This window comes from Lampetra fluviatilis, chromosome 42 (genome assembly GCF_964198595.1).
Source record: "Lampetra fluviatilis chromosome 42, kcLamFluv1.1, whole genome shotgun sequence".
Lineage (NCBI taxonomy): Eukaryota > Metazoa > Chordata > Hyperoartia > Petromyzontiformes > Petromyzontidae > Lampetra > Lampetra fluviatilis.
In genome coordinates, this window is record NC_136316.1 from 3,214,202 (window position 1) to 3,344,204 (window position 130,003).

The 130,003-nt window shown below is 48.8% G+C and overlaps 1 protein-coding gene across 1 annotated transcript; it reads right to left on the minus strand.

Moving 5' to 3' along the window:
* Positions 1 to 40,839: 40,839 nt before the first annotated feature.
* Positions 40,840 to 99,209, minus strand: LRRCC1 (leucine rich repeat and coiled-coil centrosomal protein 1). Its single transcript, XM_078875850.1, has 20 exons — positions 99,190 to 99,209; positions 97,682 to 97,741; positions 94,754 to 94,959; positions 91,477 to 91,542; positions 82,615 to 82,782; positions 80,278 to 80,453; positions 77,848 to 78,018; positions 72,342 to 72,550; positions 71,728 to 71,875; positions 65,357 to 65,505; positions 64,152 to 64,356; positions 63,220 to 63,359; positions 58,546 to 58,747; positions 57,053 to 57,238; positions 54,392 to 54,566; positions 53,171 to 53,334; positions 48,666 to 48,874; positions 46,073 to 46,210; positions 44,581 to 44,716; positions 40,840 to 42,742 (listed from the first exon to the last, which is right to left on the minus strand). The coding sequence occupies exons 1-20, from the start codon at positions 99,207 to 99,209 to the stop codon at positions 42,620 to 42,622; spliced, it is 3,051 nt and encodes a 1,016-aa protein (XP_078731976.1). The 3' UTR covers positions 40,840 to 42,619.
* Positions 99,210 to 130,003: the final 30,794 nt, after the last annotated feature.

The window sequence follows — 130,003 nt, forward strand, 5'->3', positions numbered from 1 at the left end:
ATTTGGAATCAGCACCCTGTGTTATCATTCCATGCCCACTTAATTGTGTCTCGGTTGCAGCCTCGATACAGAAATTTCTGTCTTTGACCACTACTTGCCGTCAGTTTTCGCGGTTGTGCTGCACTGCTCTCCGATGTTGTTTTCTGGTTTTGACGCACGTCGTTCGGCACGATGTCCGACGTTTTTCTCCGCGTGCTTGGGAGCTGCATCAGGACACCATGCTGAACAACAACAACAACCGCAGCAGACACACAACACGCACAGGAGAGCAGCATGCTCGTGTCTCAACATCCGTGGGCGCTCGCTTCATGTGATCGTTTACCCAGCTTGTGTTTCTTTTTTTGTTTGTTACATTTTCAAGACACGCACGCATGGCGCGGTCGTTTTAAAAGAGTGACGCAATTACACTTTTCAAAAAAAACAATTCCTGGTGTACTATAAGTGAAACGCACGTTTCCGCGTAACGGTGTTGTTGCTTTGCGTGGTGTAAAAAAAGAAAAAGAAGCGACGTCTGCATTTCTGTAACGGGACGTAAAATTAACGAGCGCGTGTAAGTGCTTGTGTCATGTGGGCTCGTTAATTTGCCGGGGTTGGCCCGTTCCGTCGCGGGTAACGTCCCTCTCACACGGCGGACGGGACACACACACACAAAAAGCCTCGCAGGAAAGAATAATAACGGGGCTTTTCCGGCAAAAAAAAAGCATTCGACGTGTCTGCCGTTGCCGCTTGTGGCTATGAAGTGTCGGTGAAAGAGAGTGACGTTGTACAAACAAGACGATATAATTTTTGAATACGCTTCTGCATAAACTCCACGCCACGTCGCTCTCTCCCGCGTCGAACGCCGTGGACCAAGTATTAAAATAAAACATAGCAATCGTTGTAGCTTAAGGGTGACCGAGGCCTCATTTTCAAAATGCATATGTTCTAGGTCGCTGGTAGACACGAGTAGCCGCAGCCACGGCAGAGAGTTGTATACTGGATGTGATGCACCGGGACGTAGAACCCGCCGAGGGTGACGGTGACTCCCGTTCAACCGGCGGCGTTGCCATCTTCGCTTGACGGCTGCCAAGGCCGTCTGCCGAGTGTCATTCCAACAATTCCTTTGTGTTCCCCACTGGGTGGCGGAATCCGCGGGGGGGTGGGGGGCCCACTTGCAGAAGCCGAGCTTTTTGCAGCCGACGCAGTGAAAGTTTGGAGAAGCGGGGGGGGGGGGAGCAGTAACGCTAGATTTGACGCTTTCGTGACTGCAAGGATTCATACTCTTAGTTCTTTCGGTAAAGTCACGTAGGTAAAAAATGAAATTAAAATTAATAAAAAATTAAAACAATAAAATCACGACGTTTCGGAGGCAACACAAGCTTCCAAAAAATCTGATACAGATTTTTTGCTGTGACAGTTTCACCTGAAGACGGAAGCTTGTGTTGCCTCCGAAACGTCGTGATTTTATTGTTTTTATTTTTTATTAATTTTAATTTAATTTTTTACCTACGTGACTTTACCGAAAGAACTAAGAGTATAGCAGTAACGCTGTTTCCCCCCGCAGTCTGAACGCGAGCCCGTCGCACCCAATGGGCACGTCTTGAGCCCCTGGCCCTGCTTGGCTCCGGTCATGGATCGCCATCGTCCAGCGAGGCCAGTGCATCCTGGTGTGGTCACGGCTCGGCACGGTAGAGAGGCCAGTGGGGGGAAGAAAAGAAACACTCATACTGTAAGGGCTGGCTCGACTCAGATGTACCTGTGGAAAATTGAAGGCCAGCACTTGCTTGTGATCTTGTGTGTGAGCGCGCGCGTGTTGTCCGTACGAGGTGGTCTTGATTGTTTTGAGAGCGAGAGATTAACATATCGGCTGCGCATAACGATTTGTCTTTTCACGAATAAAAACAATATATTCTAACACGGAACGAGCATCTAATCACGAGAGCAATAATCGATTATTTATGATTACTATTGTTGTGAAAATCAAATGCTAATTACGTATGCTCCTGTTTTCGTCGTAGGCTAATGGAGGGAACAATCCTATACAAATGAGATGGAACGCTTGAGAAACAATGCAAAGGAGGCTTTGCGATGTTCTTAAAAAAAAAGTGACAATTGCCGAGCAGAATCGTGACCGCCAAATCGTGACAATCTAAGGCATACTCTTAGGTTTTTTCGGTAAAGTCACGTAGGTAAAAAATAAAAATATTAAATAATAATAGAAATAAAATAGTAATAAATCAATTGATTTAATTGATTTATTATTATTTTAGTTTATTTCTATTATTATTTTTATTTTTTACCTACGTGACTTTACCGAAAAAACCTAAGAGTATGAATCCTTGCAGTCACGAAAGCTTCAAATCTAGAATCGAAGGCATGTCCCCCGAGTTGCATTTGCGGTCACGGCTACAACATCGGTGGCGAGTGATTTCTGATCAGGTGATCCTGGGCACACACTTACCACGTTTACCCGATCTTCACTCAAGCAGTGCGGCGTAACTTGGTTTAGCAACCCCCATGACCGACACGGTGTGGGGAGGCCTTCATTCAACAGTTGATTGACAAAGGCCTGCAAATTTAGAATTGTGAAAACACGTGTTTAATTATAACCTTGTAAATCTTATTCTCACGACGTTTGGTCCTCTCATTTGTATATCGTGCGCATACGCGCGCACGTGTGTGTGTGTGTTCTACCGAGCTAAAAACAAACTCTTACAATAGTTGAAAGAAAAAAAACTATAAAATGTTTACGTGAAATTTGTGTTGCGGCATGCTACTTGTTTAGACGTTGAAAAAAAAAGAAGTTATTTTGCTAGATTTTTTGTACCAGAATAAAAAAAGTTTAACAATCCGCACAAACATTCATAGGCGATAGCTTAGACCTTGTATGTAAGCAGGGCAATAACGGTTAGTGGAAACTAAAGAATTAATCCCTCTCGTGATGAAAGACCAATAAACACGTCAATGTTTTTGGATTCCACGTTTGCGTCTCTTTTATGGGTGTTCACCGCATCCACTGAACTCTGACCCATTCTTCTCTCGTATGGATTCATATCGGCACATTAAAGATGTCATTTTAGATGTTGTTATCCACTCAATTGTCGATTCATAGAGTGGATCTTGTGTCCATTCCTCCCTTGAAGAAGTGAAGGCAGCAGCGGCAGTGACGGAGTGCTGACGATGAGGTCGATGATTTGGGATTGATGGCCGCACTCGCAGGCTGCCCGCATCTTCGATGCGCCGTTTGTGCATCGGATGACCGCATCGGCCACGTGGCCCCGTTCCGATTCGGTTGATGGTTGATCATTGGCGGCCTGGAAGGTTGACACCGGATGAAGTTCAACGGTAGAGTCGCTGTACGAGGCGTTTATTTTACTGGTAGGAACCTCCTGGTTACACCAGCCCACATGGGATTATTGTGTCCGTCCGTCGTGCAGGGAGGGGCTGGGTGGGGAGGGTGGAGCTGGGTGGGGAGGGTGGCGAGGGGCTGGGTGGGGCTGGGTGGGGGGTGGGAGGGGTGGGGCTGGGTGGGGTGGGGCTGGGTGGGGAGGGGCTGGTCACCCCGTGGTGCCCTTATAAAACTCAACGTTTAACCTACTCACGCCGGCTTGTGCCCGCCCTCACAGTCGGGCATATTTGCGGAATACACCACGCCGCCGTTGACCCTGGCCATTGACCGAGCAACCCAACGTTCCTACCAGCTCCCTCCGCAGGAATTTGTTACATCGGCCGCAGACCAGACTTGCTTCCATCTCTCGCCTTCATTTGTATTTGTGGCGTGGATTTGAGGCTGCTGCTGCTGCTGCTGCGATCCATTAAAGCAACTTGAATGCAGCAGCTTGCAAACGCTGTCCACCTGCCTCTCGTTTTGTCATCATTCCACGCTCATCATCTGCATTCAAGATAATCGTCGGGATAGTTATCGGCGGCCATGATCAATCCACTGCTGGATGAAGGCCTAATTAGTCTGTATTGAGTTGTTTGAGCCAGCTGGACAAGGTTGCGTAAGGGGCCGTCCATAAATGATGTCGCGCGATTTTGGACGATTTTTAACCCCCCCCCCCCCTTCGTCACGCGGCGTCACAAAAAGTCAGACCCCCCCCCCCTCAAATATGACGTCACAAAGCTCTGCCCCCCCCCCCCCAAAAAAATAATAAAACATGCTTCAAATCGTATTCTTGGTTCTTTCGGTAAAGTCACGTAGAAGGGAAATAATAAAATAATATTAATATAAAACAATAAAAATGCTCACGACGTTTCAACTGCAACGCAAGCAATCATCATCATATTCTTAGGTTTTTTCGGTAAAGTCACGTAGGTAAAACATTACAATTAATAAAATAAAATAAAAATCACGACGTTTTGAAGGCAACACAAGTTTCCGTCTTCAGGTGGAACCGTCACCACCTGAAGACGGAAGCTTGTGTTGCCTCCGAAACGTCGTGATATTTATTTTATTTTACTTTAATTAATTTTAATGTTTTACCTACGTGACTTTACCGAAAAAAACTAAGAATATGAATCCTTGCAGTCACGAAAGCTTCAAATCTAGAATCAATCATCATCAGGTGTGAAATCCACAGCGTGAAAACCGCCATGAATGAGGAAAAAATGTAAAGTAAAAATTACATGATTATTTAGTTGGCCGTTAGGGGGCGTGGGAGGTCAACATTTGAACAAAAATGTCGATTTAAAGCTTTCGTGACTGCAGGGATTCATCTTCTTGGTTTTTTCGGTAAAGTCACGTAGAAGGGAAGTAATAAATAATAAAAATAAAACATAATATGTTTTATTTTTATTATTTTATTAAAATAAAACATAATATGTTTTATTTTTATTATTTTATTAATAAAACATATTATGTTTTATTTAAAATAAAACATATTATGTTTTATTTTTATTATTTTATTACTTCCCTTCTACGTGACTTTACCGAAAAAACCAAAAAGATTTGAACAAAAACTTTTGGGCAAAGAAGTCCACCAGGACCCCGGCTCCAGCAGGTGCATGCAGCAGAGCTGCTGCTGTGGTGATGGCCACTCGCTGGGCCTCGGTGGACATGGGGTCACATGGAGGGGGGGGGGGCGCGGGAGGTCACCCCCCCTCCCTTCACCGCCCCCCCCCCCTTCTTTCACCCCCCCCCCACCCTTTTTTCACCGCCCCCGTCACAGACGCCACCTCATTGGCTGCAATGCACGCGCCCTTACCAGGAGGTGGGGCTGCTATGTTACAAATGCATCGAAGTCACCGCCTCACAATTCCAATTTTGTTCCAGAGAAGATAACAAAATGAAACTCCTTCGACGCATTCGTCATTCACGCCGTGGCCTTAAGAGGAACAACATATAACATGCGACGGTTCGGACAATGGTCCTTCGTGTGCAATGAAGAAGGGTCATTGCACAAAACGTTGCCTATTATTTAGATAATCGACACGCGTGTCGAGTATTTGGCTACTGATGTAAACTTTCACGCGACAATCCACTTGGTTGAGCTATGATTTGTGACCATGTCGCTTTTGAAAAGGGGCTACACAGCTAAGTGGGCATTTACCTCGTTTTGGAGGCACTCAGTCAGCATCAGGGGCCGTCCATAAATGACGTCACACGATTTTAGACGATTTTTGACCCCCCCCCCCATCGTCACACGGCGTCACAAAAAGTCAGACCCCCCCCCCTCTCAAATATGACGTCACAAAGCTCTGCCCCCCCCCCCTCTCAAAAAAATAAAACATGCTTTACATCGCTTTAAACTATTGTCATTGTAGTGCGTACTCTGATGTTGTAGGAGAAAAGATGTATTAAAGTCTATTTAATTAAGTAGAACGTGTTGTCTATATTTATTTGAAGTTGCGCATTTTGATGTGACGTAACATTTCTCAACCCCCCACCCCCCCCTCTTCACACATCGTCACACATGTTTGACCACCCCCCCCCCCCCTAGGTGCGTGACGTCATTTATGGACGGCCCCTCACTCACACACTGGGTTGGAATTTTCCTTCCCACACACCTCGGATTAGCACGGTTAAGCTACGTACGGTACGAAAAAGGTTCAACGAAAGCAGATTTAAACTCCGTGCTCTCAAACGTAGCGAGGTGATGATTTAAATCATCATCGTCGTCGTCGAGGCTGACAACACTCATTGCTTGAGCGGCGCGTTTTGTGTTGAGTTTGTTGTTCTTCCCGCACCTCCGATTAGCAACGGTTGGTTACGTACGGTACGAAAGAAGTGCAACATACAGTATACACAACACTGCCCATAGACTAACACTGCCCATAGACTCAACACTGCCCATAGACTCAACACTGCCCATAGACTAACACTGCCCATAGACTAACACTGCCCATATAATAACACTGCCCATAGACTCAACACTGCCCATAGACTCAACACTGCCCATAGAATAACACTGCCCATAGACTCAACACTGCCCATAGACTCAACACTGCCCATAGACCCCTACACTGCCCATAGACTCAACACTGGCCATAGACTCAACACTGCCCATAGACTCAACACTACTCATAGACTCAACACTGCCCATAGACTCAACACTGCCCATAGACTCAGCACTGCCCATAGACTCAACACTGCCCATAGCCTCAACACTGCCCATAGACTCAGCACTGCCCATAGACTCAACACTGCCCATAGACTCAACACTGCACCATAGACTTAACACTGCCCATAGACTCAGCACTGCCCATAGACTCAGCACTGCCCATAGACTCAACACTGCCCATAGACTCAACACTGCCCATAGTCTCAACAATCCGCACCTCCGATTAGCAACGGTTGGCTACGTACGGTGTGAAAGAAGTTCAACATTCACGCGTGCAAAAGGGTGAACATCACGAAATCCCAACACATGGCAGCCGTAGGCAGCAGCAGCAGCAAACAAGAAAGTGTTTTACGCGTGATTTGAAATTTTAAAGGATAATGTAATGCGCGTTGTGGTTTAATTAAAGCCCCAAATCCCCCCTTTGATCCGTCTCATAAACACCGATGTCCTTGCAAATTGCAACTATGCAAAATGGTAAAACGACTGTTCGGCGTATACTGTGTATTTTTATGTTCGAAACAGACTCTCTTGCCTCTGTGTCGAGTGATTCACTTCAATATGCCTTCTCGCCCTCGGCGTCCTCAATCTTAAGCTGTCGCTGTCTCTCTCTGTCCATCCTTCTCCTCTTGGTGCTCAATCCACGCTGTCTCACTCTGTCTCTATTCCACCTACTTCGCCTGTGCTCAGGCGAAGATGACGGTGTACAGAACGAGGAAGAAGATGCTGGAAGGTGACACTGACGGCTGCTCTGTGCTGCTTCCAGTGTTCAGGAGCACGCGTACCACACACATGTCGGTGATGTGCACGTCTTCTTCGAACGCTGGGGGGCCGGACAAGCCCCTTTCTGTACCAGCGTGGACGGCACCCTCGTGTTCACCTTCTGAAGCGCTCGCTCGTCACCGTGGCGTGCGCGATGACCACCACCACCACGTGGCTTTTCTTTCGTGTTGTGCGCGGTGCTTTTAGCGCCACAGCGCGTGGATTTGTAGCGTTTATTTTCATTTGTTTGCTGGTGACTTTGTGTATTTCATATCGAAATCGCCTCCAGTGCTGTTGCTGCTGGCGGCAATAAAAGTTGTTTAAAAGTCAAAAGTCTCCTCCTTGTACTCAATCCACGCTGTCTCTCTCTCTCTTTTTTACGATCAGAGGAAACAAGAAGATGCTCGGTGTCGTCGGCACTTTGTTTCGTTCATAATTTAGTTGTTTTATGCTTTGCTTTATGTAAACCCCCCCCCCCTTTTTAAATGAAAAATGTCACAATAGATGTCACGCTCTGCTCTCCTTACCCATTCCCTCTCTTTCTACCCCCTCTCTCTACCCCCACCCCCCTCTCTCTCTCTACCCCCTCTCTCCCAACCCCATGTCTATGTTCCCCTTATGTTTTCTATGTAATATTTGTAATATTATTATATATAAAAAATTACGACAAGTGCTGCATCTGCACCCAGCCCTTCTCCCTGTTCCCCCTTCTCCTCCTTGTGCTCAATCCACGCTGTCTCTCTCTCTCTTCTCGCCCACCCGTTCACTGGATCAAACTTCCCCGTCCGCGTTCAGCGGTCACCTTCGCTCACTAAGTTTCCACTCCGCACTCAAAACTCGCTCACTGTTACCCCCAGCTCACCCCACGACCCCCTTGATCCCCTCTTCATAATCGCCACCCTTGCTGTCCCCCTCTTCATATTCTCATTACCCGGCCTATCACTCATTAACACCCATTCATTGAATCCATTCATCGTCACCATTCATCGTCACAGATTCGCCCCCGCTGCTTCCTCTCTCGTCCCATTCTATTGACACCATCTCCACCATTACATTCGCACGCGTCGTTATATCGTTGTTAATTATTTGTTAAAGGGGCCGTCCATAAATGACGTCACGCACCTGGGGGGGGAGTCAGACGATGTGTGACGAGGGGATGGGGGGGTTTTATAAATGTGACGTCACATCAAAATGCGCGACTTGAAATAAATATAGACAAAAACATAGACTTTTTAATAAATATTTTCTCCTACAACATCAGAGTGCAGCGCCACATTAAATACGCACTACAATGACAATAGTTTAAAGCGATTTGAAGCATGTTTTATATTTTGTTTGGGGAGGAGGGGGGCAGAGCTTTGTGACGTCATATTTGAGGGGGGGGGTCTGACTTTTTGTGACGCCGTGTGACGAAGGGGGGGGGGGTCAAAAATCGTCCAAAATCGCGTGACGTCATTTATGGACGGCCCCAAAGCCCCTTGGTCAGGGCGCTATATAAATTCCGCTAAGATGACAAGATGCGATGTGGTGGCATCACCACCAAGAGTCGCATCGCGAAATAAAGCTGGCCAGCCGTGAAACACACCACGCGTACTTCGGCATGCACTTTAAACAAAGCCAACGAACTACACGATACACTACAACAAACTATGTACTACACTATACACTACAAAAAACTATGTACTACACTATACACTACAAAAAACTATGTACTACACTATACACTACAAAAAACTATGTACTACACTATACACTACAACAAACTATGTACTACACTATACACTACAAAAAACTATGTACTATACTATACACTACAAAAAACTATGGTCTACACTATACACTACAAAAAACTAAGTACTACAGTATACACTACAAAAACTATGTACTACACTATACACTACAAAAAACTTGTACTACACTATACACTACAACAAACTATATACTACACTATACACTACAACAAACTATGTACTACACTATACACTACAAAACACTATGTACTACACTATACACTACAAAAACTATGTACTACACTATACACTACAAAAACTATGTACTACACTATACACTACAAAAAAAACTTTGTTTTTTTGTCATTTTTTACAGCTATTCTATGCCGCGAATATTCTTTCGCCTGTGACGTGATCAAACGAAGTCCACAGAATATCCAAACAAAATATCGACGTTGCGCCCAGCAACGTTGATCAACAACCCCTTCGCGTGAACAGCACGGCCCCACGGAAGCGAATAACGTAGAGCTACTTTAAAAGTGACCGCTGGTTCGCACACAGTAGGGGGCAGCATGTCCCCACCATACCGCCTGCGATGTGTTGAGTGAGGTTTATAGCACGTATGTATTTCACTGTACGTATAGCCAACCGTGCCCATTGGGTTTTACATCGATATCATAAATTCTCACGTCGTGGAATTTTTCCAAATAAAAGTGCCGAGTCAAATTCATTGTGACATCGTTGGTGACTGGGTTTGCACCGAGGGCTCGACTACATTTTGGGAACCCGGTACAAATCACGGCCGTCTGGAACGCTCTTCCTTCCGATATTCGGAACCCACGTGGGCTTTGCACTTTTAAGTCATCCAGATTGAAAACAAATTTCTTGAGAACCGCTTTTTGTGGTGAGTTTGTTGTCCTTCCCGGCACCTCCGATTGGCGCGATTGGCTACGTACGGTGCGGAAGAAGTTCAACCTACATGCGTACTACACTATACACTACACCACTATGCTAAATAGAACACCCACATCTTTACAACCGCTTTGTGTGTTTAGTGCGTTATTCTTCAACCGCACATCGGCTACGTACGGTGAGAAAGAGATTCAACACACATTGTATATATATGGACACACACAGTGCGGACGTGGATTCAAACCCAGGATTCCAGCGAAGCGTCCAAACGTGACTTAGGAAAAGCCACTTGACCCACCCCTTTAACCACGCCGGCATTAATAGACGCTCACCAACAGCGCTCTCCGCGTCAGCTAATCATGATAAACGTGTGGGGGGGGGGGGGCAGAATTTGTCTTTGGGGCCGTGACGTCACGCGATTATGAAGATTTTTGACCCCCCCCCCTGCCTCGTCACACGGCGTCACAAAAAGTCAGACCCCCCCCCTCAAATATGACGTCACAAATCTCTGCCCACCCCTCCTAAAAAAAAACATGCTTCAAATCGCTTTAAACTATTGTCATTGTAGTGCGTATTTAATGTGGCGCTGCACTCTGATGTTGTAGGAGAAAACATTTATTAAAACGTCTATTTAATTAAGTAGAACGTGTTGTCTATATTTATTTAAAGTTGCGCATTTTGATGTCACGTCACATTTCTCACCCCCCCCCCGTCACACATTGTCACAAATGTCTGACCCCCCTTCCCCCCCTAGGTGCGTGACGTCATTTATGGACGGCCCCTTTGGCACGAGAGCAGAGCACCTCAGACGAAAATAACAAAACTGGGAGGACGGGGATGCGAATGGGGGGCTCTAATTGATCGGCATTTCAAGCAGCGCAACCATCATCATCACCATCATCATCACCATCATCATCACCATCATCATCACCACTACCATCATCATCATCACCACCACCATCATCATCACCATCATCATCACCATCATCATCACCATCATCATCACCACCACCATCATCATCACCATCATCATCATCACCATCATCATCACCATCATCATCACCATCATCACCATCATCATCACCATCATCACCATCCTCATCACCACCATCATCATCACCATCATCACCATCATGACCATCATGACCATCATCATCACCATCATCATCACCATGACCATCACCACCATCATGACCATCACCACCATCATCACCATCATCATCACCACCATCATCACCATCATCATCACCATCATCATCACCATCATCACCATCATCATCACCATCATCACCATCATCATCACCATCATCATCACCACCATCACCATCATCACCATCATCATCACCATCATCATCACCATCACCACCATCATCACCATCACCACCATCACCACCATTATCACCATCATCATCACCATCATCATCACCATCATCATCACCATCACCATCATCAACACCATCATCATCATCACCACCATCATCACCACCATCACCATCATCACCATCACCCTCATCACCATCACCACCGCCACCATCATCATCATCATTGCTTATTCCGGTGCCGGCGTGTTTGGGGGCTCTCCAGAGCCCCCGCTCGGGCGAACAAAAAAAAGATCCATTAGCGCCATCTGTGTCGCCACGAACACAGTGGCAGCAAGACTCCCACAGGTCACACACGGGGGAGGGGGGGGGGGCTGTGGGGGGGGGGGCTGTGTGGGGTGTGGGGGGGCTGGGTGGAGAGGGCTGGGGGGGCTGGGTGGACTGTGTGGGGGGGGGGGGGCTGGGTGAGGTGGAGTGTGGGGGGGGGCTGGGTGGGGTGTGGGCTGGGTGGGGTGTGGGGGGGGGAGCTGGGTGGGGTGCGCTGTGGGGGGGGGGGGCTGTGTGGGGTGTGGGGGGGCTGGGTGGAGAGAGCTGGGGGGGGGGGCTGGGTGGAGTGGGCTGTGGGGGGGGCTGGGTGGTCTGTGTGTGGGGGGGCTGGGTGGGCTGTGGGGGGAGGGTTACGATCTAGCATTCTTTCATCAGCCTCTGGGATGTGTTTACGCGCAAGAGGAGAGGGGGGGGCGGTACAGCGCCATTAGCATGCGCAAAGGTCGCCTGCGGCTGGATGGGGAGACCCCCCCCCCCTGATTGTTTTGAAGAGAATTGATTGCTCGGAGCGGGCGGACGGGCAGTAAAGTGGTGCCGGGCTCCCTCTACTCTCTCTGCTCTCTCTACTCTCTCTGCTCTCTCTCTGTGCGCGTGTCCGTGTCTGCGGGAGAGCGCGCCGCGCTAGGAACCCGCTCACGGCCCCCAACACCGGCGATGATTACATCTGAATTTCGATTTAAAGCTTTCGTGACTGCAGGGATTCATCTTCTTTGTTCTTTCGGTAAAGTCACGTAGAAGGGAAATAATAAAATTATAAAATAACTAAATTGTATTTTATTATGTTTTAATTTTTCTATTTTATTATTTCCCTTCTACGTGACTTTACCGAAAGAACCAAGAAGATGATTACATCTGAGCCTCATCCCCTAGGTCGACTCAAATGAGCACCTGGTTTCGGTGTGTAGTAAACAGAGTCACGAGGAAGATAAAGGTGGCAGGGCGTGGTGCTCGCCCCCCCCCCAACACCCTCGTGCGCCGTGTCGGCCTTCACAGGTGCTACTCGAAAACAGCACTTTCCCCAACAATCTGAGAGGCTATACGGGGGAAGGGGGATCTTTGTCTTTTGTGCCGGCGACCACCAAATGCGCTGCGAACGCGACTCGCGAACTGCTGTGGTGGGAGCGAAGGATTCTGAGGAGGACTGCGATGGCAGGCGTCGTACACGCCTTGATGGAGCTGCTGCTGCTGCTGGTCCTGCTGCTGCTGGTGGTGGTGCTGGAGGTGCTGCTGGTGGTGGTGGTGCTGGTGGTGGTGGCGCTGCTGGTGGTGCTGCTGGTGGTGGTGGTGGTGCTGCTGGTGGTGGTGGTGCTGGTGGTGCTGCTGCTGCTGGTGCTGGTGGTGGTGCTGGTGCTGCTGCTGGTGGTGCTGCTGGTGGTGGTGGTGCTGCTGGTGGTGGTGGTGCTGCTGGTGGTGGTGCTGCTGGTGGTGGTGCTGCTGGTGGTGGTGGTGCTGCTGGTGGTGGTGGTGCTGGTGGTGGTGCTGCTGGTGGTGGTGGTGGTGCTGCTGCTGGTGGTGCTGCTGGTGGTGGTGGTGCTGGTGGTGGTGCTGGTGGTGGTGCTGCTGGTGGTGGTGGTGCTGCTGCTGGTGGTGCTGCTGGTGGTGGTGGTGGTGCTGGTGGTGGTGCTGCTGGTGGTGGTGGTGCTGCTGGTGGTGGTGCTGGTGGTGGTGCTGCTGGTGGTGGTGGTGCTGCTGCTGGTGGTGCTGCTGGTGGTGGTGGTGCTGCTGCTGGTGGTGCTGCTGGTGGTGGTGGTGCTGCTGGTGGTGGTGGTGCTGCTGGTGGTGGTGCTGCTGCTGGTGGTGCTGCTGGTGGTGGTGGTGCTGCTGGTGGTGGTGCTGGTGGTGGTGCTGCTGGTGGTGGTGGTGCTGCTGCTGGTGGTGCTGCTGGTGGTGGTGGTGCTGGTGGTGGTGGTGGTGCTGGTGGTGGTGCTGCTGGTGGTGGTGGTGGTGCTGCTGCTGGTGGTGCTGCTGGTGGTGGTGGTGCTGGTGGTGGTGGTGGTGCTGCTGGTGGTGGTGGTGCTGCTGGTGGTGGTGGTGCTGGTGGTGCTGCTGCTGCTGGTGCTGGTGGTGGTGGTGGTGCTGCTGCTGGTGGTGCTGCTGGTGGTGGTGGTGCTGCTGGTGGTGGTGGTGCTGCTGGTGGTGGTGGTGGTGCTGCTGGTGGTGGTGGTGCTGGTGGTGCTGCTGCTGCTGCTGCTGGTGGTGGTGGTGGTGCTGCTGCTGGTGGTGCTGCTGGTGGTGGTGGTGCTGCTGGTGGTGGTGCTGCTGGTGGTGGTGGTGGTGGTGCTGCTGGAGGTGGTGGTGGTGCTGCTGGTGGTGGTGCTGGTGGTGCTGGTGGTGGTGCTGGTGGTGGTGGTGGTGCTGCTGCTGGTGGTGCTGCTGGTGGTGGTGGTGCTGCTGGTGGTGGTGCTGCTGGTGGTGGTGCTGCTGCTGGTGGTGCTGCTGGTGGTGGTGCTGCTGGTGGTGGTGCTGCTGCTGGAGGTGCTGCTGGTGGTGCTGCTGGTGGTGGTGGTGCTGCTGGTGGTGGTGGTGGTGCTGCTGGTGGTGGTGGTGCTGCTGGAGGTGCTGCTGGTGGTGCTGCTGGTGGTGGTGGTGCTGCTGCTGGTGGTGGTGCTGCTGGTGGTGGTGGTGCTGGTGGTGCTGCTGCTGCTGCTGGTGGTGGTGGTGCTGCTGCTAGTGGTGCTGCTGGTGGTGGTGGTGCTGCTGGTGGTGGTGCTGGTGGTGGTGGTGCTGCTGGTGGTGGTGGTGGTGCTGCTGCTGGTGGTGCTGCTGGTGGTGGTGGTGGTGCTGCTGCTGGTGGTGGTGGTGGTGCTGCTGGTGGTGGTGGTGGTGCTGCTGGTGGTGTTGGTGGTGCTGCTGGTGGTGGTGCTGGTGGTGGTGGTGCTGCTGGTGGTGGTGCTGCTGGTGGTGGTGGTGGTGCTGCTGGTGGTGGTGCTGGTGTTGGTGCTGGTCCTGCTGCTGGTGGTGGTGGTCCTGCTGGTGGTGGTGGTGCTGGTGGTGCTGCTGGTGGTGGTGGTGGTCCTGCTGGTGGTGGTGGTGCTGGTCCTGCTGCTGGTGGTGCTGGTGGTGGTGGTCCTGCTGCTGGTGGTGGTGCTGGTGGTGCTGCTGGTGGTGGTGCTGCTGGTGGTGGTGCTGGTGGTGGTGCTGGAGGTGCTGCTGGTGGTGGTGGTTCTGGTGGTGGTGGTTCTGGTGGTGCTGCTGCTGGTGGTGCTGTTGGTGGTAGTGCCAATGGAGAGGGGTGAGCGCTGAGACCCATTACGATATTGGGAAACCACTGGAGTTATGCACTTCCACCTCCGCCACCACCACCTCCACCACCTCCGCCACCACCACCTCCACCACCACCGCCGCCACCACCGCCGCCACCACCACCTCCACCACCACCTCCACCACTGCCACCACCACCTCCACCACCACCGCCGCCACCACCGCCACCACCACCACTGCCGCCACTACCACCACCACCGCCGCCACCACCACCTCCACCACCTCCGCCGCCACCACCGCCGCCACCACCACCTCCACCACTGCCACCACCACCTCCACCACCACCGCCGCCACCACCACCACCACCACCACTGCCGCCACTACCACCACCACCGCCGCCACCACCACCGCCGCCGCTGCCAGGGCACGTGCCCAGAGCTGCCTTGTGGACCTCTCCCATGCTAAGCCATTAGCCGGTCCGCGTGCGGTGTGTGGATGATGTAGGTTATGGGATGAGGCAGTCTACCCCCCGCCAGCCCCCTCTTCTAATGGGCATCATTAACCCCGAGCCTCCCCCTCGTCAGTGCCGATTCCTAAACTGGGGGGGGGAGGGCGACCCGTGGCTCGCGTTTGCGAGAATTCACTTTCAGAAAAGGATCTCGGCTCGCTCGGCATTTACCTCCTGCTGACAAGTAAATTAATGGCCTTCGCGATGACCTTAGAGCATGCGTAAGTGTGCGCTGGGCGTTGTGTTAGCGGCCTCCTCGCAATTGCGTCGTCTTAATTAACACCGCCTCTCTCTCTCTCTCGCTCTCTGTGCAAAATAGGCAAAGATTACTTCTTGTCGGCAACTCAAAGACAAAGATCCCCCGTGTAGACTGAACAGGCTGTTGGGGGGGCCAGCGCTGTTAGCGAGCAACTATGACAGCTGGAACGACACACGAGGGGGTAGGTGGCCAGAAGCCTTTGTCTCCCCAGCAGTGATGATTACACACCTCTCCAGGTACTCATTTGAGGCCGAGTCGACCTAGGGGGAAGCCGAACACCGGTTCAGATCATCGTCACTGGTATTGGCCGTGAGCAGGAATCGAACTCGTGTCGCTGGGTTCATCGCGCAGTGCGCTAACCACTTCACCACCCCCACCAACACAAAGATCCCCCATATAGCCTTAACAGACCGGTGAGGCAAGTGCAGACACAAACTCTCTTGCACACCCACACGTCAATGCCTCCGAACCATCTCAAAGGCCAGACCATCTCAAAGCCAGCTATGGCTGCAGGGTTTGGTGGTACATGTTGTTTACGTCGTCATTGTGAAAATTCGGTCACACTTCCTATGATCACTGTTTCATTGCTTTTATGGCCTTATTTTGATGATTTTCGAAAAGTTTTTTGGTTTGGCCATGTTTGTTTGTTTGTTGTAAGTACAGAGTTAGACCTGATGGCCTTAATATAAGTTATCTTGTGGTTGTTGTTGTTTGACTTGCATCCATCTCACTGGGATTTTTGCACACAGCGTTGGTGTACGGTGCTTTTTCTGCAACATTTTGCTGTCTTTTCTTGGATTTTCTGTTTGTGCATAGTCACATAGTCACTTTAAGATGTTTTCTTGTTCATGTTTTTGTTTTTTGTTTGTTGCGGTTGCACCCGATTCAAGAGCCGATTGGCTCACAGGGCTATACCTAATAAATGAACTTGAACTCTTCACACGAGCAGCAAAGAAGCCCAATCCATCAGCTTCCTCGAACATTCCTTCCGATCGGGCAACATCCGCTTAATTGCGCATTAAGAAAATCGGGGCGGGGGGGCACACAACAAATGTCACGTGTGTTTGTGTTGTTGTTGGTGTTGTTGTTGTTGTTGGTGGTGGTGGTGAACACTGCAGTGAATGCGGGATGCAGGGACGGAGATAATGGGACGTGAATAGCTGCGTAATGGGCTCGTGAACAGGAATGGCGCTCGCAGCGCGGCATCTGCAGCTGGTCCGCCGAATCGGCGTAGTGGGTAAACCGGCGAAATGTCACCGTTTTCGCCATCAATATTTAAGTGGCTATTAAGACGGCGGGCGGTTTCCCAAGACCGACCTCTTCGCTTGCCTCCTGGCCCGATCGAGGCCGTCGTGCCCAGCATCTCAACGTCTCCTCCCCTCCTCCTCCTTCCTTTCATCCCCCCTCCTCCCTCCTTCCCCCCTCCTCCTCCTTCCTTTCATCCTCCCCTCCTCCTCCATCCTTTTCTTCCCCCCCTCCTCCTCCTCCCCCCCTCCTCCTCCTTCCTTCCCCCCCTCCTCCTCCTCCTTCCTTCACCCCCTCCTCCTCCTTTCATCTCCCCTCCTCCTTCCTCCTCCTTCCTTCCCCCCTCCTCCTTTCTTCCTTCCCTCCCTCCCTCCTCCTCCTTTCTTACTCCCCCCCCCCTCCTCCCTCCTCCTTTCTCCTCCTTCCTTCCTTCCCCCCCCCCCTCCTCCTCTTTCCCCGCCCCTCCTCCTTCCCCCCCTCCTCTTTCCTCCCCCCCCTCCTCCGCCTCGTCTTCCGCGGTCGACACACCACGCCTGGGCAGTCATGGATGTGTAACGGTCCTCCATCACGAGGTTGTCAGAAAACGGAAATAAAAAGAAGAGCAATTTTTTGTTCACCTGATTGGGTACAAAAAAAACAACAACCACCACTCAAATCTTGACTTAAAGCTTTCGCGACTGCAGGAATTCATATTCGCTAGGTCTTTCGGTAAAGTCACGGAGATAGGTTGAAATAAAATATTTTTAGTTATTTTTCTTTTCAACCTATCTACGTGACTTTACCGAAAGACCACTCAATATTTCACGCGCGTGAGTAACGTCACGAAGCAGTCATTAAAAAATCGCATGCGGCTCCGGAGCTGCAGGTTAACAACCCCTGCCCACGATGGGACCCCCATAACATCGACATTTCAGAAGCACGTCCCACGTCAATCAGTGCACCTTGTGGACCGGGACGATCTGTGATTGGATGGATGGAGATGAGGAGACACGGCGCGAGACGTGGCGATCTGTGATTGGATGAGACGTGACGATCTGTGATTGGATAGATGGCGATGAGGAGACACGGCGCGAGACGTGGCGATCTGTGATTGGATGAGACGTGACGATCTGTGATTGGATGGATGGCGATGAGGAGACACGGCGCGAGACGTGGCGATCTGTGATTGGATGGATGGAGATGAGACGTGACGATCTGTGATTGGATGGATGGAGATGAGGAGACACGGTGGGAGACGTGACGATCTGTGATTGGATGGATGGAGATGAGGAGACACGGTGGGAGACGTGACGATCTGTGATTGCGTGGATGGAGATGAGGAGACACGGTGGGAGACGTGGCGATCTGTGATTGGGTGGATGGAGATGAGGAGACACGGTGGGAGACGTGACGATCTGTGATTGGATGGATGGAGATGAGGAGACACGGTGGGAGACGTGGCGATCTGTGATTGGATGGATGGAGATGAGGAGACACGGTGGGAGACGTGGCGATCTGTGATTGGATGGATGGAGATGAGGAGACACGGTCCGAGACGTGACGATCTGTGATTGGATGGATGGAGATGAGACAGTGAGTGAGTGAGGGAAGGGAATGGGAGAGGGGACCGTGGGGATGAGACGGGGACATCGGAGGAGGAATAACGGGAGGAGCCAGAGAGCTGTGGATGAAGTAGAGAGCTGTGGATGAAGTAGAGAGCTGTGGATGAAGTAGAAAGCTGTGGATAAAGGAGAGAGCTGTGGATGAAGGAAAGAGCTGTGGATGAAGGAGAGAGCTGTGGATAAAGGAGAGAGTTGTGGATGAAGGAGAGAGCTGTGGATGAAGTAGAGAGCTGTGGATGAAGGAGAGAGCTGTGGATGAAGTAGAGAGCTGTGGATGAAGTAGAGAGCTGTGGATGAAGGAGAGAGCTGTGGATGAAGTAGAAAGCCGTGGATGAAGGAGAGAGCTGTGGACGAAGGAGAGAGCTGTGTGTGGTGGAGTTGGAATACACAGACTGCGACCCTGACTTGTCTGGGCGTGTTGGTGAGGAGAGTGCCCGCTACAGATGGATATTTATATATTAACGTTAAAATAAACGACACAAGCCCCTGCCACTTGCTAGCAGAAGGGGTCTCCAAACAACTTTGAGGGAGTGCTCGGGGAATCTGAAAGAGGTGGGAATTACCCACGCTCTACCCCACCAGGCACGACATGCCGATGAGACGGGAGGGGGTCGAAGCAATCGGTTCTCTGTAGAGCTGCATTTTATTTTTTATGTCAGCCTCCTGGACAGACTCCGTGACGACCGTTAACAAAGATGTGGACACGGGATGGGACGCGTCGCTACAAGGGGATGATGGCCATTGGTCAAAGTGGGTGGAACGTTGGACAGCGACTTTGGGCCAACATTTCATGATTTACGCAAAACTCCATTCCGCTTACACACTACTCTATTGCACATCTCAAGACCCGTGCCTTCCTGTATTCACAGATGACATTATTTTGGCAGTATCTACTATAGAGTCAACAGTATCTACTATAGAGTCAACAGTATCTACTATAGAGTCAGTAGTATCTACTACAGAGTCAGCCGTATCTACAATAGAGTCAGTAGTATCTACTACAGAGTCAGTAGTATCTACTATAGAGTCAGTAGTATCTCCTATAGAGTCAGTAGTATCTCCTATAGAGTCAGTAGTATCTCCTATAGAGTCAGTAGTATTTGCACACGTGGTGGGCGGAGGGGAGATGACATCAGTGGGGGTGACAAGCGAGGCGTGAGGTCTTGAGAAGCCCTGCGCAGCAACTGGAATTTCGGCGGCCCACCCAACAGCAAGCCTCGTGCTGGACTTGTGTGGAAGCGATAATCGCTCTGAGATGTATACGAATGGTGGATGCCAATTTGTAGATTTCAAGAAGGCCGAAAACTCAGTGGCAGGTCGACTTTGCGTCAAGTGGAAGCTGAAATTCGTTCCGTGTTAACAGGCGTTGTCGTCTCCGCCTTCACCCACGGCTGCGAGGCCTCTCTCGCCCTCCCGTCAGCTGTGAATGTCCTTTGCATTTAAAGCAAAAAAAGTCTCGCTTGTGAAGGCTGTATGCCCTTGTTTAAAAAAAAAAATCCACCCATCCGTTTGCGCAGAGGAATAAACGAAGGTTTTTTGGCGGAATCAAATACGCGCTTGGTCGATGTCTCGTTTGGACCTGGAGACGGGTTTGTAAATTGTAAAAGCAAAAACGGAACGAACTTGGTAAGGATAACGATGACTTTCTCTCGTCCCGTGACCGAAATCGGTGGGAATCGCGCGCGATGTCGTCGGAGATCATCAGATGTCAGATCTCCCCGAAGCCAAGCGGAGTTGAGCCTGGATCGTGCTCACCTGGTGGGCAGCAAACTACAGTGCGGAATTATCTATTGTTGTACTACACTTCTGGGCTCCCCGTGTCTACGCTCCCCACCTTCGCCAACCCACGCCGTCGAGTGTGGTGAAGCACCGTCAAATGTTTCCCACAAGTGACTGACCTCATCCAGCAGCGGATTGACGAAAGGGCCGTGCGTGTGCATGGGAATGCGCACCGACCAACATCTGCCACCGTTAAATTTCGATTTAAAGCTTTCGTGACTGCAGGGATTCATCTTCTTGGTTCTTTCGGTAAAGTCACGTAGAAGGGAAGTAATAAAATAATAAAAATAAAACATAATAAAATAATTCTCACGACGTTTCGGCCACAACGCAAGCAGCCGTCCTCAGGTGAAGACCAGGTCTGTCGGGGAGACACATTCAGACGCTGTTTCCCCGACAGACCTGGTCTTCACCTGAGGACGGCTGCTTGCGTTGTGGCCGAAACGTCGTCATAATTATTTTATTATATTATATTTTTATTATTTTATTACTTCCCTTCTACGTGACTTTACCGAATGAACCAAGAAGATCTGCCTCCGTTCTTGGTAGCCCCCCGATAGCGGCGTCGTTAAATCACTTTGATGATGACGACGACGATAACGATGGATTTTGTGCCACCCAATTGTAGGGGCACGGCAGACATGGCAGAGCGGGTGCCGATGGAGACGTTGACAATGAACGCGAAGGTGCGCTCAGCTCAACTGCCTGGTTCCTGGCGTGCGCGCGTGTGTATGTGTGTGTATGTATGTGTGTGTATGTATGTGTGTGTAAGTGTATGTATGTGTATGTGTGTGTAAGTGTGTGTAAGTGTATGTATGTGTGTGTATGTGTGTACGTGTGTGTATGTGTGTGTATGTTTATGTATGCGTGTATGTATGTGTGTGTATGTGTGTACGTGTGTGTATGTGTGTGTATGTTTATGTATGTGTGTCTGTGTGTGTGTATGTATGTGTGTGTATGTGTATGCATGTGTGTCTGTGTGTGTGTATGTATGTATGTGTGTATGTGTATATATGTGTGTATGTGTGTGTATGTATGTTTATGTATGTGTGCCTGTGTGTGTGTATGTATGTGTGTGTATGTGTATGCATGTGTGTCTGTGTGTGTATGTATGTATGTGTGTATGTGTATGCATGTGTGTATGAGACAAAGGCGGTCGGGCGTGGTGCTGGCCACCCACCCCCTCGTGTACCGTTCTGGCCTTCATATGTGCTCGCTAACAGCACTTGCCCCTACAGTCTATCAAAGCTATACGGGGGATCTTTGTCTTTGTATGTGCATGTATGTGTGTATGTGTATGCATGTTGTGTGTGTTGGGGGGGGGGGGACTGATCCCGAATAAAACGAAGCACCGCGTGAACGGATGCTGGAAGCAGACCCCAACAGCGCAGAGTCACATTTGTTTTGTTAGCGTGAGACCTCGCGATTTCAATCAGGATAGGTGTCGCTTTGGTCGAAATAAAATCCAGGCAAAGGTGGGCGGGGGCGGGAAATCTTCTCGAGGTTCCAGTCATTTCAGTAATGCGGCTTTGCCAATTAGCGCCCTTTCGCTAGAAGGTCCCTCCGATTTAGGGAAATCTTGAAAGCGGATGCTAATTCGAGCCCCCCCCCCCCAAAAAAAAAAGGACACTCATCTCCCTTACGGTTATTACCGGCAAGCAGTTAGCCCGGGCGGGATTTGATTGCGTCGATAGGAAATGTATGCCTGTCAATTATAGTGACGCGCACAAAAAAGGCGACTTTGTCATTTTGTGGAAAGGTCCCTTTTAAGTTTCCAGGCACGCTTGCGTGTCAAAACCTCATCCCGACAGGCCGAGTGATTAAGAGTCGGGACGTGGGGTGCACTTTAAAATGTGCATTTATCCGAGGCGTGCGTATGTGTGCGTGTGTGTGTGAGCCTTCAACACTTCACGTGACCTCAAAGTGCACCTAGCCTGGCACAACGTGCACTGTGGTGACATGATCGTAAATTAGTGGCGAATGACGGCTGTTGTGGTTCGGAAGATCACAAAGACGGCCTCGTATGGTGCCGGCCTTCATAGTAGGGCTGAACGATTTGTCTAAAATACCTAAATTTCGATTTAAAGCTTTCGTGACTGCAGGGATTCATCTTCTTGGTTCTTTCGGTAAAGTCACGTAGAAGGGAAGTAATAAAATAATGCTATCCCTATCCCCTCCCTTTGATGCTGCTAATCCTGCATAATGCCCGGGCATAATATGATTTTGAAACCCCCCGCCCACCTCCTACGCATTTCACAAGTAGTACTAATCACATACCTGCATTTCCCATAAATATTCTAAATTCCTCTTGATATGCAAATTATTTTGTCAAGGCGCCCTTCCCCCCTTCCAACCCAGCTTAAATATACGCTCCAAGCGTGGTGGTGTTTCATTCAGACGCTGTCTCCCCGACAGACCTGGTCTTCACCTGAGGACGGCTGCTTGCGTTGTGGCCGAAACGTCGTGAGACTTATTGTTATATTTTATTTTATTATTTTATTACTTCCCTTCTACGTGACTTTACCGAAAGAACCAAAAAGATGAAAATATCTAATTTCGATTTCTTTTCACAGATATTGCGATTTGATTTGCGATGAAACATTTTAAAAGTCAAGCTTCAGTTCAATATTGACTGTGTAATAGATTTAAAACATGTGATGGAGCATTACCACATGATACCATCAAAATATGAACTGCTCTATATATTCTAATGCAAGGATGAGAACTTTCAAGATATGAATTGCTTCCAAACATATATTTATTAAAATGTTTTAATTGAAATAGAACAATCACACACAGAACAATTGTTAAGTTAAATAAATAAAGTTACAAGCATACAAAATTAAACAATTCCAATAAGAAAGTAACAGGACTTTTGAAATCGCAGCCATCGCGATTAGCTAATCGCATTCTTTCAAATTGCGATTTCGATTTTAAATCGATTCATCGTTCAGCCCTGCTTCATAGGCGCGCACTAACAGCACGTGCCCCAACAGCCTGCAGGGAAATAGGGGGGGGGGTCTTTGTGCGTAGCCTGCAGGGCAATGGGGGGGGTCGGTGGCTCGCACGTACCGCGCTGCGAACTCCGTGAGCTGAGTTTGATAATTGCTTATGCTTCAAAAGGTATAGAAAATGGCTATGATTACCCACAAACGTTGCTTTTGTGACCAGGACTTGATGCGAAGGAGTGACACAAATGCACACCGCGTTTTCTCGTTGAAAATCGGTACATTTCAAAATATCACTGTCCTGGTCACAAAATAAAAGTTTGTGGGGAATAATAGCCATTTTTTGTACTTTTGAGGCATAAGCAATTGGAAAATAACACATACTACCCAGGAATACAAAATATATAAATGTTTTTGTTACACAGTGTGACCACAACACACGCTCGTGCACTGTGACGCCCTCCATAGATGCTCGCGAACAGCATCCCCCCCCCCACCACGGTAGCTTGTGTGGGCCATATATTTTAGTGTACAATGTCTTGATACCACCCTTGAGTGGAGGTGATATTACACTTCAAATAAATATGGTTTATTACGGGGGATCCGTCTAGAAAAAGTGATGGTGGTTATTGTTGTTGTTGCTGTTGTTACGGTGGTGGTGGTAGCAGCAATAATGATTGTCACGAGGGTTGGTTATTATGGCGACTTTATAGGGGGCGAGGGGGGGGCATCTTCGTCCTTGCACGAGGCGAGTTATACATTCCGTGTTGGACGCGCGAATGGAACGGGCAAGCCTCGTGTTGCTTGATGGCGCGAGTGCGAGGGTCAACGTGGGGTCAGATCGTGGAGGAGAGGCACTACGGGCGGAGAGGGCATTTGGCTTCGTTCGCCCGCTGCCGTTTCTCAACATTGCCGTCCATAAATGACGTCACGCGATTTTGGACGATTTTTGACCCCCCCCCTCCCGTCGTCACACGGCGTCATAAAAAGCCAGAACCCCCTCCCTCAAATATGACGTCACTAAGCTCTGCATGTCCCCACCCAAAATAAAACATGATTCAAACCGCTTTAAACTATTGTCATTATAGTGCGTATTTAATGTGGCGCTGCACTCTGATGTTGTAGGAGAAAACATTTATTAAAAAGTCTATTTAATTAAGTAGAACGTGTTGTCTATATTTATTTAAAGTTGCGCATTTTGATGTGACGTCACATTTCTCGACCCCCCCCCCTAGGTGCGTGACGTAATTTATGGACGGCCCCTTACCAGACTGTAGGGGCAAGTGCTGTTAGCGAGCACCTATGAAGGCCGCAACGGTACACGAGGGGGATGGGTGGCCAGCACCACGCCCAACCGCCTTTGTCTCCCCAGTGGCGATGTTTACACACCGCACCGGGTACTCATTTGAGGCTGAGTCAACCTAGGGGAGGCCCAGGACCATTGACCCACCACCACCACACCACGTGCCTCGCACAGAGGCTGGATTAACGTGGGGGCTTTCGGCGGCGGCCCGAATTCGTCGAATGTTTTTTGTTTGTTGTAAAGCGGCCCCAAAAAATAAATTACTTTTCGCTTTCATCGGTATGTGTTTGTCAACGCGACGTTAGACATGAAAGCGACGAACCGGTGGGGGGATGGGGGGGGGCGCACACTGCGTCTCAACGATCAACACAAACACACGCCGAGTGTATGACAGTGGGTGCCCCCCTACAGTCTGTTAAGGCTATACGGGGGATCTTTCGATTTAAAGCTTTCGTGACTGCAGGGATTCCTCTTCTTGGTTCTTTCGGTAAAGTCACGTAGAAGGGAAATAAGAAAATACTAAAAATAAAACACAATACATTTTTAATTTTATTAAGTTGTATTTTTATTATTTTATTTTTATTATTTCATTATTTCCCTTCTACGTGACTTTACCGAAAGAACCGTGTAGCGGCGAGCGCGCTGCGTTAGGAATCTGAAGAGCCGAGTTCGATTACCGCTCAACACCGGCAGTGACGATTATCTGAACCCGTCCTGTGCCTCTCCTAGGCCGACTCAACCTCAATTGAGTACCTGGTGCGGTGTGTAGTAAATATCGTCAATGGGGAGACAAAGGCGGCCAGGCGTGGTGCTGGTTACCCACCCCCTCGTGTGCCATGCCGGCCTTTATAGGTGCACGCTAACAACACTGGCCCCAACAGTCTGTTAAGGCTATTCGTGGGATCTTTGTTTTTGCCCCTGTGATCGAGAAATAAACGAAAAACGATTAACTATTTTTTTTATTTTACCAGCTATGTAGCTCTTTTTCCGAAGCGACCTGGCTACAAACGGTAGCTCAACGAAGTGGCTTATCACGTGGACATGTAAAGCTAAACGCGTGTTTCTAAATGTGGAGGGGAAAACCGGAGGAACAATCCACGTGACCGCGGGGAGAGAGACACGCAAACTCCAAATATACAACAGGCAAGGTAGTTAACATGTCGCCACCGACTCGCCTACACAAATAGAGGGAGGGACAAGGGAACGGAAGGGAAGAGAATGGAGACAGGGAATAATAATGATATATGGAAAGGAATAGGGGGATGGTTGTACCACAACACCGTAGCACTGTGACACAACGAAGAGGCATTGATTCATGTTTAATTAAAGCCGTAGCATTTCCCGTGCATCACCACCAGCCGTGGTGGCGAAATTAAACAGTCCAGTTCATTTAAACTTTGGATTGAGCTTCGCGAGTCGTATCTCACATTTCAAAAACCAGAATTGAAATAGAAACGGGCAGCGTTGGTGGTGGTGGCGTTGGTGGTGGTGGCGGTGGTGGTAGTGGCGGTGGTGGTGGCGGTGGTGGTAGTGGCGGTGGTGGCGGTGGTGGTAGTGGTGGCGGTGGTGGCGGCGGTGGCGGTGGTGGTAGTGGCGGTGGTGGCGGTGGTGGTGGCGGCGTTGGTGGCGGTGGTGGTGGTGGCGGTGAAACGCTCACGGGAAGGGGAATGAATTAAAGGAGAGGGCCCCGCTAACATTGCATGGTGGCCCAAAAGACAGAACACAGGGTTATTATATTTTAACGAATTACACAGGGTTATTAAATTTACTTTAACAAATGTTCAAATTGACTTCTATTAATATTAATGCACGCATGAATTATCTTTTGGAATTAATTTCGGATTCTTTTTTCAAAGATTACAGCTCCCTTCTTTAGCGTAAAACAAAACGAAATGAACTCGTTTGTCTTTCGCCAATTTTCTTTCCATTTTTAATTTCACATGAAAAGGAAAAAAAAAGATAAAATAGATATCGGCTTCAAGAATAAACAATAAAGATGTGTAAATGGCAGTGTTAATATTTTAAAGAACCATGTGTCCTGACTTTTGCGCCACCATGTATATAAACCGGACCAGTTTTCTTGTTCTCAGTCAATGTTGCTGATATTACGCGCTCCCAGAAGGCCGTGGGGCCGATGGTTTTGTAAAAAAAAAACTTATTTTCTTATGTGGATACACGAATATACGAGGAAGACATTGTCTGCTTATCTTCACTGTTATTTAGATTCTCTACAACGACGCGAATTATAATTTTGAATAACATGTTGTATAACTAGGACCGGCATTTTAATGGGATGGTGTTTGCCTATTACATCTGGACGTTCACCAGCATTGCTTCCAGCGAGCCTGACTCTGCTGATGAAGTCCTCGATGTCGAAACTGGTCCAGTTCGCTTGCACTGAAACGATTGCTGCCGAAATTATAATCACATTCTAGATTTGAAGCTTTCGTGACTGCAGGGATTCGTATTCTTAGGTTTTTTCGGTAAAGTCACGTAGGTAAAAAATGAAAATTAATAAAAGTAAAATAAAAAAATAAAATAAAAATCACGACGTTTCGGAGGCAACACAAGCTCCCGTCTTCAGGTGGAACCGTCACAACACGACAGCTGTATCAAGTAAATGAGAGATTGCAAGAGATACCACTCCGTATATATAATGGTTGAGGGGGGGGGCCAGGAACGTCCCACTTTTTATTATTATGGTAAGGTGCGGCTTGAGACTACGGCTGGACTGTATAACAAATGACTGAGCCTCTATTATGGTGAGGTGCGGCTTGAGACTACGGCTAGCCTACATAACAAAATGCTGCAAATGAGACCGATAATCACACCCAAAAGTCTGCAGGGCAGATGCCACACATCAAGGGCGCGTATTAACTGCCTATCTCCCTTTCTGCTCGGGTTCATTTCCAAGCCAAACGCATCACACACACGCGCTCACATCACGGGCAAGCCCCTGCTAGCTCATTCCTCCAAGCGGAAGCAGCTGGTTGTCAGCTGACACAAAGTTCGCAGCCGAATTCCACCGCTGGAGTTGGCAGCAGTTTGTGTTGTGGGCCACCGCATCAGTGCAACTGCAGAGTTACTCGGCAGCCCAGTGCCAGAATTCCAGCCTTCGCAGGGAAGGGTCACGGGCAAGGCTGCGTTCATTCATCACGCCCTCCCCAACCTCGGTAGACGCCGCGTGAGTGGATGGCACACAGTACCACGAGGTAGTTGGAAGGCACACACACACAGACACACGATGATCAGGGGTCGTTGCATTATCCGGAAATCAAAGGCAGCGTGAGGGCAAGCGGAACACACATTCCGGACAGACGCAAAAACATTGGATTTGAATTTTTTTATTTGGTGCCACGGCTTTTTTTAAACATGAGAAACTAAACAAACCTTTTATAGCCATCCAGTGTTTTTTGTGGATTATAAATTTTTTTGTACGCAGTGATATATTCCATCGGCCTGCATTTTACCCACGGTCTTTATAAAAAAAAACATGGTCATGAGAGCAAAGCTCTCTGCTCGGCCTCATATCCGTGTTGTAAAGTGGATTTACTCTCCAACACAGCGGCGGTACTGAAGTAGTAAACTAACTGGCGCGTTGTTTTACGTGAGAAATCTTACTGGCCGTGTCGGGTGGTGGAGGGTTACGACACATTTATACTTACGCGATCTAACCCAAAAACCTTTGTCATGAGTGTCTTATCTATTTTAAAAGGAGACATTTTAAGTGGCTTTAGAATTTTTTAAACGGTGTATTGTGTAGATATGTTAATGCAAAAATATGACATCAATACTCAGTCGGTTAAAACCTCGGCGAGCGAGACTAAAAGGGATTAACACCAGTCCAGTAAGCTCAAAAGTGCGGTTAGTTGCTACGACAATGAACATCTACTGGATGTATTGCTAATAACACTCCACACCATGTATGTATAACATTACAAACGCATCCGCAATACATTTTACATGCATTTATTCGAATGTAAAATGTGTTAAGAGCCCGAGAAAATCCACGTTCGGATGTCACAAATTGTTTTTCAATTAAATTTCACCGTGATAGATCGTATTTGTACGCAAAATAGTTTTGGCTAAAGAGAGGTAGCATTATGGAGAAATGGGGGTGGGGGGTGGGGTGGAAATAACCCAATGAAAATGCATCTATAACGTATTTTAGCAGTGATGTTTGGCATGAAAGATGTATTGTTAAAAGAGATGTACACGTGACACGCGAACATCATGGCATCGTTAAGGAGGAGCCAGGCACAATAACTTACATTAAAGAGGAAGTAATCTTCTTCTTGATGTGATACATTTCTCATAGGAAATGCATTAACGTGACGTTAAATTGCATTTCAGGCCAAATTATTTCATTAAAGAATATATATATAATGTGACCGAGAAAATGGGTAAGGAGGGAGGTGGGGGAAACGAAAATGGATGGAAAGTTAATCGGTTAATCTGCATCCAAAATGCACTGTAAGCCACCATCGTGGCATTAAAATATAAAAAACGAGAGCGGTGCTGAAGATTCTTTAAAGTATTATTGGTTCTTTCGGTAAAGTCACGTAGAAGGGAAATAATAAAATAATATAAATATTAAAAAAAAATTCTCACGACGTTTCGACTGCAACACAAGCAATCATCATCAGGTGTGAAATCCACAGCAATCCACAGCAAGAAAATGTCAAATTTTATTGCTGTGGATTTCACACCTGATGACGATTGCCTGTGTTGCAGTCGAAACGTCGTGAGAATTTTTGTTTTATATTTATATTATTTTATTATTTCCCTTCTACGTGACTTTACCGAAAGAACCAAGAATATGAATCCCTGCAGTCACGAAAGCTTCAAATCAAAAGTCTTTAAAGTGTTAGAAACGCCGCTTAAAAAAACATAATATCGACTTTCCATATGTATTTTTTTACTGAAACAACGAAATATTACATTTACCGAGGAAGTAAACCACTTAAAAAAAACTTTTTCCCACTCACATTTTATGAAAATTTTACCCTCAACAAATTCCTCTGAACAATCTATGCAATGATTTATTCCAGCCTTAGGCAAGATTAGTCTGGCGCAGTCCTGAGGCCTTGCAGATCACTCTTACTCCTCTGGTTAAACGCCGCATAGCCCTGCTGGAGCCAACGTGTTCGATAATGTGGAATTCTGGGAAGTAAAACAAAAAAAAACCCTTCTGCCGTGTGTAATCGTAGCCAGTTATGAGTGGGAGAGGGGAAATATTCTTGAAATGGTCAGTTCGAGTGGCGGGGGGGGGGATAATCAATGTCAATCCTACACTGCTGGACAAAAATAACCCCTCCACTAGCAATCAAACTGGCCCTTGCTCAATCCCAGTTAGAGATCATAATTATAATCATGAAATGTAACTACTCATCTCTGTACTCATTGGGAGGGGCGGTATCATGTAATAATAACAATCAAATAAACAACGCTGTTCTATACCGCGATTGGCACGAGGTCTCATCGCGCATCACGCGAAGCTGAACTTACGGAGGAAATCCTACAAAAGCAGGCGCGTTTTTAAATCCTTTATATTAAGTTCGCTTGCTTGCTTAGGACCGTGCAAATCTTTCGGTCGTTTTTAACCCACTTACCGTGATCCAATCGAGCTGACATTTTCCACACAGACTCGTTGTGCGTGACAATTAATGTTCGTGAAACTTTTTTTCCAAAATGTTACACTTTTTAGGACAAAAATATTATATTTAATTACCAATTGCTTAATGGTGCAATGCAATCATCTGACCCATAGGTGGCAGCCATCTCAAGCGAGAGGACGAGAGGACTCTAGCCGCCACGCATATAAAGGATTTCTAGTGAAAAACTTTATTTTTACGGGTTATACTTATTAGAAGACGACATTTGAACGCAAAACAATTGTAGACGACTCGGAGGCTGGTGACAGCGGCAGCCAGAGAGAGGGGAGACGGTCGATTGTAGGGCCACGGAGACAGGGAGACGCCTTCGAGAAGGATTGTGGCTGACTGTAGCATGTTCAATGATGCGCTATCATCAGCAACAATAATTGCTGATATCCAAATATATATTTGGCGGGGGGTGTGGGGGAGATAGGTGCCCAACGTCTCTTGTTCGCTTCCCCCCCCCCCCCCCCAGAAATTTGGCGACAAATGGAGTCCTTGACGATGTGGTGTATGAAGGAATTCGCACGGAACTCGTACGGGTCTCGCTTTTTCTCACGGCAACCGTGCGTCAAACGCACGCCGCACCGCGCAGCGCGCACAGACAGCACACAGACAGCGCGCACAGACAGCACACAGACAGCACGCTGCACAGCACAGCGCGCACAGACAGCACACAGACAGCACGCTGCACAGCACAGCGCGCACAGACAGCACACAGACAGCGCGCACAAACAGCACACAGACAGCACGTACAGCACAGCACAGCGCAGCACCTGCAACCTCCAGCTCCCGACGCCCGCTCCACAGACCCGGTCAAGGCACCCAAACAAGAAATATCCTCTCCTCTCTCTTTTGTATTTAAGAACTTGCATCTTGGAATCCCTGCCTCACTTGATACAGCAAATCTGGCTGTGACGGTCCCACCTGATGACGGAGACTTGTGTTGCCTCCGAAACGTCGCGATTTTTATTATTTTATTTTTTATTAATTTAAATTTCATTTTTTTTACCTACGTGACTTTACCGAAAAAACTAAGAGTATATACTCTCCTCTCTCCGCGGGAGCTTCTGCCGGTCTGCTTCTGGAGCAAATCGGCCGCGACCAATGGATTGGTCGGCACTTTACGGGGGAACAAAGACACCAAACGCCGTCGCCCACTCCAAAGCCAATTCCACGAGCGCGTGGTGGGGGGGGCAAACACCGGATTAGAGTGCACGCGGGAGGTTTGGTGTGCGCGGCGGAGATAGGCGGAGTGCGATCGTCTTGAGGCGCGCTAATCATTCCCCTGGGGGGAAAGGCGCCGCTAAACGGCACATCATGTCTACCGGATATATGCTTTCATTTTTTTTGGTTGTTTTTTTCTTCCCACCCCCCGCCCCATATTCCTCCCACAGCCTTCGCGGCCATTGCAAGCAAACATTTTTGTGATCTAGGAAAAAGAGACTGTTGTTTGGGTGTGTCTCTCTCTCCCATATTAGACGCATTTTAGACATTTTCACTCCGGTTGACGAACGTCTGGCGAAGTTTCCGGCGGTTATAATGTCACCGTGAAAGATTAGCTTTCAGCCGAGAGCAAGCGTTTGTTTTGGTCTTTCGGAGGAAATTAGTAAAGCCGGCCTTTGCTTCACATTTCTGGTGCTGTGAACACGAAAATGCCACCGAACAAGACGCTTCAATTTTAATGAACGCGTTACGGGCAGCGACGAGCTTACTTTGATCGTTAGGACAACTGTGCAAAACAAAAAAAGATTCGTAGGCTCGTTAGATTCCGCCGGTCTAAATGTAGATTCCGATTCATACTGGTAGGAACCTCCTGGTTACACCAGCCCACAGGGGATTATTGTGTCCGTCCGTCGTGCAGGGAGGGGCTGGGTGGGGAGAGAGGGGCTAGGTGGGGAGGGGGGGGAGGGGAGGGTGGGGAGGGGCTGGGTGGGAAGGGTGGGGAGGGGCTGGGTGGGGAAGGTGGGGCTGGGTAGGGAGGGGCTGGTCACCCCGTGGTGCCCTTATTAAACGCAACGTTTAACCTACTCACGCCGGCGTGTGCCCGCCCTCACAGTCGGGCATATTTGCGGAATACACCACGCCGCTGTTGACCCTGGCCATTGACCGAGCAACCCAACGTTCCTACCAGCTCCCTCCGCAGGACAATGTGTTTTAAAGCAGCACAAGCTTTTGACGCGAATCTACAGCGAGTGTAAACAGAGCGCATGCTCAACGGTCCATCGGGCGTACACCCGGTGGTGGGTGTTGGGGTAGTGATCGGACAGCGCCCGAAGCAACCTACCCCATACCTACCGATATATATGCAAAAAAGATGTAACTACACTTATTTGGACCATCTTATTTGACAGACAACTATTACAGGTTACTGATAGACAGCCAGTTTTGTTTTACCAGGTTTATTTTTTTTATTTTTTCACACTTTTGTTATGTAGGCTAGGCGTTAGTCACAAACCGCACCTCTCCATAACAAAGGCTCAGTCTTTTGTTATGCAGTCTATTCTTAGTCTTAAGCCTTCCCTTACCATATTAATAAAAAGTGTGCCTTTCCGGGCCCTTCCCCCCTCAACCATTATATATACGGAGTGGTAGCTCTTGTAATCTCTCATTTACTTGATACAGCTATCGTGCTGTGACGGTTCCACCTGAAGACGGAAGCTTGTGTTGCCTCCGAAACGTCGTGATTTTTTTTATCTTTATTTCATTTTACTTTTATAAATTTAAAATTTTTACCTACGTGACTTTACCGAAAAAACCTAAGAATATGAATACTTGCAGTCACGAAAGCTTCAAATCTACCTACCGATATACTTCCCCGAGTAAGGGGAAAATGTCCTCGCCAAGAGCACGGACGATCTGAATGTCATGGATTGGCTCTGCCCCACGCTCACTTGCAAGTCAACGCGTTACAGTGTCACGTTGTTCCCTCGTTATTCGCGAGGGATACCTTCCAGAGAAGCACGTGAATAGAAACATTTTCGCGGATAATTAAATTGGCCTACGAAAACCTATCTTTTTTGAACGAATTACTTTAAATAAATGCACAAGCTATTAAACACATGTTAATTATCACAACAATACAAATTAAATTCATTATTCTATGAGATCTCTTTTAGCAGTGGCAAAATATAGTAGTAGGTTTTTACCCTTTTAAACTGGTACAAAACTGACACCTTTATACAAGGCATCATGTTTGCAATAACCACAACACAAGTAGTGAAAAAAGCAAACAAAAAGAAGCAACTCTGATAATGATATTGCAAACATGATGCCTTGAATAAAGGTGTCAGTTTTGTACCAGTTTAAAAGGGTAAAAACCTACTACTAAATTCATTATTATTAAGTTAATAAAAAAGTGCAAGTATTAAATTATAGTTTACAAATTAAATTATCTCATCGCTTTTTCTCTCTCTCTCTCGCGATGCAGCAGAGTGTCGAGTTGCCGATGTGGTTCGCCGACAGCCAGAAAAGTGGATAGCCAAGTTTCGCGAACGACGAGGGGAAACGTTGGAGCTCCTGAGACCGCATGCACAAGTGCACACACACGTGTAAACACGCGTGTGCGTGCATGCCCAGCATGTGGACCGCAGATGGTGGATTTGGCTGGAGACTATTTAACGCGCTCTTGCCAGACATGTAAATGTGACCTCGTTCGTGTCGACGAGCCGCCAGATGTGAGCTTGTTCATAAACTTCGCCCCACCACATTTTGGGGGGGGGGGGGGTCAGGGTTTATAGAACTGACATTTGGGCCGGTCTCTACAGGCGAAACCAAACCATGAGACTTTTTTTGCCAGTATCAAAGCGTGACAAATAAGAATAGGTTTTACCCTTTCAGGTCTTCAGATGTTGAAACACCAAACAGATATATTTTGCAAGGAATCAAGTCTGCATCAACCACGCGAACTTGTAAGGAACATGGAAACACACATGCTCTGATAATAATAATATATGCATTGTGTTTTGAAGGTCCCATAATACAGTTGCTCACCCCGAGTCTATAAATGCTCTGATAGTGCATTTGTCTTTGTTGTGTACGCCTTTTGACATTCTCTGTTCTGACACTGGTGAGACTAGGCCATAAAGAAGGTTGTCTCTGGTGGAGGCCAATCAGTTTCAAAGGCAACGCATACATTATCAGAGCGTGCTTGTTTATGCATGTCCACCACAGGTACGTGCCGTTAATGCAGACTTGATTCCCTGCAAAAGGTTTCTATTTGGTGATTAAACATCTGAACGTTTGATTGCCAGAAATGGTAAGACCGACTCGTGCGTGTTTTAAATACAAAACCAGCTGTGGTTGAGATGGACACTTGTATTCTTGGATCTTTCGGTAAAGTCACGTCGAAGGGAAAAAATAAAACTACAATTCTCACGACGTTTCGGCCCCAACACAAGCATGTTTGTTGGCATGAGGACGGCTGCTTGTGTTGTGGCCGGAACGTCGTGAGAATTTTATTTTTTTATTATTTCCCTTCTACGTGACTTTACCGAAAGATCCAATAATACAAATCCCTGCAGTCACGAAAGCTTTAAATCGAGATTATACTTGAATTCGAGTAACCCGGGTGAGTTAAAAGTAGTTACCGCAGCTCTGCTATTTGCTCAGAAGCATCCCTCCTGCCACTGGGCATGAACGCCACTCTCAATTCAAGGATGTCCCCAGACTCGGTGATCTTGTTTCATAAATGCAGGTTGTGGCGGTGAGGTGGCAGCGTTGGTTTGGCATATGAAATATCATCCGGGAAAACAGCGCAAACCAGACAGCTTGTGATCATCAGGCAGCGAGCGTGGCGAGAGAGGAAGGGGTGGGGGCTTTGAGGTCACTAAGCCTGGCAATGTGTCGCTACGAGACCCCGTCCATCATCGCGAAATTAGTTTTTTTTCTTGTTGCGCTGCGCCGGATCTCGCCTGTCACAGCACTGCGATGCAATCGACGGCCGTTGCGGGCGGCTCTCGAACGACACGAGAGGCAACATCGGTGCCTCCCGTCCGCGCGACGGAACGCGTCCCGGCCTCGCCTGCAAATCGCCCGCGTCTGCACCAACCGAGGAAAGGATGGCAGACCGCGCATTGAAATAGTTTTCTAATGGCCACTGCGGCAGAAACTTGGGTGTTATGTAATTGGCCAACTGCCTTAAACAGGGCCCTGCGAGCTGGAATTTAACTAGGCAATGGAACAAAAATCGGCGTATAACTTTGACTGTGAGAATGCAAATAAGGCAAGGGATTTCATGGAGGAGCAGGATAAGAAACTTGGAATTTCAAGTGGCACATTTTCAGTGGCGGATCACATTGAAGGTTGGTTTACCGACCTTCAAGGTCTTAGAAAAAACTAAGAGTATGAATCAGGGACCGGTTCATTTGCAAGACCATTACCCCTACCGCTCTGCTGGCGAGGGGTCGGTGGAGGTTCTTCACCCCACGACCCGCTCCACTCTGCTGGCGAGGGGTCGGATGTTCGCAGGATCCGATTGAAGAATTTGGGTGCTCGTGCTTATGAATGTGTGGCTCCTACACGATAAAGATCTCTGCCGTCGTATCTTATTTGATATTTACATAGAAAAACTTCACTCAAGAACACAATTATTTTTTTATGACAGGGGCGTGCAAGGGTTGAGGAATGAGTGGCCCTAACAGAGATGACATGGGGGCCGTGAAAGGGCTACAGGGAGGGACGGGAAGGAGTGGAGGGGCAAGGAGAGTGAAGAGGATGAGCATTGGAGAAGAGGTGAGGCTTTTAGAGGATCGGAAGGTTGAGTGGGACTGCTGAATTTAAAGGGGCAGTGCCGAGTCTATGGTGCAGTGTTGAGTCTATGGTGCAATGTTGAGTCTATGGTGCAGTGCTGAGTCTGTGGTGCAGTGCGGAGTCTATGGTGCAGTGCTGAGTCTATGGGCAGTGCTGAGTCTATGGTGCAGTGCTGAGTCTATGGTGCAGTGTTGAGTCTATGGTGCAGTGCCGAGTCGATGGTGCAGTGCTGAGTCTGTGGTGCAGTGTCGAGTCGATGGTGCAGTGCCGAGTCTGTGGTGCAGTGCTGAGTCTGTGGTGCAGTGCTGGGTCGGTGGTGCAGTGCTGGGTCGGTGGTGCAGTGCTGAGTCTATGGTGCAGTCCTGAGTCTATGGTGCAATGCTGAGTCTATAGGCAGTGTTGAGTTTATGGTGCAGTGTTGAGTCTGTGGTGCAGTGCTGAGTCTGTGGTGCAGTGCTGAGTCGGTGATGCAGTGCTGAGTCTATGGTGCAGTGCTGAGTCTATGGTGCAGTGCCGAGTCTATGGTGCAGTGCTGAGTCAATGGTGCAGTGTTGAGTCTATGGTGCAGTGCTGAGTCTATGGTGCAGTGCTGAGTCTATGGTGCAGTGCTGAGTCTATGGTGCAGTGTTGAGTCTATAGTTGCAATGTTGAGTCTATGGTGCAGTGCTGAGTCTATGGTGCAGTGCTGAGTCTATGATGCAGTGTTGAGTCTATGGTGCAGTGTTGAGTCTATGGTGCAGTGTTGAGTCTATGGTGCAGTGTTGAGTCTATGGTGCAGTGCTGAGTCTATGGTGCAGTGCTGAGTCTATGGTGCAGTGTTGAGTCTATAGTGCAATGTTGAGTCTATGGTGCAGTGCTGCTCAATGTACAGGGGAAGTTGATTCCAATGGAGTGGTGCAATGAGGAAGAAGGAACAGAGATTGGGCATAGGGAGGAGGGACAGAGAGAGAAGATTGAGAACGCTGAGCACGAGCGGAGGGGACATGGAAAGAGATGAGGCGAGATATGGAGAGTGGTCTCATGATCCACCTTTATTCCCTCGAGGGCAGTCGTGTTCGACTTCAATTACGATTTTGTTTAAAGCAGCTACGCTTTACGAATTGCACTTTTTTTTTGCAAACGAATACACGCACTGCAGTGTGGCAAATTTTAATCAGCAAAGAAGTTGCGATGGTTGAGACACGCTCGTGGGACGGGGGAGGGGGAAAGCTGCCGAGACGGGGTTTGGAGTGGCTCCCAGAGGTCAGAAACCAAAGATCCAAAACCAGACGGTGGACTAAGATGTATCTCTGTTGAACTTCTTTCGCATCCCCCGCTGAACACAAAAAGCAGTTCTAAAGAAATTCGTTTTCGATCTAGAAGACTTAAAAGTGCATAACTCCATTGGCGTTCACCAACATCGGAAGAGCGTTCCAGACGGCTGCAGAATCGCTTCTGAAAGCACGTGATGCGGTGACCGTCTTTGTTCGATGGGCAGCCAAAATCCGCTTGCTGCTGCGAGGACGACCGGAGTTTGCGCGATGGAGGTTTATGCTCCTTGACAAGACCAGGAAGGTGCCGTGGTTCATCTGCGGCAAGCACTTTGTGCGTAACGAGTGCGAAGTCACGCGTCGGCTCTGCAACGATGGATTGAGCGGAAGGTGAGGTGTGGTGTCATCAACAGCATTGGGCTAGATGTCATCTTGACCACAACCCTGACCTGACGAGGGAGTGCAGCGGGGGGCAGCCTGACCACACCACCCGCCCCCCCCCCCACAGCTACCCTGCTGTCGTCATCAAAATCCAAATGCCGCAAGTTTCAGGACGACTCGCGCACGGATAAAATCACGCTGTGGACGAAGACAAGTTGAAAACACGAGAGATGTACGCCCTGAAGGCTGCAATCGAACGCTCGGGTCACGAACACAGCATGGGACAGTCCTCCCCCGATCGACCCCTTCAGATCCGAGGATGAAGCCGCGAGGCGTGGAGAGAGCTCCCTATTGTGGCACACGATAAACAGTGGAATTACAGCGGTGCCGCGTGCCAGCGCAAATAAAACACTCGTGGTGGTTGGTGGTGGTGGGGAGGGGGAGTGAGGAGGTCATCGTCTCTGAAGCCTGCGATCCGCGGCAGGGATCCATTCTGCTGCCAAATACATTGTTTGCCAAGGGCTCTTTTACTCTGATTGAGGCCAGGAGGGGTTGGGACGGATAAAAAAAAACATAAAAGAAAAACGAAACGCATGAAATGGGGACCCCAATTTGAACAAAAAAAGCATTTGCGCTTCAGCCCCAAAACAAATCTATTGCAGTTTAAGACATTTACACCCATGTCTACTCGTAGAATATAATATAATGGAATACACGTGCGCAGTGGTTAATGCGGACAAGCCGTCCGCATTTGAAGAGTTTGGTTGAACGTTAATGCAACGTTATTTGCCAAGATTATCGGGCGGTGGGTGGCCAAGGCTGAGCGCTAACAAAGCCCCCCACGCCGCCGTCTCTCCAAACTCTGACCCACAATCTGTACTCGCGGGGATTTGTTCCCGAAAAGGCGCATGAGCCACAGAAAAGCGACGGGTTTGGTGAATGCAAAGCAGCTGCCTGGAGGGGAAAAAGAAGTAGGCGAGCGAAGAGCAGTGAGCTTGGCGAAGGAGAGAAGAGGTTACGCAATGTTGTGTTTAATTTTTACCGCACCGATGAACGGAGCAAGCAGTTCAAACTTTAAACAATAAAACTATTTAAATTTTTTACCAGGTAAGGACCACTGAGATATGCAACTCTTTTTCAGACACAACCTGGCTATCACAAATGATCGCTCAACCAGGTGGCTTTACTTCGTGTGGACGTTTATAGCAGCCAAATACTCTAAACGCGTGTTTCTAGATGTGGAGGGGGGGGGGAAACGCGAGGACCCGGGGGAAAATCCACACGACCACGGGGAAGAGAGAACATGCAAACCCCAAATACACAGCAGGCGTCAGGGTCGGGGTTGAACCTACGACCTCCTGCACACCAGGCGAGGTAGTAAACATCTCGCCACCGCAACTACGTGGGGTTGTCACGGTGCGGACTGATCACGGGGTGGGTTGGCGTGGGGGGGGGAGAGAATGTCTTCCCAGTGCCGGAAGAGCGGCGAGCAACATTGAGTCGGATGTTGACCCTCGCCTGCTTACCAGATGAAGACACAGCGTGGCGCCCGGTGGTGAGGTTACTTCTTCAAATCAACGCAGGTACAATGTTACCTCCGCACGCCGTCGCGCGCGCTTGCGGACAATCTGCCGGGAGGTTGCGGTGCCAGGTCAACGTCGTACTCTTAGGTTTTTTCGGTAAAGTCACGTAGGTAAAAAATTTAATAAAAATTAATAAAAGTAAAAGGGGCTGTTTCTTCGTGACCTGCTTTTCTGCTTCTACCATCTACATAACAAAGGATCAGTCCCATTAGCAGCAGCCGCACCTTAACAACTCTGGCACCTCCCAGCTCAACCAGTCTACACAACAAAGGCTCTTTCCTAGCAGCAGCCTTAGCCGCACCAACCTTACCATAATAAAAAAACTCCGATCCAGGGGCCTACCTTGGCTCCTCCCCCCTCAACCAGTATATATACAAGGTCGGGTCTCTTGGAATATCTCTTTACTTGATACAGCAATCGTGCTGTGACGGTTCCACTTGAAGACTGAAGCTTGTGTTGCCTCCGAAACGTCGTGATTTTTTTTATTTTACTTTTATTAATTTAAATTTTATTTTTTACCTACGTGACTTTTCCGAAAAAACCTAAGAGTATGAATCCTTGCAGTCACGAAACCTTCAAATCTAGAATTAGGTCAACGTCGTGTTAACAAGCGGGGGAGCGGGGACGTCCGTCGGACACTCTCCGAGATTAAAGGGGGAGCGTGCTGGGCATTGTGGGCTACGATGGGCGCAGGCCCCGCTCGGAAAGAAACCCTTTTAAGAAAACTTCTTTCGAAAATCACCGCATTCAACATTCCACAATTGATTTCCCTCTCTGTCTTGGCGGCATCAAATACTCTTGAAAAAAAAAATAAAAGCTGTCCATATAAAACGTGATCGACGGAATATATTGATAAAAGTGTAAAAGAGCACAAAGGGATGTAAAATAAATTGATGTCCGAGTCTTTGAATAGCACTCTTGGAAAAGGACTATATCCTTTGTAGTGCTTAATCATCTGCGCTTTGATTAACAACATTTTCTTTAACATTGTTAGAATGTTGTGCTGACCATGAAGTCATGCTGACGAGGAACAATAGCGGGTCGTTCTGTGTACTTCCGCAGAAATCCAAAATCCTCTCGCGCCGTAGAAATTTTGTATGAAAGTGTCTACAAAACAAGGTTCAACCGCAAATTGATGAAAACAGAAGTGCAGGTTTGTGTTTGTTTTGTGCAATGAAATAAGACCAACTGAACCGTGCAGCACTGAAATGGATCTCAATTTTGCAGTCCGGCCCAAAAAAAACAAAATAATCACCGCGATTATCTGGGGCACTCCCTCCACACTTTCAATCGGTGTTTTATCATCACCACGTGTTCCATTTGACCGATGGTGAAGCTAACCCGAATCTCATCTGTTACGATCCCCCGTTGGGATCAAAGGTTGGGATCAAAGGGAGTGTACAAAAAATGAAAGCCTGATATTATCCAAAACAAGTAAATGGATAAAAAAAAACACAGCAAACGATGCGCGCATCCTTCCTATGGCTCGAAAGCTCATCTGTGCTGCTCCTCCCATAGCTTTTCTCACCCTTCTCCGCGTTGTAAAATTTTAAACGCTGTCGGATTTTATTCGTTGTCTTTAGATGGGGGGGGGCGCGTTACTTCCAGCTGGGTGCCGAAGCGCACCGATGTGTCTGTACGGCTCTGCTCGGCCGGATGGATTAACGCGAGCTGGCAACAACGTATAAATGTGTCTTATACATATTCTTGGTTCTTTCGGTAAAGTCAGGTAGATAGAAAAACATTTTTTTGAAAATATAAAAGCAAAAAACCATAATAAAAATAGTAAAAAATAAAATAAAATAAAAAAATAATAAAAACAAAAAACCCACGGGTCTTATAATTAAACTTTTTGTTTTTTTTGGTGGGTGCGTTGGCGGGCGGCACTGGCGGTCGGCCGCGGGTCGCTCGTTCGACAATAAAATTGTTACAGTCAGCGGTTGGAAGATTAACAGTTCCATCACTTTGAAAAAAAAAATGCCGAGCAGGAGAAAAAGTCTCCCTCCCCCCCCGTACTGAATAACTTGAACAACGACTCCTAATAATTGTCCAGATCAGTGTAAAAACTAAAAAAATAATTTAATGCAGTCAAAAAAACACACGCATATGTGTACACAAATATCTCACGCATAAACTTCAGCATAATTTTGGGGGAAGTTCTGTTAGCGAGCACCTATGAAGGCCAGCATGGCACACGAGGGTGGGGGGGGGGGTGACCAGCATCACTCCCGACCGCCTTTGTATCCCCAGTGGGCGATGTTTGCGCTTGAAACCGAATCGACCGAGTGGAGGCCCAGTACTGGTTCAGATAATCGTCATTGGTGTTGCAGATGTGTGTGTGTAGATGTGTGGGGAATCGTAATGGTTTGTGCGCTGGCACTACGTTGCTTGGTGACTTTGATTCGTCAAACGGGTTCTTAACGCAGCGAGCCAACCGCTTTGCTTTTCCGCTCCCCAGAGTGTGTATGTATGCATGTGTACACAGACACAGGAATCCCCTGTTAGGTACTAGAGAGCGAGGGAGGGAAATTCCGTTCGTGAGTGTAATGTTAAGCCTTTGAGAGACTGGGTGGGCAGCAAAAAAATCATGCCCATTCACATTTATCCTCAGTACTGATGCCAGCACAAGCCTCGTTCCGTATCAAATTAAAGGCCAAATTCGAACTAACCAAGGACAAACCAGATTCAAACAACCATTTGCCACTCATTTTGATCACCATGGCCGAGACTTGAACTCTACACGCAACGCGATAACCACGACGCGACAAAGAGGGCTGCCCCCATTTGGACATCACGGGCCATTGGATTAAGTGCTGTTAAGTGTCCACAAGGGGATGGTGTTGCCAGTAACAAACCCGGCGACCTACGTTTGCCCAGAGCTGATGTTTACCTAAGCACACTTTAGATGTCCCCATTTCATGTTAAGTTGACCTAGGAGACGTTTTGGATGTCACCGATGAGTTTGGCCACGAATCAAAGTCACCAAGAAACGTAGCGCCAGCGCACAAACCATTGCACTTCCCCACACATCTACACACACACAACATCTACAACGTTATCAAACTCTAATGACTAGACATTTCAATGAGGAAATCTTTAAAAAAATATTCCTTCCGCTCACAACACAGCAAGTGAATCGCGCATGTAAGAACTGATTGATGACAATTCATGTAAACGATATGCAAATGTCACATTTGAGCTAACGGAGCAAAATACGACTGCTCAAACAAGACAAAATGGAGAAACAACAGAGACGGACCATGTTTTTCTTTCTTTGTTTCTTGAATCGAAGAGCGATCCAGAATCTCGACAAATCGCCGAATAAGTAAGAGACACTGAATAGTTTACGCACCCAGTGAAAGACAATTTTTCCACATCATACCCCCCCCCCATTCAAAGTCCCAATGGTAAACATTGTGGCCAGAATGCCAATCGGTGTTGGACCCGGTGACAAGCCTGAGGTGTGATGCGCGATGGTCCTATCGCTCTGACCAAGCTCCACGTCTCGGTGGGGGGGATGGGATTTGGCGGCACGCGTGAGCGTGCGAGCGTTCGCGACAGCAGTCACAGCTCTTGCTGCAGTTCCGTCAAGGCGGCCGTGAGACGCCGTATCTTCTCCTCCGTGGACTTCTTGCCGCTGGCTGTCTCGCGTAGCAAAGCGCGCATCTCCTCCTCCACCCTCTGGACCTGTGAGAGAGAGAGGGGGGGAAAAAAACACCCCCCAAAAAACACAGGGATGACAAATCATGGGTACCGTAATTACGCCACCACTACCATAACTGTACAGCGCCACTTTTATTAACCTAACTCGTTATATTCCTGGTTCTTTCGGTAAAGTCACGTAAAAGGGAAAAAAAACATTCCCTTCTACGTGACTTAATAATAAGAATTTATTTTTATTTTATTATTTCCCTTCTACGTGACTTCACCAAAAGAACCAATAATATGAATCCCTGCAGTCACGAAAGCTTTAAATCAAAATCTAACTCGTTATCCCAAACACCGTCATCTAATGTACAATTGTATAATTGCTGTAAAACGCCTTGGAGGGAGGCATTATATAAATCTACATAGGATGAAATTCTGCAACGATTACCAACACGCATTTGTCTGCGGAAGCGTTCAGCGATATTACCGTGACGTTCCGTGCCGCACAACGAAATAAAGTCACATGACGTGTGACGTCATGAGATGAGACAGGATTGATGACGGTTTGTTTTTGATATAGGGATCCTGTACACCAGGGTATCTCAGAGCAATTTACATCACATTTCATCTTCAACATTTGACAGGGCGCTTCCCCCAGTGGCAGCTCTCTCTCTGTGAGCAACAGGGTGACCCCTGGCCTGCAATCGGGCATTCGTCTGCCAGTAGGGGGCGATGATTGCGATGTACAGTCCCAATTGAGCAATTAACAGTTCATTTTCGGGTTGGGAAAATTTGGAGGTCACAAGTATCGAGGTCAAGGGGAGGCCTGGCACGTGAAATCATTGCCTTTGCAGAAAAGGCGAGTTCTTTTCGAGCTAGTCTTTTTATCAGCAAGTTTTAGGCAACCTCTTGATCCATTCGGCCAGTTTTACACAGGCAAAGTTTCCTAATGGTAACGACCACTGGTTTTCGTGACCCACCGCTACAGACAGACAGACGGACAGGTCTCATGCATCAACGCATTCAACCAAAGTTGGAAAGCGTACAAAAATAATTTCCCAACACGCGGAGACGGCACGGAGGTGTGACGGCGTTGGCAGCTGTTGGCTTGAATCGCCGCGGCTGTCCCCAGCGTAGGAGGCGGCGAGTCAAAGGCGTTCCTCACACGCGCATTATGCATCTTGCGTCGGATGCCTGCGCAATCCATCGGGGTGGAGGTCGGGATTGGTGGATCGTGGTTCTCGATTCATGTGCTGGCCCAAAGTTCCACTCGGAGATAAAAAAATTAACCCGTAAAAACAAAGTTTTTCACTATAAATCCTTTATATGCGTGGCATCGGTTTTATTTTATTATTCATTTCTGTTTTTCTTGAGTAAGAGTTTCATTTTTATCACATTGGTATTTTAAATTAAATATGAAATATTTTTTTTCCTAAAAAGTGGAAAATTTTGGAAAAAAATTTTCACGAAAATAAATTGTCACGCACAACGAGTCTGTGTGCAAAATGTCAGCTCGATTGGATCACGGGAAGTGGGTTAAAAAACGACCGAAAGATTTGCACGGTCGTAAGCGCGCAAGCAAGTGAACTTAATATAAAGGATTTAAAAAGGCGGCCGTGAGGCAGCCACGTGTCTCCTCCTCCTCCGTGGACTTCTCACCGCCGACCGTCTCACGCATCAAAGGGCGGCCATCTCCTCCTACGCGCATCGCCCGCCTCCTTTTTTGTTTTGCGTTTAGTTTGTTGTCCTTCCCCGGTACCTCTGATTAGCACGGCTGGCTACGTACGGTGCCGAAAGAAGTTCAACATACTTACATATACACACACACACACGCGGTCTCGGCGGCTGAACGGGGGGGAGGGGGGGGGCGGTCGTACCGAGAGATTGGCGGCCTCCACCTGGCGCTGTCTGTCTGTGGACACGAGCGCCAGCTCGGCCTGGTGTGCGGCGTGGGCGCTCTCCAGCTGCCGCCGGAAGGCGTCATCGGCCTCACGGAGCTTGTCAAGGGCCGCCCTGGCGACCGCGAAAAGTACCGCGTAGAAACATTTACGTGTGCAGTCAACTGTCAATTGCCTGGATACTCTCGGTTCGAACACAGGCTGCGATCAAACCGGGCTCCCGAGTGTAGCGCGGTGATGGTCACAGTCTGGACACCCAAGGACTGCACAAATACCCATCGCGATTCGTTTCGTTTCACACTTAATGTGGCCAAGGTGCTGCTTCCATAATGAAAAATATTGGTTTCACCATCACGTGACTCTCAGTGGCGGAGCGTGTTGGAGAGTGCTGCTCCCTACTTGTGAGGAGCGGAAGTCACTAAAAGGGATCTCACAGGTAGGTCTGTGATATCCGCTTCCATCAAAGGGTCGCACTGCTCTGCTTCCTTCTTCTAAGACACAAGTCCCCCACGTGTGTGCGGTCGGATTGCTCAGATTTCCTCCGTCCATGTGCTTCTATCCTGTGCATCATCACTCGTCACGTCCACCGCCGTCCTCTTATCTCGCTCCACCGCATCCTCCCATCTCTCCCTCTCCTCCTCCTGCCCTGCACCCGTGGCGTCTCCATCCCCCAAAACCTTCTTGGTCTCTCGTCAACACGTGCCCAAACTATTTAAGCCCTACCTCCCTTGTCCTCTTAACAATATTCTTAACCACCCCTAAAGGTCTTCATTGCACCACCTTTCCTTGCACTGTGAGAGACCCAACATTGATATTTAATCTCATGGCATGGTGCCGAAAAGACTATCGAGATAAATCTGGATGAAATTATGTATATATTTTTATTATTTATGTCACTGGCAGCAAAAAAGAAAGGATCCCCCCATATAGCCTTAACATGCTGTTGGGGAAATTGCGGTAAGGGAGTAGCACCTATCAAGGCCAGCATGGCACACGAAGGGGGGGGTGGGTGGCCAGCACCACGCCCGACCACCTATGTCTTCCCAGTGGCGATGTTTACACACTGCACCAGGTACTCATTTGAGGCCGAGTCAACATAGGGGAGGCCCAGGACCGGTTCAAATAATCGTCACCGGTGTTGTCCGTGAGCGGGAATCGAACCCGGGTGGCCGGGTTCGTGGCGCAGCGAGCCGACCACGACACCACCGCTCCCCAGTACCAACCCACGCACGCACGCACACACGCAGGCGCACGCACGCACACACACGCACGCACGCACACACGCACGCACACACGCACACACGCAGGCGCACGCACATGCAGGCGCACGCACACACGCACGCACGCACTCACGCACACACACACACACACACACACGCGCGCACACACGCACTCACGCACACACAGGCACACACACACGCACGCACACACACACACGCACGCATGCACGCACGCACGCACACGCGCGTACTTGTGTGCTTTGATGGCCTGGTCCCTCTCCTGCTGGAGCCGAGCCTCCTTGGCGTCGAAGCCCTCCTTCATCTGCCGCACCTGGCTCTCGAGCCGCGACAGCAGCTGAGCCTTCTCGCTCCACTTGCGGTTGCTCGCCCTGCCGACCGGCGGCACAGACGCGACGGGCGTGGGGGGGGGGGGAAGAGGAGACGCAGTGAACACGGCGAACTTCGAACTCCGACGGACTTGCGTTTGGCAGCGCCGATCCGGGGCGGGCGGTGGGGGGGGGGGTGCCGAGCGGATTTTCCTCCCGTCTGCTTGTGGGAATTAAATGCCTCCTCGTGATAGCGTTCCTATCGCTATGACCAAATCACCCGCAACACGCACAAACACCGCCAACCCCCCCCCTCCCCGATCTCGCCAGACCTGGGAAGGTAAGCAGGAACAGAGCCTGGGTAGTGTTTGGATGGGACCCACTGCCATGCATTTAGTAGATTGTTATAGGCATCTGTGGGGCTACGTACGTATGTTGAACTTCTTTCGTGCTTATCGGAGGTTGTGGGCAGCATCGGGCGCAGCGTGCCCAACATCCATCGTTGCACTCTATTGCTATTGATAATAATCATTTATTTATCCGGATGTACCACGCTGAGTGGCAGGAGGGTCTTGCTGTGACACTGGGGTTTTTATTTTAAGATCTTTTTGAGCCAATTGATGACTGCTCATACGCGCGAGAGAAAACCGGAGCGCCGGGAAACGACCACTTGTCCGTTTCCGCTTTTTAGCTTTCCTCAAGCCGAAAGTTGACCACTAGGATGGACTGGCCTATGGCACCGGGCTCTGTCTTCAGCAGGACAGGTTTCCCTCGCCCCATGCCGGTTCGCTTTGTGCGATTTCGCGTCTATGCGGTCAACCTATTTCTACGCAAAAAATCGCTATATCGTGCGTTTTGAGTTCACTCTACACGGAGCTATGCGGGTCGGACATGGGACGACATTTTGAGTGTACTGTGTGTAGTGTGTGTGTGTGCTGTGTGTGTACTGTGTGTAGTGTGTGTGTGTGCTGTGTGTGTAGTATGTGTGTACTGTGTGTGCGTGCTGTGTGTGTGCGTGCTGTGTTTGTACGTGACTCGGCAGGCTGTCTCTTCGCGCGGTTTCGATTTGTGTGCCCTTTTGTTGGCACAAAGCAGCAGAATGGTGCTGAATGCAACCACATTAGCAAATGCAACTTTGATCCTTACCCGTGTATCGACAGTTACATTTTAATGTGCAATGTTACCGAGGGACTACTCTGTGTGTCGTCTTGTTGTGTTGCTGCCTTGCCCAAGCTTGCATTATGTGTGGGAAAAATCGGCAGGAATGCATGTACTTGTGCGATTTTTACTCGCGTAATTTATTTATTGAAAGGCTTCATTTATTTTTCGTGACCTGCTCACCTTTTCCCCGTTGTCGCTGCTGCTGTAAGTCGCTGAAAACTCCCGACGCCTACTGGACCATCAGTGAAAAAGAGGAGCTTCGCAGCTCAAATCGGATTCCTCCTCCTGTCGAAATAAAGGTTTCCCTCGATTCCGGAATGCATCCTCCGATGGAAAAACCTGCACTTGCGAGTTGTCCGGCACGCAGCCCCTTGTCCACACAACGGCACCGTCAATCCAAGCTCCCCTGGGTCCGAGCGTTGAGGGCGCCACGGTGATGAGATGTGAACTACCTCGCCTGGTATACACAGGAGGTCGCGGGTTCGATCCCGGCCCTGTCGCCTGGAAATTTGGAGTTTGCGTGTTCTTCCCGTGGCCGCGTGGATTTTTCTCCGGGTCCTCCGGTTTTTCCCCCCCACATTTAGAATCAACGTCACGCGTTCAGAGAGGATTTGGCTGCTCGAAATGTCCACGTGATAAGCCCACTTCGTCGAGTTATCATTCGCGATTGGCAGGTCGCTTCTGAAAAATAGTTGAGTTTATAGCTTAGTTTCAAGTTACCATCTTTCTCTGCCCCTGCAGCCTCCGCATTTCCGCAAAACGTGTCCCAGGAAATATCATCTCTCTCTTCTTGATCGACTCAAGGAACCTCGTTTCATCAGAAATTGATTCGCTTGTCTGGCGCGGGGCTCTCCAGAGAATCCTCGGCAATGCAGAGGAGGGTACTTTCAACTCCAAGGCTTCGAGATCGTCATTTCTTCATCTTTCCCGAGCGAGGAATCCCTTGCGTCCATACAAAGCTACCCACCACACAAGCGCTTGTGTAACAATTGTAATAACAGCAGGAGCAACAACGCCCGCCCATCTAATCCAGGTAAAAATCCTCAATGATTCTCAAGGCGACTTCAGGACGGTTCTGAATTGGCGTGTTCGAACAATTCCTCTAATTATTGTTAGGGGCATGGAGGGGTTGATGAAGGGGGGTGTGTGGGAACGGGGGTGGGGGGGGGGGCGATGAGAAGGCGAGGCTTGTATGGGGTCCCCGGTGGTGTGCGTGCGAGTCGATGGGGGGGGGGGGGAAGGGGGGGGTGGGTGTTCCGACATGCTATCACCGCCCCCGCGTGATGGCTTGCTCGCACCCCTTGCCCGCCTGCTCGTCCGCCTGCCCGCCCGCCCGCACGCTCGCCAGCTCACTCACTCATGCTCAAGCGTGGCCCGTCCCAGCCGGTCGCGCGCCTCCTCCAGCTCCAGCTCCAGCTGCTCCTTGCGGTCGTCCAGGCGCTCGGCGCGCTCCTGCAGCTCCCGGCCGGCGGCCGTCTGCTCCGCCAGACGCGACTCCATCTCCCGCCGGGCGGCCAGACTCTCGTCCCGCGCGCGCCGCACCGTCTCGTCCCGCTCCTGCAGGCCCTGCCGGCGTTGGGCAGGGCGGAGGGAGAGGAAAACGGACGACCGATGGGTGACCTTTCGTCAGGGCTGGCTAGGACACTACCTGGACGGGAAGTTCGATGTTGCGAGTGTGGCCAGGTGGCTCAAGAGGTCCGAGGGCTCAGCTGGAACCGCTGAGAGTTCTTGAAGGTTTCGGCGGACCTGGCAGCGACCTTGGTTTATGTGACAGGCAGTTTGACAGGAAACATCAATGTTGTTCGTGGCCGGGTGGAAAATATGGGTTTTGTGAACATCACTGTCATCAGCCACGATCAGCTGACTGCTGGATGAAGGCCTCCCCGCGCTGTTACCCCTACTAATTAAAGCGATATGGCATAGGCCTGGTGGCTCAGAGGTCACAATGCTGAGTTGGCATCGCTAAGATCCTGTGTACGATTCCACGTTTTCAGCCACCGGTGATTAACCGAGGCTCTCAAGTGCAGTGAGCTAACGACGTCAGGCACATTACTAATTACTGCACGATAAACCCCCCCCCCCTCGCCTTCACATCCAATTTCTCTTTGCAATTAATATAGATAAAATCCCAGCTCTGAGAATTAAAAAAATATCACGTTTCACTGTCATGCAATTCCAAACGAATTAGCACAGCAGAAAGACAACTGGGCACTGGGACTCTTGTTGTTGTGTTGCTGCCTTGCCCAAGCTTGCATTATGTGTGGGAAAAATCGGCAGGAATGCATGTACTTGTGCGATTTGTACTCGCGTAATTTATTTATTGAAAGGCTTTATTTATTTTTCGTGACCTGCTCACGACGGGATGATGAGCTCCCAGCAGGTTCGAGTGGAGTGGGGGGGGGGGGGCTGCTTTTATCTCCTGGTACGCGCCGCGCCACCATTACGCACCAGATGCCGTGTCTTTCATGCTCACGACGAGTGCAGCGTCACGGCTGTCGCAGGGGCGGCGCGCCGAGCAGAGAGAGACCCAGAGGCTGTCGCAACGTATGCACGGATGTGTGTATGTATGCACGGATGTGTGTATGTATGCACGGATGTGTGTATGTATGCACGTGTGTTGAACTTCTTTCGCAGCGTATGTAGCCAACCGTGTCAATCGGAGGTGCGGGGGAAGAACAACAAAATGAACACAAAAATGCAGCTTTAAAGAAATGAGTTTGTCAAGCTGGATGATATCCAAGTGCACAGCTCCAGTGGCTTCCTAATATCAGAAGGAAGAGCTTTCCAGACGGCCGCAGAAGCGCATCCGAAAGTGCACGATGCGGTGGCCGTCTTTGTTCGATGGCCGGTCAAAATCCGCTGCTGCGAGGATGACCGTAGTTAGCGTGGTGGTTTACACTCCGTGACGAGATCAGCGAGGCGTTGTGGTTCATTTGCGGTGAGAAATTTGTGTGCAACGAGCGCGGCCTTCTCACGTGTTCGTTCAGCAGCCAACGCAGCTCGGCGAGCACTGGACAGACACGGTCGGATCTTGCAGCGCCCCGTCACGGCACGCGGCTGAAGCGACGAGGGGATCAGCTCTAGTCGAGGCAATCGCGCGGTTCTACCGCGAGCAATTACTTTTGCCTTCTATTTTAAATGCTGGTTATTCCAGTTTCAGAAAAGTCACTTGATTTTTCATTTGAGCGAAGGCTTTAGAAAGCATGAAAGCGTTTTTCAAGCGTTGTTTATCCACGCATTGCTATCACAACGACAGACGATTACTGCCGACTGATTATCGCCAGTGTTGTGATAATGCTGCCACAGGGGTGAAATGGTGAGCGCACCGAGCTTGCGATTCAGAGGTTTGCCAGTTCGATCTTCCAAAATAGTGGTGCAGGTTCACTTAAATTTCAATTTAAAGCTTTCGTGACTGCAGGGATTCATCTTCTTGGTTCTTTTGGTGAAGTCACGTAGAAGGGAAATAATAAAATAATAAAAATAAAACATAATAAAATAATTCTCACGACTTTTCATTTAGACGCTGTCTTCCCGACAGACCTGTTCTTCACCTGAGGACAGCTGCTTGCATTGTGGCCGAAACGTCGTGAAAATATTTTTATTATGTTTTATTTTTATTATTTTATTATTTCCCTTCTACGTGACTTTACCGAGAGAACCAAGAAGACAGGTTCATTTAATCACCCCTCACCTCTGTTCACCCAGCAGTATAAATGGGTAACACCATAGTTTATCTATTATAAGGCTGCGTGTGGCTATTCCCAACTCGCACTCAGAAGTCTGGCCAATGCAGAATAAATAATAAAACTAAATTGAAAAAATCCCCCTAAACAGGGCTCCCCCCCAGAGTTTTCTCGAGTAGAGGCCCTTCTGTCAGCACTGTATAAATTCACGACCATATATATCTTAAATAACAGACACATTGTAGTGCATTGTTTTAAATGCAAAGCAGTACAACTGGCAGGTATGGATGCGAGTGTACAGTTTCAAATTAACGAAGCTACGATAAAACGTTTAACCTTGTGCTTCATGAAATACGGCGCCTAATGACGAATGATGCCATCAAAAGCCTGCGCTCATAGTTTCCCGAGACAGCGCAATGCGAGGAGAAATTAACCCTTTCCGAGACATCTGCAAGTTGCAGCGTGGGTCCTGTTCACAGCTGAATCTCACAACGTGTGAGCGTTTCAGCGTTAATTTTACAGGTAGGAACAACAGTTCCACACTGCCCACCAGGGATTATTTGTCTGTCGTGCATAGCCCCTCCCAAACATGTACGCTCCCGGATTGGTTGAAGCGCGTCACGTGACCGCGAGCTCTCTGTCGTGTACGAATGCGCTGTCCAACCAAGTTCCTACCTGCCCACTCCGAAGGAACGTGTTATTTAGAGAGGCGTAGCGCCGATGTTTTTGAAGACACTGCACTCACCGCAGAGAACCGTAGCGGCACGACTGCATTGTATGACAACTGTGCCACACACCTTCACCGCATGGCCTTGTGGGAGCCGCGGTACCAATAATGCTAGAGATTTTTTTGGATTACGTTCCAATGACGTACATATATATCATCGGAACAGGAAAGGGTTAAATGAACCTTTATTTATACACCGCCTGACACCAGCCAATACGTTACCAAGGCCCGTTTAGATCATGAGGGTGTTTTAATAAAATGGGAATAAAATGAAGAGCGGTGATTCTAGCAATCGCACAAAAACAAAGATCCCACGTATAGCCTGTAACAAGCAAGTGCTGTTGTGAGCACCTATGAAGGCCGGCACAGCCCACGAGGGGGGTAAGCTGCCAACACCACACCCGGCCGCCTTTGTCTCCCTAGTGGTGATGTCTACACACCGCACCAGGTACTCATTTGAGGCTGAGTCGACCTAGCGGAAGCCCAGGACCGGTTCAGATAATCGTCACTGGTGTTGGCTGCGAGCGGGAATCGAACCCGGGTCGCCGGGTTCGTAGCGCAGCGCGCTAACCGCTACCCTGCCACACGTGCACACACGTAGTCTTTTCTCACCATGAAAAAATTATCTACATATAAGGTGTCAGTTCTGATAAAATACCGAGCAGCGTCTCTGCAATTGGCACTGCCGGCACACAGGATTAGGAGATAAATTACAGATAAATTAAAACCGGCTTTCATTGGGCCTGCAAAGAGTGTTTTAGACCCCAATACGTCATGCACACCCCGCTACAATTACAGTAATTTAAATCTGCACTAAATTTGACAAAAGGCTGCGACTGACATTCAGTGGTGGGGGTGCTAATCGAAGCCTTAGGGTCCCCCCCCCAAGCGGCTCAAGGCGTCTCCACGATTCACAAAATGAAAAAAAACCAGGTGAACTAAATATCAGCTTGAATACATATGACAACAGAAAAAAAAAAGAGTTGATTAACATAAACACATTAATATCTCTCACCGTTATCTTCTCTCATCAAACTCTCTTCCGTCATCTCATGTAGGAGCTTATACAGGGGGGCGCTTCAAAAAAATGTGAACACTTCCGAGAATTTGCAACACCACGAGAAATGTACCCTCCGGGCTCTGGAGACCACCTGGAGAAGATTCCAGGCACGCGTTGACAACGATGGCGAACAAGTAGAGACTCTGACTTTTTGAAGCTATTAACGTTACATTTGTTATCATGTTACAGTGTGCTATTATCCGTTCTTTTGCCATTAAAAACGATAGTCCCATATAAGTGTTATAGGGGGGAGGTGGGGAGAGGTGGGGAAGGTGGGGAGGGGGGCAGAGCCCTCAAAAGTGCCGGCACCACCGCTGCCAGCACGCGCGACGGAACGACGACCGCTAGCGGCTCAGATTTGGGGGGGAGGGGGGGGGGGTGGGGGGCCTTGCCTCCTTGAGCTTGCGGATTGTCTCCGTCTGGTCGTCCAGGATCTTGGTCTTAATCTTGAGGGCGTCCGCGTCGCGCTCCGCTTGCTTGCGCAGAGAATCCGCCTCGGCCTGGAGCGACTCAATCCTCGCCTCCATCCGCCCGCGGTCCTGTGAGAGCGCCGCTCCTGGAACATTCAACAACAAACGTGGTCAATGTAATCATCATCGTCGTCGTCGTCGTCATCAGCATCAGCTTTGATCGACTGAGTTCTGGTTGAAGGTGTCCCGCCCCCCCCCCCCCCCAAGCCGTCGCTAGCTCTCCAAGGTCTCGCGGTGCGGTAGTCCATACAGCGATTTGTACACGTGCCGATTTCATCATCGCTCCACGTTAAGTCTCGAACCACCAGCCGCCAAACCCCCTTACAGCGACGCATCCTACCCAAAGCCCACTGAATAATTTTTCAAAACAAAGCGACTTTCAGAGCCTCATCAGCAGACATGAGGCATGTTAAACAAACGCTGCTGGGCTGCCAGATGACAAGACGCATCTGCTGTTTCCACACAGCCCGATCGGCACCGGGGGGGCTTGGCAAGCGGCGTCAACATGGCGACGAGATGTGAACCACCTCGCCTGGTATACAGGAGGTCGTGGGTTTGATCCCGACCCTGATGCCTGCTGTTTATTTGGAGTTGGGATGTTCTCCCCGTGATTGTGTGTATTTTTCTCCAGGTCCTCCGGTTTTTCGCTCCACATTTATAAACATGCGTTTAGAGTATCATTTTCCACACAATGGGCCACATTGTTGAGCTATCATTTTGTAGCCAGGTCGCTTCTGAAAAGGGGCTGTATAGGCTCAGTGGGCCTTACCTAGTGAAAAAAAAGAAAAGTTGAGTTTAATAGTTTATCTTCTTGGTTCTTTCGGTGAAGTCACGTAGAAGGGAAATAATAAAATAATAAAAATAAAACATAAAATAATTCTCACGACGTTTCGGCCACAACGCAAGCAGCCGTCCTCAGGTGAAGACGCTGTCTCCCCGACAGACCTGGTCTTCACCTGAGGACGGCTGCTTGCATTGTGGCCGAAACGTCGTGAGAATTATTTATTATGTTTTATTTTAATTATTTTATTATTCCCCTTCTACGTGACTTTACCGAAAGAACCAAGAAGATGAATCCCTGCAGTCACGAAAGCTTTAAATCGAAATTGAATAGTTTAGTTTAGAGTTTCACACGGCCCGAACCTTGCTGCGCCAGCTCATGACCCCAGGCGTGCCGCTCGCTCCGCAGTCCGTCCGCCACGGACTCCAGCGCCTTGAGTTGTGACACGAGGTGCGACTTCTCCTTGCGTAGCAACTCCAGCTGCACCGTCCTCTGCTTGTCCTCCTCCGCCGCCCCATCCAGCGCCTGCGCCTGCCGCTGCGTGACGCACGGCACGGCCACAGCGACAGTGGGCGGGCAGATTGAAAGTCGGGAGACGCAAGCCGCGATTGATTGGGTGAGAATTTTGAAAACTTTCCGGGCTAAAGGTTGAAAGGGTTCGAGTTGACTCTCCGTCCGTAGCGGGGTAGTACTACATGGCGGGGGATGGGGGAGCTGATGTACCATCGAGGCAACCCATCGGACTGACCGACAAACATAACTACAACACAGTGCAACACAACACGAAATATGTAGAGTTAGTGATTTTAGTTTTGGTTGGTCCGTATAATAAAACACAAACACACAGTATACTACACACGGTAATAGGATTACTTATTTTTTTCTTACGTATATTTGTAACGCATTTTGCAGCTTTCCAGACTTTCAGCTATGAAACAGACCAAGGTTCCCCCCCTCCCCCTCCCACCCACTATTGCTGCGGCTAGCCGGGTAAATAAAAAAAAGAATGTAATTACGCTAACAACATCAACAGAGGACGTGCGAGCCGGCGATTTGAACGCGTGATCTGCGGGTCGCGGAGCGAGGCGTTGATCGCAAGCCGCTAGGGGGGGGGTGGGGATCCAATTTCACCGGCTGCGGATTACAGGTGTGCGCGCGTGCGCACGCTCACCGAAATTTGGTGTTCTTTTTTTCCCTTCCCATTCCTGTACTTTTGTCAACTGGGACACGAACGGGCTGCGCACGCAAACAGAGACATTGTACGCGGTATTTTACAACCTCCGTAATTAAAAAAAAAAAATCGTTGGCCATTACCAAGGCGCGGGCTACGTGCTGTTTGCATCAATGCGATAAATGAAAATTGCCCAGTCTGTTGACCTATAAAATGTTTAAGGGTGAGTGGGGGGGGGGGAAGAATAAGTGAAAATGTAAGTCTTGGACATTCACAAAAGAGTTACAAAAAATACTGCTGGTCTTAACAAAAAGTCTGGGTAGTCACAGCAGTCTACCGAGCAATGCAGTAGAATTTAAAGATTTCACTTCCGAGTGTCTCAGTGCGCCGAGTCGGCACTGCCGGGAGCCTGCAAATGAAAACTCGGCAACTGATTGTGCAATGAATGGACGGCCACAGCTCAGTCTGATTGGAATGAGAGAAACAGCTCAAAATCACGGCAAGTGAGTGCGGATTATTGCCAATTGACAGGGCACCAACAGTAATAGATCTGACGTCATCGTCCGGAGCCATTATCTCGCACAAGGTGTGTACGTGCTGCTACCTGCGCGGGTCGCGAATGGAATTTTTTTTTTCTTTCCTTCGTGACACGACGCCAGTAAGCAAAGGTGACGCGTAATTTCAAAACGAAGGCGAAAATAAAAAAAATGAAAGAAAACAATAGAAAACTAAAAAATCCACTTCCATTAGCGAAATCATCCAGCACTCGCATTTGCCAGCACCCACACCAAGAACGCCCTCCCCCGCAACGCTTTACAGAATGATTTATCGTTTTCCAATGCGCATCGTCGCCCATCGGCTGCGCACTTCTGCCTGCTCGCTGCAAAGACGTCGTGGCTGCTTCTCTTTGCGCAACGATTGACCGGGGATGGTGGTGGCTTCATGGTGAGCCCCTCGCTGAGTACGCCAGCCGGTGTGTGTTTGTGTGTGTGTCGGTGTATGTGTGTGTGTCGGTGTTTGTGTGTGTATCGGTGTATGTGTGTGCGTCGGTGTTTGTGTGTGTGTCGGTGTCTGTGTGTGTCGGTGTATGTGTGTGTGTCGGTGTATGTGTGTGTGTAGGTGTGTGTGTGTGTGTCGGTGTTTGTGTGTGTGTCGGTGTATGTGTGTGTCGGTGTCTGTGTGTGTGTAGGTGTGTGTGTGTCTGTGTGTGTGTCGGTGTCTGTGTGTGTGCATGTCTGTGAGCGTGGGAAGCTGTAGTGCAGCGGTTAGCGCACTGTGCTATGAACCGGTGACACGAGTTTGAATTGACCCCGAGCATTTCTTTCCTTTTCATATTAATTTCTGTTTTAACTCAACCTTACTTAAAACAATATTAAGTTTTAGAGAATTAAATGGGGGTCACAAGACACATTCACCACCCTGTACAAATGCACACTTCACAACGTACAACAACGCACAAGCTGAAGAATTAAACGGTGAATGGTTCGAGGAACGCGATCGCTCTCTGAATGTTTTCGCGCATCAATAAAAACACCGCAAAAGGGGCCCACCTCCCCCAAATTTTCTGCCGCGCATTCAGCAAATCGGCACACAACAAAACCCAAAACGACAACAAGAACAACGCCCGGACCTCCGTCAGCCACCGAGCGGTGAAACTGCTCATCAGCTTCCTCCAGCACATATAAATATTCATGTTCTGAATTCCTCACACAATGAAGCCTTCTGGTGTATCCAACAATGAACGCACCGTGGCACTACGGACGCACCACTTACCGCGCGCGCGCCCGGCGCAAGCGTTCCGCGGACCAACCTGTGGTGGATGCGCGTCAACACGATCCCTTCGCTCACGCACCTTGATGAGCGCACCCGCCTCCTGCCTTGCCCTGGCGAGCTCCGACAGCCGCCCCTTCTGCTCCTTGACCATGACCGTGAGCTCCCGCACGAGCGTGGCGGAACGCCGCTCCTTGTCGCGCGTCGCCGCCAGCTCCGCCGTCTGCTGCGCCAGCTCGTTGGCCGCGCGATCGAACGCGAGCTTCACCTGCCGCCCAGAGTCACGGGGGCCGCGTCACCTCTCCCGCCGAGCTTCAGCCTCGATTCTCTTCGCTAATTAACGTGCCCAGGCCAGTGAAGCTCACGCACGTTGGGGTTAGCTGCCAGGCACGGTCATCGATAGAAGATCCACGATTATGCTTGCAGTACACCTGGGTGCCACGGTGGCGAGATGTTCACCACCTCTCCCGGTATACAGGAGGTTGGAGGTTCGATCCCGACCCTGACCCGTCTTCATATTTGGAGTGTGCATGCCTCTCTCACCGTGATCGTTTGGATTTTTCTCCGGGACCTCCGGTTTTTCCCTCACCATTTAGAAACGTGCGTTAAAAATAGTAATTGGCTGCAATCAATTTTCACGTAATAAGCCACTTTTTTGAGCTGTCATTTGAGGACAGGTGGTTTCTTAAATAGAGCTACGTAGCTCAGTGGGCCTTACTTGGGAAAATAAAAAAACACTAACACCTACAGCTCTTATGTCAATCCACTGCCGGATGAAAGCCCATCGCCACACCGTGCGGGTCACGGGGGTGACTTGGACATACTTCACCACACTGGTCACAGTGCGGGTCGATGAAGGTGGGGAACGTAAACATTGGACTGGAGCACATTACGGTATCACAGTGGTTATTGCCACACTGCCCATAGCTGGAAATGCAGCCCTGTAGCAGCCTACAGCACCTGTTTCATATATGGCGGGCATCCATTCAAGGCACTATCCAGGCTCAAAGCCTGCTTAGCTTCCGAGATTCAACAAAATCACCTGCATTATGGGTAATTTGATCATAAGCATACAGCAAACTGTGTGTGTGCATGACTCTACAATGTATGTAAATTATGTGAAAATGCTATGTTAATATCCCGTTTAGGCTAACAGAGCATCCGTAAGTGCTGGATCTCAAGCACATGCCATCGTGGGTGGCTCCCATAACTCGACTGTGTCTCTGCCAACTAAATCCCTCGTAAAGCCTTACCAGACTGTTGGGGCAAGTGCTGTTAGCGAGCACCGAAAAATGCCGGCTAGGCACACGAGGGGGTGGGTGGCCAGCACCACGCCACCCCTCCTTTATCTCTCGAGCGGCGATGTTTACACACCGTACTAGGTACTTATTTGAGGCCGAGTCGACCTAGGGGAGGCCTAGGACTGGTTCAGATATAATCGGCACTGGGGTCCATGAGTGGGAATCGAACTCGGGTCCCTGGGTTCATATCACAGAACGCTAACCGCTACACTACCGCTCACCTGTCAGGCCCACGTACGCACCCACGCACGCACACGTGCGAACACACACGCACCTCCTGATAGCGCGTAGCCTCGATTGACAAGGCTGCCCGAAACTCATCCTCCAGATGGGCGTACTGCAGCGTGAGGGCCTCCACTCTGTCCTGGTGGACACGCAGCGTCTCCGCGTGCTGCTCCTCCAAGCGGGCCCGCTCGCGGTCCAACTCCTGCTTGAACTCCGGGCCGTCGAGTGGCACGCGGCTCTCTATCGCTTTTCTGGAGGGCGGCAGACGAAGTGGCGGTGAGATGTCGGCCAGGAACGTGAGATATGGCAACGGCGTGGGAAGGCTGTCTTCACTTTGTGATACTGGACATCTGTGAAACGACTGGACATACCTTTATAGCTCATCGAATTCCTCCATTTCAATATATATTCCGATTTTTATTCTAATCGGTGGACAGATCATGCCTGACGATGATGACGTGCTCATGTCAACATGCAACAAGGCTACATGCGCATTTGTAACTCTTGCAGAGCTGTGAGCCGTCACTCTGTGTTAGAGAAATTGCCCGCAGAGGGTGATATCACGGAATAATTCCTGAGATCCCTTTAAGTGGCCTATTGCCCAAGTGCTGCACATTCTCACACGCCCTGCTGTCGCGATGTGCATTGCACGGAAGTGAAACCTCGATTTTATTTTAAATACACAGAATTAGATCTTTTTCAACGTTAAATGAAAACTCAATTTAATACCATCGGGATTTTTTTCACGCAGATGTTAGTGGGACGATCAACGACCTACTGAAGAAATATTTAAACGAGACTTCTGAAAAATCCCCAATTTGCCATTTTATCATTTGCACAGTAAAGACGTACGCTTTGCAAAACCCTGCCAATAGATTGTCACATGAGGCTCGAATGGATATTTCTCATTCGCAGAACTATTATTTTGCAAAATCGATTATGGTTTTCGTGAACAGTCATTGATGAATGACCCCGAGCTACCGTCTTGCGACATTTGAGAATCCAGTTTAAAATCGCGGTTGGCCGAATCCTGAATTCGACGCCAGGATCTCAGCGCCGTTGGCCGCTCGGTGAGTTCTGTGGGCAACTGCGTAAGAAATTCCCCCCAGTTTTACCATGTTTAGTGGTTGTTTCCCTGTCACAGGTTGATTCACAAACCGTACCTCTCCATAACAAAGGCTCACCCTCTTAAGCCTCACCTTACCATATTAATAAAAAGTATGCGGCCCTTGCCCCACCACCTTCTCCAACCATTATATAAACGGAGTGGTAGCTCCTGCAATCTCTCATTTACTTGATACAGCTGTCGTGGCTGTGACGGTCCCACCTGAGGACGGAAGCTTGTGTTGCCTCCGAAACGTCGTGATTTTTATTTTATTTTATTTTACTTTTTTTATGTTTTACCTACGTGACTTTACCGAAAAAACCTAAGAATATGAATCCTTGCAGTCACGAAAGCTTCAAATCTAGAATTAAATTCCCCCAAGTTCTCACGAACAAAATGTCAAGCAACCAACCACTGACCTCCGAGCCAGCTGGCCACATCTGGAGATGTGGTTTACAAGACAGCGCTGGTGGTTACCAGCGATACGGTGAGCTGAGAGAGAGCGTGACAGCAGCAACAAGGGCGACGGCGTCTATAACGGTTAAGTCTGAAGTTGAATGCACACCTCGAACTGCCGGCAGGGTCATCATTTTAATTGCACCAGCAGGATGTGACATCCACCCATTCACATGGGCTCACGGGCTCGAACAAGATAGGGAATGTACGCCCCGCTGCAAAGAAGCGTGTGTTATCCTGCAAGGTTTATGCAGGCACCTTGGGATGCGCAATATCGCACGGACAAGCTCTGGGCCACTTCTCCATGCAGGGCCGCTGCTGCTGCTGCTCCCGATATTGGGCTTTAAATTGAAAACAGCAGAGCACGATGATTTCAGCAGCGTTATCAGGGGGCAAAAAGGAACAAAATAAAGCTGCCATTGCAGTAGCTAGATTTCGTGATTTATTTATTCTTTTTTGCTTTTGCACAGGCCACATCGCGTTCGCGCACGCTCCCAATGACATATTTTAGCATCGGCAAAAGCATTTTTCATTCATATTCGAAAAAGCCGAGCAGTCGCAAAATTAAGATAATTATTTTTTCACTGATATTTTAATAGGCATCTCCAGACAGTGACTGAAAATCAGCAGGAGAAATTGAAGCGGGGCCGGGTAGGAGGCACTTGAATCACGACTCGGCGCTTTCACCATGCCATCCACGTTCACGAGTTGGGGGGGGGGGGTCCCAGCAGTATTCTTAAACCTTTCCCCGTTTCCGAGATCGTCTGCAAGTTGCAGTTCCCCGTTCGCTGCTGAATCTTGGAACGCACGAGCGGCTCAGCGATAATTTTATTCAGAGAGACGTAGCGCCGTTGTTTTTGAAGACATTGTACTCTTGCCGCAGAGAACCGTAGCGATACGACCGCAACTCTATGATCTCCTTTCTCGTTAACGATGACGGAGTGTACTCTTTGGTTCTTTCGGTAAAGTCACGTAGGTATAAAAAAAAAATCACGACGTTTCGGGCGCAACACAAGCGTCCGTCATCAGGTGGGTCAACCACAGCAAGAAACAATTGCTGAAGTGGGCCCACTTGTGTTGTGCCTAAAACGTCGTGATTTAATTTATTTGATTTTCTACCTATGTGACTTTACCGAAAGAACCAAAGAGTATGGATCCCTGCAGTCACGAAAACTTCAAATCTAGATTGATGACAGAGTGGGTTACATCATGTACATCATCGGCAACGGGAAAGGGTTAAGAGGCCGTCAGCTCATACATGTGGAATTTCCGCGCGAGAAATTGCACGACCACCGAGCCGTGCCATGGCAATGGGCTCGTTCCGTGCGAGGTACCCCGTTTGCTTGCGTCTCCCAACAATGGTGACCGCGTGCACGCGCGCGGCACGGTTTGTCGATCCGCTGCCGGATGAGGGCTGAACCACGCCGTGCGGGTCAGTGTAGGACGTTTAACCATCCTGCACCATGCTGGTCAGTGCAGGTTGTCGAAGGTGGGGGAGCATAGACGTGGGAGCAAGCGAGTAATGTACAATTATTAATTTTGCTCAACTGCCCTCTGCTCAAAACGTACCTCAGCAGCAGCCTACAACGCCTACTTTATAATGTAAATGGAAATTTATATTTAAAGCTTTCGTTATTGCAGGGATTCGTAATCTTGGTTCTTTCGGTAAAGTCACGTAGAAGGGAAATAATAAAATGAAAAAAATTAGCGTCCTAATTTAGGACGCTGTCTTTCCGACAGCTCTGTTTCTTCACCTGAGGACGGCTGCTTGCGTTGTGGCCGAAACGTCGTAAGAATTTTATTGTATTACGTAATATTATTATTATTTTATTATTTCTCTTCTACGTGACTTTACCGAAAAAACCAAGAATATGTCAACGAAAATGTTGATTTTACCAGGTAAGGCCCACTGAGCTATGAAGCTCATTTTCAGAAGCCACCTGGCCACAAATGATAGCTCAACAAAGTGACTTATCTCGTGGAAACTGAGAGCAGCCGAATACTCTAAACTCATGTTTCTAAACGTGGCCGGAAAAACCGTAAAAACCGGAGGACCCGGAGAAAATATTCACGCAACCACGTGGAGAACATGCGTCAGCGTCAGGATCGAACCTGTACACCAGGAGAGGTAGTTAACTTCTCGCCACCGCGGCGTCCCTACGCATGGGGGCCACCAATCCAATCCAAGCACGAATCAAAAATTCTGCTTGGCGTCCGAGATCCGACGAGATCGGATGAGCGCATTCAGGATGATTTGATCATGACAGGTCGCTCCTTCGCCATGCAATCTGGAACACCCCCACCCCCTGCCTATCTGCGCACAGCTGACTTTGTCCATTAGTCTGCAAGACCAGACTAATGGCCTTGCATCTATTCTCCTAATTAAGTTTATCTTTCGTCTTATCGTGAAAGAAATGCGTTGCATAGTTATTCCATGCACACAACCGCGCCACGGCATACAATGCACTTAACCCTTTCCCGTTCCGAGACGTCTGAAAGTTGCAGGGTGGGTTCCCGTTCAACGCCGTTTGTAAATTTATTTAGAGATGCATAGCGCCGTTTGTTTTTAAAGACTATGTACTCACCGCAGAGAACTGCAGCGACACGACCGCACTTTATGAAAGCTAGCGCCAAAGTGTGCCACACGCCTCTCGCATGGCCTTGTGGCAGTCTCAGTAGGTCGGTCTCCCGGCCTGAACATGTACCGATAAAGTTATATTATTTTATAAGGACTGATGGCGTACACGTGCGACATTGGAATGGGAAAGGGTTAACGAGCTCGCATCGCTCCCATCTCCTCCTTTGTCTCGCCGTTGTCATTTAAAATGTATGTTGTGAATGTAGCAATAACCAAAACTGTATCGGACAGCACTGCCAATCAAGATTATTGTGGTGGGTGTGATGGCGAGTTTGCTGTTACTGTTGCTGCTGATGATAATAACTGTGCCGCTCCCCTGTACCACCCCCCCACCCCCGTGGCGCTCCCCTGTCCCCACTGTCCCCCCCCCGTGTACCACCCCCCCCCCCTGTGCCGCTCCCCCTCGTGTGCCGCTCCCGTACCACACACCCTGTGCCGCATCCTTGCCGCCCCCATCCGCCACCCTCCTGCGTCAAGCCCGTGCCGCAGCGTCCCCCCCCCCCCCCCCCCCCGGAGCCACTAACCGGTGGTCTTGCTCGCGCGCCGCCAGAAGCTCCTGCAGCTGCTGCACCTTGTCCTGCTGCTGGCGCTGCGACGTGCGCAGCAGCTCCGCCTCCCTCTGCACCGCCAGCGCCCGCATCTCCGCCGCCTGCGTCTTCTTCAGCTGCGGACGAGGGGGGTGGGGGGGACACTTCATCGTCTCTAGTCGTCGTCATCATCGTCCTCATCGACATCCATGACCTGTCTTACCGGTGGATCAAAGCAACTCCCGAACCGCCGACGTCTTCGCGGTCTCGCGAACACAACAGTCGATTTGGCTCCGGAGCACACGACGTAATTTTATGGCGCATTGCCGCCTTTGGCTGCCACTCCCGTCATTAGTCTCGTCCACCGGTCACCGTGCCTTTCCGGCGACGCGTCATGCCCAAGTCAGGTTAGCTTTTCGTAACGGTCAATGCAACGTCTCTGACTTGTGTGCGTTCTCTAATCCACGCGTTCGTTTTCCTGTCCCTCGCTGTAATTCCATAAAGCTACGAGATGGCCTGTCGGAGGCAGCGGAGCAAGTGGGGGTGTTGACTCATTTTTACAGCTTCACAAACAAACAGTGCTTTGAGGTGGCCTGTGGAAAACAGCACAGCTGGGCCATTCTGTGCATTATCATCTGCAACGCTAAACAAGCTGCAGGGAATAAACATTTTTGCTTTGTTTTAACATTAATGTATTCGTTGGGCAATATTGTCGATTCCTCAAGTGGCAGTGTTTTCACTCAGATTTCTGTTTGACGCCAGCGCTGTACTTTATTAATTTTAAAAAATTTCAAATTTTGGTGACCCAGGGTCCCTCTTGCGAGATGACACTTTATCCCCTGGTCTCTGGCGTTGTCGCCTGGTTCAAGAAAATAAACTCTTAAAACACGACGCGGGCCGGCGCCAAAGTGCTCTCTCGCTCCCCGCACCTCGGCCGTCTGCTGCTGAAGCCTCTGGGCCTGCAGCCCCTCCAGGTTCTGCTCGAGCGAGCGGAGCCGCTTCTGTTGACGCTCGTCAGCCTGCCGGGCAGCGGCCGCCTCCTGCGCCGAGCTCTCCGCTCTTCCCTGCAGCTCCGCCAGCGAGGCTCGCAGTTTCTCCTTCTCCTCGCGCTCCTTCAGCAAGCCCTGCTGGAGTCTACCAACGCACAGCAGCAACAGCGGCGGCGGTGTCAGCAAGTGGCTCTACGCCGTGTTTTTTTTCTTTTTCTGACCGCACCGCGCGGTGTTGGGGCGCGGCGTCCGATGTTTAAGCTTACGCGTGCCACGGCGTTTCTTCGGGGAAATTTTATTCGGGCACGTGGAGTGACAGGTGGAGTCGCATCGTAGCAAACAGAAACGCGGGCACAACCCGAAAACGCCGTCGGAGAGCTGTACGGCACGACCGCGAAAATCCGCGCGGCCGTGACGCACGAGGGTTGCACCGACCTGGGAGTTTTCTGTACCAGTCAAACTCGGCGATATTCATGAATAAACACGAACTCAATATTCGGCCGAATATGCTCTCGTGTGAATGTTTCTTCTGAATCCCCCGCCCCCCCCCCCCGTCAGCTCTGATGTCCCAGAGTGAATTGTTGGCCCTTAATCATCAGCCACGTCGGCAGTGACACAGCACCTCAATTGCGAACGGGGAGGCAATTCAATTTGCAGGGGAAATAAAAATAAACGGGGCAAGACATCAAGCGCGCTGCGGAACAACAGCCGTTCCGCATTAACCAACACGAGAACGTGCGTCCCTCAATCTTCGGGGACGGCACGAGCCACCCCCCCCCCCACCCTCACCGTTCCCCATTCGCCCGGCGGAACGCCCGCGCATGCCGCCGCTCAACTTGCGCAAGTGAAAAGACATCTTATTTACACATCAATTGAGAACGCTGGCCGACACGCAGGGAGGATCGACAGCGTGGATCCCCCGAGGACCCGGGTTGAGAACCCGTGTTGTAATGCAAACCGAGACTCCGCCATTCACCCTTGACCCTCCCCCCCCCCCCCCCAGCTGCTTCTGCAGCTGCTGCTGTTGCTGCCTCCCCTCCCTGCGCTCGCCACCTCTACCTGCATCTTCAAAGCATCCGCTCTCCTTCCCCCCGCGCACCCTGCGCTCCCGTCCTCTCCCAGTGACTCGGGGCAGCTGCTTTTACCTGTTGGTGACGTGTAGCGCCGTTCCATGCAGCTCCCGCTCCTGACCGGCCTGCGCTTGCAGACCTCGCAGGCGTTCCGCTAGCTCGCGGGTCGCCTGTTCCGCCTTCCAGCGCCGTTCCCTCTCCAGGTCCAGCTCCCGCACGAGCGCCTGCGTGCGTGCGGAAGAAGAGGAGGAAGGGGCGGGGGCGGAGGAGGGCGAGAGAGGTGACAAGGTTGAGAGGGGCGAGCGGGGATATGCGCCCGCGAATTAGCGATGGCACTCGCGCATTTTGTAATCGATTCGTTATCGTCAAAGACGAAACACGCTCTTCAGCAGCGTGGCAGTAATTGTATGGCGAGCGTCGTTCCTCCCCGCCTGAGTGGGCCGGCTCCAAATGCAGCGTTTGCTATAACGGTGCAGTCTTTCATCATTTTAACCGATCACTGATGAAGTTCGTCCCAATCTTTCTCATTCAACGCCAAGCCAAGGGCGTCCTCCAGCATAATTCCCACACTCCCCAGGTCATTTCAGACAAAATTGAGCCCGACGTGCCTGGCTCCGTCTCAATTTCCCTTCAACGCTGGTCACCCTAACACCGCACAATCATGATTAACAACACCTAAAACGGGACTGTGCGGGGATGGCAACAACATGGGTGGCCTTCATCCAGCAGTGACTAGGCCACAGCTGCTGCTGCTGATGATGATGACGATGACAGACGAGGTTTTAGTTTTCCCCCTGCCTCCAATCGTAGAAGCGTCACGTCAAAGCGCACTTGAGAATCCGCATGACACGTCATTTCATTCACCACTCAACTATGCTGCGGAAAAACCAGCGAATTCGAAAAATCACTCGCAGAAGCCTGTCTAGTGCAAACTCTCATTTCGCTTTGCCAGGTTTCATTGACGCTTTTATCTTGATGGGGAAGCGGGGGGGGGGGCGCAGCGTCTGCAACCAACTTTAATTTAATCTCCCTTATAAATGGAAACTTTAAGTAAGCAATCATCTGCGGCGAAAACGAGATTTGACTTTCTTACAACTTCACCGTTTCCTGTGTAACCTATTTAGCAAACCCAAGCTCGCATTCCATTTTACACTTTCTGAAAATTTCATACGTTCTCATTCCACAGTCGCGCGCTCTCTCCCCGTAGTCACTGAAATATTTATTTTTTAATCTCCCGTCGATGCCCCAGTCTGCTTGGGTGACCTCTCCCCTTGCCCGCTTGTATGGGGACACATGCCGTGCGTAGAATACTCGCTCGTTATACAGGCCCCCACCTCCATCCGCTACACAGCGCCCCCCACCAACCAACCCCTCACCAACCGCACCCCCCCCCCTCCCCCATGTGGGAATGGCTGATGACACTCGGCTTGCATGCTGATCAAAACAGACACGCGCAAAAATATACCGCAAAAACCCATTGGCGAAGGAATAAGCCTCAAATAAGCACAGCCATTCACCGACCGGGCGACTGTCTGGTTTTTGGCGATAAAAGTCTCACACGCTGCACGATTTGCACATCAACAAATTCAAGTGCGATCGAGTGAGCGGACTTTCTTACAAAGTTCTCACATTACTAAACGAGACGTGGCTCTGGTGAAATGGGCAAACGACGCCGCGCATTCCGCACAATCCGGGCTCGCGTCACGTGCGCACACACGTTGATGAAACTGTAATTTAAAAGTCGAAAACAAAAGTCACCGCCCACAGCCAGTGGTGAAAAATTCCACATACCTATGTCGGGAGTATATCCATAGGACAAGAACGCTTTACTTCCACACAAAGTGGTACTAATTTTATCAACACTGGAGGGATGATGGGCCGAGTGATTCCTCAACCGGCATTTAAATTCGCAACCTCTCAATTGCTAGCCGCTTGCTCTACCGCTGAGCCACCTGGCATCATGAGACCTCCTTGGCCAGTACTAAAATATGAGAATAGGTTTTCCCCCTTTTTTCTGGCAACAAAACGGGTGTTGAGATGTTAAAACACCAAACTGAAACCTTTTACAAACGGTGTTAGGACCAGAGGACATGTTTGGGACTAGGCTCAAAAGAAAGCTGTCTCTGGTGTGGACCAATCAGTTTCAAAGACAATGCAAATATTATCAGAGTATGTGTTTTGTTTGCATTCTGACCACAAGTATTGTGGTCAATGCAGACATGATTCCTTGTAAAAGGTTTCAGTTTGGTGTTTTAACATCTCAACACCTGTTTAGTTGCCAGAAAAAAGGGGAAAACCTATTCTCATATATTCTCGGTAAAGTCACGTAGGTAAAACATTAAAATTAATCAAAGTAAACCTCCTGGCTACCATTAAAAGGTTTGTACACGAAGCCATACAAATATACAAACACAGACATAATTTCAACCGTGATGATGGTTACAAACTGAGTAATCATTGGAAAGATGTGATTAACCATGCAAAAAAGATTTAACTACACTTATTTGGCCAATCTTATTTGACAGACAACTATTACAGGTTTACCATGTTCAGCTGTTTTTTCCTTGTCACAGGTTGAGTCACAAACCGTACCTCTCCATAACAAAGGCTCACCCTCTTAAGCCTCACCTTACCATATGAATAAAAAGTGTGCTGCACTTGCCGCTTCCCCCCCCCTCTCCAACCATTATATAAACGGAGTGGTACTTGATACAGCTGTCGTGGCTGTGACGGTTCCACCTGAAGACGGAATATTGTGTTGCCTCCGAAACGTCGTGATTTTTATTTAATTTTACTTTCATTAATTTTAATGTTTTGCCTACGTGACTTTACCGAAAAAACCTAAGAATATGAATCCTTGCAGTCACGAAAGCTTCAAATCTAGAACTATTCTCATATCTTACATTGCAATTTCTATTCAGCACGTGTCACGAGTATTTTTCTTGTCCGGTGAATGCGCACATGCCGATTTTACTTCCACAACGTCACCCCTGATCACAGCAACTGCGAAGATGAACCTGGCGGCTCGGGGTCACGAGATAACCTTGTTTTATCATCCTGCTTTTTCTTTTCAGCTACTAAAAAGAAAAAAGAGAAAAAAAAACGGTTTTAAAGTTTAAAGATAAATGTAGTGCCAAGTTTCAGAAGCGGCTCTAACGGTCTTTGCAATCTGCACTGCCGCCGTCGCCTCTCCGGTCCTCTGCAAGCCCACTGAGGATTTGACGAATGTATATTAAGCAATAAAAATAAACAAACCGCGTGCGGGGAGCACCAGCCGGCGCCGTATTTAACATTTTATTCCATTGCCACGCCGCTACCTGGCAATGCGAGGCAATTCGGACACATTACGCGAGGCACTTAAAAACACACGCGCCCGCCTTGCAAGCCCGTGATTATACGGCCGCGGCTAACAGCCCCGAACGTCCTGCATGCATAATGAGCCATTCATACTGACGTATGTTATTTACCGCATCGTGTCACTTTTTTGCCTTCTATCAATGATCTGTAATGGAACGCGGCCATCTGTTGCCCAGTAGCACAACGGGCCAGCGCACCGCATTGTTGCTAAAGATCCTGTTACGGTTTTGGTCACATTTTGTTTTCTCAAGTTTACAATGGAGCGATACTTACAGGTGAAAGAATAATGCCGCATTGTGTTTATCCAGGAAAGTCTCGCAGAAGAGTCTCAAGACTCTGTGATTTTCAAGAGGGCAATGATCGTGAATGTTTGGCTAATCCCATGAAAGGTTTGGTTTTGGCTTTGTGTGGGAGGAAGCCGGTGCCAGGCTCAACCCTATCTTAGCCTCTGACATCTAATGAGATCGGGCAGCGTACGAACTTGCTTTGCTCATAGGCTGCAAAAGCTGCTTGTATAAAATACACTTTCGCGCCAACACAAATGAAACGAGTGCCATTTTTTCCCCCCAATTTCATTCCACACGTGATATTGGCATCATGCGACGAGACAAAATATCCGTTAGAGGAACGAGCCCATTGGTTATTGATCGATTTGCTTTTGACAGAGTGACCTTTACACCGTGGCAGTGTCTCAGAGCACTTTATACGAGATATGCGCCTTACATCTCATCTCAAACATTGAAATTCACCCCGCCCCACCCCCCCGTATCAGCTGTCCCTGTATGGCACAAGGTGACTTCACGCTTACAAGCTGACGTTAGTCGGCAGTTCCTTCAAGTGATCATAATTTATCTACAAGATGGGAGCTGCACTTTTCCCACACAGACTATTGCAAACTAATGTTCGTGCAAAAATTGCAGTCAGGCAAGCATTTGTTTATATTTGCAGTGGTGGAATTTACGCAAAATAAAGTGAAAACAAATATGTAATGTCATTTTTGTGTGTGTGTGTGCAGCCATTGGTGACTGGGCTTTGACCATCATTTCACTACACTTGGGAACCCAGTTTCATCAGGGATGGCGGAACCCACAATATTGAACCCAGAATATTGAACCCAGAATATTGAACCCAGAATATTGAACCCAGAATATTGAACCCAGCATCTCGGCAGGGCCGGATCGGAGCCCTGACCCCTAGGCCACCCGACCACCTCTTGACATTTGTATTTTTTTTGACAGAAAAACAACGGAGGCCCAACACTCGAGTGAACGCAGGACTGACTTCTAATACCCCAAGTTAGCTAAAAATAATAATTATTCCTGAATGAGTGACCTTAATATTTGTTTGTACTCAAACCCCGATTGGATTGCAAGCACAACCATACGGGATATTTCTGCCGGTTATATGAAAAACGTAGCCTGTGCAAATTTTGCAAAGACAGATGAAGGAGGCCATAGTAATACTCTTCTGCAGAGTGGCGGGGGGGGGGGAGAAAGTCAATAAGAAATAAACGGTAAGTCTCCAGCAAAAGTGTGGGAACGAAAGAAAAGTAATGCCGCCACCATGCTCTGAATGTGACGGAAAAGATATAACGCACGTCAATATTGACAGGCCACAAGACACTTGCGGGCTCGGGGGGGGGGAGGGGCTTCTCTCTCGAGAGAGAGTGAGCGGGTCACGGGAACATTTCTTTCAGTCGCGGTGGATGCACGCGCAAGAGGCGCGTGCAGTGTTCAACGCGCTAGCGGGTGTGCGTTCGGCCGCGAGGTCCGGCCGCGTAGACCCCGGCATCACGCGAGTCAACAGAAATCAGAAGAAGCCTACGGAGCGAGCTGCAAAGACTATCGGGCAAATTCGGCAGACATACGCCAGCCGCACGAACGGCATCTGTTTGTCTGGGGGTTTTTCAAACATTGCCTGGCAAAAACAATTATTGCTGCGTGACTTTTGTTTTTTTTCCTCCAGTGAAGCTGCCAAAACAATTTTATCCTTGACATTTACAAAAAAAACATTGTTAACTTTAAAAAAACCCAACGAAGGAAGCACACGCGACAGATGCCCGGATTAGGATTCTAGCGGGAAGCTGCGTTGGGGCTAGAGCTGTTGGTAAGCCTGGAGAGAGAGCATATCTGTTACATGGTCATGGGAGAGGCGGCTCATAAGCTACGTTTGGGAGAAGGGCTGAGCTCAGAGGCTATAATCTCGCCTTTGTGTTGGTGCGGCAGACAAGCCGGGAAGGCGCCTTGCATGCCTGCGCACACGCACGGCGGAAAAAAAAACGTTGCGTGTGCTATTTTACCCATGCCCAGTTTGATTGTGCAATGATGTAACTATTTGAACATTTTTTTCCTATTTTACGAGGGAAGGCCCACTGAGCTATATCGTCCCTTTTTCAGAAGCACAAATGCTAGTCCAATAAAGTGGCTCATCACGTGGAAATTTATAGCAGCCAAATACTCAAAACGCACGTTTCTAGATGTGGAAGGGAAAAACCGGAGGACCCAGAGAAAATTCCACGCAACTACAGGCATCATGGTCAGATTGAACCCAAGACCTCCTGCATACCAGGCAAGGCAGATAACATCTCGCCACCGCGGCACCATTGGAGAGGTGAAGGCATGAAGCCGCGATGCCTCGTTTAGGTCAAGGAGAAGCCGTGCAACGGCTTGTTCACGACGCTGCTAGCGGAAAGGCCTCCACTTGAGAGAGCTCTCGGGAGCCCTTCCACAGGATAATTGATCTATTGTCCTACACTGGCCAGATTGTCTTGGAAGAGGTGGGAGAGCACCCATCGCTTACTCCACCCCACGCGACCTCGGCGTTCTTCGGCCACCATGCATGACAAGCTTACGTGGGGGGGCTCAGCTGTGGGCAGCAGAGGGTCGTCGCGCAGAAGAGTCCTGAACATCATTACTCCCGCGTCCATGCTCGCCCACCTTCACCAACCCATGCCGACCGGCGTGTTAGGGAGCGCCTATGCAGGCCTTCACAGGCGCTCACGAACACCGCTTGCCTCGGCATTCTGTTAAGAGCCTTTGCAAGCGGGACCCTTGTGTTTGCGAGCGTGAGAGCGTGCGTGCGTGCGGTACCCTGTAGGTGGACTCCTCGGTGGACGCCGGATCGAGATGGATTGACGGGCGGCCGCGGTTCGCACGACGATCGACGCCGGCGGCTGCGGCAGAGTCGCTCGTCGCCGCCGTGACGCTCGCGTCCGAGCCAGGGCTGCTGCCCTTCTGTCTGCACTCCGCGGGATGAGTCCCCCCCACCTGGTTAATTCCCTACGTCATCATCAGCCACGAGCAAGCCACTGTTCTCTTCCCTACATAATCATCAATATCCATGAACAGTCTACTAATGCCCAATGCCTTACATTATTATCAGCCATCAACAAATGCACTGCTCAATGCCCTACATCATCATCAGCCATGAAGAATTCACTGCTCAAAGCCCTCATGGCTGCTCTCTCTCTAGATGTGCCGCATCCTTTCTCAAAGACGCCGGCGATCATAGCCTTCTTTTAGCTCTGCGCACAATATTCACCCGGAAACTCGACGTCAGATACTCCCACAGGCGCATACAATTCTTCAAACTGCTCACGTAACGTAACTCTCCGTCCTCTTGTGCCTCTCATCTCCTCCAGTCAAAAACAAGGGCTGCACGCTTAAAATTTCCATTGATGACATTATATATATTTCTTCCCAACCTGCGAGACTTTGCCAGTTTTTGCGCACCGCCACCACCGCCGCCGGCCGTGGCGGTGCGCTGGCGCAGCGTCTCCGTCGGTCTCCTGCGGCTCGGCACGCGGCCTCTGCGCGCTGGGCCAGAGCACGGCTCGCTCTCCGACGTGTCGTCCACGTCCCTCTTGGCTCGCGGTCGCGCAGGGGACGAGGAAGCCGCGGCATCATTCGGAACCTAATGAATGCCATAAACAAAGACAAAGCATCACATCCGCGTAGCCTGAACAGACTGCTGGGGCAAGTGCTGTTAGCGAGCACCTATGAAGGCCGGCATAGTACACAGGGTGGTGTGGGGGTGGCCGGCACCACGCACCGATGTCGTCTCCAGTGGCGATGTTTAGACACCGCACTCGGTACTTATTTGAGGGCGAGTCGACCGAGGTGAGGCCCAGGACCGGTTCAGATAACCGTCACTGGTGTTGGCCGTGAGCGGGAATCGATCTCTGGTCGCCGGGTTCGTAGCATGGCGCGCTAACCACCACTGCTCTAACCACGACACCACCACTGGCATACACACACTTGCAGACAAGGTCACCGTCAACTTTGAATCTTACCCATGTATAGATAGTTACATTTTTACGTGCAAAGCAATTGAGGGACTGCACGCTGTCTTGGTGTGGTCTGGGACTGTTATTGTTGTTTTGCTGCATTGCCCCAAGCTTGTATTTGTTGTTGACAAATCGGCAGTAATGTATGCACTTGCGCACTTTTATTATATATCTACTTGCCTTTCCGCTAGCTAGCACCGACGGCGTCTTTTTTGTATTGTTGGTACCTCATCGGATTCCTCAAGGATGAACAAAGATTTCCGATTCTTTGTACACCCTTGAGGAATCATTCCATTTCGTCCAAGTGCGCTGAATGAATACACCGCTAAGGCTGGCGCGACACACAAGGGGGGGGGGTGTTTTTTTTTTACAGTCGGCAAACCTTCTCCTGAACACCTTTTGTATCACCCATGGGCGACGTTTACACCAGGGACTCGTAAAAAAAATCCGATACACACCGGCGTACACCACGCATGCATACGCACGCGCAGGCAATAGAGAAAGAAAAAAACGTTCAGCACACTATCAGGCGAGCTACCGTATTGCGTAGGCTATTTAATTATTACCAACCATTTATTATATAGGAACATCATGCATATGAAAATTCAGTCACTCGAAAAAATAATTAAAATAATTCGTACATAGTGCCTTTCATTGTTCGTATATGTATTATATAACAATATAACTTGGGTATTAACTGGTAATATAAAAAAATATATGTGTGGAATGGAAATAATAGGGTTTTATTATGCTTAATGAAGCAAATATGCTTCTCCAATTTGAAATCTCATTATTTTAACATCGGATAATTCGCAAAAGTTGAACACACTAAACGCTTCCAAGTGATGAATTTCTTGCAGCGTAAACTACTTTAAAAAGAGGGGAAAAAAAGAAATTAACGCAATTGTACTGCTCTAAAATGTTCCGAGTGGATTCCTATTGTGTTAATAATGTCTTTAAAAAAAGAAACCGGAGTATAAAATAACTTTTGTTGTTGCTGTTGCAACGACAGCTCATCTCGCCACTGGAGACCCGCACAATCGCTTCGATCAATAGGAGACTCTGCTTCAAGCGCCCTGCTTGTTTCGTTGGGAACGAGAAACGAAGAAGACTGGTTGAAAGAAACGAAACAAAAAACGCGCGAGGAGAAAACGACCGCAAAGAGTACGGACTGATAATACCGCGGCCTTTTTCGCTCCTCACGGTCGAACGTCCGTAACGAAAGTGCCAGCTTTATTAATAATAATGGCTTTGCGCGCCGTGGCCGAGCAGGCAAACAGCTGCAAACTCTCAGGTTTTTTCGCTAAAGTCACGTAGGTAAAAAAGAAAATTAGAAGTTAATAAAAGTAATAGTGGAAATAAAATAAAATAAAATATTAAATCACGACGTTTCGGAGGCAACACAAGTCTCCGTCATCAGGTGGGACCATCACAGCAAAAATTACTGCATCAAGTAAATCTAGCTGTGACGGTCCCACCTGATGACGGAGACTTGTGTTGCCTCCGAAACGTCATGATTTATTATTTTATTTCCATTATTACTTTTATTAACTTCTAATTTTATTTTTTACCTACGTGACTTTACCGAAAAAACCTGAGAGTATGAATCCTTGCGGTCACGAAAGCTTCAAATCTAGAAACAGCTGCAAACTTATTTGTTAACAACAAAGGCCCCCCCCCCACCTCCTCCCTTCCCTGCTTGCTGCTTGGCTGTGGGGGGGGGGGGGCGGGAGAAAGAGAAGGTTGGAGGAGGCAACGCTTTGCCTCCTAATGAAAACGTCACTCGGAAATCCAATGGAAATGAGCGGCCGCCACGACATCCGTCGTTAAAACAACTGATGGCAAACATCCAGCCAGGTGCTTGCAGGGGGTGCGGGGGGGGGGGGTCCTGCATTGGGATCAGAATCAGAATCTTGATTTAGACTGGAGGAATCCGATGAGCTATGCAGCTCTTTTTCCACAAGTGTCCTGAAGTGCTTGACGTGTGGGAAGAAACCGGAGTACCCCAGGGAAAAGCCACGCACAAGAGGTGACCCTCATGACTGCCATCTCCTGACACTGGCGCCTTGCAGCACCATGCCGTCAGCACCTGGCAAGCTTCGGCAGAGGTCGCAACCGGGTACCCGATACCCGTACCCTACCCGATACCCGGCTACCCGTACCCGGCCGGGTACGGGTACGGGTAGCCGTTTGCGACCCTGGTGCGGCCAGGTACGGGTAGACCGCGAGTCACTAGTGAGTAACCGTTTGTCACTCATTTCGGGTAGGGTACAGGTACGGGTAGGGAACGGGTACCCGTACCCGGCCGGGTACGGTTACGGGTACCCATTTGCGACCCTGGTGCGGCCGGGTACGGGTACGGGTAAGGAATCAAAACCCGTTTGCGACCTCTGAGCTTCAGTGGTCACGAAACAAGCTCCACGCAGCTTAGCGAACGAAACCATGACACAAGATCTGGTGCATTCCGCTTTTGGCAGTAGGCACTGCCTAATAAGTAGAAGGCTAGCATTATAAGGAATGGCTTCAAAACTAAAAAAATATATACGTGAGCTAACCATCTTAAGTAGCCTTACAATGATACATCAATTAATATTTATTCATAAGAGCAAGATAATTAGATGGAATTACATGTGGACGAATCGGTGGTTTTCAATTGGTATGTGTTGCATGTAAAAAGGTTCAAACAATTAAAGCTGGGATTATGCACAGCAATCATCGCCTCACATTGGCAGACAAATGCCGATTTGCAGGCCAGGTGCTGGATCACCTTGGTACCAAGAGGGACAGCTGCTGCTGGGGGTGCCCTTTAAAACACTTGAGATAAGATGCTCCAAGAGGCCCTGGCGTATAGTAGGGCGCTACATCAAAACACAATTATCATCACATGATCTTTGCAACCCACCCCCATATATAACTTGTTGACCTGCCCTGCTGGACATCTCTGAAAATAACTTTATGGCTCATTGGATTCCTCCGGTCTAAATACAGATTCTGATTCCGAGATCAGACCACTGAGCCAACACAGCTGAGATCCTGCATTTAATAAAATTGGGTTTCAGCTGTCAGTGACTCAATCGGGCTTTCAGGTGTAGCAATTTGATGGTTTCAGCCTGGTCACCATTGGCTACACAACAATAAAAAAACATCAGTAAATATGGTTTTGCACCATTGGAACCTCATTTGCCAGTAAAAATATGATAATTGTTTTTTTACCCTTCTATCTGGCAACAAAACTGACACCGTTTTACAAGGAGTCATGTTTGCATAGACCACAATACCTGCAGTCATAATGCAAAAAAAAACACAACTCTGATAATGTGGACTGTCCTTGAAGTTGATTGGTCCACACCCGAGACAGCTTTCCTTAGAGCCTAGTCTCACATGGGTTGGACTCTAAGGAAAGCTGTCTCGGGTGTGGACCAATCAACTTCAAGGACAGTGCACATTATCAGAGTTGTGTTTTTTGTTTGCATTATGACTGCAGGTATTGTGGTCTATGCAAACATCACTCCTTGTAAAAAGGTGTCAGTTTTGTTGCCAGATAGAAGGGTAAAAAAACAATTATCATGGTTTTGCACTTCAATCGGTTGAATTCTGGCCACGAGAATAAAAAATATCGGGTTGACTGTCACGTGGCAAATAATCCCTTTGGAAGACTGTTTGCGAAAGTGTCCTCCTTAATCTGTAAAGGGTACAAAGGCCACCCCCCACCCTGAAGGGTTATTTGGGAGAAATGCTGTGAACAAAAGAATAAATCCCTTCCGTGGATCGTTCTCTAACTCGCGTTGCACAATGCTCCATGAGAATTCCAAATTGATTTTTCATCTCTCATCATGATGCCGATAGCAGTTAGAAGAAATTACCGTGGGGGGATTGGTGGGGCAAAATATTCAACAAATTACAGGGGGGGGAAAAAAAAAGAGTGTAAAAAAAAAAGAAAAATCGATGCAGGTATTGAATCATGACCTTGAATCGTGACAATTCACGGAATCGTCATCAGAGGGGGCGGGGTTTGGGGGACGTTTCTCCCAAATGTAAAGTGAGGGGGGGGGGCAAGTGCCCAAAAAGTTTGTCTATTATATACTTTATTGGAATGAGAGAATGTTCGTGACGGATGTGGTGAGGTTTTTTTTTTTTGATGTGTGCTTGTACACCGCTGGCAGCAGAGTCCATTAATATTTTATACGACATTGAGAGGACCCCTTAAAATTAACAATGCGCGGGGCAAAGCCCAAACCACAGCAGAATGAGGCTCCCGCAGCACGCCCCGCTACACATCGCGCTCTGCTGACGGCACAGCAGTCACGCACTCGACCCCTAATGAGCGTATCAATGTATTTATTCAGCAAAGGCATTCGTGAATCTCTAGACCTTTTTTATGTTTCAAGGGACCTGCATTGACATGTTTGGGAAATTCATGTTTGTACGGAGTAGTAGGTGAAATGTGGATAAGAAAATGGGAGTACACCGAAAAAAACACTAGTCTATGCTTGTGAGAGGGGAAATCACTCAAAGGCCCACAGGGATGGGTTCATGAACCAACTTGCTGTACTGCCAATATATATCTTGGCCGTCTCGCGCCTCCTCTGAACAATAAAAAGAAACTACTTTTATTTTACCACATAAGACCTATTACGTAGCTCTTTTTCAGAAGTGACCTGGCCACAAATGATAGCTCAACAAAGCGGCTCATGATGTGGAAATTTATCGCAGCCTAATACTCGAAATGCATGTTTATAAATGTGGAGGGAAAAATCGGAGGACCCGGAGAAAAATACACGCGACCACGGGGAGTGAGACGCAAACTCCATATATACACAGCAGGCGTCAGGGTTGGGATCGAACCCACGACCTCCTGCAATACCAGGCAAGGGAGTTAACATCTCACCACTGCGGCAAGAGGCAGTGAGGAAACCACCCTTACCTGCCGTAGCAGGGTCGAGATCTGCTCTTCCAACTTCTCGATTCGCCGCTCGCTCGCTCCCCCGCCCGTCCCTGGTTCTGCCTCACTCCCGTTCGCCGCGTCTCCCTGCCCGGTGGCGCGTTGCCGTCGGTAGCACAGTGCCGTCGGCCTCTCCGTGCTCAGCGATGCACCCTGAGAACCCGCCGGGGGGGGGGAGGGGGGGGGGAGAAATCCATCAACCTCGCAGAGGCTCTACGACTCCCTCCCGCAGCACGTCATTCCCACATGATTTATTTCGTTCACCCAGGAAAAGAAAGTGTCACGTCTCTCATTCAGAAGGGTCCAGTCAAAGCTTTTCGCAGCAGGGGGCGAAATATGGATCCCCTCCGACGCCGGCACACAATGGCCTGCCCTTGCGAATGTCAGGGGACCTTCAATGTATGCTCGGAAGCGGACGGAGCGTAATAGTTTTATTACGGTTGATATCATAATAATAATCATCAGCGTGGCCGACGGATTTGTGCCGTGGACGTCCGCAACAAAGGCCGAACGAGCGACTGCCGGGGCCCTGTCAACGCAACCCCGATCTCTCAGAATCAGGCGTGTAGTGATTCACAAAATATGCGCACGTTATACATTGTGTTAACCACAAAACCAGCACGGTTGGCTACGTACGGGTGCAAAAGAAGTTCAACATACGTACGAACGTACGACATTCGTCACCGCCGTCACCTTCAACTTAAAGAAAAAAACACTTCTATCCTTTATCCCCTGCCCACCACACTCATGCGGTACTGCCTATCCAACCGCAAGCTCCAAAAGTTTCACCCAGAATTTCTCCTTACGACCTCTCTGGTTTGGACAAAGGATTTATTTTTTCTACGTTTCCCCCACCCCCTTTCGTAAATGGAAAAAAAATGGTCCACGATTGAAACGCGAAGTTGATAGCAAATGCGTTTGTTGTAAAGGTCTGGCTCACCTTTATCCATGTGAAAACAACCAGATCAATTTACTTTCCCTCGACCCCAGAGTGCAGACTTGCTGCCAGCTGCAATGCCTGCAACTCTTCACACCTGGTTTGGTATCGCTACAGCTTCATGTTGTATATAACGGATGGTGGCTGTTTCGAGACCACTTGTAAAGCCACTTTAGCATGGGGGTGCGGGACTTATTCCTTCCAGAGGGGCGAAAACGACTTTCATATACTGTTGGCGAGCATTAGACAAAGGTCCCCTGCATAGCCTTTAACAGACTGTTGGGGCAAGTGCTGTTCGCGAGTAGCACCTATGAAGGCCGGCATGGCACACGAGGGGGTGGGTGGCCAGCACCACACCCGGCCGCCTTTGTGTCCCTATTATAGTCACTGGTGATGGTGGTCGGGTCGTCAGGTTCGTAGAGCAGCGTGCTAATCGCAACACTAACGCTCCCCACGTTAACACAAACAGATCTCGGTCACTTCTGTTATAGCAGAGGCGAATGCCTCTGCTATAACAGAAAAAATTAAAAACAGCGGTGCCAGATTAAAAAAGAAACACTTCTCGTATCCGATTAGTGCACCCAGGATGCTTGCAATGATGGCCACACATTGTTTGAGAGTCGTGAAAATGATGATAATGATCATCATCTGCTTCGTGATGATAAAGTTGACGACTCCAATAACGATGATTAACATGAACAAATTTATAATGGCAGACAATTGCATAACGATCTAATGAGTAATTACAAAGATGATTTGATCCTTTTCTTGGTTTGGCTAAACACGGTCACTGCATCCTGCACTTTCAGATGCGCTTCTGCGGCCGTCTGAAACTCTCTTCCCCTTCCGATATTGGCAGGCCAATGGAGCTGTGCATCATGGGACCTCCTTTGCCAGTACCAAAATATGAGAATAGGTTTTCCCCTTTTTTACGGCAATAAAACAGGTGTTGAGATGTTCAAACACCAAACTGAAACCTTTTACAAGGAATCATGTCTGCATTAACCACAATACTTGTGGTCAAAATGCAAACAAAGAAACCATACTCTGAAAATATGTGCATTTTCTTTGAAACTGATTGGTCCGCACCAGAGACAGCTTTCTCTTGAGCCTAGTCTCAAACGGTGTTAGACCAGAGGACACCGTTTGAGACGAGGCTCTAAAGAAAGCTGTCTCTGGTGTGGACCAATCAGTTTCAAAGACAATGCATATATTATCAGACATGATTCCTTGTAAAAAGGTTGCAGTTTGGTGTTTTAACATCTCAACACCTGGATCTGTGCACTTTTAAATCTACATTGAAAACTCATTTCTTTAGAGCTGCCTTTTGTGTGGTTTGCTGTTCTTCCCCCGCACCTCCGATTAGCACGGTTGCCTACGTACAGTGCGAAAGAAGTTCCATATACGTACACGCAAACATAACGACGACAATAATGGCTCTGGCAATAAACGGTAAGACGCACGCGTCGCCTGACCCGCTCGACGATGCGGTCGTCATCACAATGGTCAAGGACGTCCAGGAAGTCCTCCAAATCCCGGAGCTCCGCCAGCCTCGGTCCCTCCCGAGAGCTGCTCAGCTCAGTGCCCAGGGCGTCGCGGCCGTCCAGACTTTGCAGCGAAAGGACAGCCTCAAACACACGCTCCCTGTAGCCTGCGGGGAGCACACCACGCCCGCCGGAGACGCCACTCTTCCCATCGCGTCCTGCAATTTCTCGGAAGGAAGCCGAGTGGCTACCGAGGTCTGAGCACTTTCGCCACCACCGCCGCCCGAAAGACGAGGTTCGATTCCAGGCTTTTAGCTGCCCGTGACTAAACTTGGTTCTCGAGTGCGGTGAGTTGATGGTCTCCGTCCAGTCGCCAAGGTCTGCACAAGTAACGTAACACGATCTAGGCCCGTCTCTTGGTTTGAGAAATTAATATGGGTTTGCCATATATATAAAAATGACATTCATTAATCCCCCCTTCAGCACGTGAAGGGCTCACAAGTGACGTAACCACATCTATCCCTCTATTAAAGGAACAAAATAGGAAGATTTCTCCATAAATCTGTCTGTCGCCTGATAAAGCTGGTTGTAGTTACTGACGAAACGTCGCACTCAGATTGTAAATGTTGTGGATTTGCTCTCCAACACACACCAGTGTGCTGTACTAGTGACGAATTGGCATGTTCTGTTTACGTGACAAACCTTACTAATTGGCTGTATCGGGTGGTGGCGGGTTTAACGGCACATTTATATTTACGCAATCTAACCCTCAAAAAACTATATTAGGGCTGTTAAATTTCGATTTAAAGCTTTCGTGACTGCAGGGATTCATCAATAATGGAAATAAAACATAATATTATTTTATTATTTCCCTTCTACGTGACTTTACCGAAAGAACCAAGAAGATGATATTAGGACTGTTTCATCATTAGAAAGTTCTTTGCCTGACCGAGCTATTAAAAACTGGAGTGCTCGATAAACAGGCTTCAATTGTAGATTTACAAATTACACGAGGCCCCCTTTAATGGGGCGAAAAAATCACGACGCAATAAAAACGTTCTGCTTACCGAGCGACACAAATGGGCAAATACGACAAAAACTATAACCACATTAACATTACCGCTATTATCTTACATCGGGCACACAGAAGGCCCGTCACACACGATTACGTGTATTTTCAACATTCTTGATGCTTAATAGGCTGTGTTTGTTGCATCCAGCTCCATTATTAATTTACTGATGTCCCCATTGTCATCATTAAAAAAAATACAACGCCAATTGTACGTATGACGTCTAAACGCGATACAGAATCTCAAGATGCTGTAAATGAACCCAAATGTCAAGGAGCTGCGATATTTCTCGCCGCGGGTTTTGTATTTAAGCAAAACATTCCAAGCGCTTATCGCTCGTCAGCTGCTTGCCAGTTGCAAGAAGAAGAAAAAGTTGACAAAATCAGAGCCCGATTCGCGCACTGTCGAGAAAACGTTGGCCAATTATTTTTCCAACAGAGCACAATGGACAAATGCGCGGAAAATAGCGGCAAATCTGACCGCAATTACACGAAATACGAATCAGGCCCCCCTGTGTTGTATTTGATCTGTCAAGTCCGGAATAAAAAAAAAAGAACAAAGGAACACAACAATGTTTTCAAGGTCACCGGAATATTATGGGGTGGAGTGATTCAGCTGGCTGAACAGCGGACATTTCCGAGAGGCCGGGTAATGCTGTACAGCACGGGAAGGACAAAGGTCTAAAAGGTCTTTCTCGCTCGAATATCAGAGGTATGTATGCAGTCTTTCTAGATTTGAAGCTTTCGTGACTGCAAGGATTCATACTCTTAGGTTTTTTTGGGTAAAGTCACGTAGGTAAAAAATAATAATAAAATGAAATAATAAATCACGACGTTTCGGAGGCAACACAAGTGTCCGTCTTCAGACGGAGACTTGTGTTGCCCCCGAAACGTCGTGATTTATTATTATTTTATTTTATTTTTTACCTACGTGACTTTACCGAAAAAACCTAAGAGTATGTATACATGTTTAACTTCTTTCGCGCCGTACGTAGCCAACCGTGGCTAAGCGGAGGTGCCGGGGGAAGGACAACAAACAAAACACAAAAAGCAGTTCTAAGGAAATGAGTTTCCAATCGAGATGATGTACAAGTGCATAGCTCCAGTGGCTTCCTAATATCAGAAGGGCGTTTTAGACGGGCATCAGAAGCGCAACCTAAAGCGCCCGATGCGGTGACCGCCTTTTGTTCCGACGGGCCAGCCAAAGAGCGCTGCACGTACTCCCGGCCGACCGGCAGACGGCAATCCAAGCGGCTCACCCGTGACGCGACACACCGGGTTGGCCTGCCCGTCCTTGCGCAGCACCAGCGTGGAGAGGCAGTGCAGGCCTCCCAGCGCCGCCACCAGCGCATCCACGTCGGCCAGCCGATTGCCGTGCGCCTCCAGGTGGCTCAGCTGGTAGTCTGGCCCGTGCAGATCCCGCAGGCCTGAGCCGTCAACAGACAGTGGAGAGCAATACAGTGATACCTCGGTTCACGAACGCTTCTGTTCACGAACAACTCGGTTCACGAACAGAAAAGTTCATAACAATCTGCTTCGGTTCACGAACCGGAGCCGCGGCCATTTCAATGCTATTTCCAGGCTGTCACATGGTCGTGACTTCCTGTAGGAAGATCGTGGAGAGAAGAAGAGACACAGAAAGAAGTACTGTAAGTACTGTGAAGACACTTTCAGTGACTTTTTGCTTTTTGGTGTGCTTTTTAGCACATACAGTACTGTACTACTGTACTGTACTGTACAATACTGTACTTACTGTATTGTACAGTTCACCCATTTGAATGCTTACTGAAGTCATCTCAAGCAAGGTTAGTGTTCTCTCTTTATACATTACTATACTGTACAGTACTAATGTGTATTGTAATTTGTTTCATATTTTTGTGCTTCAAAATCCAAAAAAAAAGGTCAGAACGGATTAACCGGATTTACATTGAACCCTATGGGAAAATGTGCCTCGGTTCACGACCAATTCCGTTCACGACCAGAGTCAGTTCACGAATTAAGTTCGTGAACCGAGGTATCACTGTACTCAACGAGGGCGCACGTAGGTAACCACGCAACGCTGGAGTCGAGACATCCTGGGGCCCTGACAAGTTTCGGGGCGTTTTTCCACTGGCTGATTGCTGTGCCGAGCTAGAACCAAACTGTGATACACTGGCCTCACGAGACATCTGAAGCCGACTCTGGGCCAGGCAGGACTCGGGGGTGGGGCAATTGATGTGTGTGTGTACGTACGTACGTACGTATAACTTCTTTCGCACCGTACATGCCAACCGTGCTTATCAGCAGTGCTTTATGAAGATGACCACTTCATTCTGGCTGTGCCTTTGGCCTGTTCCTCATCTCCCCTTTGGTTGCGCATATCCGTGTGCTTAGAATGTACCGCTTTCCCAGCCTATAACTTTCACCTGATCCTAATCCACTCACGTAAACTACACATTAAAGGTCTTATTTCCAATATTATGACCTCTCCCCCTCCCCATTGCTAATTCCCACCACTACCTCCCATTGTTTTATCAAGGACTTGGTGCTGAGCGCTTGCCATTCAATAATTCACTCACTCCCCACCACTCAACGATTTATAACAATTTGATTCAAGAATCAATAATCTCTTCGTCCTCGGATCTCACTTCTTTTTGCACAGTTTTGTTCGCCCCAATTATCTGAAACGTGATAATGGCGTAGTGTTTGCAAATAATTTTATTACAAGCTCAAAAGACGACAATGCGCAAAATTTGTGTGCGAATGTATTGCGATCGAAGAATAAACGGGTTGTCACACGCCAACCGGGCACCGAGAAAAGCTCACCGGCATTGGGTCTCAATAAATTCATCGTCATCACGTGGACTACACGAGCATCGAGCCTAAACTGCCTTGCCACCCACCAAACCTCCTCCACCACGACCCGACTCCATTAGTTACAAACACCATCAATCCTGGGCCCCTGTCTTGACTCCTTTATAATGGTAGGAACCTCCTGGTTACACCAGCCCACAGGGGATTATTGTGCCCGTCCGTCCGTCGTGCAGGGAGGGGCTGGGTGGGGAGGGAGGGGCTGGGCGGGGAGGGGAGGGTGGGGAGGGGCTGGGTGGGGAGGGTGGGGCTGGGTGGGGAGGAGAGGGTGGGGAGGGGCTGGGTGGGGAGGGGCTGGGTGTGGAGGGTGGGGCTGGGTGGGGAGGGGCTGGTCACCCCGTGGTGCCCTTATAAAACTCAACGTTTAACCTACTCACGCCGGCTTGTGCCCGCCCTCAGTCGGCCATATTTGCGGAATACACCACGCCGCCGTTGACCCTGGCCATTGACCGAGCAACCAAACGTTCCTACCAGCTCCCTCCACAGGAATGTGTTTTCACCTCTATCCCCATTTTTATCCCCAACTCCTGTTGTGGGCATCTTGCTATACAAACGCGATCAGGCGCTCTCGAATGAAACGTAGAGATGTCATCATGCTCAAAGCCACCGATGCCACCACAGCTCGCGGATTCCTTTCTACGCTCCTCTGCCAGATCCCGCCATCTGCTGAACAGTGGCCATCGAACAAAGAGGGTCACTGCATCGCACGCTTCCAGATGCGCTTGCGCAGCCGTCTGGAATGCTCTTCCTTCCGATATTAGGAAGCCACTGGAGCTATGCACTTTTAAATCATCGAGATTAAAAACGTATTTCTTTAGAACTGCTTTTTGTGTTAAGTTTGTGGCAACTGCTCCCCACCCCCGATTAGCACGGCTGGCTCCGTACGGTGCGAAAGAAGTTCAACATACATACAGTAAAATACGTGCCCTAACCATAGCCCATCTGGTCTTAACCAAAAAAAGGTGACTCTTGAACAAATTCGTAATTTGCGTAGAGCGGGGGCACAGAGGCTGGCGGACGGAATTATAACTCCAACGACCTGAGTTTTGATTCCTGGGACACAGCCGACATTAGTAGGCAGTGACAATTGAAACACTCATTCATCTTACCCCCCCCACCCCCCACCACCGATCGCCTTCGGCGACCCGCACCCACTGTCAAGGTCAAAGCAGTGTCAAACACTCCCCATAATCGGCACGGCGTGGGGCAGACAACGGATGGACAAGGGGGGGGGGGGGGGGCACCTGCTATTGTTAATTTCGCGTGCAAAGTTTCATACAGCGCCACCGTTCAATCGTTCAAATCGTAACGTGCGCAACCCCACTCGCGGCGTCCCGGCGACGGGCGCAGAGCAAAAACGATGACGTCGTCGTTGACGTAGAAGAGGAGCAGCAGCAGCAGCAGCAGCGAGAGAGAGATTCAAAGGAAAAAGGCTGCGTAAACAGGCTCTCGTGAGTACGAGCGAGTGAGAGTTGACAAAATGGTACGCCGCCGGGTAGTGCTATGGGAGTTGCTTTCGCTAACTGGAGACGGTTACCAAAATCCCAACCAAGTCACTCAAACGGCAAGCAGCCGAACGTTGAACACAGGGTTAAGGCCCCTTTGCGCGAGGCTTGCACGTAAACGCCAGCCTCAGGGTCAAATGCATTTCAGATTAATTAATGCGATTTAGAACGTTTTACTAAAAAAGAAACCCACAAAGTTCAATGCAATTACTGAAGCTTAAAAAAGACCTGCACCACTTTAACTGCAATTGACTAAATAAGAAATAAACGTCAACATGGATTAGAAGTAGCTTCAGGTGTGGAAAAAAACATCACTCCTATTTATAACCGTAATTAATATACGTGTGTAGCGACGTAAATGGAGTCACTATGGCGTTTAGCGCCAGCCACCGTCACAAGAGTGGAGCTGTGTGTGTTGGGCAACTCTCTCTGGCACCAGAGTGGGTGTAGCATGCCATAGAAGCGGGCCCTAGGGGGCTTAGTCCTGGTGACAGTGAGAGAGAGGTCGGGTGAGGACTTGACAGTCTGGGTGACCCCTAGAGGGCACGTGACCAGACGAGGTGGCAAGGGAGGCCCAAAAGGAGGGGAGAGGGACACGTGATGTAGGGGGGCCAGAGTCTTCGGGAAGGATCTGGAAAGGGGTGTGGCCAAGGCAGAACCCGGCCACGCCCATAAAGGCCGAGTCCCGAGCCCCGATCCGGGCTGTCTTCTGGAATCAACACGTGGGTCAGGCAGTGTGTTAGCCGACTGACCCGGTTATGTAGTTACCCCGTTGTGGTCTAGTTAACTGTGATCGCTGTAACATTGAAGTAGGGGCCCTGTTGGGGCCGTGTAATAAACGTGTTGCCTCCAAGTTCAAGTGTGTGCCTCCGTAGAACCCACTGCACATGTAACAAAAAATTGAAGTAATGCGAGTTTATATTCATAAAAAAAAAACATCATTAAACGTTTTAAATTTGTTCACACACGGCTGTCCCCGTACGCAATTTTGTCGGGCGGGGGGGGGGATGCCTTCGACGCCACCCTGAGCCTCGAGAACCAAAACGAAATCCTAAGCACCTTATCTTACTCATTCACGTGCGTCGCATTAACACACCCGCCTGTTACGGGGGATGACCCAGACGCCAAGCCGCCAATACTGCGGCGGCTATCCTGCCTGGGTAAAAGTAAATTATTAATGCGTATTAATTTAAATTGGTTACTTCAGCCACGAAATTGGCTCGCAGCGCTGCAGATTTCCAACCACGTCTGCATAATTCGGCTCCGACCGCGGCAAAGTAGTCGGGCAGCCGCACGGCTTAACTTCCCCGGGAGCAGGGAGTGAGTGTGCTGATCTTAAAGGTGCATTGAAAAATGTTGATACTCCGACTGATGCTCCTACTGTTGTGGAGTGACTCATGCAGCCAGCTATGGCTGCAGAGTTTGGTAGTACATGTTTGTTTACGTCATTTATTGTGAAAATTCGGTCACAGTTCTTATGACCACTGTTTCATTGCTTTTATGGCTTTATTTTGGTGATTTTCGAAAAGTTTTTTGGTTTGGCCATGTTTGTTTGTTGTAGTACAGAGTTAGACTGATGGCCTTAATCTAAGTTGTCTTGTGGTTGTTGTTGTTGACTTGCATCCCACTGGGATTTTTGCACACAGCGTTGGTGTACGGTGTTTTTTTCTGCAATATTTTGCTGTCTTTTCTTGGATTTTCTGTTTGTGCATAGTCACATAGTCACTTTAAGATGTTTTCTTGTTCATGTTTTTGTTTTTTGTTTGTTGCGGTTGCACCCGATTCAAGAGCCGAATGGCTCACAGGGCCGTACCTAATAAATGAACTTGAACAAGCATGGGCTCAGCATTGATTTATTGGGCGTTACGGTGGCGGGGAGAGCTCCCTCCTCCGAGCGCCTCTCTGTGCCCAATGAGTTAACCGTTCCAAACACGGGCAACACACGGAGATAATTTATCAGATTATTTATTATTATTTAAACAATTTGGATTAGCGGAACGTTAAACCCAGGGTAGCGGTAAGGTGGAGGAGGTGGGGTGGGGAAAAACCCCCGCATTAATCCCTGAAGAAAGAATTACGTGACAGAATTTAATGCGCTCCAGCCTCAAATAAAATTACGGTTGATTAAACAGCATTATTTTAAGCCTGTTTATTGTTTAGAGATGGCACGACGTAGGGGGAAGTGAAGGATGGATAGGAAGGGGGTATCCAGCAGGGAGAATTACAAAAAAACAATGTACTGGTGAGCAAAAATGTTAACGAGGCAATTCCAGCTTGCCATCAGGGAGTAAATTATCTTTACAAAGCCATAATTTAAAATAATCATGAGCAACCCTTTGTCAATCCACTACCGGATGACGGCTTCCCAACGTCGCGTCCATCATGTTTGTTGTTTGGCCATACTTCACGACGCTGGTCATTGCTGGTTGGTGAAGGGGGGAGGGTGTGTGGGTGCTCAGGCCCGGTTCAGATATCAACCACCACCGCGATGTTAGCCATTGCCAGCAATCAAACTCAGATGGCAGCTTTCATAGCACAGCATGCTAACTGTCCATGCTAAACAAGATCACCTTTGGGGTTTCAGCTGTTATTCCTGTCACCTGCACAAATTACCGTATTCTACAGCTCTTTTGCCAATCTGATATGTTGGTCACAGGGGTTGTTTGACCATACTTGACTATGCTGGTCAGTGGCAGGTTGTTGAAGGGGGTGGTGGTGGGTCGCCCAGGAGAGGTTTAGCTATTACTCACCGCTGATGTTAACCTTGGCCTGGAATCGAACTCAGGTTAACAAATAATTGTTGGGGCTGGAGGCATTAGTTGCTTTGACACAAACGCTAAAATGTCAGACATTTAAAAAAATAGGAGCAGACAACCTTTTAACATCTACGCCTCACCGTTTGGCGTGTGAATGTTAAAAAGATGATTTTTATAGCCACTAAATTTTACATAAACAAAGCACGGGTGAAAAAAATATATATTGGCGTACAGCCGGAGGGCATCTGCCATCTCTCAATGCAATAACTGTGGCAAATTAAATGTGAATGTGCTACATTAGCGCAATGCAAATGCTCTCACTCCAAACGGTGATTGTTTCTATCAATGTAAGCTAGGCAAAATTGTGTGTACTCTTATATTTGGTTTGTTAAAGAATGCTATGGTAGGTGGATAAGAAATATTAAAAAAACGCTTAAAAGTTATAACCCTGTGTCAATCCACTGCTGGATTAATGCCTTCCCATGCCAGGTCGCGAATGAATGTTGTTTGACCGTACTTCACCATGATGGTCAGTGTGGGTTGGTCAAGCAACAGCCCTTGACGGGTTCAAATATCACTAACCACTGATGGTGACTGTGTTTTTTAAATCCTTTATATTAAGTTCACTTGCTTGCTTGCGCGCTTACGACCGTGCAAATCTTTCGGTCGTTTTTTAACCCACTTCCCGTGATCCAATCGAGCTGACATTGTGCACACAGACTCGTTGTGCGTGACAATTTATTTTCGTGAAAATTTTTTTCCAAAATTTTACACTTTTTAGGAAAAAATAAATTATATTTAATTACCAATTGCTTAATGGTGGCAGGCAATCATCTGACCCATAGGTGGCAGCCATCTCAAGCCAGAGGACGAGAGGACTCTAGCTGCCACGCATATAAAGGATTTATAGTGAAAAACTTTGTTTTTACGGGTTAATTTTTTTAATCTAGAGTGAAAACTCCCTTCTTTAGAACTGCTTTTTGTGTTAAATTTATTGCCCTTCCACCGCACCTCCGATTAGCACGGTTGGCTACGCACGGTGCGACAGAAGTTCAAGATACACACAAACAAATACATCGAATCTGAGGTTATCTGGTTCGTAGCATACTGCACACACCAATGTGCCACTATATAACCTGAAACTTATTTAATAAATTATTCCACAACAATCGACTTCCTCAATTATTCAATCAAAGTGCTTCCCTGCTCAAACAAGCACCAGGGCGGCATTCAATGTCCGTTTTAAACGTTTCCGTCTCCCCATAGAATAAGCACTATGGATTTCCCACAAGGCGATACTAATTTTTACCAACTGCCCACACGGCCGCGATTTGAACTCGCAATATTCAAACCGAGCGTGAAGCGCTTCTGACCAACGCATCCCAAGCACAACCTCTTATAAGGCTGTGGAGGAGCCGAGTGCTTGAGTCGGGACGGGTGAAAACGAGGTGGGGAATCCCTCGAGGTGAATAAGTATAACCCGTAAAAACAAAGTTTTTCACTATAAATCCTTTATATGCGTGGCAGCGAACTTAATATAAAGGATTAAAAAATATATTCGCCTGTGGAGGACGCGGGGATCGATCCCGCGACCTTTGGCATGGGAAGCGAGGGCGCTACCAACTGCGCTACTCCGCCACGGCCTGTGGAGGGGTTACGCTCTGGGCTCTTACACTCTGACGTTCAGCCAAAGCCATGAATGCGTTCTATTTGAATATATGTAAAATAATTATTTTTGCCTAAAAAGTGTAAAATTTTGGGAATTTTTTTTCACGAACAATAATTGTCTGGCACAACGAGTCTGTGTGGAAAATGTCAGCTCGATTGGATCACGGGAAGTGGGTTAAAAAACGACCGAAAGATTTGCACGGTCGTAAGCAAGCAAGCAAGCAAGCACGCAAGCAAGCAAGCAAGCGAACTTAATATAAAGGATTTTAAAAGGCGTCTGACTCGCCGGTGTCACGGCAATATATTGCCGCGCGTGGCTAAATGACCCATGCGACAGAAAAAAGGATACTGCGGGTCTTAATCTGTAGTTGCTCGCACGCCGAATATATTCCCCGACGTAAGCTCAAGGGGATTCCAATAATTGGAAAAGGTGGCCCCACAGTGCTACCGAGGCTTATAGCTCATCGACAGTGGACACAATGGATATTTCTAGCAAGTTGACAAAGCCGGTATATTAAGGGAGCATCCATATTTGTGGGAGATCTGATGTACAAAGAAAGGTGTGCACGGAAATACACAAATGAACATGCAAACGGGTGCACAGGTTAAATGCACGGGCACACTGATGATGCTGATGAATAAAAACTTTTTTTCATTGATATATGAATGCTTTTTATGGAAAGTGTAATGTTGCCAATTTTGCCTACGAACCATAAACATCGGGAAAAGGTTATTTGGCAAGCTGTGTGGCAAGTTTCACTCAAGGTGGTTCAGAGGTCAGACCACTGAGATCGTGAGCTTGAATCCAGGTTTGAGCTGCCCGTGATCAAGCCGGATTCTCGAGTGTAGGTGTTGGCAGTCTCAGCTATTATGGGCACAAAATGAAACCCCATCATTAAATGTTGGCTAAAATCGTGCACTAAAGCGTGCAATTATGAGAGGAAGCGCAGGTGGGGAGGTGATGCTCCCTACTCTGTGGACTAGAGGTCACTTGGAAGGGATTTTAAACGATAGCTCTGTGAAATCTACTTCCACGGTCAATTCTCCAAAAAGTGATGGCTTTTGCACTTCTCTCATAAAGCTACAAATGCATGCTCCGTCTCGTTACACGCGATGCTCATGGCACAGCAGCGATCCAATTGTGGGAAAACATAAAATAAAACGTTCCATAGCAATTGGTTTAGAGGTATTGTATTTTTCATGAATAACATGCGACAGCGTCCTTGAGCAGACAGCGGGATGATATTACATTTCCCAGGCACAGACGTGAGTGACCTATGGGCCCCGCAAGTTCAAGCGCAACGAAACAAGCCACGCCGGGGCAGTGTGGACCGTCTCTTACCCACGAGGTCGGTGATGCGGTTGTAGGAGACATTGAGCCAGTGCATGCAGACCAAGCCCTGCAATCCTGCAATGATAAACGCAAACATTGATTAGACGACTCGCGGGCAAGCCCGGCGTGGTAGAATAACGGGGGCAGTGCCAACGCAAGCCTTTTCAACAATTCGTCGGCGGAGTTTGCACTGGCCGACTGCGTCAATAACGCCGAGGGGAAGAAGAGGATGCAAAGCTACCTTGTCGTGCCATTTCACCCGTGTGTTTGAGGAATCGTAGGCTTAAGAGTTAAGCTCCCCGTGTTGAATCGACCATATGCCATCGCTTGCTGGATGAGCAAAAAAAAAACTGTCAAGGAGTGTAGTTAGGGGATTTCAGTTTTAACCGATAAAACTGAAAATAACACTGCAGCCGAGACCGCTTTGTTATATTTTGGTGAACTTTTTTTTTGACCAATGCCATTGCCGAATACCAAGAAAAAACAAAAATGTCCTTTTTGCTAAAGGTCTCCTCCCTCGCCGCCAGACATGTCTCGCATCTCCAAACGAAGTGTGCGTGACGTGAACAGAATTTTCAGCGGGGGGGGGGGGGGGGGTGATAAATTGCCACATCCACCCTACGTACAAGAAGACGACACCGCAGATTTAAATGTATAGAGTGTTCAAATGTTTATGCGTCGGTCATGCATGTATGTAGGGGTATTATTTAAGTAAAAACGACAGTAATATATTGCAAATACATATTACATATCTGTGGCCAGGTCACTCCCTCTTTGCTTTGCGTCAACATAATCTTATCGACTAGCACAGTAAACTGGATGATGAGCTTCGTACACTTCTGCCGACTGGCTGACATGGAGAAAGATGCAATTGATATGGAAAGATGGAATTGTCTGAACCAGGAAGCCAGGTGCTGTATATCCTTCCTATCTATAGAAAATGCTAAAGAGTGTGTGGGTGTAGTGTGTGTGTATACATGTGTAGTGTTGAACAAGGAGGCACACACTTGGCTTGGAGGCAACACGTTTATTTCACAGCCCCAACAGGGCTAACTACATCAAAGTGCACATGCTAACGAGACCCCCAACAGGGTAACAACACTACAATAACAGGGTAACTACATAAGCGGGTCAGTCAGTAACATTCTGACTGACCCACGATGCCGAGCGAAGACCGAAGATTGAAGAGACGTAGCACGGCGGGTTCCATTCCAGAAGACAGCAGCAATCGGCTCTCGGGACCTCCCTTTTATGCCCCTGAGCGTGGCCTGGCTCCGCCCTCGGCCACGCCCCCTTCTGGATCCTCCTAGAAGGTTCTGGGCCATACATCACGTGTCCCTCTCGTCACCTTTGGCCCACATTCTTACCCTGTCCTGGTCACGTGCCCTCTCGGCTTCAACCAGACTGTCATGTCCTCAACTGCCCTCTCTCTGACAGCCACCAGAACCATGTCCCCTAGGGCTCTCTTCCATGAAATAACATACGCTGGTGTCAGAGAGAGGCTCTAACACGCACAGTTACACTCTTCCATCAGTAGCTGGCGCTAAACGCCGTAGTGACCCAATAAACACCACTACACATGTACAGTGGGCAGCGGTAGTGCAGTGGTTAACACGCTGCGCTATGAATCCGGCAACGCGAGTCTGATACCCGCTCATGGCCACCAATACCGGAGACTATTATCTGAACCGGTTTTAGGCCTCCCCTAGGTCAACTCAGCCTGAAATAAGTACCTGGCAGAGGCGTGTAAACATCACCACTGGGGAGACAAAGGCGGTCGGGGCATGGTGCTAGCCACCCACCCCCTTCGTGTGTGCCACAGTGCCGGCGCCTTCACAGGTGCTCGCTAACAGCACTTGCCCCAATAGTCTGTTGAGGCTACACGTGGGGATCTTTGTGTAAATACTTTGGGAGCACTGGTGTCGTGGTTACACATGGGGCTACCATTTCGGTGACTTGGGTTCAATTACCGGTCACAGATAACATCAGTAGACTCAGGTATCGAAACTATTCTGCGGGCCATCCTCATTATCTCAGCCTTAAAAGGGTATTGGATGCCGCGTGTGAATTAAACATTGGTGTTGTGGGCCACAGCTACTCTATTTGTTCGCCATGCCAGCCTTAATAGGTGCTCGCCAACAGCACTTACCTACTCTATACAGCTCAGAGAGGATCTGTCTTTTAGCATATTGGTAAACAACAAATAAACGGATAAGAAGAAATCAGAGCCACAAACACTTTAACCTGGGCACAACTTTCAAATGACAAAATCTCGTGAAGCAAACTATAAAAGTGCTTCCTTTACCCAAAAAAAAAAATTCTATTTCATTTACAGCCGTCGATAGCCTCAAAACATCCGCAGCGGTGCCAGACGGCGATACGTTACTGGCGTGCCCACGCGTTTACGAGATACGCCTACTCCGCTAACGTCTTCCGCGAGCGGAGCGCAGCCTGCCAGCTCCACCGCGGTCGTTCACCGTTATCGCTCGTTGCTAGTCGTCAGCGCGGGGACGGATGGAGGATGGGGGGGGGGCATAAAGCACAATTTTCGCCACGGCACAGGTGTCGCCGCACCAATTAATCCTGGCTCTTCGCTCCAAACCGTTGAATAATTTAGCGAAGCATAAAAAACGGATTCGCACTCTCAAAGCACCGCCGTTGTAATTCTGAAGTATATTTCTAAGGCGAGCGCCACCTTCAACTTTGAAGTCGCATGCAACCTGCTGCATCGATAAATTACACGCCAAGAGGTCTGAAAGAAACAAAGTAACCCGTGAGAAAACCGCATGTCTCGGACGAGATGAGCAGCAGAAGTAAAACTGTGAAAACTTAACTGCAGCAGCGCAGATAAAATGCAACTCACAATACCTCAGGGCTATCTCTCCGACTTCGTTTGCAAGCCGCAACCGCTGTGCTAACTCGGCACGATGTCCGACATTTCGCGCACGACACACAAATGCACGGGATGACGGTCGAGCAAATTCGGGGAAAACCTACTCGGTAGCACACCGTGTAGCGCTTGTGGAGTTACGTGAAATTTTTTCCGGGTCCTCTGGTTTTTCCCTCCATATTTAGAAACACGGGTTTAGAGTATTTGGCTGCTATAACAATCAAACTTAGTGCTGCTTGGTTGAAGGCAGGAAGCCTAGCCATAGGAACATAGAAAATACGGTGCAGCAATCAATGTTTCTGTATTGTTCAGTAAAGGCTGTCAATCCGATAATTGTTTTATTCATCCTTTTTTTTCTTTCAAATGCGATCACCAACGACGCAAAAGCGACCGTACCCTGGACAGAAGTAAGGTGATTGCAGGAGAGGTTCAGGGTTCGTAGGCACGGCAGTGAGGACAGCCCCTCGATTCTCTCGAGGCGATTCGATGACAGGTCCAGGTGCGCAAGCTGAGGGAGCCGCGCCAGGCCCTCCAGCCGTGCGATCTGGTTGCAGTGAAGGTTGAGAGCGCGCAGCCCAGAGTGCAAGGGCACGTCGCGAAGGCTGCGAAGGGGAAGGAGGGAGGGTCACGTTGTTTGAGAGCGGGTCTGGTGTGGCTCAGAGGTCTCGGCGCTGAATGTATGTATGTAGAACTTCTTTCGCACCGTGCATAGGCTAATCGGAGGTGCGCTGTACTGGCAACCGCCGAGATCATGGGTTTGATTCCAGGCAGCCATTTGTTGTTCCTATAATCGGGTTCTCAGGTGTATGTATGATGAACTTCTTTCACGCCGTACGTAGACAACCGTGCTAATCGGAGGGGGGAAGGACAATAAACTAAACACGAAAATCAGTTTTAAAGAAATGGTTTTTCAATCTAGATTTAAGTGAGTTGATGATGATGTCAGACCAGTCACCAATTGATGCAAATACACATAAAAACAAATCAAATAAGATTTGCTTGCACACTTAATTTAGCCAATTTCCAGCCCTGACAATTAAAAATGTTGGTTTAATGGTCACATGGCAGAGACGTTGGGAAAGTGCAGCCCTCAAATCTGTCGACCAGAGGTCACTTGAAGGGATCTCAGGAGTAGTTCTGCGATTATCGGCTTCCGTGGGCTGCTCTGCGAGAGATGTAAATGGATACTTCTTCTTCATGACATTGCATTGATAGTGCAATTTGGACAAAATTGGGAAAAAATAACAATTAAGCATGACAGAGCGTTGTCTGTTTCTCCACTGGGTGTGCCAAAACTAAGCATCTAATGATGTATTGATTCGTCAAATAAACTCGACTCTCACGTGCACTATCCGTGAGAATGAATTATTTATGATTTAGCAAAATGAAATGGAAATTATATGCTGTTACGCTTGTGCTTAAATGTACTATACAACTTGATTTCCTGGATTTTTACTACGACCTGGGTATCTTGTCCCGATTATGTTTTGACGTGGTTTAAAACGAAACGTCACATCCAATTACGAGCTCTGGTTGAGAGAATTCTTCCTTCAACTCGCCATTTTGCCGAATCGAAAGAAATTGCTGCGTCGAATGCTTGCACACGTAACAATGTGTTTGGTTGCGTCAGATGACGCGGGGGGTCTTTAATGAGACACATTTGGCCAGATCATTACGTGGGCGAACACAAAAATTATATGTTTGATAAGAATTGTTATGAACTAGGAAGGTAACACAATAATACAGTGCGACCGGGGTGATACACACAACGAAAAATAGCGATCGAATCTGTAATACAATCTTAATCCGGAATCGTGAAAATTAATTTAGTTGTTGCGGGGAAGGCTACTTCGTTGAATTGCTAGCTGCTCCCCACTTCGGTACAAGAACTTCCACACCAAGTGAGGATGGGGAAATGAATGCACTCATTATTTATTCCTGTGCTTTCCCAAAGTTGCATTTAAGAGTAAAAAACATCCTGTTACCAACGTCTGCATTGTTTAAACATCTTTTGATTCAGAGAATGTTTTACATAATTGCCACATACCAAACACTAATTAATGTAATAGTGAAAAGGATAAAATAAGGACCCCGAATAGTTAATATTGTTAATTAGCAGACATTCACAGGCGTCGCATTACCAAATTGCTACGTTTTTATTGTCTGTGCTTGTTTGAAATTCATAGCCCGTCTTCTGGGAGTGTTTCTTCTCTGCATGTCTCGCCGTGTGCCTGCCGTAGATTCCACTGAACATCCAATGTGCGGAACCGGTGGAAATCTGCGGAATCATCCATCGCGGGCTATCGTCAACGTATACATTTTGAAAAGTAATTCCCGCATTTTTATACACGGAGACGCTCAAGTATTACAGTTTAAAACGGACTGGGCGTTTATGCAAAATCTTCCAAAAGTGTATTTAGCGCGTGCATGTTAACAACCTACCATTGAATGTTTACGAAAGATCGAAATTAGCTATTTTCTCAAAAACAAAACCCTCAATGGCATTAATTGCATCCATGACTTTCGTTCGGCCTTGTCTCGCACGCTCATTCAGAGATTGATCAAACAACGTTGCCTCGTGATACCAGCGGTGCGCCTTCGCGTCAGGGGATTTGCTAAATGAATGCACCATCAAGGATAATTAAAGTTAATTGGTCTATGTCAAATCTGTGGAGGCGATGGTGGGGCGTGGGGCGGGGGAGAATTGGCATACTGTTTAGAATATTTTTTCGGGGGAGGGAGGGGGGACAGGGATGTGCAATTTCAAAAGGGGAGTGAAAAAGTTGATGCATGAAGATGGTGGTGGACTTCATAAAACTGAAATATGCACTCCGGGCAGTAGCACACACTGTGTTAGGGCTCCATTAATCATTATTATCTCCGAGGACTGCGTTTTCTGATAAGGCGACATCTATAATTGAGTATGACAAGGCTTCCATAAATCACCGTGGCCATCCATAAAAATATTACCATGTACAGAAAACCTCATAAAGCGAGTGTCAGCACAGGTCATAATGACATTTTATATAATCTTTTTTTATTTTACTCCCGCTATCACGTATTATTTTGTACGACAGATTTTAATCGGAGCTATTCGTCCATTTTTTTTTCCAAGTATCATAAAACTATAACGTGGCGGAAACCCCATTAAATTAAAGTTATGACTTTAATAACGTTTTCTGTGGCATTATCGCCCCTTAAATGTTGTCCCACAATGGAAACGTAATGAGCTGAGATAGTGCACATTGTGTACTTTTGAATTCTAAGATAAGACGATTGTATTTTTTTAGTCGAAGCCACAGCAGGCACCATTCCCGCACTCACCTTGTTATCCGTTTATCAATCAGGCAGAGCTCTTCAGAAGGATCGGTATCCATCGTGGGACTTATATTTTTTTCTCATTTCCCTTGGGGCGACAATACCTTTTTAATTTTAGAGCATCCCGATAGATTCCTCGAGCGGAGTTCCTGCACATAGACACAAAGCGACGCACAATATGACATCCAGGATTGGTTGGCTTCGTTGTTTATCGCGAAAAGTCGACATCCCCATTAACATCGTCAGAGAGCTCTCCGATAAGAGCACGCACGCGTGTCTTACAATAATAGCGAAACAACTGGGATCTTTCAATGACATACAAATAGGTTGGTACCGACAGACACAACGTGCAAGTTAAGTAGATGATGGGGGGGAAAAAAAAATATATAAGAATCCATATTGGCTTTTCAAAACGACGTCAAAGAATCAGGAAATAAAAAAAGACTATGATGTAGAAAGATGTTGGCTCATAATTAAATACATTTAAATCATTTAATTCATTTACCAAGGAAAATAACCCATTGGGAAACAATACATTTTCAAGGAAATTTTAAACTGCAACAATCCTGAAGACACGTACTTTAAAGAACAAATTAATAATGCAGGAGATTGTAATGACTCCAGCAATAAATTCTGAAAATATATACACATCATAAAGGTGAACCATTCTCTGTAACGTTTGCATTGATCATAGGACTCATAACCACCGCAATGCATTATTGGATTCACAACATCTGTCAGTAGAGGCATTCCCATTACCATGTCACATATACCGTGTCCGTGTAATGTTCGCTAATGTCACTATTACACTAACGCGGCCCATTCGTTACACAATTAAAGCATGTCAGCTAAGATGTCAAGCTGTTCACTGCCCAAGGGTCTTTTTTTAACGCACGTGGATGTGTGTGCAGCCCATAAGGCCTCGACACAGAGGCGTGGTTTCTCTGTGTGCCTATATATGTGTCTATTTCTCTCTATGTATCTCTGCGTTATCTCTCTCTACTTATATGTCTGTCTATGTCTCCGGTTTTATGTTTTATCTATCTCTCAAATTTAGCATTCTCTGGAAGAACGTAATCAACCAGGTGGTGTTGACTGTTGTGTTAGCCGACTCTCTGTGTTGTATTGCATTATATTTCTAAGTTTACTAGTTTGTTTTATATTTCATTTATACCTGATGATTGCTTGTGTTGCAATCGAAACGTCGCATGCTATAATTTAATTTATTATTTTCTCTTTATACGTGACTTTACCGAAAGAACCAAAGAGTGCAGCCCATATGTTTAATCCACAGCTGAATGAGAGCCTCCCTACTCTGTCCGGGTTGTGTGGGCGTGTGTTTGACCGTGCTTCACCACGCCGGTCAGTGTAGGTTGGCGAAGGGGTGCCTCCCATTAGAGATTCAGATAACACTCGCTACTTAATGGTTCAAGAATCGAAAGAGGTGTTCCAGGCTCATATCAATGTGGCACCGCCTCACCCCCTGAATGTTACATTATTAAAACTTAATTTACGTCCAGGCGGGAAGCCCCATTGAGATAAATCTCTTCTGTAAAGTAGACCTGGGGTGCAACGAAGGTAACCGACTGTAGAACACAAATGTAATTCAGCGCATAACAATTATACGATCGTACCAACTAAGCAAAATAAGCTGAGACCAACAGAATATAGGGTTATCCTACGTGTTCAAGAGAAACACATGACCATATCCTCTGTAACACGCCTGCGTTGATCAAACCTCAGAAAGGCTACAACCACTCCTCCTAACGTCACCCTGCTGCTCTATTTAAGACCGGAAGCAGGTGGATGGCTTCAATATACTGGCAAATCGCCCGATGATGGTGGATATAATTACCAGCGAAACGTCGTACTACTCAAATTGTGAATGTTGTGGATTTACTCTCCAACACACCGGCGGGCTAAAGTAGTAAACTAATTGGCGCGTTGTTTACGTGACAAACCTTACTCGCCCTGTCGGTTGGTGGAGGGTTTCGACACATTTATACTTACGCGATCTAACCCAAAAACCTTTATTATGAATATTGGTCGCGAATGCCGTGTTAAACTACAACCCCACTACATTGCTGGGCAGTGCAGGAAAAAATATACTGGAATTCCTCGCTCTCGCGTATTTCATTCCGAACCTTCGCCAACCCACGGTGACAAGCGTGCTAAAGTATGGCCAAATAACCCCTGGGAGGTTTCTTGTCAAGTCACAAAATTGTCCCTTTCTTACAGGAGAGTTCTCGTATCGGGGGTTGTTTGACTATCCACAGCGGTTGCTATGCGGTGATGCATCTAATCCACCACACAAGACAACATAAAAACGCTCTTAAGGGTTCGCGCAAGCTGGCATTTCGCAGTGCAGAATATTTGCGAGTTGCATAACATACAAACTACCCGGATCTCTGAACCCCACAAACCTCCAAAGCAGCGGCTGGATCACCGCAAAAACACATTCCTGCGGAGGGAGCTGGTAGGAACGTTGGGTTGCTCGGTCAATGGCCAGGGTCAACGGCGGCGTGGTGTATTCCGCGAATATGCCCGACTGTGAGGGCAGGCACAAGCCGGCGTGAGTAGGTTAAACGCTGAGTTTTATAAGGGCACCACGGGGTGACCAGCCCCCCACCCACCCAGCCCCACCCCTCCCACTCCCCACCCAGCCCCTACCTCCCCACCCAGCCCCTCCCTGCACGACGGATGGACTGCAACACAAGCAATCATCATCAGGTGTACCTGAGGTGTACCTGATGATGATTGCTTGTGAAATCTTTAAATCAAAATTCAACTCGTACTCTTTGTTTTTTTCGGTAAAGTCACTATGGATTCCTGCAGTCACGAAAGCTTCAAATCAAGATTAGATCAACTCGTGTGTCATTAAAACCGCCTTATACCAGCAACAACAACAACAACACAAACGCGGCAGAAGATATAGTACGAGCTGGCTCGGTCTTTAAGAGAGCGGGCTCACAATTGAAACGTTGCGAGTTCAAATCCTGGTCATGGGATTTGACTCGGACAATCATCCTTTCGGGGTCGATAAGTTCAGGCTAAAAGACCTTCCCCATCTGTCTCCGAGAGTCTCTTCTCTAGAATATAACGATGTGCAGTATCCATAATAGTTTTTTTTTTGGAGGGGGGGGGGGTGTTAGATCACGTAAATGTGTCGTTAAACCCGCCACCACCCGACACAGCCAATTAGTAAGGTTTGCCACTTAAACAGAGCATGCCAATTCGTTACTAGTACAGCACACCGGTGTGTTGACGGCTTTAACGACACATTTATATATTTACGCGATCTCGCCCAAATAGTTTTTAATATGGATATTGGTCGCGAAAGCCTACGTGTTAAACTGCGCAGTACTGTATATCATACCGTGTGCATGATGTACAAGGCACGCCGTTGCTCTACATCACCTTGAGATTGCGTCGGTATCGATACGCGATCATCGCCGGCCAAGATATATCCGCTGCTGGATGCAACGCTCTCCAAGCCGTCGCATAGCCTCGCAATTCTGCGATGTAACAATCCACCGAGGAGCTGAACAACGCGCGCCGATTTCATCGCTCCATCTCCACGGAGGTCGCCTTATCGAACGCTGTACGACTCCGAATTGTCACAAGTCGCGACAGATCGATCAAGACCGTGACGAGACTATCCCTGTATACATTTGTGATCCCTCGAAGCCTGCCAAAGCAACACATCACGGGGAGAATGAGGGTGAATCCCGATTTATTCTATTCGTTGTCAAAGCGGCATTTCGCTTACCCGGGGGCCCGAGCAATCCTTCCCCGGGGTAGGCGATCCAAGCAACGCCGAGGCTTCAACAAACTCCGCGGAGTAGTGCTAGGCCTCCGGTTGAAAGTTGACGGACGAAGCCAAAGCTAGCTACGATGCCCTTTGCGAACGGCATTTTTCGTGAGGACGCCAACAATTGGCGAACATTACGATGATGTCTGTCTTCAGTTGCGTTTCGTTAAACTTTGTAACAGAGCCGGGCGCCAAGTTCCCGCGCTCGGCTTTGAAAGTGGCGCCAAGACGCGCGCCACTTCCGCGTTCGGTTTAAAGGGACCGCGGCAACCTTTGCCACGTGTTGACACGGCACGTGTTGGCTCGGTAGCAGCCTTCATCCAAGCAGTGTTATCGATCGTGGCTGATAAAATCAATTCAAGTTCAAGTTAATTTATTAGGTATAGCCCTGTGAGCCATTCGGCTCTTGAATCGGGTGCAACCGCAACAAACAAAAAACAAAAACATGAACAAGAAAACATCTTAAAGTGAATATGTGACTAAGTGCAAACAGAAAATCCAAGAAAAGACAGCAAAATATTGCAGAAAAAGCACCGTACACCAACGCTGTGTGCAAAAATCCCAGTGGGATGCAAGTCAAACAACAACAACCACAAGACAACTTAGATTAAGGCCATCAGTCTTACTCCGTACTACAACAAACAAAAATGGCCAAACCAATAAACTTTTCGAAATCACTCAAATAAAGCCATGAAAGCAACGAAACAGTGATCATAGGAACTGTGACGGAATTTTCACAATAAATGACATAAACAACATGTACTACAGCGTGGATGTCGTTACACGTAACAATGGATATGTCAATCCACTGCTAGATGAGGGCCTCCCCACCACCGTTATTTTATTGGAGGTTGTTTGACCATACTTCACGACGCTGGTAACTGCGGATTGCTGGACGGGGTGGATCGTGGCCCTGAAAAAGTTTAGACACGATGCGGCACTGGTGTTAGCCGTGTCCCGGAATCGAACTCAGGTTGCCGGGTTCATAGCGCAGGGTAGTGATATGAACCCATCAATTCATCTGCAGTATGTTGTATGCCACGGACTCAAGTTAACCCTGCAACCGCGAGAGGCCGTCACATTCACTTTTTAAAACGAATCTAAACTAAACTTTTATCTTACCAGTTCAGGCCCACTGAGCTATGAAGTATTTTTTTCAGAAGCGACCTGGCAACAAATGATAGCTCAGCGAATTGGCTTATCATGTGGAAATGTTATAGCAGCCAAATACTCTAAACGCATGATTCTACATGTGGAGGGGAAAACCGGAGGACCCGGAGAAAAATCCACGCGACTACGGGGAGAGAGACACGCACACTCCAAATATGCAAGCGTCAATGTCAGGATCGAACCCACGACCTCCTTAATACCAGTTAACATCTGGCCCCGTTACTCAATCAAATATTGACCCTGAACCGAAAAAAAATGTATGGCAACTCTGCAGGAAGTTTTGACTATTTACAACCCCTAAATAGCGAGGACTCATCTGAAATACGGTACATCATCTTGACATCATAATACCCATGGTTAAATAAATAAACCAAGCCGCTGCATTTCAAGAATGCACCACCACACGCGGTTATTGCATTGTATCTCTAAATCATGTCTCAAACCCTGCAGCAACCCTGAAATCTGGCACTGATCCCTGCTGTGGCCTGAAGGCTGTGCTCTGGACCCCCTACCGATTGCTCAAAGGTCAGCCACCCACAGCTTGTATTTCCCCTGGCTAATAACAGTTGCGTTGGGGTTTCTCTACAAAGCAACTGGGTGGGTTTGGGAAGACAAAGCAGAAATAAGCAGGGGCTTAGTTTCAGGCAGATTTAATCCGGGTTGGCGACCCCAGAAATGATTTACGAATTCGGAATACTGTATCGAGTAGACTTCTCGCGAGATGGTTGTGGCTACTAGTCGCGTGCCATCAATTCCAGTCTACCAGTGGTTCGGAAAATACTCGTGGAGAAACGAAGATTCCAGTGAACAATCAGACAAATATATTTTGAAACTACTGTATCTCTTGCTAGCTACTATTCACGTGTGTTTTCACGAGTCTGGATTGCCAGGCATGGTTAACATCAGTGGCGCGTGACATCTGGACAAATCCTGGGTAGGGATGGGACAAAAATAAAACATCGACCACTCAATATCTTTAAATAGAACATCAGTTTACATTAATAGAACATTAATAGAACATTAATAGAACATTAATTCACATTAATAGAACATTAACAGATCGATTTACATTAACAGATTGCATTGATGTTTTCAACGGTTTTGTTTTACTATTTAAAGGAAAGAGTAATGGAAATATTCAAATGCAATGTTTATAATATCAAGAAAATAATACATACTTAATAATTACATTGGAAAATAATAATCGGAAGGTACAAGGAGGCACAAAGAAGGCTGTTGTTGCAGGGTCAATACCTAAAACAAACTTGCGTTACTTTGGAGGATATACATTTAGAAAAATAATGACATCCTGTTTTATAAAATACACAATGGCCCCCAAGGCTTCTGTCAGAGGATCAACACTCAACCGCAATCTTAAGTCGGAAATTTCGACAAATGGAATGATCTATATTATCAAAAAATATACAAAGGCGCAAGGCTGTTACAGCTGGGTCAACACTCAACCAAGAGCAAGCTTAGGTTTTACCTGCAGAATGTTTACTTTGAACTTACCTTACGCCTCCCACCGACGGTTGGAGAGGGACCTTGCAGAAGGCGGTTCATTTGTATGTTCCACACCGAAAATAGAAAGCTGAAATATTTCATGTAATTTGGCTTTTTTTTGCCGCGTATAACATCCAAAGAAAAAAAAGCGATGCTCCAATGTTATCTGAGGGATCAACATTGATGCACGTACGTTGAAGTTATTTCGCACCGTACGGAGCCAACCGTGCCAATCGGAGGTCAAAACATTGCAAGGTCGTTATAGCTCGGTCAAAATATCGATTTGTCAAAATATCGATGTTCCTGGTGTATCGTTACTTTTTGGCCATCCCTATCCAAACGAGTCCCGGACGCACCCGTGATCAAACTTACACCGATCGTTGTGCAGAATAAGAACCGACATGGTGCATGGGAAGGCCGTCATATCCCGCAGTGTACTTACGAAGGGCTGAAAATGATCATCATTTTTATTATCTACACGCACACGCCTGGAGAGGACATACACTGCGTGCATGTGATTATACATACACAACATTATACATTCTCGTAGTTGTTAAATTTATTGCGTCATTATATCGCGCCTGCCAAATCCCCAGCCACCGCCATCGTCATCTACATTTCCCACGGAGGGTTGTGAGCCTCTGAATAATAATAATACCAAAAAATATACGGCTCACTCATCAGAGGCCACCATGCACTGGCCGTCGCATCTCGATAAATTACTGCCGCAAAGGCACGGGTCATTCATCATTGTTTTTATTTTTGCCGGTGCAACGCACCGAGTTTTGAATAAACCTCTACGCAGCTATGCGGTACAACGTTGCATATACGACCATCAAGGAGGCGAGAAATGTCATCGCCCTCGCCTGGTACGCAGGGGATCGAGGGTTCGAACCCGGACCCTGAAGATGTACCAGGTATCAATAACAAAAATAAATCTACAAACGAAGCATCCAATGAGATTTAACAGGTTGACGAGTCAAAGATTGACTTAAAAACAAATTACTCTCGACAATTGCCGGTGCAAGTGTGAGGACGGAGAAATGACCTCCTCCTCCTTCGAGAGAGAGAACGACACGTTCCACAAATCGTAACCCTGCGGAACAGAACACGAAATAACCAGTGCCGGATTAAGCTAGTGTGGGGCCTGTAGCATATGTTATAAAGGGGCCCTAAATAAAAAAACGTAAATATTAAAACATAAATGTTTTACTTGCATAGTCAGGTAATTGTATTTTTTCATTTGCTATACAGCCAGATAAAACGACAAATCGATAAAAGTTGAAGGCGGTATAGTACTATAATAATAGAGCAAGTGCAGAATCACTGAACCGGAATTGATAGCTTGAAAGCATTTAGCGCGAGGCCCTTGAAAGTGCTGGGCCCGTAGCTACTACATATGTAGCTACTTTTGCTTCTAGGAAAATTATCCGGCACTGAAATAACGCCTTGGCGCACGCCACCCGCATGCTGGCTTCACAATATCGGCGGTGGCGCGGCTCCCCGCAGAGACGCATCGTGCTGATTGCGGACAGCGCACGGTCCGCAGCTAATTAAGGTCTGAAACAGGGAGGTGGCTTTTTTTTTGGTTTTACCAATTTGCACAGAGTGGCGCGGCGGGGTTCGATGTGGCCTCGGGCTGGGTTTCTCTCTCAGATTTATGTATTTATTCCCCCCCCCCCAAAAAAAAAATAGACAAAATATATTTAAAAAAATATAAAAATATATATAAAAAAAATATTTTTTTGTAAAAAAATGTTTAAGGGCTCACTTTGTTTTTTTCGTCTCGAAATTTGTGGCGTTTATGCTCCAGGGTTGCCATCGTCGAGGGAACGACAGATTTATATATATATGTTTTTTTTTATCTCTCAAGGTGGCATGCGTCATCGGTCACAATCATTGCACACACACAACGCTTGGCCACAAATGAACCACCCACAATGCCTCGCTGATCTTGTCACCATCGTCGCGTGATCTCCCGTCGTCCTCGCGGCGGCGTGGCTGCTTTTGGTTTTAGCTGTCGGACAAAGACGGCGGTCACCGGCATCGCGTGGCGCTTTCAGATGCGCTTCAACGGCCGTCTGGAACGCTCTTCCTTCCGATATTAGGACGCCACGGTACCTGTGCACTTTTAAATCATCATCTGGATTTAAAACAATTTTTTTTCGAACTGCTTCTTTGTTTTTAGTTTTTTGTCGTTCCCCCGCACCGCCGAATAATCATGGTTGGCTACTTACAATGCGAAAGAAGTTCTACATACAGTGCATACATACGAATGGCTGTAGAAGGGATATGTGACGAGGCTTCGATGGAAAAATTCCCTGAAGTTGCCGGCTTATCCCCTACGCAGTCGACGCGGTTTGGAGCTCACTCTCCCATACGCTCGCCTACGAGATTGTCACGTGACACACCGATAATTTTACATTTGAACGCTGAACCTTATCCAAATCTAAGTGCAAAAAAACAAACATACCATTATCGTTGTTTGTTATTGGAGCAGTCATTGGTGGCTGACCTAGCTCAGACCATCAACTCATTGCAAATGAGAAACCAGTTGAATCATAACCGAGTCCACGTGAGTCGATGGGTCTCTAAACAATTAATTGGGTTTCTATGTAAGTCATTGGTTAGCCGGACTAAGCCCATCAACTTATTACATTTGAGAGATCAGTTGAATCACAACTGAGCCTATGTGAGTCTATGCGAGTCTATGGGTCTCGATGCAATTCATTTGGTCTCCACGTAAGTCACTAGTCGCTGGGCTGTGACCATCAAATCGCTACACTAACCCGGTTTATTGATCAAGACGGCCGAAACCTGGATTTGAACCCAAGATATAGGCGATGCGGGCTCGACGCTATTCGTAGCTGTGAGCCACCCGGCTGACCCCCACGGATTATTTATTTATTTCCATTCCGCATTTTTTTCTTTTTTTCCACAAGAGGAGAGAGAAATAAAAGCGTCAGGCGCAGTTTGCGTTTGCAAAGTCGGGTGCACACTTCATCTCCGATTCACGACGACAGACAATGCAAATGTATAAATATTAATATCGCTTGTTATTCTTCTTCTTATTAGTAGCATTATTTTCAGTGCGCACACGCACACACACACACACGTGCTCGAAGGTTGCCTGCCAGGAGACGGTCCCCGTCTCTCTCGTTCATTGGCGCTGGGATATCTCTGCATTGGACTTGACGGCGGTGACTGGCCGAAGCCTTGAGCAAATACATTCACGTTTGCCTAGCTGGGAACACATTTTTAAAATATATATAAATAATAACTAAAACGAAAATTGGACGTGTGAGAAACAAAACGGAGTCTGTTGACGAGTCCCCTTACCTGCAACTGGGTCACAGCGGCCCTGGTGTTGCGTAACTCAAAAATTTCAGCGCCGCTTTGTTATCCGGCTCAACGAGCATTGGAACGCGAGACGTGTGCGTTGGCTCGGCTGGCCTATTGCACTCCGGGAGGCTTCTCTCGCCCTGGTAGCGTCGTTGCGATGAGCAAGTAGCGCTGAGATCCTGGGCTCAAATGCAGGTATTAGCCACCCAACCGTGGACTTAAATAAAAGCTCGATTCTAGATGTGAAGCTTTCGTGACCGCAAGAATTCATACTCTTAGGTTTTTTCGGTAAAGTCACGTAGGTAAATAAATAAATAATGATGATTTAGAATAATAAAACAATAGAAAAAAAAGACGGAAGCTTGTGTTGCCTCCGAAGCGTCGTGATTTATTATTTTATTTCTATTATATTTTTTTCTATTACTGTATTATTATTTTATTTTTTCTATTACTTTATTATTATTTTACTTTTTTACCTACGTGACTTTACCGATAAATTTACACTATGAGATCTTTTTTACCAGTGGCAAAATATAATGGTAGGTTTGTACCCTTTTAACTGGTACAAAACTGACACCTTTATTCAAGGCATCATGTTTGCAATGACCACAACACAAGTAGTCAATAAAGCAAACAAAAAGAAGCAACTCTGATAAGGATAATAATATGCACTGTCCTTGAAGTTGATTGGCCCACACCCGAGACGGCTTTCTTTAGAGCCTAGTCCCCATTGGTGTAGGGCCAGATGACACCAGAAGGCGTACAACTCAAAAACAGTGCAATATCAGAGTATTGAGAGTTCGGGGTAAACATTTACACTATGAGATCTCTTTTACCAGTGGCAAAATATAATGGTAGGTTTTTACCCTTTTAACTGGTACAAAACTGACACCTTTATTCAAGGCATCATGTTTGCAAGAGTATACAAGTTGGATTCTCACGTGGCTTGAGTTGATGGTCTCAGCCCCTGCTCGCCAACGAGACAAACGAGAAACCCAAAGATGTTTTTTTTGCTCAAAATGTTCACTTAATTCAGGACGTTCCATGGGCCCGAGAATTGAACACGTGGTTAGATTCATAATCAACGTTTTTGGGTTAGATCGCGTTATTTATAAATGTGTCGTAACCCTCCACCACCCGACACGGCCAATCAGCAAAAAAAAGTGTCACGTTGACAAAAGACAAATAGTTCACTACTTTAGCCCACCGGCAATTCTGGCGGAGGGTTACAACACATTCATAAATAACGCGATCTAACCCAAAAACGTTGATTATGAATAATATTGGTCGCGAAAGCCAACGTGTTAAACGTGGTTAGATTGCCATGCAGCGAACGCCACTTATAAGACTTGGCGAAGGTGTGCCCTTTATTACAGACGAGGGCTGTTGTCGTTCCCTGCGGATTATGGCGTACTTCCTCTCCCTGCGTCTTTAGAGCAAGATGTTTGGGGTGCGTCTCATGCGTATGCGCTTGTATGAGAGGTTCGTGCAGCGGCGAACACGCTGTGCTGCGAATCCGGCAATCCGGGTTCGATTGCCCGCTCAGAATCGACACCAGTGACGATTATCTGAACCGGTCCCGGGCCTCCCCTAGGTCGCTTCAGCCTCAAATGAGTACCTGGTGCGTTGTGTAAACATCACCACTAGGGAGACAAAGGCGGCCTTCATAGGTGCTCACGAACATCACTGGCCCCAACAGTATACTCTTAGACTTTTTTCGGTAAAGTCCCGTAGGTAAAAAAATTAAAATAATAGAAATAATAATAGAAATAAAATAATAAATCACGACGTTTCGGAGGCAACACAAGCCGCTATTATTAATTTATTTATGTGATTATTATTTTATTTACAATTTTATTTCTATTATTACTTCTATTAATCTTATTTTTATTTTTTACCTACGTGACTTTACCGAAAAAGCCTAAGAGTTATGAATCCTTGCAGTCACGAAAGCTTCAAATCGAGAATTAATACCCCAACAGTCTGTTGAGACTATATGGGAGATCTTCGTGATTTTTTAGTTGCATGCGACCAGATTTTTCATAACTTTATTGACACCAGAAACGGGTTTGGGGCGCGGCTCTAACTTTCCGGCTGTTTGTAATCCCAATCGAGTAATTTTAAAACGTTGTGGACCCTAACGCCAGCACACTGCGCCACGTAGTATGACAATGGTCACTGCACGCGCAGGAATAATCAGGGCAGTCGCTGGAATTCGAACCCTGAACCTCTGCAGCAAGTGCTACCGCAAGGCAATGTCCCCCATCCAAATCCGGAGGAATGCGGTGAAGGGAATTCAGAAATATATTTTTGGTAAGGGGCCGTCTATAAATGACGTCACGCACCTAAGGGGGGGGGGGTCAGACATTTGTGACGATGTGTGACGAGGGGGGGGGGTTGAGAAATGTGACTTCACATCAAAATGCGCAACTTTAAATAAATCTTGACAACACGTTCTACTTAATTGAATGGACTTTTTAATAAATGTTTTCTCCTACAACATCAAAGTGCTGCGCCACATTAAATACGCACTACAATGACAATAGTTTAAAGCGATTTGATGCATGTTTTATTTTTTGGGGGGGCGGGGGGGGGGGCAGAGTTTTGTGACGTCATATTTGAGGGGGGGGTCTGACTTTTTGTGACGCCGTGTGACGAGGGGGTAAAAAATCGTCAAAAATCGCGTGACGTTATTTATGGACGGCCCTAACGTCGTCTTCTGGGGTCGTTTTGTGACACAAGGTAGTTCGCCGCTAGCTGGCGAGAGATCCGCGTGGATTTTTATATTTTATAAACTCTTGCCATGTCATTTGGAGAAATAAGTAACACATAAAAACAACAGAAAGTCTGAATGTTGTTTTGGATTTCGATTTAAAGCTTTCGTGACTGCAGGGATTCATCTTCTTGGTTCTTTCGGTAAAGTCACGTAGAAGGGAAGTAATAAAATAATAAAAATAAAACAACAAAATAATTCTCACGACGTTTCGGCCACAACGCAAGCAGCCGTCCTCAGGTGAAAACCAGGTCTGTCGAGGCGATAGCGTCTGAAACGTCGTGAGAATTATCTTGTTATGTTTTATTTTTATTGTTTTATTACTTCCCTTTTACGTGACTTTACCGAAAGAACCAAGAAGTTGTTTTGGATGTTGAACTTCTTTCGCACCGTACGTAGCCAACCACTCTAATCCGAGGTGCGGGGCGGGGGGGAAGACAACAAACTGAACACAAAAAAACAGTTCTAAAGAAACGAGTTTTCAATCGAGATGATGATGATTTCAAAGTGCATAGCTCCAGTGGCTTCTTAATATCGAAAGCAAGAGCGTTCCAGACGGCCGCAGAAGTGTCTCTGATAGCGCGCGATGCCGGTTGACCGCCTTTGCTCCATGGCCAGCGATGCAAAGTGTAAAGACGCTTTGTGGACAGACGGGAAGAAACACGCGCGCACACATACACACACAGTCAGCGCTAAAAAACCCATCCTGACGCTAATTGAGTTGCATGCCCACCCACAAATGCAATTTCATCAGACACAGCCCCACGCAGAGACTCAATATTGTCGGGGCTGTAAGCTGCAGGGGCGGATGCAAATTCTTAGAATTGAGAATTTTTATTGTTTATGTTATTTGGCGGTGGGGGTGGGTGGGTGGGGGGGGCTGCGGGGGGCGTGCAATGTGAGTGGGTGGACGAGCATAGTGGAGCATAAATAAAACCCCAGAAAATGCAACAACAAAAAAACTGCAACATTTAATAAAGGCAGTTTGAGAACATCTGCCTCGTGGAGAGCCGTGCTGCAGAGCTTGCATATAAACACGATGCGCCGGCAATGCGGCGTGACAAACGAATTAATAAACATGCGACGGCGTATACATTTCGCCGGCGCGGGTGTTGCTGCTGCTGCTACTGTTGTGGTTGTGGTAAATTTTCTTCCGCAAGTAAATTTTCAATCATTCCGACGGCGGCAATGACCCGTTAAATTTGGTGCGGGTCACCGTTGTCGGCCGTGGTCAATCGACGCGGCTGGATGGACGTGTCCCGCGATGTGCGAATCCACTTGGCGCCACACTGCGGCACGCAAAAAATAAAGGGCTCGCCGCAATTGACGTTCGAAGCGGCCCCGGTGAGCACGGTTGGATACGTATGGTGTGAACGAAGTTCAGCGTAGGGTACATGCAACTCTAAATGTTTTTCAGAAGCACCATGTGTGGCCTTGAAAGAATGCATACAGTATATGGCCCTTCTTCATAACAATAGCCCTGGTGCTGTGAAGAAGGGTTATTGCCCGAAACGTCGCCGATTATATGATTTTTGTGAAGGCCACACCACGTGACAGTGTGCAATGTTATTGAAGAGAGTCTCATTGTCTCGCGAAGTGACTCATTTCCGCGTGCATTGAAGGAAAGGGACATTACTTATGTGTAGTGGTGATACGCGCTGGGTGTATATGTCGTGTGCCAGCGCGTATGTACGGGTGTGTGTGTGGTGACGCGCGCTGACGGGGAGGAGCAGGCGTCAGTGCGCGGGTGGGGGTAGTGCTGCTGATTGGCTGTGTGCCGGTGACGCGCCCAGAGGGAGTGATCGGGTAGCAGCGCGGTGTGATTGGTCGGGGAGTGGAAACACGCGCTGAGCGGAACCGGATCGTAGGGATAGCGCGTGGGGATTGGGTAACTGAGGAGCGGTGCCGACGTTGAGGTCCGCATCCGCTCCGTCTCCCGGGAAGAAGGGGTATATAAGGTGATGCACAGAGGAGCAGGGGCAGAAGTGGAACCATCTAAGAAAGGAAGACGAAGGTGCAGAGATAGAGCCCGGAGAGGAGAGTAATGGAGAGTAATGGAGAGTAGAGGAGAGTAAGGTATAAGTGTGTAGCCAGCGAGAGAGAACGGTCTACACGAGCTGAGTAATGTATAGTGTGTAGCCAGCGAGAGAGAACGGTCTACACGAGCTGAGTAGTGTATAGTGTGTAGCCAGCGAGAGAGAACGGTCTACACGAGCTGAGTAATGTATAGTGTGTAGCCAGCGAGAGAGAACGGTCTACACGAGCTGAGTAATGTATAGTGTGTAGCCAGCGAGAGAGAACGGTCTACACGAGCTGAGTGATGTATAGTGTGTAGCCAGCGAGAGAGAACGGTCTACACGAGCTGAGTGATGTATAGTGTGTAGCCAGCGAGAGAGAACGGTCTACACGAGCCGAGTATGCATACGGTGTAGCCAGAGAGAGAGGAAGGTCTACACGAGCCGAGTATGCATACGGTGTAGCCAGAGAGAGAGATGCAAAGTCTACACGAGGCGAGTGGAGAGTGTAGCAGAGGCGCAGAGTCTACACGAGGCGAGAGAGGAGTGTAGCCGAGGCGCGGAGTCTACACGAGGCACAGAGAGCCAGCAGCACAGAATCCAGAGTCAAGAGAAGCGCATTGTGAAGAAGAGAGGCCACGCGTTGTATTGTTACAAGTCAAGATTTAATAAAAGAAGTGTGTTCCCGTCAAGGAGTTTCCTGCCGTCATTTTCCAATACTTCATCTGGCGTCAGAAGTGAAACGGGCTTCCAAGTATGGAGACGAGGAAGACCCGTAGGACCCACGGGATTGACCGCGAGGAAGACCTGGACGACTCGGGGCCGCTGGTGGCGGGGGGTGAGGAAGAGGACTTGCCCACGCTGCAGGGTCCGTCGACGGCGCCGGCCGAGCGACCGGGGACAGACGCCGGGCTTCGTGAGGCGCACTCCCGACTGGCGGAGCTGCTGCTCGCCGCCGCGTCCATCTTGGCGGAGATCAGCTCGTCGGGAGGAGCGGGGACGGTGGGGGACATTTTACAAGGTCGCCCCGCAGATTCCCGCCAAAACGAATGGGGGATTCCCGCCATTGCGCCTGGGCCTACTTTTGGCGGGAACGGCGAGCGCCACGTGGTGGTGGGTTCCCAAGCGCGCGCATCGACGTCATCAGCGCGCGAGGGGGTCCGCCATCTTACGTCTGCTGCTGGAGCCGCCATCTTAGACACCGACGGACAGGCGGAGAGGAACCACGAGGCGGATGACTTCATTTTTCAGCAGCGCCTGCCCACGTTGTCAGCCTTCAAGGCGGAAGGCGGAGACTGGGGCCAATTTCAGCGAAGGTTTTTGGCGCATCAAGAGATGTCAGCGTGGTCCGATGCTACGGCGCTGCGGGCATTGCCCGCCATGCTGGACGACGATGCGCTCGCGGCCTTCAGGGCTGCACGGAAGTCGGACCGCTCCACGCTGAAGGATGCGCTGGGTTTGTTGGCCAGGGTCTACGGGCCTCCCTCTACGTGCCGCCATCAGTTCTACGCAAGACGGAAAGCGGCCACGGAGACCGCGCTGGCCTATCGCACGGCGTTGCTGGCTCTTGCTGATGCTGCGTTCCCTCGGATGGACGAGGAGGGCCAAGACGCGATGGTTTTGGAGCAGCTGCTCAAGTAGGCGCAGGACCTGGGGGTCCCTATCAACACAGCTGACGAGATTGATATTTCTTCTTTGAGAGTCGCCACGAGTATTCAAGCGCACGAGGCCCTACAACGGAAGCAAGGCGTTGGTTGCAACGCTGCTGTCGTCGCAGCCCCGGGTTTGGTGGTCGCCGAACCCCAAGTCGTCAGCCCACGAGAGGAGGCGTTCGCCACGGGACGACCAGGGGACTGGAGGCCGGGGGCCCGGTCGCCTCTGCGATCGGGCCGAAAGTCGGAGCAACCAAGATCTACTCCGACCCTCGTCACGTGCTATAACTGCGGCCTCCGGGGCCACGTGGCGTCCGGGTGCCGCGCTCCGCGGCAGCGCGCCATGGGAGCTCGGCTGGACGACGACCGAGAGCCCAAGTCATCTCTACAATCCCCGGCAAGTCGCGGCACCTCACACGCTCGGCCTGTTTATTCGGCACACATGGGACGCCGCGTTGCGGCGGAGGAGGGCCGGTTAAGGTTCGGGGATTCGGTTCGGCGAGGGGGGTTCGGCCGGGACCAGGGAGACATTGAATGGGCGGAATTGGGGCATAGAATTGTGGCTGCTTCGGCGGGTTCGTCCGTTGTTACGGGATCTATTGATGGGGTTGAGATTAGGGTGTTAGTGGACACGGGGGCATCGGCAACTATTATATCGGACCTCATTTATAATATTCTTCCGGTCCAATGTCGTCCGCTGCTTCCAGTGGATGTGCCATTTTACGCCGCTAATGGGGGATCGTTGGGCATTATCGGTCAGGTTAGGGCGTCCATTTGCATTGGAGATATCAAATTGTCGGGACCCGTTTTCGTTTCGTCTTCTTTGGCAGTTCCGTGTCTTTTGGGCACTGACTTTTTGGCTAAAATGCCCATTAAAATTCTTATCGATCAACGATGCATTGAACTGCCATCGGGTCGCCGGATTTCATTTTTGACGGGCCCTACTGACATTCGGACGGCGTGCGCTACGATACAAGCGGTGGCGACGCAGACAGTGCAAGTGCCCCCGGGTTCACAGATGTTGATTCCCCTCCGGTTGCGGAAACCATGGGTGAGGGAGGCTTCGGGACAGAGTATGCTTTTGGGTCCTTCTAACAAGGCTGTCGGGGGTCTTGATTTATCGGTGGCTCACACTTTGGTGCGGGCTGACAGGGATCCGTTTGTGATGGTTTTGAACGCGGGGTCGCGACCAGCTGTCATTCCGCAGGGCACCGTGCTGGCTCACGCGGCGCAGGTCCCTGGGGATGATGGGTTGGTTGCGCAGGTGGGCTCGAGCCCCGCGCGGAACGTTGAGCCAAGGGAAGACCTTGAGTGGGTCCATTCGTTATGTGCCGCCTCGGACGATTTGTCGGCGGCGCAGTTGGGTGCGCTGCGCGAGTTGCTCATTGAATTCTCTGATGTATTCAGTAAACATAAGTATGACATTGGGTGCACGGATTTGTTGCACCATCACATTGAAACGGGCGATGCGGCGCCGGTCAGGCTAAATCCCTTCCGACTGAGTCCCGTGGAGAAGGAACATGTTCAGTCGGCTGTTAACGATATGCTAGAAGCCGATATTATTTCGCCCTCCTCTAGCCCGTGGGGAGCGCCTATTGTGCTGGTTAAGAAGCAGGACGGGTCCCTGCGATTCTGCGTTGATTTCCGTCGCCTGAATAAGATCTCTGTGGCTGACGCGTATCCGCTCCCCAGGATGGATGAGTCCCTCGATGCATTGTCTGGTGCGCGATATTTTTCGACTCTTGATTTGTTATCGGGGTTTTGGCAGTTGCCGCTCGACGAAGAGTCGAAACCTAAGACAGCATTTCGGACTCCAGGGGGGCTGTTCCAGTTTAACCGGTTACCCATGGGACTTCACTCCTCTCCAGTGACGTTTCAGCGACTTATGGAGCTGGTTTTGTCGGGCTTGCAGTGGGATACATGCTTGATTTATATGGACGATGTCATTGTTTTCAGTAAAACGTTTGAGGAACACCTCCGGCGATTGAGAGGGGTGTTCTTGCGAATGCGATCGGCTAAGTTGAAATTTAAACCGGCCAAATGTCACCTCCTTCGTAGGTCCGTTAGATATCTGGGTCACATTGTCGATTCTTCGGGGATCTCCACCGATCCCGCGAAGACGGATTGTGTCGGTTCGTGGCCGACACCTACGTCCGTTTCCGACGTGCGTAGTTTCATCGGGTTTGCTTCTTATTATCGGCGGTTCGTTGAGCACTTCGCCACTATTGCAAAACCCTTGCACGCTCTAACGGCGAAGGGAGTGAAGTTCAAATGGGGACCGGAGGAGGAGGCCGCGTTTCGCTCCCTCCGGGACGCCTTGGTGGGTGCCCCACCCTTGTGTTATCCCGATTTTGCCAGTCCCTTTTTGCTGGACACGGATGCTAGCAACACGGGCATTGGGGGGGTGCTATCCCAAGTCGTTGGGGGTGTCGAAAGAGTTGTCGCCTACGGTAGTAGGGTGTTGTCTCCGGCGGAGCAGCGCTACTGTGTCACCCGTCGCGAGCTGCTTGCCATTGTTTTTTTTGTGCGGCAGTTTAGGCCATATCTTTATGGTCGTCACTTTACAGTCCGAACGGACCACGCGGCGCTACAGTATTCATTGAGGGTCGCCCAGCCCTCGGGCCAGTTGTCGCGTTGGTTGGAAGTCCTCCAGGACTATCAGTTTACGACTACGTACCGTAAGGGGTTGCGACACACGAATGCCGATTGCTTGTCGCGGTTGTTGCCTTGTGATGAATGCGCGTGTTTGTCGGGATCGGCGCGCTGTAAACCGACGCTTGCGGGGGAGATGGGGGCACTGGCTGCGACAGCGGGCGCACCGATCGGGGATGATTCCACTGCCTCTCAGGGTCGGGACTCGCTGCTCTCGCTGTCGCTCAGCGAATGGGGCCGCCTCCAGATGGCGGACAGCTCGCTGCTAGCATTGCGCCGCAAGGTTGGGGGTCCCGAGGGGGACCAGGAGCGTACCGGCTCCTATGTACTTGAGCGGGGCGTGTTATTGAAATGGGACAGTTTGTCCCGGCGGAACGCACTCGTGGTGCCTTCCGCTGTGAGGGGGAGGGTTGTCTTGGCGGCACACGAACGCCTCTTGCACTTGGGAGTTAACAAGACGCTTGCCCTGCTTCAGCGTGACTATTACTGGCCGGGAATGGGAAGTGATGTGGTGCATATTCTGAAGGGGTGCGTTGAGTGCGCCAGGCGTAAACCACCGGCCGTGGCAGCTAATCCACCGCTGCAATCTATTCAGGTCTCGCGTACCAACGAGCTCGTTGCACTCGATATTTTGGGGCCCTTCCCAGTCACGCCGAGAGGGAATAAATATTTGTTAGTGGGGGTCGAATACTTTACCCGATGGCCTATGGCGTGGCCTCTCGCTAACCAGTCGGCAGCGGCTGTGACGGATGCCTTCGTCCAGGGCTATGTCCTGGACAAGGGGGCTCCCGAACGCCTGCTGACCGACCAAGGTAAACATTTTTCGAGTAAATTGTTGCAAGAGGTGTGCGATCTGTTGGGTACCAAGAAGGTGCGTACCTCCCCGTACCACCCGCAGACTGACGGGATGGTGGAGAGACTCCACAAAACCTTGACTTCCATGCTGTGCCAGCAGGTGTGCGAGGCACATGTAGATTGGGACCTGCAGGTCCCGGGAGTCCTTGCCGCGTATAGAATGGCCCCCCATGCAGCTACGGGGTTTTCCCCATTCTATTTGATGTACGGTCGGGAAGCTGACCCGCCAATAGAAACGCAACTTGGCCTGTCCGCTCCACGAACTAATTCTAATTTGGCAGAACATATTAAGTTTAATATTCACAAGCTGACAGAGGCGAGGGAGGCCGCGCGGCTTAATTCGCGGGCTCGCCAAATTGCTAATGAACGGTTGCGGGCACGGAAGGTGTCCATGCACGAATGGAAACCAGGTGACAGGGCCTGGCTGCATTGCCCTCAGGCACCCTTGGCTACGTCGCCTAAATTGTTGAGACCGTGGAGGGGACCCGTGGAGGTCGTGCGCGTTGCACGGCCCCAGTGCGTTCAGATAAAGTGGGGAAAGCGCCGGTGGTACGTTCACCCCTCCCGACTGAAACCGTTCTCGCCTCCATATGGCCTCCCCTTGTGTCGTGATGGCCGGGCGTGTGACGTGACCGGCGACCCAGAGGGGGAAATGTCTCTGCCTGATCCACACGTATTTTCGCCTGATCTGCTCCCAGGTGTCTCGGAACTGACAGCTGCCGATCACCGGCGGCCGGATCTCCGCGGCGGGGCCGGCCCTTTCAGGCCCGTTCCGCGCCGTCTGGAGCAGCCGGAACCGCCGGACGGTCGTCAGTGTCCCGCCCCATACGATGGACCAGCCAGACGGACTCGCGCCAGGTCGTGCTACTTTGCATGACCTGCCTCGTGAGGAGTCGGGGCAGTTGGAGCGCCTCGTCACTGCGTGTAGTCGCAGGGACGTGGGGCGCGTTCGTTTCGAATTTGCTCGTATCGTGTTATTGTTGACTTTTCGGGTTCATTGTCAATCTGTACATAGTTATTCTTGTTGTTGTTGTTGTGTTATGTTACGGGGCACACTCGGGGGGCTACGGGGTTTTTTTTGTTGGTTGTCGTTTTATCGTCGCGGTTGGTTGTTGTTAGCAGCCGGGCCGGCTGCGAGCTATGTGGGAGGGGGTGATGTAGTGGTGATACGCGCTGGGTGTATATGTCGTGTGCCAGCGCGTATGTACGGGTGTGTGTGTGGTGACGCGCGCTGACGGGGAGGAGCAGGCGTCAGTGCGCGGGTGGGGGTAGTGCTGCTGATTGGCTGTGTGCCGGTGACGCGCCCAGAGGGAGTGATCGGGTAGCAGCGCGGTGTGATTGGTCGGGGAGTGGAAACACGCGCTGAGCGGAACCGGATCGTAGGGATAGCGCGTGGGGATTGGGTAACTGAGGAGCGGTGCCGACGTTGAGGTCCGCATCCGCTCCGTCTCCCGGGAAGAAGGGGTATATAAGGTGATGCACAGAGGAGCAGGGGCAGAAGTGGAACCATCTAAGAAAGGAAGACGAAGGTGCAGAGATAGAGCCCGGAGAGGAGAGTAATGGAGAGTAATGGAGAGTAGAGGAGAGTAAGGTATAAGTGTGTAGCCAGCGAGAGAGAACGGTCTACACGAGCTGAGTAATGTATAGTGTGTAGCCAGCGAGAGAGAACGGTCTACACGAGCTGAGTAGTGTATAGTGTGTAGCCAGCGAGAGAGAACGGTCTACACGAGCTGAGTAATGTATAGTGTGTAGCCAGCGAGAGAGAACGGTCTACACGAGCTGAGTAATGTATAGTGTGTAGCCAGCGAGAGAGAACGGTCTACACGAGCTGAGTGATGTATAGTGTGTAGCCAGCGAGAGAGAACGGTCTACACGAGCTGAGTGATGTATAGTGTGTAGCCAGCGAGAGAGAACGGTCTACACGAGCCGAGTATGCATACGGTGTAGCCAGAGAGAGAGGAAGGTCTACACGAGCCGAGTATGCATACGGTGTAGCCAGAGAGAGAGATGCAAAGTCTACACGAGGCGAGTGGAGAGTGTAGCAGAGGCGCAGAGTCTACACGAGGCGAGAGAGGAGTGTAGCCGAGGCGCGGAGTCTACACGAGGCACAGAGAGCCAGCAGCACAGAATCCAGAGTCAAGAGAAGCGCATTGTGAAGAAGAGAGGCCACGCGTTGTATTGTTACAAGTCAAGATTTAATAAAAGAAGTGTGTTCCCGTCAAGGAGTTTCCTGCCGTCATTTTCCAATACTTCATATGTATAGAAAACAATCGTCTAGTGTTGTTTTATTTTTAAGGCCTTGGTGTTGTTTACAAATGTGGAGTTGTGTGTTTGTTTATTGTGCTTCTGCACCACTGCCAACGCAGCAGCAGCAGCACATCGCGTGTTTAGCTATGAAAAACACGGGTTGTTTGTTTGGTTAATTTTAGTTTTAGAGTTACTTGAGTTGAGTCGTTTGTTTAGTTACGAAACGCAGGTTGGACTCTGCAAGCAAGACAGAAGGGCCAACGGACGAGACTGAGGACTGAATCGCAGGCAAAGGTGCAACATCTCGCGCTTCAGATGCGCTTCCGCGGCCGTCTGGAACGCTCTTCCTTCCGATACCAAGAAGCCACTGGGAGCTGTGCACTTTTAACATCAAGATTGACAAACTCATTTCTTTAGAGCTGCCTTTTTGTGCTCAGTTTGTTGTCCTTCGCCCGTACCTCCGATTAGCGCGGTTAGCTTCGTGCGATGCTAAAGAAATCCAACACACGCGCAAATGTCTCACCTGAGAATACAAGTTATGTCCACACCGTTGAGACGGGACCGGCTTGTGGGTGTCGGAGCTGGATCGATAGTTGCGTCGTATGACCACGGAATTAACACAGACTGCGTAGGAGGCTTTTATTCAGTACTGGATCGATCACAGATGATGATGATTATTGTGATGCAAAGGAATATTACGTTTCAACCGTGTAATTCACACGAATAGAAATCAAATGTCTTGAATGAATGGCCTGTACCTCTATGGACGCCGCAGTCGAATATAATCACCTTGATGTCTGGGCATACACGTTAGGGGCCGTCCATAAATGACGTCACGCGATTTTGGACGATTTTTTACCCCCCCCCCCCTTCGTCATACGGCGTCAAAAAAAGTCAGAGCCCCCTCAAATATGACGTCACAAAGCTCTGCCCCCCCCCCTCCCCCCAAAAAATCAAGCATGCTTCAAATCGCTTTAAACTATTGTCATTGTAGTGCGTATTTAATGTGGCGCTGCACTCTGATGTGTAAGCAGTCACAGTTTTGGTAAGCCCACAGGTTGACCCCTAGCCAAAATGAGTAAAAAACAAACGTGGCTGGTGAGCTTCTTTGAAAAGGGAGAAAGACCCAAATGATGAACCCCCCCCCCACCCCCGGTCTGTGAAAAAAATTGTCTTCCACGAAACTTTAACCGAAAACTTTTCACGAAATTTTCTTGTCATGACAATATATATGTACCGCCTCACTCGCACCTCCAATCGGCACGTTTGGGCTACGTACGGTGCGAAACAACACAACAACCGCCATTCGCCACTAAGTGGCGGTGACGTCACCACTACGCTTGTGCCAGGCTAGGTGCACGTTGAGGCCACGTGAAGTGTCGAACGCCCGTCGGCAGGAGGTCACGGGGCAGACCCAGGTGCCACGGGTCGACTGTCTGAGATGACAGATGAATGACTTACTGACGGTGCGAAATAATTTCGACGCACATACACACGCACCCGTTGCGAAAAACATTGCCACTGTTTCCGTGCGGCGTCTTGACATGTAGTCGCATTTAATAACAATGTTGTTGTTATTATAATGATGCACATTTGTGTATGGGGAGCCAGGAAATGATCAGAATTGCAGGGCACACGGTCTTTGCTAGGCAGCAGGGGGTAATGGCCTGGTTAGAGAAGTGAGTTTCAAGACAGACTTAACTCTCCCTAACGACTCTGGCTTATTAGCGAAAGGCACAGCGTTGTTCCAAAGCCTCGGAGCTGCACCGGCAAAAGCCCGATCACCCACCCACAAGACATACTTAACGATATCTAACGACTCCGATTGCCTTATTAGCAAAATGCAAAGCGTTGTTCCAAAGTTTGGGAGCTTCACTGGCAAAATCTCGATCACTCCACAGGAGCAGAGGCTTGACCTCTGAGTCCTTGGAAGACGGCGATCCCGAGATCTCTTGACACCTCGTTGGGGTATAAAGATGGATCAGTTCCTGCAAATATTGCTGGGGCTAACCCGTTCAGTGCCCTGTAGGTCAAGCAAGACGGCCCAACACCATTCTTCACTCTCTCTCTCTGTGTATGCCCGTGGCTACTGACCAGACACGGAGTCGCCTTGCGCTCCGGTCTCTTTGAACAGTGACTCGCAAGAAACAAATATCGAGTAAAAGATGTGAAGCCCCAGCGTTAAGACGCCATACCGATGCAAATTGCTGCGTTGTGTCGTATAAATAAGCATCCATTATTTTCATCAAATCGTTACTTTCCCCCCCATCCCCTAATAAATGTCTACAATTCATCATCGAATAGCGGGGAAGCGAGGGAGCAATCATTGCACGCGACAAATACGATTCAGCAAAGGGAGGCGAGACGGTGGCGACATGTATGCACGTTGAACTTCTTTCGCACCGTATGTAGCCATCGGTGGTCACAGTGGGGGAAGCAAGGAGGGGGGGGGGCTAGGGGAGGGAGTATTGGTTAGAGGGGAGGGGAGAGAATGGAGGGCACGTTTCAAATCGGACGAGCGTCCAGGAATGATCGATGGCCGGTGCGGGGTCAAATCACGCCGTGCTATCTCCCCGGCGATCCTTGCCCACCGCGCGCGCTCTCTCGCTCTCTCTGTCTCTCTCCACTTGAGGGGGGCTGGGGGGTAGGGGGGCAGCCGCCACTTTGATTCATGAGAACACGCGGCACGTGAGCGCGCGCCCAGTCGGGCTGATTGGCCAACCCCATTAAGAGTCGCCCGCCGCGCACGAGGTAAATGGTGGCGTGGGTGGTGGTGGTGGGGGGGGGCAGCCTTTTCTTCATCCATTCCTCATCACCGGGCGACGCCGTTTTAGTTGCAGGCGTCCAATAAGCCGGTGCACGGGGTCCTGGTTGTGGAGGCGGACACATCGTGCCCCGGTCTAATGGGTCTTCCCGATTTGCTGCGACAGCCGGTCGGTGCCGAATTTTTTTTTTTATAAAAAAAAATGTTTTTGCCGTGACACCGTTCTGGTGTGGTGGCAAATTGATGTCCTCTCGCGTGGGTTCCAGAGTGAGATTGGGAGGGAAGGATTGGGCAGTGTTGCTATGGGTTACTCTGTATTAATAATGGAGTACTTTAGTTATGGGTTTGGAGCGGAGGCGCAGCGGTTTCGCGATTTTTTTTTTGCCGCGATGAACTCAAAGCGAGTGGCGTTTCTTTTTTAAATCGCCGACGACGGCTATCGTCAGTGGCGAGCGATATCTCATCCGGTTTTCCGAGCACCCACATTCACATCTGCCTGCACTCACTAGCGTGCTACCCCGTACTGACCAGAGTGGTGAAGTATGGCCAAACAACACCCCCCTCCCCCCCAAGAAAAAAATCCAAAGACCTCCCGTATAGCCTGAACAGACTGTAGGGGCAAGTGCTGTTAGCGGGCACCTATGAAGGCCGGCACGGCACACGAGGGGGTGGGAGGCCAACACCACATCCGGCCGCCTTCATCTCCCTAGTGGCAGAAGCCAACAATTTCCCGAGCTCTGCGGTCCTCTATATTAAGGCGTTCATCGGTCCAACGCGCGGAAAAAACTCACGCGTGCAAGGGGGAAACGCGCTATCCCCAATTTTGACGGAACCGATGGTGGGGGGGGGGGGGCTCCACAATGTTGCTGTGCTGCAATCCTCCTGTCGAGCCAGGAGGATGATGACACCTCGGCGGTCACGGGGAAGGGAGTCTCGCAGACGAAATAAAAACCCCTCGCTGCCCTCCACGAGATTGCTCAGTCACAGACCACCGCTCTACTTTGTCCACATATGGGCGAGTTATTTGCACGACAAACACGGGGTCGTGACGAGCGGCGATCGCATTTGCGCAGATGCCGTCGTGCGGCGATGAAACGCCTACATATGTAACAGCTGCATGTGTAGCAGCTGCATGTGTAGCAGCTGCATGTAGCAGCTGCATGTGTAGCAGCTGCATGTGTGGCAGCTGCATGTAGCAGCTGCATATGCTACGGGCCCCGCACTTTCAAGGGCCCCGCCTTAAATCCTTTCAAGCTATCAATTCCGGTTCAGTGTTTCTGCACTTGCTCTATTACTGTAGTACTATACCGCCTTCAACTTTTATGAACGACCGGGTGTTTAAGGTTAGCGATTTATCGTATTATCTGGCTGTGTAGAAAAAAAAATAGAGAGGTGGAGGGGAGGAAGGGGGGTGGGAGTGGAGGAAAGGGGGGGGGGTAGAGGCAAAGGAGGGGGTGGGGGTGGAGGGGAGGGAGGGGACCGGGTAGGGGAGGGGGGAGCAGACAACCGGCGCAAATGAATGAGGGTGACACGTGGCGCGTCGCGCGCCCGTTGGGGTTAGTAAATTATTGAATTTATTTGAAACGTATTTACGACGCATCGCCCCGCTGGGGCGCATACGTCTCGTGGTCGAGGGGGCACGTGCCTGGGTCCCCGCGGCCCGGGGTAGATCTCTCCCCGGGGCGGTTTGTGAATTATTCACGAGCCGGCGAAAGCGGTGACGCCAGGAGACACCTGGCGAGACTCGAGGGGAGACGCGGTGGAGCGAGTCGTCGTGAACGCATCGGGACGTTCTCTCTCTCTCTGTGGAACGGCAGGAGCACAGTGAGAGCGGCGAGCGGTCTAGAAGTGATTTCCTCCTGCACAGATGAGCGCAAGAGGCGATGCTCATCGCCCCTTCACTGCCCCCGAGCCGGTGATGGAAATTCCACATTCCTTCCGTCACTATCTTAAAGATGACCTAAGCTACGAACTAAACAATTTTTTTTATTTTACCGGGTAAGGCCCACTGAGCTATGTAGCTCTATTTTCAGAAGCCACCTGGCCACAAATGATAGCCCAACGAAGTGGCTTATCACGTGGACATTTTTAGCAACCAAATACTCAGAACGCGTGTCTCTGAATGCGGAGGGAACAATCGGACAACCCGGATACCAAAATCCACGCGACCACGGGGAGAACACGCAGATTCGAATCAAAGTCAGGATCGAACCCACGACCTCCTGTATACCGGGCGAAGTTGTTAACATCTTGCCACCGTGAAGCCCCCTTCTCTATCGCCCATTCTCTTCCCTCCCCTCGTCCCTCCACTCCTTCTAGTCCATCTCATACCCTTTCGTGATCCCTAAGTATCGCTGTCACTCATTCCTCAATTCTTGTAGCACGCCCCTGGCCTACTACATCATGTAATGCTGTCACCGTTTTGCAAGCCGTGTCAAGCGCCATGGGTGATATAAATATAAATTAGATAGGACAACCACCGTTGCCTTTCACAAAATGTATTTCTTCCTGCGCCTGGCGCAACCGTTACCATCGCCAATGAAATACAAAAGGCGTGTCCGCAAAGTGTAACAGGATCCATGCGTGCATATGATTTTTCGTACTTAAAAATATATAATAATCAGACATCGCCAACGATGGTTTAGATCATCGTAACCCTCCACGATCAATCCACTGATGGATAAAGAATCCCCCGGCGATGAAATACAAATTTTCCAGTTTAACACGGAGGCTTTCGCGACCAATATTATTCATAATAAAGTTTTTGGGTTAGATCGCGTTATTTATAAATGTGTCGTAACCCTCCACCACCCGACACGGCCAATCAGCAAAAAAGTGTCACGTTGACAAAAGACAAATAGTTCACTACTTTAGCCCACCGGTGAGTTGAAGCGTGAAACCACAACATTTACAATTTTTGATGACGACGTTTCGCTGGTAATTGCACCCAGCATCATCGGGCAATTCGCCAGAATGTTGAGGCTCTGCTCTTGCTCCCGGTACAAATTATCCGTGAACGCACCCTGCGCTAAGAAGCCATGCACGCGGGCACGATTTGTCGTCCTCGTGTTTGCTCGCTGGGCGCAGCTTAGGAAAAGTGCCCGCGGGATTCTGGATGCATCGTCAAAGACAGACAAGCTTCGTTTGCATAACGAAGTGGGGGGGGGGGGTGGGAAGTTGTGAAACCTACGCGCGGAAGAGGGAGTGTGGCCCTCCTACTAGGCAACATCCGAGAGCAGCCACCCACGGAGACCTTATTTCGTAAGTTGTCACCCATCCGCGTGCGAGCCAAGCCCGATGCTGCTTAGCTTCAAGCGAGCTGACAAGGTGACGCAGCAGGAGGGGAGCTGTAATGAAGCCACGGGACGGCATCCCGACCATGCCGCAACCCCTTGCTCGCTTTGACGTCTGTGGCGATGCATTTCTTTTTTCAGTAAAATATTTCGGGAGGTAACGAAGAAGAGAGTGTTTGCTTCATTTTTAGACTTAAAACTTTCGTGAGTGCAGGAATTCTTGTTTCTATCGGTAACGTCACGTGATTTTGCCGAAAGAACCAGGAATATGTTTGCTTCATCGCAGAAGTTTTCCACTTTTGTGTTTACTTGAGTTAACTCAATTAACGGATGTTCTGTTTGGGAGCGGTGGTGCAGCGGTGGAACGAACTGTGCCACGAACCGCGTGATCCGAGTTCGATTCCTGGCCACGGCTACCATCGGTGATATTTGAACTTGTCCTGGGCTCCTCCCCCTTTGCTTTCTTTACCCACCGTGGTGAAGTATGGTCAAACACGCCCCCCACGACCCAGTGGCATGGCTGTGAGTGTGCAGGCGGTGCAACTGCAACGTGCCCGACGGATCGGAGGCCTCGCCAGCCACGAGGCACCACTGACATGACCCACACGGCGCGAGGAGACATTCATCTAGCAGTGGATTGGCAAAGGGTAAACAATAGTACCGTAAGCCTGGGACGATTAGTCAATGAAGTTGATTATTCGATAAAAAAAAAATTGAGATCCAGAATTTTGTAGAATTTACTTGGGCTCCTTTAAAATAAGTAATGTAAAAAAAAACTTTTTTTTTAACACGCTTTTATGAAATGTACTAGTAATGGCAGAACTCCACGACTCCAGGAAGTGGCCCCGAAGCTTGCCATAACGTAAGAGACCGTGGTGATCTACAGCCAACGTTAGTTGAGCGTGGACAACTAGACCCAAGCCGAAACATAACATATACAAAATAATGTTAACAAAAAAATGTTTTATGATAGAATATAGTATTGTCATCAGTATGACATAAGTATACCAAGTTTGCAGTCAATACCACATTGGGAAGTGGGTTAAAATTGAGTTACAAGATTTGAGGATACAACAACAACAGACAGAGTGAGTTTAAAGAAAGCGTGCAATCCAAAAAGCCCCCGGTGGCTCGCCTCCGAAGGCAGGAAACCCCCAACCGCTCGCCCCGGCGTGACGCCGGTGACGATGTGGACGACGTCAGCCCCGCCCATTACCTCCCGTTCAGCGGCACACGTGGGGGGAGGGAGGGATGCGCGACTTTACCCCACCCCGCCCCCACAATCATTGTCGTGTTTTCCGATTTGTTGCGAGTAACGGAACCCCCCACCCCACCACCACCCCTAACCCCGCCCACTTCTCCCCCCACCCCACCCCCTCTCTTTACCCCGCCCACTTCTCCCCAACCACACCCCCTCCTCTTCCCCCACCCACTTCTCCCCCCACCCACCCCCTACCCCGCCCACTTCTCCCCCACCCCACCACCACCCCTTACCCCGCCCACTTCTCCCCCACCCCCTTCCTTTACCCCGCCCACTTCTCCCCCACCCCACCACCACCCCCTACCCCGCCCACTTCTGCCCCCACCCCCTCTCCGCAGGGAGGGACGCGAATTAAAAAATGCGCGTCGGTAATTAAAACAAAAAAGGCACATGGCAAATTGGGTAATTAAACCAAGGCCGTAATTATAATAGATTCAAATATGCTCAAAATGTCCCCCCAAATATGTTGCTATAAAATAGATTTTGTTTAATTGATTGTTATGGTTGTACTTTATTCATCCCTAATCTCTGCCATTACATATGATGAAAAAAGAAAAGGTAAAAAAGAAAAAAAACAGAGCAATGTAATACAATACACTATTAGACATTATTGTAAAAAATAAATAAAAGTCCATCCCGTGTGTTAGTGATTTTTTTTTAATATTTTAGGCAGGAAATTAGTTTTCAAATTTAGATTTTTTTTTTCTGAGGTTGGACCCCCACACCTTCTGGAAGATTCGGTCCCCCCCAATGTTGACATCATGGCTACGGCCTTGAATTAAAGGCCGTGCCCCATTTGCCTCGCACGTAACGCTATTCGCTATGTATGTGGGGAGCGGTGGTGTAGCAGTTAGCGCGCTGCGCTACGAACCCGGCCACCCGAGTTCGATTCCCGCTCAGCGGCCAATAACCACCAGTGACGATTATCTGAATCGGTCCCGGGCCTCCCCTAGGTCGACTCAGCCTCAAAATAAGTACCTGGTTGCGGTGTGTAAACATCGCGTGGTGATGGCCACCCACCCCCTCGTGTGCTGTGCCGGCCTTTATAGGTGCTCGCTAACAGCAGCAATAGCCCCAAACAGTCTGTGAATACTATACGTGGGGATATTTTATAGCAATGGTGTTTGATGAATTGTTACGATTTAGAGAGTCGTGATTTCATTAAAAAAATAAATATATTGCGTGAAATTGTGGTGCTTCGAGTGGGCCGCGCGTAAATTAATTACAAGGCGAAAATGAGAATAGGGTTTACCCTTTCTGCCGATAAAACAGCTGTTCAAACACCAAATAGAAACATTTAGCAAGGAATCAAGTGTGCCGTTAATGACACACGGTCGTTGTGGTGAACATGCATGCAAACAAACATTGTCTCATAATAGCTGCCATTGTCTTTCAAACTGATTGGTCTACACCAGAGGCGGCTTTCTCTAGGACACTAGTGTCAGATGAGAGAGGCGAACAGTACAAAGGGGCCGTCCATAAATGACGTCACGCGATTTTGGACGATTTTTTACCCCCCCCCCCCTCGTCACACGGGGTCACAAAAAATCAGACCCCCCCTCAAATATGACGTCACAAAGCTCTGCCCCCCCAAAAAATATAAAAATGCTTCAAATCGGTTTTAAACTATTGTCATTGTAGTGCGTATTTAATGTGGCGCTGCACTCTGATGTTGTAGGAGAAAACATTTATTAAAAAGTCTATTTATTTAAGTAGAACGTGTTGTCTATATTCATTTAAAGTTGCGCATTTTGATGTGACGTCACATTTCTCAATCCCCCCCCCCCCTCGTCACACATCGTCACAAATATCTGACCCGCCCCCCCCCCTAGGTGCGTGACGTCATTTATGGACGGCCCCAAAGACAATGCACTATCAGGACATTTATAACTCGGGGTGAGCAGCTCCAAAATTAGACATTTTTTGCAAGTATCAAAGTATGAAAAATCATCGGTTTTTACTCTTTCTAGCAATAAAACAGGTATTCAGATTTCGATTTAAAGCTTTCGTGACTGCAGGGATTCATCTTCTTGGTTCTTTCTGTAAAGTCACGTAGAAGGGAAGTAATAAAATAATAAAAATAAAACATAATAAAACAATTTGTGAGAATTGTTTTATTATGTTTTATGTTTATTATTTTATTAAAACAATTTGTGAGAATTGTTTTATTATGTTTTATGTTTATTATTTTATTACTTCCCTTCTATGTGACTTTACCGAAAGAACCAAGAAGAGGTATTCAGATGTTTGGTGTTTGAACATCTGAACACCAGTTTTATTGCCAGAAAGGGTAAAACCTATTCTTAGTTTTAATACTTTGATACTGGCAAAAAAGGTTCCGTATTATACTCTTTGGTTCTTTCGGTAAAGCCACGTAGGTATTAAAAAATATATATTTTACTGGTAGGAACCTCCTGGTTACACCAGCCCACAGGGGATTATTGTGTCCGTCCGTCCGTCGTGCAGGGAGGGGCTGGGTGGGGAGGGGAGGGTGGGGAGGGGCTGGGTGGGGAGGGTGGGGCCGGGTGGGGAGGATGGGGAGGGGCTGGGTGGGGAGGGCGGTGGGAGGGTTGGGGCTGAGTGGGGAGGGGCTGGTCACCTCGTGGTGCCCTTATAAAACTCAACGTTTAACCTACTCACGCCGGCTTGTGCCCGCCCTCACAGTCGGGCATATTTGCGGAATACACCACGCCGCCGTTGACCCTGGACATTGACAGAGCAACCCAACGTTCCTACCAGCTTCATACGTACGTGACTTTACCGAACAAACCAAAGAGTATGGATTCCTGCAGTCACGAAAGCTTCAAATCAAGGTTCCATTTTAATTATAAGGCAAGTTGTAAATATGGAAGATCGTTTTTTTGTTGCAGGCGCGCGATTTTGCTGCGCCCATCTGTGCGGTGTTTTTCTACGCCAGAAAAATTGTAAATTTAATTGTGTGTGGTTGGGGGGAATATATGAAATAAAAAGTGTGTATTTTAATTCAGTGA

Coding starts and splice junctions, on each gene's coding strand:
- LRRCC1 (XM_078875850.1), bottom strand. CDS start 99,209: ATGGGGCTTCCCGCCTGGAC. Junction 71,876..72,341: donor AAACTGGCAAAGTCTCGCAG/GTTGGGAAGAAA, acceptor CGCGGAGTGCAG/ACAGAAGGGCAGCAGCCCTG. Junction 63,360..64,151: donor TTCAGCAGCAGACGGCCGAG/GTGCGGGGAGCG, acceptor CCTCGTCCGCAG/CTGAAGAAGACGCAGGCGGC.